This window comes from Ruditapes philippinarum, unplaced genomic scaffold (genome assembly GCF_026571515.1).
Source record: "Ruditapes philippinarum isolate M1 unplaced genomic scaffold, ASM2657151v2 ctg713_1_1_1_1, whole genome shotgun sequence".
Lineage (NCBI taxonomy): Eukaryota > Metazoa > Mollusca > Bivalvia > Venerida > Veneridae > Ruditapes > Ruditapes philippinarum.
Genome location: NW_026864226.1, coordinates 354438 through 498616, shown reverse-complemented (window position 1 = coordinate 498616; position 144179 = coordinate 354438). Strand labels below are relative to the sequence as shown.

General features: G+C 33.5%; 6 protein-coding genes across 15 annotated transcripts; 4 read left to right on the top strand and 2 right to left on the bottom strand.

The window, feature by feature from the left end:
* Window positions 1-7913: 7913 nt before the first annotated feature.
* On the bottom strand, window positions 7914-31547 carry LOC132724884 (uncharacterized). The gene is made up of 18 exons (XM_060709855.1): window positions 31438-31547; window positions 26073-26181; window positions 25178-25246; window positions 24578-24619; window positions 23760-24031; window positions 19561-21177; window positions 19149-19242; window positions 18086-18252; window positions 17116-17530; window positions 16285-16472; window positions 14268-14309; window positions 13534-13610; window positions 12801-12987; window positions 11460-11689; window positions 10870-10986; window positions 9838-9983; window positions 8951-9094; window positions 7914-8293 (listed from the first exon to the last, which is right to left on the bottom strand). Exons 2-18 carry the CDS (start codon window positions 26155-26157, stop codon window positions 7956-7958), a joined length of 4230 nt encoding a protein of 1409 aa, XP_060565838.1. The 5' UTR covers window positions 26158-26181; window positions 31438-31547; the 3' UTR covers window positions 7914-7955.
* On the top strand, window positions 31525-41056 carry LOC132724885 (activating signal cointegrator 1 complex subunit 1-like). Of its 8 annotated transcripts, none has more exons than XM_060709856.1 (9): window positions 31525-31626; window positions 32981-33095; window positions 33625-33840; window positions 34098-34276; window positions 36815-36951; window positions 37898-38011; window positions 38685-38809; window positions 39728-39804; window positions 40878-41056. In XM_060709856.1, the coding sequence occupies exons 2-9, from the start codon at window positions 32990-32992 to the stop codon at window positions 40992-40994; spliced, it is 1071 nt and encodes a 356-aa protein (XP_060565839.1). In that variant the 5' UTR covers window positions 31525-31626; window positions 32981-32989; the 3' UTR covers window positions 40995-41056. The 8 variants fall into 8 exon arrangements, with proteins under 8 accessions (XP_060565839.1, XP_060565840.1, XP_060565843.1 ...); XM_060709857.1 differs by having other exon boundaries at window positions 31542-31616; XM_060709860.1 differs by having other exon boundaries at window positions 31542-31641.
* A 20850-nt stretch (window positions 41057-61906) lies between these two features.
* LOC132724883 (protein IWS1 homolog) lies at window positions 61907-89987 on the top strand. 2 transcript variants are annotated; one of them, XM_060709854.1, is made up of 17 exons: window positions 61907-62025; window positions 71125-71183; window positions 76059-76110; window positions 77361-78294; window positions 78331-78561; window positions 79032-79145; window positions 79541-79594; window positions 81085-81191; window positions 81836-81962; window positions 83018-83165; window positions 83893-83975; window positions 84422-84551; window positions 85707-85824; window positions 86612-86720; window positions 87416-87478; window positions 88152-88281; window positions 89328-89987. In XM_060709854.1, the coding sequence occupies exons 1-17, from the start codon at window positions 62004-62006 to the stop codon at window positions 89451-89453; spliced, it is 2607 nt and encodes an 868-aa protein (XP_060565837.1). In that variant the 5' UTR covers window positions 61907-62003; the 3' UTR covers window positions 89454-89987. The 2 variants fall into 2 exon arrangements, with proteins under 2 accessions (XP_060565837.1, XP_060565836.1); XM_060709853.1 differs by having other exon boundaries at window positions 77361-78561.
* Window positions 89988-93251: 3264 nt separating this feature from the next.
* On the bottom strand, window positions 93252-104225 carry LOC132724897 (uncharacterized protein ZK643.6-like). 2 transcript variants are annotated; one of them, XM_060709880.1, is made up of 11 exons: window positions 104038-104225; window positions 103380-103481; window positions 98266-98379; window positions 97484-97594; window positions 96956-97105; window positions 95807-95920; window positions 95505-95615; window positions 95056-95129; window positions 94995-95016; window positions 94009-94174; window positions 93252-93347 (listed from the first exon to the last, which is right to left on the bottom strand). In XM_060709880.1, exons 1-10 carry the CDS (start codon window positions 104108-104110, stop codon window positions 94017-94019), a joined length of 1029 nt encoding a protein of 342 aa, XP_060565863.1. In that variant the 5' UTR covers window positions 104111-104225; the 3' UTR covers window positions 93252-93347; window positions 94009-94016. The 2 variants fall into 2 exon arrangements, with proteins under 2 accessions (XP_060565863.1, XP_060565862.1); XM_060709879.1 differs by having other exon boundaries at window positions 94995-95129; window positions 104038-104218.
* Window positions 104226-107696: 3471 nt separating this feature from the next.
* Window positions 107697-120269, top strand: LOC132724882 (uncharacterized). Its single transcript, XM_060709851.1, has 8 exons — window positions 107697-107812; window positions 109028-109360; window positions 111014-111188; window positions 111975-112147; window positions 112703-112762; window positions 113633-113788; window positions 115168-115261; window positions 115824-120269. The coding sequence occupies exons 1-8, from the start codon at window positions 107782-107784 to the stop codon at window positions 116533-116535; spliced, it is 1734 nt and encodes a 577-aa protein (XP_060565834.1). The 5' UTR covers window positions 107697-107781; the 3' UTR covers window positions 116536-120269.
* Window positions 120270-125209: 4940 nt separating this feature from the next.
* LOC132724881 (beta carbonic anhydrase 1-like) lies at window positions 125210-130957 on the top strand. Its single transcript, XM_060709850.1, has 4 exons — window positions 125210-125436; window positions 127661-127888; window positions 128834-129067; window positions 129652-130957. The coding sequence occupies exons 1-4, from the start codon at window positions 125257-125259 to the stop codon at window positions 129868-129870; spliced, it is 861 nt and encodes a 286-aa protein (XP_060565833.1). The 5' UTR covers window positions 125210-125256; the 3' UTR covers window positions 129871-130957.
* Window positions 130958-144179: the final 13222 nt, after the last annotated feature.

Genomic DNA, 144179 nt, shown 5'->3' with positions numbered 1-144179 from the left:
TGACCAGGTTGCCATGGAAATAAGAGGAAAATTTGTAATATCTCTTATTGTAAATAAATAAGCACCCAAACACTGAATGATTCCCCCCCCCCCCAAAAAAAAAAAACTAATGAAATTTACTCATATAATCTCTTTAGGTGTTTGTAGAGTAATCTTATAAAATGTTGTAAACCAGTTACTCTTAGTCGTGTTCAAAATAGTTTTGCATACTTAAATGTTTAAGGGCTTAAAAACTAATTTTAAAGAAACCATGAATTTAATAGGGGAAAATGGTAATTTTCATGACTACAAAAGAAAAGCCGACATGGTAGAGCCGTCAACACGTCGGACCAATAATATAAGGAAAGCAGTTGACATGGGTTCAATCCTCTTAGGGTAGAGCTGTTGTTTCCGTGAGCAAGAAACTTGACACTTCTTGCTCAGTACTAGTTGGTTCCACTAAATTCTGTATAAACCAATAAAAAAGCCATTAATATCAAAATGGTCAGTGCTTTTTACTGGGTACTTATTAACTTACTCAGGTTTGTTTTTTGTACAAAGCATTAATACTTTTCCACCATTTGGTTTTCAGACATCGTCGTATGGAAGCTGTGCGTTTACGTAAGGAAAACCAGATTTACAGTGCTGACGAGAAACGAGCGTTGGCGACATTTAATCATGAAGAGCGGGCAAAACGAGAGACAAAAATTCTGTCACAGCTGCGTGAAATGGTCAGGAAAAAAATGGAAGCTCGAAAATAGTACACTGTACATTGTGACGATAAATTGAATAATGTATGCTACGCATTATCAGGGAGAAATTGGCAAATTTATATTCTGTCGGAATACAAACATAGTGTATGGGTTGATTCAAAGAGGAACATGGTCGCGCACATGTGTTTGAATATTATTCTGCAATAATTCATATACGTATGTGATGAAAATAAATTAATTGCATTTCACATGCAGAGGAATGACTGTATGACTGGTTACGAGTAACTGATGGATTATAAATTGTTCACTCAGGTTTTAATACATAGAGGATATTGAATGAGTGTAAGTTCAATACTGAATTTATTGCACGAGTTGAATAAAATTATATTAAGCGAGCCTCTGGCGAGCATAATATTATTTTATTCAACGAGTGCAATAAATTCAGTAATGAACTTACACGAATTTAATATTCTATTTATCACATACCAAAAATAAAGACCGTTTAAAGTGAAATAAGAGTTATTTTCCGTTGAAGCGCCCATAGTAGAACGCTAACATTTAGCGCGGCTTTACACTATGTTTGCATAACGCTAATGACGTCACGTCAAATATATGCACGACCGTGCAATACCATATTTACGGAGTCGCAAAATCGGCACGGGTGTGTGATAAATCAAGATTGTTAATTTCAATGCAGCAACAATCAGGTTATCTTGTTGACTGTCGGAATAAGTTGACATTATTAACACCAGTGTAGTCTTTGCCATATTAATTAATTGACATAATTGTTTATGATAAATTTAAGAGCTTATTTAGGTTCTCCACTATAGATTTTGTTTTGATGACATTGCCTTTTTTCATGTGAATTTCAGGTGTTTCAATCTTTAAAATTGAGAATCCATCTAAAAACTTCATGAATTTTTGGTTGAATTCAGTCAAATTGTAAATGTAAATCCATGTTTTATACTCATAAATTGTATAAAATTTATGACTTAAAATGTAAAATGGGTTATTTAAAATTTTATGTAAAATTTAAATTGGGCCCAATTTTTGGACAGGTTCGGGAAAAAATGTTTGAAAAAAATCAAAATTAAAGGGTCATGTTTTTATTTAAAACTGTTTTTTTAAAATTGTTTCTACTTTCTAATTTCGAAATTTAAAGGGTTCAAAATAATTCTTATTTTTTTATAGTCTGAAATTTTTTACAAAAAATTTAAATTATTTTTTTAAAAAACAAAAGAACAATTTGTAAGAAAAAAAATAACCCAAATGTTTTTGAAAATATGAGCCCGTTTCCCAATGAAAAAAAACAAACTTTAAGGGGTTTGCGCCCACAGGATCCGCGCAGTCTGTTCCGGGAAACCCAAAATGCTTTCGCTACCATTTTTTCTCTACTTGTAAAAAGGGTTTGGGTAAGGGGAAACAGCAGGGAATACTAAATCAAAACTGCACGGATGCACAGGCTGGTCTGGATCCATGCTGGCCGCAAACCCATTATGTTGGTTTTGTCATGAAACGACTGATATATACACTTGCTAAGGAATAGCGTGAAGTCTTGCTTGGTGTAAATGAGAAATGAATCTTGACAATGTTATATCCTGATACAATAAGAGAAACAATGTGTGAAATACATGTATCTCTTGTGTATCCTAATTAAAGCATTTTGTCATCAATTTAACATATTGTACATGATTTTGTTACTGGTAATGTGCACACCCAAATAAACTATTTTTGTTCAAATGAATGCCTTTTTTATCAACACAAGGATGGATATAGTTGCTGTTTTTGTCTGCCCTACTTTTTCTTCTTAGCAACCACTGGCTTGAATCTATCCAAACTCTGTAGGTAACTTATTAGTAAAATGACCCATGCATTTTAAGAACATGTTAGTGAATGATTTTTTCACAAAATATTGTAACAGTAACTGAAATGCCTTTTTCTGCTGTCATTTTTTGTCCTATTTGTCAGCAAGCACTGACTTTAACACTTCTTGAAGGTTTTATAAGCAACATGTTGTTCAACACGTTACAGTTCAGTGGTTTTTCACAAAATTATGCCCCTTTAATGCCTTTCAGCTGTCATTTTTGTCTCGACGAGCTAATTTAGGTAATTAACTTTGTTGTACTTGAAGGGGGGATACAATAATACACTGGTATGGGGAAAATAAATTTCTTCAGGTGGCCCTGAAATAGGACATTTACATAAAACCATAATTATAAGTAGAGATAATTTACATAGAAAAGTCACAGACATAACTTGGGTCTTTGGTATGTCAGTCCAGTATGCCTAACCACTACACCACCATGGCTAGATGAAGATTCATCAAAAAGTTGGGAAGAAAGACAATAACAAATGTTAAAATCAACAATCTTTGTTTTATTCATTTCTCTGTTAATTTTACAGACAATATCACTATAAGATAATACAAAATGTAAATACACAATTAAATTAATAACAAAACCACCTTACTCTGTGCTTTATATCTTTCAAAAAAAAAAAAAAAAAAAGGAAAAAAGATAATTTTTACTTTAGATTACCACATGTATAACAAGTATAATCAATTTATAACAAAATTTCAAAAGATAATTCTTTCTTTAATCTCATACAAAATTGAAAGTACATTGTACACGACTATATTTGTTTTTTGTGTTGTTTTTTAAAAATCTTTATCAATTATGTGCACTTATTATATAAGAGCAATGAAAGATTATTTTAATTTCTCTCACACCTGATTTTGACATAAACTTATTTTACCATTCATAAACCATTCTTCCTCATCTCTACTCATCTCTAAATCATTTTGTTTAAACATAATTTGTCAAGTTTATAGTCACACAAAAATATTGTTAAGGACATAATATTACTGTGACTGATGGATATGAAGACCTCAAGTGAGTTTTCTATGCATTATTTCAGACAGGAGCAGGCCACTGAACCTTCCATAAGCCAGCTGGATTAGCTTCCTCGCATGAAAGAATCCAAAACCCCCCTGGCAGGATTTGAACCTTCAGTGGTAAGAGGCATATGGTTCTAAGTTAGCAACCTTAACAACGCAACCATGGACGTCCCTTTTTTATATCAAGAACACCAACTTTCATTATAATCTGAGGAAAGTATATGAGCTGTGTCATGACAAAACCAACATAATGGGTTTGCCACCAGCATGGATCCAGACCAGTCTGCGCAGTCTGATCAGGATCCATGCTGTTCGCTTACCAACTCTATTACAAGTAGAGAAACTGATAGCGAACAGCATGGATCCTGATCAGACTACGCGGATGCGCAGGTTGGTCTGGATCCATGCTAGTCGCAAACATAAATAAATATATTTCACCTACTACAGCATAAATCTTGTCAACAGATAATTCATCATTCCTGTATGCATTCATATTAACATATTTCAAAGTTTTATATGAGACTATCAACTATTTCAATTCAAATATTGACAATAAAATGACAAAAAAATAAACAAATACCAAAATCTTTCCAAGTGTTATGCGACACTTAGCAATTTCACAATAATAAATATCACAAAACAAAATAAAAATACGAAACTTAGTCAAGTATCACATGACAAACCATAAAGTTTATAATCAATTTTTGACAATTTTAACAGTTCTAAAATATCTTTTGACAATGTGAATTTTACAAGAATCTTTTCTACTATACATTATATTATTTGTTAAAAAGATTTTTGACAGGTTATATGGCCCTATATAAATGGTTGTTTGTAAATATAACCCGAGAAAGCTTCAGATATTGCAAACAATTGTTTATATATGGGCATATAACCTGTAAGGAATATCTATAACAAATTTATAATACTGCAAACTTCTTTTTTTAAAGAAAAAAGTGAGATTTCTTCATGAACTGACAGCAGCCATGTAATATAAAACTACATAAACATTGCGATTATCCAATGAAAAGTGGTGTTAAAAACAGAGAAGTAAGAAGCTATAATTGTAGATCATATCTTTGAAAACTTACTGACTTCAACCAATTACCATTGAAAGACTTGTAGATATTATTCATACATACTCGCCATACCAACTTTAAGCCAACAGAAAAATAATCAACATTTCAGCCGTGTCATGACAAAACCAACAGTGCGTTTGCGACCAGCATGGATCCAGACCAGCCTGCGCATTTGCGCAGTCTGATCAGGATCCATGCTGTTCGCTTACCAACCCTATATCAAGTAGAGAAACTGATAGCGAACAGCATGGATCCTGATCAGACTGCGCAGGCTGGTCTGGATCCATGCTGGTCGCAAACGCACTATGTTTGTTTTGTCATGACGCGGCTTATTTCTTTCCAATCTTCTCAATAATGCAATAATCTTCAATTAAAAAGTAAATAACCTTACCATACTAAATTAAACTACCAAACTATTACACTGATACCTGACAAAAATGTAACATATTATTACATCACAAAAAAACATAACTTTAAAGCAGCAGGACTCCAGATTTCTAAAATATTTTTTTTCAAAAACAAACCAAAAAAAACCCAAACAAACCTTAACTATATTACAAATTAAGAAATTAATAATTAGTTAAAATTTTTGAGGCATTTTGCATGTTTTCAGCAACAGATGGCAGAATTTTTTCACTTTTATCCACATATTTCCACCCTGTTTCTAATGGAGTATTGAAAAAAACTATTCTAATAGATCTTAAATAATTAATATCGATAGGAAGTACCTCATGTAAACTTTGGTTACGATATCTTCCATTGAAATATATGAAAATGTAAACAGCAGAGGTTTTTTTGTTGTTTTTTTTCTGCATAAAAATTCATCATATATCTGGAGACAATGCTGTTTTAAAGGTCAAAGGTCAGCAAATGTTTAACATTACACTCGTATAATATTGCATCCTCAGGATTGCTTTTTTTTTCTACAGATTTTATACAAAAATAAAAGTATTAGGAGAAAAAAACAAACAAAAATAATGAAATTAATGTTAGTAATTGGCAGATACTAATTAAGGAAATGAAAATGATGAGTCAATTAACTTAATTAGCGGTATCAATTAACTCTTAAACAGCTTTACAGCTCGTAAAGTGATGATTGTAAGCCTGTGCCACAAGTAGAATGCCAGAACTGTCAACAAGTCTGTTGGAAATATCTTATTAAACATTAATAATAGTGTTTTTAATGAAGTACATGCTCAATAATATCGATCTTTTCTGGTTGCCAAGGGTAAACAAACCAAACACACACAAAATCTGGTAAGTGTTGCCAGATTATAGGATAGCTGATTTTAGTTTATATTTTGACCACGAGATGGTGGAGAAAGACTTTGGATACCCTTCTGTGCTTTGTTTCAGGCACAAATTGCTTACAGAGTAGAGCCACCAATGATAATTTACTCACCAGAAAGAATCCAAAGTACCTGTTGGGATGACCTGACTTTATACTTGTGGCATTGGTATACAAGACACTGTGTGAACACTGTAAATGCTAAACCCATTAAATAACAATGAAGAAACAATGGATGAAAGGGAAATAAAAAAATTGGTGTTTATGTATCCTGTTTTAATCAAAATTGATTAATTTACAAACAACAATGCCAAAAATAATGTTAACAAAAGTAACAAATTACAAAAAAGTTCTCTCGTTTTCCATGATCCTGACTGAGTCTCCAATATCCAAAATCTTTCAATCATTTTTAAACGTTGTAAAAACATCAAAGAAAACTTTAAAAACTTTTTCGAGTACAAAAAGGTTAAATTTTCTTTCCATACATATATAATAGTGTTATATAATTTGAAATAAAAAATCAAAATCTTATTTAATCATTTAACCTTTGTTTACATATGCTATCATAATATACACAATATCATATTAAGCCTTTTACCCTCCCAGTGTTCGAAATTAGCAGTAGTCCGATAGCCCAGCTGACTACTAAATTTCTTCTCGGGCTACCAACTTTTCACAGCAACAAGCCCTACCAGGCTACTGTATTTTCAGAGGCAAAAGAAACAACTGTTTCGAACAAATAAATCGTGCTAGTGAAATGTCTTTTGGGCTATTGAATATTCCAATCTGGTAGTCTGACCAGCCTAGTCGATTCAAATCCTAATAAATTACACTGCCTTCCTAAAATTGTATAATGGACTAGTTGACATTTAATTTTGGAACTGTCCATTTTAAGTACTAGGGATTTTGACATTAAAATGTTCAATCTAAACATTCAGCAAATATATAAGAATTGTAAGACAGCATGGATGTACGTGGTGGTACATTCCTGTTACTACTGTCACTTAAATTTCAGAGAGTTAAAGGCCCATTGCTGTTTTATTTCATTTCTCAAAAAGTTTTTTTATTTTTGGCTGCCCTATTACAATTTCAAAATGACATCATCGACCATAAAGCTAAACAATATTTTGCTTCTTTTGTTAACTTTTTTTTTTTTTTGGTCAATTTTTACAATTTTAGTGATTCAGAATTTTGTATTAAAGTGAAAATACTTCTTTACTTCTTTGTTTACATTTTCCTACCTTTATGACAAATTATTTCACAGTCAGCACTATTCTCGTGTTCAGGTGATATCTAATATGCTTGAAAATTATAAATAGTTTTTAAAATATTACAAAACACATTCTTGACCTTTCTAAATTAAAAATGGTAATAATTACTGAGACTATCTGTGTCCTTAAATAACATTCAAAATCTCAAAATTATTCTAATATACTATTGGTAAACAACATCAACAAGACAGTCTTAAATTTACAAACACCTATATCATAATGCTTGCCCTGACAGCGGAAATAAATTAAATGAAAAAAGGGAAAAATCAATGTTATAATATTATTCCCTTTTTCAATTTATCAAAACTGTTTGATAAATAATAATGATAACAAAGAGATTAATTAAAAAAATACAAAATCCAACTTCACAACACATATAAAGTTTCAATTTAAACTTATTTTGATCATTAAATATTTTAAATAAAAGTGAGGTACTGATAACATTTTATATGTTGTTCTTTTGTGTGCCAATATTTGAGCCGCGTCACGACAAAACCAACATAGTGGGTTTGCAACCAGCATGGATCCAGACCAGCCTGTGCCTCTGTGCAGTCTGATCAGGATCTATGCTGTTCGCTTACAAACCCTTTAACAAGTAGAGAAACTGATAGCGACAGCATGGATCCTGATCAGACTGCGCAAATACACAGGCTGGTCTGGATCCATGCTGGTCGCAAACCCATTATGTTAGTTTTGTCGTGACGCGGCTCATTTATAATGAAATTCAAATTAGGAATAGAATTCATATGAAGGACCAGTGCTGTCAGCTTCAGCTAGCTCCGCCCTCACACTGCTTGAATCTACTTTGTAAGCATCTGATTGGTCAGCTGAATTAAACAAGTCACAAGCACCTGTCGATGCTGCCACCTGGTGACAGGAAGTAGATGATGCAGTTTCACAGGAAGTAGGTGGAGCTGTGGTTGTTTTGTTATTCAAATTGAGGGTAATGTCCTCCTGTGGAGGTTGGAAAATCACACTTGGAATGCTGCTAGAAGCTTCGGGATCTGTGACGTCTGCTTCAAAGCCAAGGTCAAGATCATCTGGTATCTGTAAAGCCTTATCTGTGCCTAAAATGGATGAAAACTCTATCATAAAGTATGTTTAATGCATAAAGTAGTAATACATGTTCTGTCTGAATACAAAACAAAATTCATTACATAAAAGAATTTCTCACAGGTATTTTGAAAACACATATCATGATATATTTGTCCTTCACAGAAACATATACTGTATTAACATGTAGCTTCAGTGCAATAAATAAATTTTCAAAATTAAGTAACTTGAATAAGAAAATATAACCACATCAGATTCTGAAGAAAACAGAGCTATAAAGGCCACTTTTTCAGATGGCTACCTGGGATCTTTCCAAGCCAGGTATTTTGAATGTTCTACATCATCTTAAAAATATGACTGTGGTGAAATGTAAAAGCAACAGCTGTAATCTTTCAATTTTACACATTAGGAACATATTTGTGAACAGCAGAAAACTTTTAACACAGATGAAATACAAAATTCATGACCAACTCCAACCCCACAGGTACTATCCCAATGACATTACCCCTTACTTCTTTTGGCGCAAAAACTAACCAGTGCATACACAATACAGTGCAAATAGATGATCAGATCTAATTTCTCACACCAAATCTCCTTGACTCTCTGGGGCTGGAATATACTAATGACTTGACATAAACCAACCTCAAATTTTTCACAATATTTTCCCATACCTTTTCTTTGATAAAAGAGGACATAAGTGCTGGTAAATTCATCTTCACCAGGATGAGTCTCTGTCACGGTTTCATCGTTGTAGTAATACCATTGTCCTCCTACAGGATGTTTAGCGTACGCTGTGTAATGACCAGAGTTGGCACCTGTAATGAATGAAAATAACCGTACAGTACGGAAATGAATAAAATTAACCACACTTAACTTTTACCATAATGCCTTTAATGGACACGTCCATTATTCAACCTGGAAGGAAACATTCATCATTTATCAGGGGAAAGTTTAAAAATACATGTAGTTCTATGTACCAACTGACTAGCAAACAGTGCTAGATGGCACAGAATGATGTGACTTGATTTGCAATCATCATACTGGTAGATTCATTATATATGGTATAACAAATCTGAGTGATAGGGCATGAAAATAATTTTTGAACCTCTCTAACCTATGGCAGTCTTTTCTCCTTTTTTTTCATCACGAAAATTTCTGCAGTTCGCAAGCACATTTTAGCCCACAATAAGTAAAGGGTTAGTAATCATAATGACCAAATTTTACCAGCAAGACATTTAGATTATTTAACAATATAGAGGATATTTGTTTAGTTCAGTGTAAGATCGGAATATATTTCACCCACAGAGCACCAAATAGTATATTTAACGAGTGGCACAGCCACAAGTGAAATATGAACTTTTGATGTTCACAAGGTGAAATATATTTCGATCTTACACTAAACTAAACAAATTTTCTTTTTATTAAATGCAAAGAAACATTAAACCTAATACATGTAATACTAAATGAAAAGCTGTTTAAAACAGTGAAATTATCAATTTTATATTTCACTGATATAATTCTATAAACCACCGAAAAGCATGTAATAAAAATTTCTTACCTCCGAAATGACACACAAGGCTGTATAAATTATACATGAGGTTCTTGGTCTTTGGTCCCGAGATAAAACAATTGAGATCAAGGTTATCGATAGGGAAAACAACTTTGTTGTCTACTTTAGTACTGGACAGTTCGTGGAATACAAATCTGTAATAAAACAGTTCATAACAATTTATAACAAAATAATTTAATTCAATTAAACATGTATTTCACTATATCAATATTATATGAATCTTAATTAAAGATATACTATGCTCAAATTTGATATTGGAAAATATTGATAATTACTACAAAGTCTCTTTGTAAACATAAAATAAACGTGTGTTGACTTCACACATAGTAGATATGTTATGTTTAAAATTCTACACACTATGATGGTCACAATATGAATATATAGTGTCATAAAAAAACAGGCAGTTTTTTATAGAAAAGACCAACTTTACTTGGTCTGTAATAGGGAATGCAGCTTCCCATACATAATTTATTCATTCTTTTATTCAAATTAGACACATTCAGTAAGAATTTCATAGATTTCAATAATTTCTGTGATTATAATATTTTACTCAAGGATGAGCATAGTATATCTTGAAAGCAGTATAATTATAAACAATGAAAAAGATCCACATAACAACTTATATTTAGCAGTTTACACATTCCCAAATTTCAAACTTTAATTAAAATGTGACTAACAGTCTTAAAAGTTATATGACTAACTGATAAAGTCATGAGATTTTAAAAGCCTTCATATCGGAAGACACAGAGGTTTCCATTCATTAAGTATTTCACAGAATGACCAGATATCTGGGTAGAAACACAATTTCTTTAGCAAGCTGGATTGCCCTCTATAATAAAATAATACCAGTTCCAAAGACGAATTCCCACAAGCAGAGTTAAGTCCAATCTCACTTAATGTCAGTATCGTTAACCTAAGAGAACTGTAAATTAATTGTAAACTGGTACAGAACCTGTTTTAAGGAACAAGTGATCCAGTGAATGCAATGTTCGTAAAGAAATAATTTCTGTATATACCAACCGTTTAAGATGTATAATAAGTGTATCAGGATACTGCCATACTGTCATGGTTTTCTTGGCTCTCTGATTCTCCTTACAGTGAGGACAGAACCATGGATTCTGTTCATCTAATTCTTCACTGTGTAATAAAAAAACATTCAATAATTATTTATATTTTTTTGGGGTTGGATTTTAAGTCACACTAACAGTATAGGTCATGTGGCCACTTTCCAGTTTTAATTGGTAGAGGAATAATTCCGGTGCCCATACATTATTGCAGGCAAGAACGGGCACTTTAGTAGAACCACCAACATTCTGTAAGCTAACTTCCTCACATGAAAAAATTCAAAGTCCCTGTCAAGATTTGAGCTCACAGCGGTGAGGGGCAAGTTCTTTGAAGTCAATGACAAACACTCAGCCACAGACACCCTGAATCTGAAATTTACCATCTGTTGTGGTTACATAAAACATACAGTTCCACTGTGCATTAATTAAGTCTAATCTGTTTTGTCAAATTGACAATAAATATTCCAGAGATGTACATTTCGGTCAAAGTCTAAGATACAAATGAACTAAAGTTTTAGAAAATTCGGTTGACAAATCAACCAGTACCTTTGTGTGAAAGCACTGAAGCAGTCTAGTAGAGTGACTGGTTCATGAGAACGTTGTTTCTCCATAGATCTATGTTGATTAACGCGTTGATACTCCGTCACCTGATCATCCGTCACTGATTGTACGCTGACAGCCAGATTATCACCAGGACGTAATATAGCTTCACCATCCGCAGGTATTTCACACCCTGTACAGTGTTCCATGTACAGACATCGTGAGCAGTGTAAACCCTGGTAACAGTATCACAAATCAGTTACACATTCAATACAGTTGAACAGCAATAAATATACATAAAAACATCTTCAAGTTTTAGCTAATCTTATTATTTTATTTTTTTGCATCACTGATTTTGCTTTTTTCCTATTGAAAAAATAAAGGTATGATTTTGTGAAACACGTTTGAATTATGCAGAGACATAATTAAATTGATATGTCAAGTTATGAATTTGTTTACACATGTATATCCATTATTCCAATTGATAAAGGCCTAAATACACAATGTTTCTTTGATTTTTATGCAAATTCTAACACATTTTTGGTCATATATTACAGGTTGATACATTTAACAGGTTTTCCTGGATAACTTACCAGCAATTACCAATTTCTATACAAGTGACATGATGTATTTTAAATTCAGCAGTGAGAGACAAAAGATCATTAGACTAAATGTCCCAAGATAAATTGCCAAGGAGAAAATGACTTATTTTTTTTTTCCATCAAAATTTATTTCATAGTGCTGCAACTTCACAAGGGATTGAGATAGAGTCAAAGGCTTTTCAGCGTTGGTTACACTTTACCTTGTGATCGACCTGGGGTCATTTTCAGCCTCTCACAAGTCCAAATTTTTCTAGGCAATGAGGGGAAATCCGCCCCCTTCAAACCCCAATATAGGGACCCAAATAGGACATTTTTTCACTATTTCAGACCTAAAAAGGGGGGGGGGGGGGGTCAAAAGTGCATTGATTAGCGTATATATGAGGTAAAGGGTTAAAACTTTGACCTCTTACATGTTAATAACTACTAATTACTAACAACCACATCTTGTATTCATCAATGATAAAATATTCTAAATATGACGTCTGAACCTATTTTGCCCTACATGTTCACAAATGGGTAACAAAGATTAACTTCATCTTGGTTGAGACTAGTAATCTAAGGATTGCTGACCACCTGGGTTCAAACCCTGTCAGGGGCAAGTTGCTATTTCCTTGAGCAAGAATCTTTACATTCATTGTTTAAAACTAGTTGGTTCCAGGAACTGATTTGAGAGTGTTTCAATAAGCTTATAGCTTCTCACACAATCAAATTAAAATAAATTTGTATAAACTAAACATTCACTTACCGTGCCGTCTGTGAGCAATATTTTAAAGTTGTTCATGTCAGGTCTGATGGTTTGTATACACGTATAGATATGTTGACCAGTCAAGTTACTAGGTAGGTTCAGTAAAGATGGATGTGCAAACAGGTATGGATTATCTGCCCCGGATATGTCTTTCTCACATCGGTATGATATAGGTATAGCAACAATCCTGTAAATAAACAAGAGCTGTCAGTGAAAAGAAAAACAAGAGCCCAAGTTCAGAAAGGGCTACAATTTTGTCAAATTCCATGTTAGAGTTATGGCCCTTGTACAATTTATTTCTATTAACCTGATAAAGCAACAATCCTGTGAATAAACAAGAGCTGTCAGTTGCACACATACTCCACTATTCTCAGTGCTAGAAAGTTAAAATAAAAGCCCGAGTTCAAAAAGGGCTACAATTAAGTCAAAATCCATATTAGAGTTACGGCCCTTGTACAGTGGCCTCCTATTATGTTCTCAAATATGAGTGTGAATTTTCAACCCATTTTCCTTCTGTAGTTTTGGAAATAAAAACTTGCACAAAAAAAACTGAACCAAAGTGTGACTCTAATGCCTGTGTGAGTACAATGCAAACGTCAAAGTCCCCATAGGGCAGGATGGCACTGGTTACAACTACTGGGTGCATAATCATCCTCATTGCAATGTATTCGTACAACAAATATAAAATCATACAGAAGAAATGTAAATGTATGAGATAATATTATAAACTAACCTTGTTTTTGGTTTATGATTGGCAGCATTTGTTAATGGAACAAAATCCTCCGTCATATCAGCTGGTGTTGAACATACCTGTATAAAACAAATATGCTATACAAATTTGTTACATTACTACTTTTTTCTGTTACATCTAAATTTTATTTTTTCCTAGTTATAATTCTATGAGCATACTTGGATTTCTTTGCAAAAAGAAATTGTAGAAATATAACTTAGTTTGTACAAGCAGCTGCTCAAATTGAACATTTTAATATGAACTAGAAAATGTGCCTATTAGTTTTGTTTAAACATATTTATTTAAGCTTGATTGAGAAACAAGTTGTTGCAACTTATATCAATCACTTTCCAGTCCATCCAGAACTGGTGCCATATGAACATGGTCTTGACCCACTGAGGGCTCAAACCAATGATCCATAGGTTGCGGGGAAGACACCTTAACCACTAGGTCACAGAACCCTTCTATTTGAGATGGATTTCCCCTCATTCCAGTATTTTTAAAGTCTATGGAAAAACAGCATGATAGGTAGACAAGCGGAAATCTATATGACCCCTTCAGATGAGGCATGAAAAAAACCAATATTACAAAAATTAACATTCAACAGTATTGACTTCCAAAACTGTTCTGCAATATGATAGTAAGGAAATTTATGAACAATTTTATATCACTTACAAAATGAAGACTTCAGGAAATTTTTTTCATTGTTTAAGTTCCTGACTAAAACACATACTTACAGGACAACAGTATACAGAATCTCTATAATGCTGGGCAGACATCTGAAATTTAAATACTGAAACACTGAAATCATTTGTTTAATTCATCCATTAATTTACTAAACATATCTGTTTCTGTAATTCAATGACTTGGCCTTCTATTTTTCTATTCAAATCTTATATGAAATAAATGGACAATGTTAAATACATTTTTAAATAAATGGCTTATTCAACTTTCGAAATAAATAGTCGAAGTTTATGCACACCTTAAAATAAAAGACTTATGCAAACTTTTGAATAAATAAGGTATGCAAAAATTGGAAATTAATGGACCATGCAAACTTCTAAAACTTAATTTATGCAAATTTTTTAAAATTAATGGCTTATGCAACAAAGATAAGCTTCTTTTTTAGCTTGATTGTGATGAAAACTTATTAAAACAACTCTGACTCGACTTCCTGGAACTAACCAGTACTGGTGTCACATGAGCAAATATTGAAAGAGTGTAAGTTTAATACTGAATTTATTGAACCACTTGAATAAAATTATATTATGCAAGCCTCTAGCAAGCATATTATTATCATATTCAACAATTTGAATTACCAATAAATTTAGTAATGAACTTACACGAATATAATATACTCAAAACAAGAGCACCGCTAGGCGGAGCATTATATGCCCGAAAGTGTTTTTTTTTTTTTATTAAGGATGAAGCATTTGTAAGACATAACATAAATTAAATAAAGTATTACCTCCTTCCAATAGCAGTCCTATAAAGTTTGAATATTGTGGGCCAAATAGAAATTAAGTTATGCTCCGGAAACTGTTTTCAGTTTTAAAGTAATAGTGACCTTGACCTTTGACCTTGTGACCCCAAAATCAATAGGGGTATTCTACCCAATATGGACAATCATCCTATGAAGTTTGAATATTGTGGGCCAAATGGAACTTAAGTTATGCTCCGGAAACTGTTTTCAGTTTTAAGGTAATAGTGACCTTGACCTTGTGACCCCAAAATCAATAGGGGTCTTCTACCCAATATGGACATTCATCCTATGAAGTTTGAACACTGTGGGCCACATGGAACTTAAGTTATGCTCCGGAAACTGTTTTCAGTTTTAAGGTAATAGTGACCTTGACCTTTGACCTTGTGACCCCAAAATCAATAGGGGTCTTCTACCCAATATGGACAATCATCCTATGAAGTTTGAACACTGTGGGCCAAATGGAACTTAAGTTATGCTTCGGAAACTGTTTTCAGTTTTAAGGTGATAGTGACCTTGACCTTTGACCTTGTGACCCCAAAATCAATAGGGGTCTTCTACCCAATATGGACACTCATCCTATGAAGTTTAAACACTGTGGGCAAAATGGAATTTAAGTTATGCTCCGGAAACTGTTTTCAGTATTAAGGTGATAGTGACCTTGAACTTTGACTTTGTGACCCCAAAATCAATAGGGGGTCTTCTACCCAATATGGGCAATCATCCTATGAAGTTTGAATGTTGTGGGCCAAATGGAACTTAAGTTATGCTCCGGAAACCAAATTGCTAACAGACGGACGGACGGACGTTCTAACAGGAGAGTAATAATGTGGCTACTCTATTGTTCTTTCTATTGTTCTTTTTAGCCACACAAAAGAAAATAGCCACATAAAAGCATTACGGAATGAATGACATCAAAGAGAAAGAACAGTTACCTATTGTCCCTCTAGCCACATAATTACTGTCCCGTGAGTGCGGACGGACAGACAGACGGACGCCAGGGGGTATAACATAAAATGCCCGAAATTCTTTGGGGCATATAATAAACACTTTTCAAGTGAAAAAAGTAACATTTTTCATTGACACCCCTTTAGTATAACATTCAGCGTGTCTTAACCCTATGTTTGTATAACACGAATGACGTCATGCAACACCATTTTTACTGAGTCGCATAAGTGGCTTGAGTACATGATAAACATGTTTATGACCAAAATAGAACCCTAACTAGTGACCTCTGAAGCAGATATATTAACACTGTTACTATAAAATATTACCTCTAGACAAGCAGAGCAGAAAGTACCACCACATGTTGTGTGAACCATCAGCTCATTCTCGGGCATTTCTTCGAGACATATAGCACAAGATTTCCAGTCATCTGTAGTGACAGTAGAACTGGTTACTGTGGATTTCTCCACTGCCTCACGACCCTCTGCTCTCGCTATATCTTCACTTATATCAAATCCTGAAATAAAAATCTACTCCTTCACAAATCAATTGACTTAATTTTCATAACTAATTCCAAATGTTCTTCAAATAGTCAAACTAAAATTACTATATTTACAAGCACCAATCAATACTCTCTTCACTTGTTTAAATCTTAATACAATTTACATGTTAATACCCTTTAACAAATTAATTCAATAAATGTTTGTAACAAAATCTGCCCACTCTTCAATTAATCAAGCAAAATCCACCCTGATTTCTCCTAATTAAATAACTGTCTGACTTTGTGTCTTTTCTTAATCCTTTTATAAACGAGGGGAATATTTGGGACTTTGGGGGTATAGTTATTTTTGTAATACAAAACAAATTTGCGTACAAGATACAGCTAAAGATATCTATAGAAGATAAAACCACGAAAGTGTCCATAAGTCACAAAAAAACCTACATTCCACTGTTTTGTAAGTTTACTGACAGATATCATGGCAGCAGGACAATAGGATGGAACAGGGGCAAATTTGTATGCCCTTCTGCAAAGTAGTAGGGGCATTTGAACAATGTGATTAAATGTCAACAAAAAAAAACACGCAATCAACTTTATGTTAGATATCACATAGGAATCCCCTAAATAAGTGTAATAAATCATACAATGAAGCAAGATATACCTGTAGCAGATGTTGTACTATCTACCACTGGATTTTCACCAGTTTCTGTTTCCAGACTCCCTCGTCTTTTGTCCGACCCATTTTGATTCCATTCCCACAATCCTGTTCCTACCATATCATCCAAACTTCCTGAATTCTTAAAATCTGCTGACCCAGATTGACCATAGTAGGGATCTGCTTCAGAGAATGTTTCAGAGCCCAAATTTACGTTACTGTTGACAAAATATGAGTCGACGTTGTTAAAAGAATCGACTTGAGAGGCGAGGTTGTCTTGAGACGTGGCCGGTGTAACATTCATGGCAGAGGAAGTGGGGTTCTCATTACCATGACAACTACCGAATGTAGACTGGTCCATCTCGAAAGCATAAATTGTTCGAGAAGAGTCGTTGATGTATCGCAGCATTGTGTTATCCTCCTGTTAATGTAAAAGGTGAATTTAAATTTTTCATAATTATACATTTTAAATACAAATGTAACTAGAAAATTTCTTTAATTTACTCAAAAGCAGCTTTTAGCTAGAAAAAGATTAGGGTTTTCTTTCTTCATGCATTCTTTATATCTGGTTGTGAAGAAAGCTCATAACTTAAACTTTTAATGAATCACTCTTACTACTTAATTACCCTAATACAGACCGAACACACAATCTCCAAGATGAGAGGCAGAAACCTCACCTTCCAGGTCATGATTTCCGTACATTTTGATAAATCAATATGATATAAGTTGTGCCATGACAAAACCAACATAGTGCGTTTGTGACCAGCATGGATCAAGACCAGCCTGCGCATCTGCGCAGTCTGATCAGGATCCATGCTGTTCGCTATCAGTTTCTCTACTTGTAATAGGGTTGGTAAGGGAACAGCATGGATCCTGATCAGACTGCACGGAAGCGCAGGCTGGTCTGGATCCATGCTGGTCGCAAACGCACTATGTTTGTTTTGTCGTGACGCGGCTCATATAAATCATATCTTACCAGGATTCGAGAGATGTGCCAATTCAGCACCTCAGCTATAATGATGTCAGTGGGATTTCCACCAATCAGATTACACAGCTCCTGTTTGACCTTGAGTATTTTATCTTGTTTGTGCATCTCCAGTAACACATGTGTGGCTTCTCCCATTAATGGTATAATTGTTACACCTGAAATTTATTATTAATGCAATATTACAATAATGTAATGAAATTTAAAGACATGCTTTGTTATATTTTGCTTATAAAAATTCCACAGAGATCTAAAAATCTAAAAACCTGAACACATAAAATTTGAATTTCTTACATAGATCAACTGGGTCACATAAAATAGAAAGATTTTAAAGAAATTTACTCAGGAATAATATGAAAATCATATTTTTGGGCAATTTGCCCAATTTGAGTTAAAAACACTTTTCATTTTTTATAAAGTGATGAGAAAGCTGAAATTTTACACACAATTCATAGTACTTCATATCCTGGTGAACAGTCCACCGTACCAGCTTTCCTAGGTGCCTAACCAGTATTTAAATTGTACCAATTTCTATGCAAGTGACCAACTACTAATCCAACATGATTTCTGAATCATCAACTTCGAGAGACAAATGATCATTAAACTAAATGTTAGAAATCAATGTGTCACCTTAGTGCAATAACGTTTGTTTGTTTGTTTGTTCATTTTATGCCTTTTCCCAACAGTATTTCAGTCATATAGGCGGTAGTTTCCTACCCCATCGTTCCTGGAGAGTTACACCAGTACCAGACTACCTTCCTCCGCGCTAAACTACCAAAGCATCTCCCAGGGATCGCACCCCCGCCAGAGAGGTAACTGAATTAAAAGTCATCGACTCTAACCCCTTGACCACGGAGGCGGTTGTGCAATAACGTAACAAGTCCTTTTAACAAGCTTAATTTGTTAGCAGTTAGTGAAGAATTGTTACGGAGAAACTTTGCCTCACCAGAATATCCTACCTACAGCCTCTGATGCTAACTCTGTAGGCTAAACAGGCATACTTGAATAAAAAATAATTATGACAGGTGAGCTAAAAATAAGTAAAGCAACTTACAGAGTTGTCTTTCCATGGCATGAGGTATAGGTACTGAGAGATACATGAATGGTTCAAATGTTACAGACACCTGGTTACATTGTGCACATACAACCTGAAGTTAATTAAATGATTAAATAATGTCTTAATTAACATAATGGTATAGATTTTTTAAAGACTGAATGAGAAAACCGCTCTTTTTTTCTTCTTTTTTTTTGTACTTTCTTTTTGCCTACCATCATGTCTTTAGGATTAAAAGTTTTCAGTGTATATTTGAAGACTTAAGAATAAACAAATGCTTGACTTTATAGAATTTTGTTCTTCTAAACATTTTAAAACATTCTTTAAGTATAGAAAATACAAATGTATGTGCTTTAATATAAATGAATTAAAATTAAAAAAGAAACTGGAATTACAATTAAATGGTACATACAGTAGATTTAAACTGCCCTTGAAAAGTGTCCACAACTACACTGTCATTCCGCCTTAAATATTTCTGCCAGGCATCTTCGGCTGCTAGAACCTCAGCTGTCGTGTAACATGCTCCTTCAGCCAGGGTCCTTGGCACTCGAGGTACGACCTCTCCGGTGTCGTTATCATCCGACACCTCCATATCATTATCCTCTTCTTGATCCTCAATATCACATTCAACATCGCTATCCACGCTCGGACTAGCTTCTCGCATACACGACACTCTCTCAACTTGTTCAACATTCTTTGGTTTTCGAACATTTAATGCTTCAGAGATGAGCACTTCTTTTTGAATCTTACATATCTCCTGCATCTGCAGGTTTTTCTCTGTACCTTCAAACTTCATTCTCTTCACACCACTCAATGAAAAACAGTCTTCTTTTTCTGAACCCACGCCTGAACTAGAGCCACAAGCTCCTTTTGGTGATTTACTCTTTTTATCTGCTCTAATATTCACATCTTTTACTTTCTTTGGCATTTCAAATTCGTCACTTTTGGTTGTCACTTCCATAACGTTATTTATCAAATCTTCTTCGTCAACGTTTTCAATTCTGTCACTAGTGTTGTCATGTTTGGAGAATTTGTCCGAGTCCGTAGTTACCGACTCTTCCATATATTCTGTTGCTAAGACATTGGTGTTTAGAGTTTTAGTCTCCTTGGCATACAAGTCTTCAAGAGACGGTACACTTGTTGTTGGTATTGCATTGTTCAAAACGATGGATTCAGATTGAGACCCTGATATCTTACCTACACTAGCGCCTTTCTGTTCTATATCACAAATGTCAGATTTCAGACTAGCTGAAATGTCATTCTTCCCACCTATTTGACTAGCTCTACCATCCATTTGTAACCCTGTATCAAATTCATCAGTTTCATCAACATCACCAGATGCTTTACAGACTAGATCAATATCACTAGAAGCTTTTACCAAACCACTCACACATTCGTCACTTTTACTGCGAAAGTCCTGTAAACTGTGAACACGTTTAAACACTTCCGATCCTGAACTCTCACACTCAGCCTTAATCTCATGACTACCAATATTTATGTCATCAGATGACGAAACATCACAGATTTTGTCCCCTAGTTCATTAACAACCCTGGGAGACAGTCCAACATTTGATTGACTCACAGTTGGACTTGAGCGTAACTTTAAGTTTTTCATCACAGAGCATTGTTCAGATTCCGAACTTTGTTCAGATATGGTGGAATGGTTGCTATCTTCCGATATTGGGTTAACGGTAAAACCTACGATATTTGAACCACTTTTTCTCTTCTCGTAATACTCATTTTTCAAGTCCCCACTCACACATTTCTCTGATTTTGATTCTTTCATATTATCAAAGGTCAAGGATGAATGGCTGGTAACAGCGTTTTTTGATTTATCGTTTATCTTGCTCTCTTCTTCAGCTAATGTCAGATTCGATGAGGCTCTGTTATTGATGTTATGCTCAAATGTGATTGGTTGTTTTTCACAACTAGGTCCAGCTTCTGTGTTCTGATTGGTCGACTGACTTTTAAAATTGAGCTGCTCGTGTAAACTGTCAAGTAGAAGAGCTAGGAATTCTTGACAGTCATGCTGAAAGACAAGTTTGTAAGGATTATGGTATTACATTGTATAAATTAAAAGATCTTGAAGACTTTTTAAATCAAATATTTTTACTATGGTATTTCTCCAGCATAAAGCATTTAAGTTATTAAAACTTTACCTGCTAAATTTCTTAAAAGAACCATTATATTTTTGTAACAGTCCATTTTCAATTTTTAGGGATATCAATATCAAAATTTGAAGTTAGTGAATTCAGTATACAGCCTGGCCAAAAAGCTGAATAGGTAGGTTTTTGTTTGGCTGGTTTTACAGAGCTGTCAGCACTAATACAGTATTGGACATATAGTGCCGAAAGAGGAAAGCAACAACAGTGGTCAAACCACCTCTACTGCTGGAGCAAAGAGTTGCATAGACTGCATATTTTTTATGATCACTCGAGGATAAATGGTTAATGCAATTTTTATGCCTCAGCCATTAAAGCCTTTAAAGGCAACCCCTCTGTTACAAGGGGGCATGAATATGCAGGCTTTCCTGGCTCTATACTGGTGACAGAAACTAACTAGAGGATGCTTTTGTAAAAAAGCGCATGTCTCCCCCACTGCACTGTGACCTTGACCTTTGACCTACTGACCCCAAAAACAATAGGGATCATCTGCTCTATAAGCCCAATCATCCTATGAAGTTTGAGGGCTGTAGGTCAAAAGGAACTCTAGTTATCATCCGGAAACTAGAAATTGACCAACGGTCACTGTGACCTTGACCTTTGACCTACTGACCCCAAAAACAATAGGGATCATCTGCTCTATAAGACCAATCATCCTATGAAGTTTGAGGGCTGTAGGTCAAACAGGAACTCTATGTTATCATCCGGAAACGAGAAATTGACCAACGGTCACGTGTGACCTTGACCTTTGAACTACTGACCCAAAAACAATAGGGATCATCTGCTCAATAAGCCCAATCATCCTATGAAGTTTGAGGTCTGTAGGTCTAAAGGAACTCTAGTTATCATCCGGAAACGAGAAAATTGACCAACGGTCAGTGTGACCTTGACCTTTGACCTACTGACCCCAAAAACAATAGGGATCATCAGCTCTATAAGACCAATCATCCTATGAAGTTTGAGGGCTGTAGGTCAAAAGGAACTCTAGTTATCATCCGGAAACGAGAAATTGACCAACGGTCACTGTGCCTTGACCTTTGACCTACTGACCCCAAAAACAATAGGGATCATCTGCTCTATAAGACCAATCATCCTATGAAGTTTGAGGGCTGTAGGTCAAAAGGAACTCTAGTTATCATCCGGAAACGAGAAATTGACCAACGGTCACTGTGACCTTGACCTTTGACCTACTGACCCCAAAAACAATAGGGATCATCAGCTCTATAAGACCAATCATCCTATGAAGTTTGAGGGCTGTAGGTCAAAAGGAACTCTAGTTATCGTCCGGAAACGAAGAATGGACGGACGGACGGACTGACGGACTGACGGACTGACGGACGGACGGACTGACGGACGGACGGACAGGGCAAAAACAATATGTCTCCCCCCGAGGTGGGGGAGACATAATTACTTTCACTTCCAACAGGAAAAGAGTTTAGTATTCACTCAAGCAATCTTGTATTATCTAATTATACACTAAATACAATACCACTTCCTGGTTTCCTAACAAGTGTGTCAAAAATGATAACTTGAAAACTATTACAATTATACAAAAAAAAATTTCCTTGAAAATTCAATAAATTTCCTCAGTAGTTAAGTTTAAACATATTTAATTGCATTAAATACATGTTTACAAACATATCATACAAATAATGAGTATCTATAAAAATGCAAATGGGTTGGGCAACAAGTTCTTACAACACTAGATTAAGCCCTTCCTCAGTAGTTGAAGCTGTACTTATTAGATTATATTAGATGAAAGTTGTTATCTCACTTACTAAATTATAATCATAAAAGCCAAATATGGTATAACAGAAATGACTTGAAGTACATACAAATAACATTGATCAGTCCGACTTTGCAAAATGAGGGGAAGATAAACAATACATATATACTTGAGAGATTTTTTATCTCTCTCATTGAATTAAGTATATATTAACAATGTACTGTTTTTCGTTTCCAAAGCTGGTAACTTACAAATAATGTTATGACACGGTGGGTCAAAGGCCTGTAATGCCTCCGAAATGCTATCAGTTTTGTTCTCAAAAACTTTCTATATTTGATATTGTGTTACAGTTTCCTAAGACATACATACTCATTTGCCACAAAGATGAACTATCTTTTACTTCTTTCGCTCTGTTGGCAATGGGTATTAAATCATAGTGAATGAGTATTTTTCATGAAAGTCTAAATACTACTTTGTTAAAATTTTGCTACCTTTACAACACATTTTACTACACATTCAGCACAATTTTATTCATTTGTTAAACATTTAATATGCCCTAAATCCATTATCAAAACATTATTAAACACATGTTTGACATTTCTAAATTTTTTAAAGAATATGGACTTGTGAGGCAAAATGTCCCTTTAAACTTGACTTGTTAAAGAATTTACTTTAATCTTTTTCATTAACAGTAAATGAACATTTTCAATTACTATTACATACCTGTCTATAATCCTGGAACTGTGTATGGTAGATCCCAAGGGTCTGTTTAAACTCTTTCGGATGAACAATCGAATATTGACCAGACCAGATCTTTGCGAACAACTTTTGAAACTGTCCGAAAAGTGTGTCGTCGAAAGTTTTTCCGCTCTGATAGTAGCCGAGGAGGAATTTGACTAGCGGCATGGTGCTCATCAGACATTGTAGGCCGGAGTTCATGAAACAGGTGTTACCTAGGTTATGAAGACCACATCTACCTCGAATACCTGCTCCATCTGTAATCATAATTATAACATAATAAATGTATCAGGAGTGTCAGTAGTGACAAATAAATACAAATATCAGTTTTTATTTATAATAAATAATAAAGTAAAAATAAACCAAATTCATCTCTCAAAAACTTGGCAATATACAAATAAATATGAAGAATTAAGAAAATTATAAAATAAACTAGATAACCTAACTATTGTATTCTAATGTTGATATCAGATATATCATACATTTTAACTTTTCACATGTCATTAAATATACAATGTATATGCAACCTATGTTAAACCGAGCCTGCAACATTTACAATTTTGCCATGTTGGGCTTACTTAAAGGTTTCTTTTTTTCTCTATTGTATTTTGAAAGTTTTGTTTTTATGTTTAAGCTTAGTTCCAGATGTACAAATGTAAACAACTTATTATAAGGCCTTATCTTTTCAGTTTCTTCTTTCTTAAAATCTCCATATTTTCAGTTATTAAAACTACATAAAACTTTAACCTCATAGAAAAACAAAAACTGGCCGCAAAGAAAACTTTATAAATAGGAAGACATACCTCTAACATCTTTGTTGTATGTGACCAAGCATGTGCTAGGTTCTGTAAAATATAAAACAGTGAACACAATTAACCCTTACAAACTAAATATCTGAAATGGACTTGTCCATCTTTCAATCTGGACAAATTTAGGGGGAAATTTTAAAAGATGTTCGAACAGAATATAGGAAAGTGTAGACAATAAACAGACAACACAAAAGTGCCGGACGATCGTGGTCTGCACTGGTTGCATGAGTAGAGTCAGCAACTACTAGCAGGCTTAAAGTAAATACTGTTAAAAATTTGTCAATGACAAAGGCAGATTACAAAATACAATAATAAGGAAATCTAAATATTGCTGACCGCGTGTGGGTTCAAATCCTTTCTGGGGCAAGCTGTTATTTCCTTGAGCAAGAAACTTACAGTAACATTGATTCATTGCTCAGTAGGGGTTCCAGGAATGGATTCTCGGGTGTTTCATTAAGCTTATAACTTCCAACATAATCCAACTAAAATAAATTTTATGAACTATTAAAAGGCTTCAGTAATTACTTTTTGGTTCCAGCAGGCTACAGGCTAAGGTGTGATAAAAACATGAATTAGTTGTTCAGAAAGTTTTACCTGTTTCTGTAAAATTTGAAGGTCCATATACAACAGAGGGAGATGTACTTGGTGATGTCTCTTCTAGAGCTGAAAAACACAATACACGAGGTCCATGAATACCTTACATACATCACAGACAATATATCTAATTTTTCATTCATTATTCTGTAAATGTCCTCAAAATGAATACACTAGGCAGTCAAAGAAACAAAACTTGGCCCCTTATAAAGAATAAAATGGTGGTTTCCTAACTTGACCCGCATGGGTCAGGTTAGAGCATTAAGATTTCACAATGTCTCACTGAATTCTGCAAACGTTACAGAACATGTCAAATGAATGACTTAGACTTGTTTCAATCATTCAATATCCTCAAAATATTTTATAGTAACTTCAAGGGTTTGTTCAAGTCTTATGACTTGTATTAAAACTACTCGGTGATTCTGTTGGCGTCTAAATTTCGTTCAAAATATATAGATATATTTACGCTTCAAACCCAAAATAACTAGAATTTATACAGAAATTCATGCTGAGACTTTAAAAAAATGTAAATTTAGCGTGATTTGAGTACATAAGATCATTTTAATACTTTTGTCATTAATAAATCCGAGTATCTCTTTAAATACGGCATGTAAAAAGGATTTGCCATAGATCTGTTATTGCAGATGTCATAAACAACTTTATTGTAATTGCAGCATTTATTGATGCTTATTATGTTAAAATTCTATACGGATTTCCCTATAATGGAATTGATGCCTTTGCCCTTCAACTTTTCTGTTATTATAGACTTCATGTAGCGAATGCTTTCAATCTCTCTGATAATTTTGAATTACTAATTTTTATATCTTCCATTCTTTGTATCTTGTTCAGTTTTTCAAAATAGGTTACCATGGTTACAGGGCTCAAAATATCATACCTTCAAATCCTAGGGCTATCGGTGTGGCATACACATCACTAGAGCTTGTGCTCACCTCACTTGTTTTATCATTTTCTGATTCCATAACTTCACCTCAGTTCTTAAGAAGCTGGAAAAAAATAATGTGTAACATTTACAACCAATGAAACTTGCAAAGTTGCTTCCCTTACCACTCCAGTCTAATACACTTAATTTTCACTATATTCTGTTTAATATCATGCATGATTAGTTTGTTTATAAAATTTTCAGAATGTGCAGTGTTTGAAATAAGCTGTAGCCTGATAGCCCATGACTATAGTACTGAATTTCTCCTCGGGGCTACTAATATTTCACATAAACATGCCTATAAAGATAAACCTATGTGTTTTATGGTGCAATTGTGATATATAAAGGATTTTTAAGTTCGAGCTAGTAAAATGACTTGCAGGTTTACAAATATTCCAATATTAAAATCTGAATTTCAAATACTGCCCCTGAATCATAAACAGTTATACACTGTGACACGCTCCCCTGAAATCCTTGAAGTTCTCAGGGTTACAGTCAGCAATGTGAATTAAACTCTGAGCATCATGGAGTTAAATATAGTTGGAGAAGAAACTGTGATCAGGGTTCTCGGGGACGCTTATTTCGGCGTCCCGGTACGCATGTTTATTACAGCTGGACGCAAATATTTCAGAGCAAGGATTCCACGTACGCTTAATTTTGCCTGGGGACGCATAAACCTTACCGATTGTTTACAACCACAAATACACAAATACATCAGCGTATAGGTAGGCGGTCCTATGCACATCGACCCGTGAAGCGATTAGCCAATCAGCGATAACGCTCCCGATCATTATCACGCAATAGTGATTAGACAAATGTATACACACGCTGTACAGTACATGTAATTACCAGATATAACACGAGGTGATAATTTTATGTCTTTGATCAACAGTTGATTGGAAATTAGCAAATTTTACCGACAAAAGGATAAAATTATCGACTATTTACGCCGCAAGTTTAAAGACTGTTTTCTCAAATGACAAATGAGTGTAATTTTGAATGATTGTCGAATATTTTCGGCATTTTCTAGGCACAATTTCGCTTTAGTTTCATTCTTGCAAAAACTTTCTATAAGAGTATTATGAATTTAAGATATTGTGCCGAAATGCCAGGACTACAAACCAAGATACGCTTTTATTCTATCCGAAAATTGATCCCGAACATCGACAATTTCACGTTCGCCAGAAACCCTAAAATTTCGCAAAAATTCTCAGTTTCCAAGCCAAACATGCGAATGAATTGTTCCTTTATTATTTAATCAACATTAAATCTTTAAATATCGATCTTCAATTTGCCCCCTTTTGAAGATATTTGCCAAAATAATTGTCGATCGGATGAATCTCTTACACACTGTGTGAAGCTGTACACGATTTTCCTATTCATTCCGCTAAACGCTGCCTACTGCAGTATATACATTTACGTGTTTTTATTTACAAATATAAACTTTTTGTCTTTAGAGTGGACTTATTTAACCAGAATAAAATTTGATTTGGTATAAAAGTGAAAAAAAAAACGATTTCCATTTGTTGCATTATAATAAAATAATATCATAATAAATATTAACAAAACAATAATTTAAATTATACTATGTAGTTCAGAGTTTCTTTTGAATAACTATAAACATTGGAAGTCTCTTGAAGATTCAAAATATCAGCAATGCTATTGAATGACTAATCTGTAAACATATTAATTGCGACGCGCTTTTGGACTCCAACTTTTTCAGGGTTGGGAGTCCATGGACTCCATGTTTTAAAGTCCTAGTGAGAACCCTGTGTGATGTTACACAAATTCAGTATCGGCGGAAATGTGTTCACACAAGTTATCATGTGTAGCTGGAATTTCCAAGATTTGATGCTTCCCAGGTAAAAGCAGCCAAAATACTGCCATGTTGAATTCCCGGGCCAGGCCTTTCCCCAAGCGCTTTAAGCACCGCGCTCCTGCTGTACCTTAATCTCCAAATAAATCTCACCGCTGTGCCATAAAAGTCACAGCAGCACTTGATTTTTCTGATCCCTGTTTACAATTTCGTATAGCACTTACAGAATCTTGCCAGTGTCTGGCAAAATTCCTAGGGAAAGGCTTGCAGGGGTACATTGACGAAGCATTTTATACTAATTTCAGCGATTTTTTTCTCTGAATTGTGAATGGGTCCGGTACCATAAAAATTGTGAAAAAAAAGAGCATTGTTTCTTAACAAATTGTGAATTTTTTACTTAAGATTGTGAATATCTTTTTAAGCAGTAAGAACATATAATTTTTTAATGTAGTATTTACTGTTACGAGACATTTTAAATGATGTTTACAGAAATTACCAGACGCTTGTTTCGGTATTGATTTGTCCCTAGAAGTTTCGTATTAAAACAGTACAGGGTGATTGCACCGGAAATCATTGTCGACTAAACGCATTTTAAGATAAACAAAGCACAACAGGCAAAATTTTAGCATCATTATGTGAAGGGAGGAAATAATACGTTATTAAAGGCTTAATTAATCGGAATTGTGAAATTTCATCAGAATTGTGAACGGGTCCGTCGGACTCAGTCTGAAAATTGTAAAGGTACGTTTGTGATTGTGAATGGGTCCGTTATTCTGTACCACTTCATAATATAGGGAAAAAAATCGCTGATATTTATCGTACAACATACAATGTGCACACTTTTCCACACAAATATTTCTCTAATGAAAATCTTGCTGGCAATTTAAACAAAAATTCAGATATCGCCAAAGTTTAACATAAACAGGAAAATCAGAGACTAGCTAGAAAATCCAATAATCACCGAAGCCTGCAAAGAATTATGGGTGTGAATCTGACTATTGTCATAATAATTTTCAGAGCTTCCTATCCATTTAGTAAAAAAATATTGACGTGCCAAAGCTTGATTCTGTGATATTTTTGTTCTGGGGCAGAATCTCGCTTTACATATTGCGAGATATTGCCGAGACACGAAAATAGCACAATATCTTGTCGCGCAGTACAATTAGTTGGACTACCTATCCATTGTATGTATATCTGTAGTCACAGTCCCCAAGGGGATCATCAAAAAACACAGGGTCACAGTCCCCAAGGAGATCCTCAAATGTCACAGGTTGAAATAATGAGAGACGCGAACCAGGGACCCTCAGATACCCTTCCACAACTTTACTGAATGAGCTACATGTATCTGACTGCTTTACACTGCACATCTAAAAAGATGATCACTCCTAAAACTAGCCCAACAAATTGTGCGCTTTAGGGCTTTTTTTATATAGACGATGGTCGCTCTTCGCGCACAACCCACTTACGATTCAAAACAATGCGGAAAATTTTCCTCCTTTGTAGAGGTGTCATCGATAAGGATTTTTGTATCGATATATCGGTAATGAATTATCGGCGATACAGCGATATATCGATTGCCAGGCTAAATTTTAGCTTTCAAGTCTTTTTAAATGTTTCCTAAGGACACTGACAAAGCAGTTATATATAGACAAATGCAAAAAAGATAAACTATGAAAACTGAACAATTTGTTTCTTTTTTTATACAGCTAAAAATGAAAACTAATGACTAGTAACTATAAAGTTTAAAGCCTTTTCCATTTTACTTTTGTTGTTGTTGTTGCTATTACGTAGTTACTGATCATGCTAAATCCCGTCCTTGCCGCTCTAATAAAGCCGGGTTTAATTGGCAAATTGTAGTGTTTAGAACCTGAATAATTATTAAAGTTTAACATTTTGTAATCATAATTTTTACAAAGAAACACTGACAATTTTTTCTTGGCATTTTCCCTTTTTAAAATCTGAATTGAGGGGTCTTGACATCCACTTAGCAGACGTGCGAGATTACAACGAAATTAGGCAGCATTCGTTAAAAACACTGGGAGGTAACTTTGGCATTGATTTCCGTTTTCATTTTTAGAAAAAAAATGTTTCTGGCATCCATAACTTTACATGTCGCTTTTATTTTGACGTTTTGCGACAGTAAACAGGTCTGTCAGTTCTATAAAACCTGTTCGCTGAAGTCTCTTTAGCTAAAAATATATGTGCATTCGATATCCGATATTTAAAAAATGGAATCGATATCGAATCGGATAACAAAGATCGTTGATACACCGATATCGATTGAATTGATGACACCCCAACTCCTTTGTGAGCTATCAGACTGCTTTACACTGCACATCTAAAAAGTAGTCCAATATATTAGACGTTACAGGCTTGTTATAGTTTTTGTCGGTCAAGCCTGACGTCTAATAGTTATTGCTCAAAAACGCATAGCATCATAAAAAATTCCAAAAATGTCTATTGTCTTGCCTTTCAAGCTTTATTCAAAAGCTTATCATATTTTCTTTCAATTTCATGCTCAATCATACACAAAAACTTTCAAACAATGTACTTATCAATTTAAAATAAAATATAAACATCAATCTATTTTTGTCTATCAGCCATACTGGTTAAGCAAGGTGCTTTACAGATTGATTCCAAATTTTTGAACGGAAAAATATATTCGAACACACTGACGGTGCATGGGCAATTATTTCGTTAAAAAAATATTCCGTTAGATTGTTCTGACTCAGTTAAACGCTTGCATTTGAATTAGCCAATCAGATTTCGCGCACTTTACGGCCGCCATTTGTTTATCGGCTGTAAAAGGAATTGAAATACATTAGAGGATTTAATCATGATTTTTCGGATGTGACAGGTTAATTATTTTGACAAAAGGTATTCATTTTTTAGTTTTGTTCATAAATAGGTCAAAAATTATGTAAATACACGGCAATCTCCTGGTTTAGACCCCTATGTATTTTTCAGGAGTAAAACATGTATAAAATACACTAGAGAAAACGGAATGAACCTTATATATACTCCTGGTTTAGACCCCGGGGTCTAATCCAGGATATAGCCAAGTACACGTTGTCTTCATTGTTTTTCGTTCCGCCCGATTTTCTGGCGGAACATGCTATGGGTTTTTGAGCAATTTCGATATGACGTTGCTTTGCCCAGAAGCAAAAATATCTCAAAGCGACGTCATATTTATAGGACTAATCTAAAAAGATGATCACTCCTAAAACGTGAACAGTTCTACACCTTGGCAACAACATAATACCCCTTTGCAAGTCAGGATTAAAATGACGAGACAAGCATGTTATAGTATGCCAAAGCAGGTGCGTAGTCAACATCTTTATTTAAAATTGATTGTTGCAATTTTTCACTGGGAAATCAAAACATTGAACTGTTTACTAAAAACCTGCCAATTATTTTCAAAGATTCATGCTCGATTAACATCAATATGTAGGAATCACCAAAGCTCAGATGATAAAACGCATTTCAATAAACAAATATATTTACCGTCAGATTTATTTTTATAATTTCATGGTTATTGGAAAGGAAAATATGCACATTTCATCTTCCTTGTTTCCACGGACATGCGTGCTTGGCTTTTCCGGTAAAAACGGAAATGAAAAGTTTATGTCGTCACCGTTTATAAAATGAAAGTAGAAAATCGCAAGATTTCACAATTTATTTCTGTAACAAACAGTAACTGTTAACATTGTAATTTTGATAAGGTTAATGGAAAATGTATTGCTTTTTATAATCATTATTCATAAAGTTCAGTTTGTTATCACTTTTTTTTAATTTAGATTTAGTAAAAAAAAAAAGGAAAAAAACATCAACAAAATTTTCAATGCAATTCTCATTTTTGTAGAATTTACTGTACAGTACAATTCAGTACAGTAGCCCTGAGAAGGATGACAATTAAAATTACCAAAATCTTTGAGCTTTGGTGTTTCATGTTTATTCTCAACTCTAGCCCTATATTTTTGCTTCTTGAATAAAATCATTTTTCAGAAAAAAAAATTCAGTGACAACCTATTCAATTTTGTTACGTAACAGTAGATCTACCAGTTTTCATTGAGTATCCCACATACTTACGTACCAGTAATATGAAATGAGGCAAAGCCTATGAACAGGGAAGTCTGCTGAAAACATTATTCATTTTTCCATTTTAAAAGTGTCATTCGGAATTTCATGCACTCAGAACACTCTACATTGAATTATTATTAATCCGAAAAGTTGCAATTGTTTTGTATCAGATTCAGAATACCCTGCCTATTATCATTGAATATTTCAGTGCCCAACTAGAAATGACATTGAAAATTACATCGATAGATATAGAATTCTATATATTCTTTAATTGTTTTTTATTTGATTTCCTTTTAAATATATACATGTGTAGTCTTTAGCCCCGCAAGCCAAAGCCTGGGTTCACTCTGCCGTCCTGGCCTTTGACTTCCCTTAGACAATAAGTCCATGTGACAGAATACTCAATCCATGTATAAAAACATTCACATGGGCATGCCTTCCAGTGATGCCTTGGTGACTTAATAAGTTGTGTCAGATGTGACCTTTGAAGGTCTAGAACAATTGAGGTAACCATGTAGATGAGTTACCTCAATAGAGAGATGACTGGTCAAGCAATTACTGACCAGATCATCTTTGTGTCCAGTTGACAGGCGATCAATCAATAAGAGTTATGTAAAAACATGTTAAGACAATTTTAAAACACAAAAGCAGTGTTAACATCATTAGCCAGTTAGTTAATATATTACTTTTATTTACACCATTGACTGCATTCGACTACAGACACAAAAAAATGTTTCACAACATTCAACACAACAAAATTAGCCAAAAGATAATAAGGCGCTAATCTCCAGTTCCTTGTATGGCTTTTTTATGTCCCAGGTATGACAGGTAACGATTAGCAGTCAGGTAACTAAACGCAAAAAGAATTTGTAAAAAATATATGCCAAGAAAAGATTCTTAAAATTAAATTATTTTTATTATTTATGAATGTATTTTTGAAGGTTTCTATTTTTCTGTATAAATTTAGATTTGAGTAATGGAGATTTTACGACCACAGATTGTTCGAATTGGTAACAGGTGTTATAGAAAGAATCCGGTCCTGCAGAGAGAGGGTAACACAGCTGAAGAAGAAGAATTTACAGGTATTAATTTGTTTTATCACATGCTATTGCTTGTTTTCAATGTTATGCATTTACTTGCAACTTCTGGTTTTAGTTTGTTTTGGAATATCACACAAATTAAATGTTACTGTAAAAATGGCCTAATGTTGTCAACTCTATGTAAATTTTACAGGTAACAGAAATTATAGGATGTAATATCAAGATATACTTATGGCCCTATTTATATTGCAAACAACCATTTATATACAGTCATATAACCTGTCAAAAATCTTTATAATGAATTTATAATGCAGCAAAAAATTTCAATAGAGGAAAAAACGAGATTTCTTCATAAATGGACAGCAGCCTTGTATATGAAACTATATAAGCATCACAATTAGCCAAACATGCAGTATTATAAAAGATGCTTATTTGGTGATTTAAAAATGGGAAAGCTTTGTCTAGATGAACATCATTATGCAATGTTTATAATCGCATGAAATGGTGAACAACCATTACTTTTCTATGGAAGTAACTGTCAACTTCTTGTCATTTCATTATTTTACAACAGATTTTATACCAGATTCTTCCGGTTGGAATGATGAAACATGTACGCTAGATACACCGGACATAGAACAAACTTCAGATGGGTTTCAAACAGCAATTCAAGCACCGAACGGACTTCTCAAGTTTGTCATTGGGAAGAAAGGTGAAACTAAGAACAGGTTGGAGGTGGAAACACGCACAAAAATACGAATACCTAAGCAAGGACAGAAAGGAGATATAGGTTTGTTTTGACATGTTACGCCTTCTTTTGTTTAAGTTCTAAAGCAGCACGCCCCCAGCTTTGTGTTGATTTTTATGAAATCTTAAAAATGAGTGTGAAATGTTGTCATGTGTACAAACTAAGTGAATTTTCCCTTTTTGAAGGCGCTGTCAATCTATGGAAATGACCTATAACTATATAAAAAAATCTCTTACTTCATCAGTAGCATTATAGAAATTTGGTGGACCAGTTTAACATAACTATTTCTGTTATAACAGTAATTCAGGGACATGACAGAAATGGAGTGATGTCAGCCAAGACACGTATAGATGTTCTTTTAGACTCAGGAAGACAAAAAACTCCATTCACACATTTCCTGTCTATACCATTCAATGCTAAACACTTCCAAGACAGTCTGACAGATTTCAAGAATGATGTGTTAAGGGAGTGTGATGGGGTAAGTCTTAAGGGTAGACACATAGTAGTAATAATTCAATTCATAAAAGCTGTAAACTTTAAATATGTTAATTTTAGATAAATTGTGTCATATAATTGTCAAATCAAAATAACTAAGGTGGAAAATGAAATTTGCTGCTGATAAAATACAAAAACAATAAGGAAACCCCTCAATACCTCTTATCAAATTGTCTGCTCTCTACACTGACAGACTTTGAAAACACATCAGTTAGGTTTTTCCTTTTTTATAGGGAAGAACATATTCCATTTTTATACCCCCAAAAACGAAGTTTGGGGGGGTATATAGGAGTCACCCGGTGGTCGGTCGGTTGGTCGGTCGGTCCAGCGGTCCGTTGCATTTTCCTTGTCCGGAGCATAACTTGAAGACTAATGGTTGGAATTCAATATAACTTCATACAATGGTCAAGCACATTGAGAGGAAGTGCAGTGCATAAGAACCATAACTCTATCTTGACTAATTACAGAGTTACTGCCCTTTGTTACTTTTCCTTGTCCGGAGCATAACTTTAAAACTACTGGTTGAAACTCGAAACAACTTCATACAATTGTCAAGCACAATAAGGGGAAGTGCAGTGCACAAGAACCATAACTCTATCTAAAGTAATAACAGAGTTATTGCCCTTTGTTATTTTTCCATTGCTTTCTTTTGTCTGGACTCAAACTTGAAGACTAATTGTTGGAATTCAATATAACTTCATACAATGGTCAAGCACATTGAGAGAAAGTGCAGTGCATGAGAACCATAACTCCATTTTGACTAATTACAGAGTTACTGCCCTTTGTTACTTTTCCTTGTCCAGAGCATAACTTGAAAACTACTGGTTGGAATTCAAAACAACTTCATACAATGGCCAAGCACAATAAGGGGAAATGCAGTGCACAAGAACCATAACTCCATTTTGACTTATTACAAAGTTATTGCCCTTTGTTACTTTTCGATTGCTTTTTTTTTGTCCGGAGCATAACTTAAAGACTTCTAGTTTGAATTCAATATAACTTCATACAATGGTCAAGCTCATTGAGAGGAAGTGCAGTGCATGAGAACCATAACTCCATCTTGACTAATGACAGAGTTATTGCCCTTTGTTACTTTTCCTTGTCTGGAGCATAACTTGAAAACTACTGGTTGGAATTCAATACAAATTCATGCAGTTGTCAAGCACATTAAGAGGAAATGCAGTGCACAAGAATTATAACTCCATTTTGACAAATTACAGAGTTATTGCCCTTTGATACTTTTCCTTGTCTTGAGCATAACTTAAAACATACTGGTTGGAATTTAAAACAACGTCATACAATGGTCAAGCACAATAAGAGAAAGTGCAGTGCACAAGAACCATAACTCCATTTTGACTAATTACAGAGTTACTGCCCTTTGTTACTTTTCCTTGTCCAGAGCATAACTTGAAAACTACTAGTTTGAATTCAAAACTATTTCATACTATGGTCAAGTATATTGAGAGGAAGTGCAGTGCACAGAAAGCATAACTCTTTTTTGACTAATTTAAAAGTTTTTGCCCTTTGTTACTTTTTATTGTCCAGTGCATAACTTGAAAATTAATGGTTGGAATTCAATGAAACTTTATACAATGGTCAAGGGCAGTGAGATGAAGTGCAGTGCACAAGAACAATAACTCTATTTGGACTTTTTACAGTTATTGCTTTTGTTACTTTTTTGTCCAGTGCATAACTTGAAAAGTAGTTGTTGGAATTCAATACAACTTCATACAATGGTCAAGCGCAATGAGAGGAAGTGCAGTGTACAATAGCCATAACTCAATCTTCAGTATTTATAGAGTTATTGCCCTTTGTTCCTATTCCTTGTCTTTCTGGACTTCTTACAGAGTAATCCAATAAAACTTCATCAATGGCCAACCACATTGAAAGGAAATGCAACATACAAGAACCATAACTATCTTTAATTGCCCACAACCATAACTCTATATTTCAATTCTTTTACAAGGTATTCTGTTACTAGTAACATCCTCATTTCCGAAGCAGTCTTGCGGGGGGTATTAATCACATTTAGTGATAGTTCTAGTTTTAAATTTTTTGCATACTTAAGGACACATGTTTCTATAATTATCAGTTAAAAAATGGTTTCTGTAACTGCCTCTTTTGTTGAGTTTTAGTCGAAAGAAAATAAAGAAACTCTCATACCAGTTTGGTGATTTATATCCAATATCATTCCATTTATGAAAAATATCCATGAATGATTATATAGGAGACTTTAATTCATTTATACATAATGTAGTAGTACTATAGTTGGTTTAGACACATGGGGAAATTTTTATATTCTTTTTGTACAGCATGTGATGCTTTTGTTGTATTTGATATTGAAACTTATGGACTGTTTCAAATAGGGAGCTGGACAAATCTATTTCACAAATACAGCAGGTTAAAGGCTAATCTAAGGAAATTACATAAAGTATTTAACCTACATATGATAATGGTGAATAAATTCACGTTCCTGTATATGAATTTGTATGATCTTTGTGATTCATGTTTTATATTTCAGGATCGTGGTGTAGATGGTAGTATATTTCAGACACCTTGTAAACTTCACCTAACAATTGGTTGTCTGGTATTACTGGACGAGACAGATATACGTAAAGCTGTTGATACATTACTAGAATGTCGGGAAGATCTTATTGAGTAAATATTTTATATTTTAACTAATGGTATAATTTTTAAACTAGGTATATAATACACATAATGGTATAACTATGACACTGGTAAAAGTTAATACAGGTATACTGGTATAACTGCACATGTATATACAGATAATGACAGAGCTACATATACAAATAATGGTATAATTACATACAATGGTATAACATAACCACATGGTATAACTACATATACAAATATACACAGATAATGGTTTGTCATAACCACATGGTATAACTACGGTATAAATGGTATAATAATAAATTACAAAATAAATAGCAAATAATGGTATAATGTACGCATATAATGGTATAACTTAACCACATGGTATGAATACATATACAAACAATGGTATGATTAAATTACACTGATAATGTTCTATATAGATATATAGGTATCAGTATATAGATCTTGATTTAAGACATGCACAGATAATGGTATGACTATACAGGTACTGATTTAAAATGTATAAATTAAAGCTATGTATCTGTTTCAAAAATTATTGTCTGAATTTTAAAAAAGAATGCTTCTAAAATATTTGTATTAATTAAATATGGCAGTAAATTACATTTAAAGCGAATGGTGCATGCGCATAATCATTGTTAAACAGATATAATCCTACTGAAAATAAAAAATGATTTTTTGTTCCAAAACATTTTATTCTGTTAACGTATAATATCTATGTGTGTTAAATAACAGAGACATTCTATGTTACAATTATTTCGAAGATTGACTGTAAGGTTATGGAACCAAAATAATTTTTCTGTTGATAGATTTTATAAAAATTTGGTATGGCTTTATACCCTTTAAAACTTCTTTATACACTGATAATTGTACATATATAAATACATTTTTGTGTTACTAAATTTTAGCATGTCAGATCTTTTCAAGGAAATTTACATATATGTATATTTATATGACTTTTACACAGACCGATTCTTAGAGGAGAGCCCTTACATGTACAGCTACATGGTCTAGAATATATGAATGACGACCCATCTGAAGTTGATGTCCTCTATGCCAAGGTGAAGGACACATCTGACAGGTTAGTTGATAAAATACAGGTACACAAAACAGTTACTTTTCCCCCACTGTTGTTTGTTTGAATCCCAACTTTGGATTATTTTATATGAAGATGCTACTCAGCTAGATCACTGAAGAGCAGTGGCTCAACTCAGATGACCATCTTGTGTGAAATAATGTTCCCAAGGTCTTGGAATCCACCAATATAGCTGAAAAGTCACCATGTGACCTTTACACTGTGGTGTTACTTAAGTGTTGTGTTACTTAGGAAATAGATATCAATTTTGAGTGCATTGTTGCAGAATAATACATGGTTGAAATTCAAATGTTTAGGAATATAATTAATTACAAAGCGGTTGAATGATAAACCATGCATTATTATACAGAAATGCACGAAAAATTAATATCTATTTCCATTCTAATATGCAAATAAAAATGAGAATTGATAAAAATATGTTGAACTACATTAAGTGTAGAAGTAATTAAGCTGATGTCATCTGGTTTATTTACGTCATATCTGACATCATATGGCATGGTAGCATTCCTTTTTTAATGCTGTGCATAATTATAGGGGGATGGTGTGAAGTGTGTTAGAATCAAGTGTTGTGTTACTGAAGAATAATTCAAAATTAAGAACAATAGATACAAACCGCAATTAAAAACATGAGATACATGTATAACTTATGATTTTGCAGGCTACAGATATTAGCGGACAGATTGGTGGACAAGTTTACAAGTACAGGATTGATGCAGAGGGAGTATGATAAAGTTAAACTACACATCACAGTCATGAATACACTGTTCAGAAAAGATCCTACAGGTATATATAAGTATAATGTTACCTTAGACAGACATTTTTCAACACCTCCAAACCCCCCCCCCCCCCTTTGACTGTCAGAGCTCTAGTTGTAGAAGAAGAAAAGGAAGAAGAATCTTTATTTTGCAAATTAACTCTCAAAAGAGTCATATACATGTACAAGCTTTCATAATTATATATACAATTGCATGTCTGCATAAGTAAATTACTAACATAGGAAGATGACGTGACTGCAAGTATTTCTTTTCTTTCATTATGTATGGTTACCATTGTATAATTACAGAGTATTTGCTGAGATACTTTTAACGATTGAAAGATAGAATATGGATGCTTACTTTATAACTGGATGTATATAGATTATATAGAACTATAAAACCTACACATTTTTGTGCCCACAAAGGGCGGCATATTAAAATTGCACCGTCTGTCCATCTGTCTGTGTGTTCCCACTTCATTTGTGTCCAGATTGTAACTTTGTCATAAATTTAGGGATTTTGAAACAGCTTGGTCAACCACATCAAGACGTGTAGTGTCTAAAAACCATGGCCCTACCTCAAAGGTCAAGGTCACACTACAATTTTGATTTCATTCTCTTTTCTTTTCATAATACCTGCATACTTAAGAAACCTTTTCGGGGACATTTGTCACTTGCGTGACAGCTCTTGTTTCAACCTCAAAACAAAATTATTATGAAAATTCTAAATAACAATGTTGCCTCTGATAATATATAAATTGTAATTAGCTATCATTTTCTATCTGCAGAATCTGGTACATTTCTAGAACACAAAAGTACATGTTATTTTCTATAATACGAAAATATATGTTATTTTCTAGAACACAAGAAATATGTTATTTTCAGGAACACAAAAATATATGATCTAAAATGACATGAAATAAATCATTAGTTATATGTTTATTCAGGAACAGATGAGCCAGTTAGGAAACAAGATCGAGGTCGGAGAGAAAGGGAGTCCTTTAATGCAATCAATTTGTTGAAGGTAAGTTTGAATGATTTGGTTTGGACTTTTCATCTATACTAATGTGTTTTATGTAGTTAGTTTGAATGAAATTTATTTTTGCATTCTAAATAGCTACACTTTGAAAGTTCAACACAACTCTGGTTTAACATTTCATTGCTGTTGTGGATTTTGATTTGCCTTTGCTACCAATATAAAGTCAAACCAGCCGCATAACATAAAGTCCCACAAAACTCTTCTTCTCAATTGTAGCTATTACATAGTGAAACCCCTTGGAATAACTTTGAACTGTTCCAAATTTAAAACAGATTAAGTCCATGATACAAGACGAAGTTTTAGTAAAAAAATTTATACATAAAATATTGTATAAAGAATTTAGGCAGGTCAAATGGCCATTTATAAATGCTTGCTGACTATATAACCCATGCTTGATGACTTGGGTTATATGAGCTATCAAATGCTGAGTCTGGGCCATATAACCTGTAAAAAGAAGAAATTATTTGTTTTAGTTTAAGTTGTTTTGTTCCTTTACACCATCACCAAGCTGAATATGAATTCTTTAGTAATTCTATCTGGACCGAACTGTTCATCATTTTAGGGGAAATTTCATATTATGTTTAGATTAAATACTAAATAGCAAACAGTGGAGGACATGTTTGACTGATCTCATGAGTTGAATCTGTTGCTGCAAGCTGGCTTTTGGTTAAAATGATAAAATTTATCCTAAATTTCATAAAGTTTATGTTATGGTGAAGAGAATAATGTCACAGGGTAAAAAAAAGATGCAGTCTCACAGTCACAGCCCAATGTTTGGCACCAAATGTCAGTGTTTGAGAAAAATTTGTAGCCTGACTGGAATTAGAACCTTTTGACCCTCAGAATAATGTTCCAAGGGTCTACCGACTGAGCTAGCAGCTTGGTGGTGATGTTGGTAGTTTTCACTCCGGAACAGGGCAGTAATTTTGAATTTACCAGAGCACAGTTCAGCCACCACATCCAGCTTCCAGCACATCTTCTCTCCTTATTACAAGTTATAAGTGAACAATTCTGAATAATGACAATGGGATAGCTATCTGTTTTGTTTATTTTTTCAGAAATTTGGAGACTACAGGTTTGGTGAAGACACTGTGAATATTGTTCATTTATCTCAGAGACATAGTTTTGGAAAAGACGGCTACTATACATGTGCTGGAACTTTAAACTTTTCATGATCTGTGATTGAACATTGGTCTTACTTTATTTAACATTAAATTATTGAAATTGTGGAAAATAATTCCTTGTGGTGTAGTGAATGTCCATTTACCCCCATATTCCTACCATACAGATTCAAAAGGAGTAAAAAAAGTTCGCAAGCCAAATACAAAAGTCTTGCACTGCTGAAAATGAATAAATACAAAGCAATCAGGAAAAAATATGAATAATTACTAAAGTATCATGCTGAATATGAATAAATACAAACTACTTATGTACAATACATGCTGAAAATAAATAATTTATGAGAAATGAAACTACATATGAATAAATATGTACAAAAAAAAACTTTAAAAAATAAATAAATATGTACATGATGTAGAAAAAAACTTTCGAAAATGGATAAATACGTACAAAAAAAACTGTCGGGAATGGATAAATACTTACAAAAAACACTTTCAAAAATGAATTAATACGTAATATGTAAATGGATACTTTAAAAAATGAATAAATATGTACAAAAAAAATACTTTTTAAATGAATTAATGAGCTGAAATCCTGCTGAATGTGTATGCGTGTATAAAAAAACATGGTAGAAATTAATAATTAAGTAGAATGGAAAATACAGGACTTGCATAACATAAAGTGTTACTATAACTTAAACACATAACGTTACGTTATTTGATTGTAAAGTAAAGAATATGTAAAAGTATTATGTACTCGTAATTTGAATTTTGAAAGCAAAAGTCCATGTATATAGTTTAAAAAGGCAGAAACTGGCCATATTTAGGATCTATATATATGGACATGTATAAGCGGATGTGAAAATTTGTAAATTAAAACTAATACATGCAGATTAATTCCTATCAATTAATTTTTAAATGAAAGTCTCGTCAATTTTGTTGAACAAAAGAAACATGTGAAATAACATGTAATTAATAAAATAGACACGTGTCATTATGTATTTACAAGTAAGATTTACTAATTGTTTAATTAATGACAATACACGTGGATCGTAATTGATATAAGACTGTCGTCTGCACGGAAACAGTCGCCACGTGGTGTCAATTATATCTGGTCACGTGATCATGTCAATTATAACGGAATGTTTATAAGAAAATTTTAATCTGTTTTGGTACATTCATTTTCTTCTGCTTCTCAAAGATAATACATACAATCAAATCGTACAAATTTTAAATCTGAGCAAATTCTGATCTGAATTTTAAAGGTAAATTGACTTTCAAATTTATTTATTTCTTGAACAGAGCCTCACTTATGTATATCTGTAAAATAATGTATTGGTATTATCATAAGTTCAAAAAAGGAGTTACTTGAATAAATGATTATATATTTTTAAAATGCCTGCCTCGCTTCCACAGAATCACATTCAAAACATAGACACGTGTTATGCGAAATGATATATTTGATTTCAATAAACATTTAAACATCCAACAATTTAACACAAATTCTGATGTTTACACCGTCATAATAAAGATTTTATTTTTTACAACAATTTAATATATTTTTATCACTCTTATTCAGATGAAGTCCAGTCACGTGGAATCAAAGATGGCGTCAATTTCTCGTGCTAAGAAAACAATGAAGCGTCTGAGGGCCCTGATTACAAAACATGAACTGAAAACTGAACAAAAATTGAATATAAATGACTTGGATATATCTACTTCAAATAAACAAATTGAGTATGTGAAGAATATAACTTTAGTTAAACCTTCAAAGCATATGGTGTCTAATCTTTTGTCAAACAGAAGTCTTTCAGTCAGGACGCCGGGTGACGGCATGGAGAACACGTCATACGTCGGACAATTGAGGACACCCGGCGTTGGAGAAGAAACTAACTGCTTGACAACGAAAGAAAGAAGTTCTCTAAATACGGGATTTATTTCAAGCTGTGACGAGAATGAGAAGAGAAATGAAAAAGTTGATATGAACAAATGTGCTATATTTGAAAATGACGAAATATCATTCACTGATGACGTAAACTCTGATGAAGATGATAGTGTTAGTGAATTAGAAATAAATGTTCTAGAAATACATGATGATAAGTCCTTGCTCAACGATTGTGTGATATATGAAGATGACGAAAAACATGTTTTTGAAGATGACACTGATTGTGAGAGTATATGTGAACTTGAAATGAACATTCTAGAAGTTTATGAGAACAACACAAAACTTGAAGCAAGTCAGATAAAGGCAATGTTTACTAAAACAGACCTGAATGCTAGATTAATTAATGAAGATGATTCAATGGAAAGTTTTATGAACACGTTTTATAGAGAATGAGATTTTCGTTTGGTTTAAAGTCTGAAATTAAATTACTATGTCGGACCATGTATAGGGTCCATGATGAAGAGAGTTTTTTATCCAGAGCATTGTTTATTGATTTGTTACAAGTGTGCTATATTGTTATGTTATTTATTCAAATTATGAAATAAATTTATTGAAAAAAAACTTGTATATTGTTCTTTCTTAATCTTGTCCTTAAAGAGGAAAGTTTCAACAACATCGTCGTCAGTGATCTCGTGAATTTTGTCGACGCGTGGGTTCCCATTTTTCCATTAATTTAAGAATAGAGCCAAACAGTTGTATCTGTAATAAACGATATTATTAGTTAAAGCTGCATGCCTCCAGATGAGTCAAAATATATCAGGAAAATCAAAAATTGAGAAAAATGTACTATGATTGTAAAAAAGTAGCATGATTCAAGTAATAGTTCACATGTTATGAGCGATTAAGAACTGACTTTGCAGTATTTATTACCATATTTCTACTGCGGAATTAATACACTAAGGGCTATTTTTGTATATGTTAAGCTCCTTTTGGAAAATTACTTGGATTGTTTGTGCGTTTGCAACGTGTAAATTACTTGCTTTGTAAACCTTCTTAATATTTTACTTTTAAATACAATGTATTTTTTCAAAATTGTCAAGAAAATTTCCATGAATCTGGAGGCATGCCGCTTTAATTACTCTTTGCTATGAAATGTAGCTGCAAGACCTATCTAGGCTATACCAGAACCATGATGAATCATTTAAATTTTAATTGTATGCAGATTAAAGGAGCAATATACTTTCTTTATAAGTAATTCTGGCCAGCTCTGCACTATATCCATTATTACACGATATGTGCAAAGCATAAAAACGAATGATTAGACGTCATATGACGTCAATAAACCAAATGACGTCAAGGAAATTATATCTACGCGCAACGTAGTTCAACGTATTTTTATCAATTGTCTTTTTATTAGCATGCTACAATGGAAACAGATATTAATTTTTAGTGCATTAGAGTAGAATATTACACGGTCTATCGGCCTTCGTGATTATATTTCTACGCATTTGAGCTCGAACCGTGTACTTTTTCTTAACAATGCATTGAAAATTGACAAATATTTCCTAAATATAAACCGATCAGTATTGTTTCTCTACTGTTCGTTTGAATGCCATAATTCCTCGCATTCGAACTGCATACAGTGACTTTATTTAGCGATAAAATCATTGCTGGGGATATATTATTTCTACACAACATTTCAAGAATACATGTAAACTTTGCAAACAAGTACTATATTGAGTTATCTTAAATTTCTATTGGGCAAGAGTAAAGAAGATCTATAGTTATTAATATATTCAGTATTATATAATGCAATAAGCTCTGAACTCAATACACTTAATACTCAATTACACATATGCGGATGTTTCAAAATTGTACCACTTCATGATTGTTGAATTCTGCTTAAGCCGGTGCTAGGGGGCGTGGACGGTAGTTTGCACTTGACAGCACCGTCCATGAACAGGCTCAATCAAAACGAGCCTACAACATTTACAATTTTGCCGTGTTGGGCTTTCTTTAGGGATTCTTATTTTCTCTAGTTTTTTACTCATGTGAATAGAACCAAAATCCCACTACCTGTATAACAATTTGTGCAACCTCTATTATATACCCTGACCTGAAGTAAACGTCTTCTGTGAAAGTCGACGTTGGACTTAAAAAAGAGAAAATAAAACTCCATATAAAACGCCCAATTTACACCAAATTTAGTAATTTGTAAAGCATTTCGGATTTACAAATCGTCAGAAATAATATACAGAGTTGCAAAAGAAAGTTTGCTCTTGGTTCCAGGGAAATTCTGTGTTATTTTAGAAGATACTTAATTGTGTACTTGTTATCAAAATTTGCAAAGTTGTTTTGCCTACTCCATGGTTTTCGTTTCATTTTCTTTTCATTAAATTAAAGTTTGGTTATTATAAGAATTTTGTTTTACAAACAACTTATCACATAACGAGAGATTTACAAATTGATCGTGTATTTCTTATATAATGCATAAGACAACATATATAAGGCAAACCATTAAAACGCTCCTGAAAACGATTGTTCCAACTGCTATTTTCGTAAGATTAACAATAATTTCGCGAATACACCATCCGCTTTATGAAAATTTATTTTCATTATTTGTTTTCAGATTATGGATTATGATTCATGCAGACAAATATACAACAATGACAAAGTGTGCCCAACATACACCGACACTTTTAATGGAACGGTTTTAATGGAACACCTATGCTTGTTTATTAACTCATTCGCAAAAACACATCTACAAACTAATTATGCAGAACACATTTAGAAAATTAATAATTTATGCAAAAATTCTGCTGCAAATGAATAAATACATACAAAAAACGTTCGAAAATGAATAAATAGTACAAAAAAACTTTTCGACAATGAATAAACACAAAAATATTGTTAAAAATGAACAAATATTAACAAAAACCTTTCGAAAATAAATTAATACTATAAACTTTTAAAATTGAATTCATGCGCTGAAATCCTACTGAATGTGAATGTGTGCATAAAAATCATGGCGAAAATTAATAATATAACGTAGATTGGAGGGTGCATGATTTATCTAGCATCAAGTGTTACTATAACTGTAACATAACGTAAGTTACGTTATTTGATTGTAAAACAAAAAATATGTAAGATCATTATATACTCATAATTTGCCAAAAGAAACAAAAGGCCATGTATACAGTTTATAATGGCGGGAATATGAACATTTTTTAAATGGATGTCAAAATTTGTAAATTTAAAAGTAATACGTGAAGATCTATCTATATTAATTAATTTTTTAAACGATATTCTTCTTAATTTTTATTATACTAACAAAAGAAACATGTGAAATAACATGTAATTAATAAAATAGACACGTGTCATTATCTATTTACAAAGGAAGATTTAATAATTGTTTAATTAGGTACATGCTTTTAGGATATGCAATTGTTGACAAAACGCGTGGATTGTAATTGATATAATTTGATAGACGGCGACTGTCGTCCTGCACGGAAACAGTCGCCACGTGGTGTCAATTATACCTGGTCACGTGATCATGTCAATTATAACGAAATGTATATAAGAAAATTTTTAAATCTGTATTGGTACATTTATTTTCCTCTGCTACTCAAAGATAATACAAACATTTAAATCGTACAAGTTTTAAATCTGAGCAAATTCTGATCTGAATTTTATAGGTAAATTGACTTTCAAATTTATTTATTAAACAGAGTCTCGCTTATGTATATTTATACAACTATGAATTAAGTAAAATAATGTATTGGTATTATCATAAAAAGGAGTTCCTGAAATTGATGATTATATATTTTATAAAACATTCTTAAGATATCTGCCTTGGTTTCCACAGAATTACATTAATATTCCGACACGTGTTAACACCGCAATGATATATTTGATTTGAAGAAATATTTAAACTTCAAACTTCTAAAACAAATTCTTATGTTTGCACCGTCATAAATGAGCTTTTATTTTTACAATAATTTAATACGCTTTTTATCACTTTTATTCAGATGAAGACCAGTCACGTGGAATCAAAGATGGCGTCAATATCTCGTGCTAAGAAAACAATGAAGCGTCTGAGGGCCCTGATTACAAAACATGAACTGAAGACTGAACAAAAGTTGAATAGAAATGACTTGAATATATCTACTTCAAATAAACAAATTGAATATGCGAAGAATATAACTTTAGTTAAATCTTCAAAGGACATGGTGTCTAATCTTCCGGTCAGGACACCGGGTGACGGCATGGAGAACACGTCATACGTCGGGCGTTTGAGGACGCCCGGCGTTGGAGAAGAAAATATCTGCTTGACAACGAAAGAAAGAAGTTCTGTAAATACGGGATTTATTTCAAGCTGTGACGAGAATGAAAAGAGAAATGAAAAAGTTGACCTGAACAAATGTGCTGTGTTTGAAAATGACGATATATCATTCACTGATGACGTAAACTCTGACGAAGATGATATTGTTAGTGACTTAGAAATAAATGTTCTAGAAACACATGATGACAAGTCCTTACTAAACGAATGTGTGATATATGAAGATGACGAAGAAAATGTTTTTGAAGATGACACTGATTATGAGAGTATATGTGAACTTGAAATGAACATTCTAGAGGCTTATGAAGACAACACAAAACTTGAAGCAAGTCAGATAAAGGCAATGTTTACTAAAACAGACCTTAATGCTAGATTAATTAATGAAGATGATTCAATGGAAAGTTTTATGAACACGTTTCATAGAGAATGAGGATGTTGGTGAAGGTCAAGGATCTGGTGAAGGTCAAGGTTCATGTTACAGCGACGTCATATAAGTTGAATATAACGCATTGTTTATTGTTTTGATAAAAATGTGCTAATATTGTTAAGTATTACTTTACATTGTGAAATAAAATAATTGAGAAGCAATTGTATCTTAACCTTTCATTCTAAATACGTTTCGAAGAAACCAATCTTAAAAACACATGATCATTGGTTTTCAAACTATGTTAAAAATCATGCGATGCCGAATCTTTTTATCATATCTGTATTCATAGGTTACGATAAGAATGTGGTATAGATAAAATAGAGTGTATCTTTGAAAATACAAATTAATCATGTAAGGTTATTTATATAAATGCAATATATCGGAAAATACAAATAAACCATGTAAGTTTGGTTATATAAATGCAATATCTCGGAAATTAGAAATAAACCATGTGAGGTTGGTTATATCAATGCAATATCTCGGAAAATTCAAGTAAACCATGTAATAAATGCAATATATCGGAAAATACAAATAAACCATGTAAGGTTGGTTATATAAATGCAATATCTCGGAAAATACAAATAAACCATGTAAGGTTGGTTATATAAATGCAATATCTCGGAAATTACAAATAAACCATGTGAGGTTGGTTATATAAATGCAATATCTCGGAAAATTCAAGTAAACCATGTAATAAATGCAATATCTTGGAAATTACAAATAAACCATGTATGGTTTGTTATATAAATGCAATATCTCGGAAAATACAAATAAAGCATGTTAGGTTGGTTATATAAATGTAATATCTCGGAAAATAGAAATAAACCATGTAAAGCTTGTATATAAATGAAATATCTCTGAAAATAGAAATAAAATATGTGAGATTGGTTACATAAATGCAATATCTCGGAAAATACAAATAAAGCATGTTAGGTTGGTTATATAAATATTATATCTCGGAAAATACAAATGAAGCATATATTTAATGAAACAGTGCTAGCCATAACACAAAATGCGAGAATAATAGTTATTTATAAAAAAGGAAGCGTCCATGGTCGAGTGGCGTCAAATCACTTAACCCTTCAAATCCTATTACGTTAGATTATTTCACGTGAGGAATCTGGCAATCTAGCTAACAGAACGACGGTGTCTGACTCAGGTGCCCCTTCGTGCCTTAAATAATGTACACCTGTATATCTTCCTGTACCAGTTGAGCTAAAAAGTCGCTTTGTTTGTGCAGCATAACCCAACAAAACATAATTATTTAAAATGGAATACTAGTAATGCGGGTTTTGAGATTTTTTTGTAATCTTTTTGTTAAATACACATTTGAATATACATTGCATATCACAGTAGAAGTACTCTTATGTTGAAGAATGACATGTCATTAAACAGAAACACTCATTAATACATGTATTACATTTATAAGTTGCAATAAATCACGTGATAGGAGATAAAAACTAACTTGTAAAGTAAAATATGCAAAAGCAAGAATGTTGGTTAAGAACATGTTTGTCATCAAATTCTTATATACCAGTACCTTAACCAGTTCTACGATGCTATATCAGAGTTCAAAGAATTTGAGTAAAGCTCTTACGACAACTTTTTACACCAATTTTTATTTTGTAAAATGAATTGAAAGGTCGTATACTTGATTTTCCTAGATGTGAAGGTTTTAAAGAAGCCATTTAATAACAGCCTGTACTTCTCTTCCATTTAAGTCCCGATTCATTTTCCCTGTATAAAAAGTTTTGCAACATGTCAACAGAAATTTCCGATTAGAATCTCCCTGTCTAGCTATATTTGATACAGATGCTGAAAATAACGTGCTAAAATATGGCTGGTTAAAATTATTCGGTTTCCACACGTTTGAGGGCTTGGGTCCAGTGGGGGAAGGGTCTCAAGGGACCCCCCTGCCCCATCGCCCTGTGAGCCGTCAAAAAACGTTTTATGGGACGTTGTAAACTTTTTATGGAATTTAGCTCTCTTCATAAACAGAATAACCCATCAATTGTTATGCATTCCATTTCTTTAGAAGTGTATAAACTATTATACTATTATTTGAATGCCTTCGTTACAACGTTAATGTTATACCTATATATTGCTTATATACTTTTATCTTATTTTTATCGTCAGAATATAATATACACAATTAATGACCTTTAACTTGAATACATCATTGATGCAAAGGACTTATAACCTCTATATTCTTATAGAACGGGCATTAATTTATAATTATCATGATTAGATTCAAGATTCAAGATTCAAGATTCTTTATTAAGTAACGTAAACAAGTTATGTTTCTTGTTACATGATACAATTAACATATATACATATTACACATGACAAATACAAAAAAGACATGAATGATTAAACTCACTGAAAACAAGTAAGCATAATGAGCATATACAAGAGGATGAACTATGTACAATTACAACAATATGTGAGCGCATGAACATAATTATGATAATTATTTAACACAGACATTTTTACAATACATTTACACCACAGTATCAGATAATTATTGTACAATACCAAATAACGTAGAATTTATTATATTAAATTAATACACATGTAAGTGATTACAGGAAGTAGCCTTAATTACTTCTAAGTATAGTTGTTTACAATGTTTTGTCTTATTATAAATGCTTCTCGTATAAATTTACATAGTTTAATTACTACAGAATAGTTTACAGATTGCATAAGTTCTATAAATTTAACAACACTTGGTCTGTTAAAATAAAATTTGTCAATATAACGTTTTCGAATCTGATTGTATGCTGAACAGATACAAATAAAATGATATTCATCTTCTAGGTCACCACTGTTACAAATCATACAATGTCTTTGGTTACGTTCAGTTCTATTATTACCATAGCGACCTGTTTCGATTCGAAGTTGGTGATTAGATAGTCTTAACTTAGTCAATGGAATACGAAGTTTAAGCGGAATGTTATCTAAATAATATTCAAATTTAAAAGAATTTTTAAATAATTTATAAGTACATAAACTTGAACTAACAGACAATGTGGCAGTCCATGCCTGAACAAATTGGTCCGTTAGTCTTTGTTTGAATAACAAAGGAAACGTTTTCATATTAATAATATCAGGATTGTTCCATACATATAAAAATCCATTATTTTCTAACAAAGATTTAACTTTAGACACCCAATTTACCTTGCCTCTTTGACAATCATTTAACATTATTTCATACATCTTTTTAACTATAATATTTTCACTGTTTACAATTTTTAGCCAGTATTTTACAATCCTGACATATCTGTTAATGAACAGCGGGTATCTGCAGCTCTCCATAAATAGCCATATTGCTAGTACATGTACTTTGTTTAACATAGAGTATTGACTTACATAATTTTAAATGAATTCTCTCAATTTCTTTGCTTTTGCTAAGCATAATTTAACACGGAGCTAACAAATCCATCAAATAATTGAGAAAGGTTGTATGGCTTTAATGATATGCTGTTTATATTAGCAAACACCATATTTAATGCATTTAAGCCTTTACCAGTCAATGTTTCCTGATTTAGGTTAAAGCTTCCGGTATAATTTAAAACTATGCCAAGGTAATTAAAAGTGAGAAACAACTTCTATATGCATATTGTTATAAGTCCATTTTTCATCATGCTTTAAAGGCCCACGTTTTCTAAAAACAACAATTTTACTTTTATCCGGATTAACCTCTAATCCCCAAGTACTGCAATACGTGAATAATAAATCAAGATTCTTTTGTAAGTCAGAAGTATTTTTCCCAAAGATGACCATATCATCTGCAAATAACATAAGTATAAAAGCAACTTCATCAAAACTAATACCAGAGTTTACATCATCTTGGAGAAATAACTCTAAATCTTCTAAAAATAATGAAAAAAGTAGAGGGGACATTACCTCCCCTTGTTTTAATCCTATTGAACATTCGAAATAATCTGAATATGTTTTACAACCTCTGACATGAACTTTAACCTTAGAGTACATACTTCGTAAAATATTTAACGTTTTGCCTCTGAGTCCAACATTATAAAGCTTAAACCACAGACCATTACGATATACACTATCGAATGCTTTTTTAAAATCGATAAAAGCACATGGCAGTCTTTCATTTTCATTTAAAATTTTACTAACAATAGCATTTAATACAAATATTGCATCAATAGTTGAACGATTTTTACGAAAACCGAACTGGGCATCACTAACAACATTATTATTTTCAACCCAATCAGAAATCCTTTTATTTAAAACCCCTGTAAATATCTTTGAAAAACAACTCACTAAAGTAATACCTCTATAATTTTTTACGTCACATGGGTCATTTTTCTTAAATAAAGGAACGATAATACCATTCATCCACTGATCTGGAAATACACCGTTATCCAAAATACCGTTAAAAATTTCTACTAAATGTGACATCAGTATATCTGAAGATTCAATAAAATATTCATTTAAAAGCTGATCACCCGCAAAGGATTTACATTTCTTTAAATGACGTATAACGTATTCAATTTCTACAGCCGTTATTGGAGAATCTAGTTCTTCAAAAATACATTCCTCATTTACAAAATTGTGACTGCTACAGAATTGTTCAACATTATCATTGTAAACATCAGGCAAATCATCACTCAGTTTAGAAAAGTATTCATAAAATTCCTGAGTACTAATTCCGCTATTTTCATGTGAATTCTTTTTCTAAGAAAAAAAATTCCAGAAATCTCCGGGTTTACAATGGCGCAGGCGCTCTATTTCTTTCATTTTACCTATTTTATATCTTCGTTTCTTAACTTTAACAATATTTTTATAAACAGATTTATGACTACACATCAATACTCTATTTTCATCATTTTTACACAAATTGTATACATTTACAGCTTTAACATATTCATTCTTTGCAATAGAGCATTCATTATCGAACCATTTCGCTTTTTTACAACTTGCATTTTTAAAGCGAGGCGTATCATATACAACATAATGTTTGTGAAACAGTGGTTCTGCAACATCATTTATAATATTCGTAAATTGTTCAATACAATTGTTCATTTCTGATTTATTTCTGAAGTCAGTATTATCAGTAATGCTATTCATTTTCGGTAACATAGAAATAAGACTACGCCTAAAATCATCACGGAGGTCACTGTTCCATTTAATACTGATTCGCTCGTATTGACTATCATTTTCATCACAGACAAAATTACATGCTAAATTAAAACTAATTGGAGCGTGATCTGACCACTCGTTAAATTCTTCAATAGAAAAATATTTAATCGTGTTAAAGTTTTGCTCATGTAGCAGTAAATAGTCAATAACGCTCGAACCAGTTGTACAAGCATATGTAAAACAACCCTTATTAAAATCATTACCAAGTCTACCGTTAGCAATTCTTAAAGAGGTAGATTTACACAAATCTAGCAGCTTGATACCAAAGCTATTATGTACATTGTCCATAGAAATACGATCGATCGATTCGTCCGGACAATAATCATCATTATCTATAAAATGTACAGGTCTGTCACAAATTATGTAGTCTTTCCTGTCCCCATTTCCCACCCTAGCATTCCAATCACCTATCAAATATATAATCCCCTCTGTTTCATAACAATAGACGTCATTTTGTATAATATCAAAAAGATCATCATTTATACAGTTATACGCCGGTGATCCATCGACCCAGATATAGACACCTGCAATAAATATATCATCAGATGTATGAAAAAAAGATTTATTTAGCTGTAGCCATATAATTGTGTCGAAATGATTTTTAATTATTTTAATACCCTTACTTATACTGTTTTTAATATATACAACTACGCCTCCACTGCATCGCTTCGCTCGACGATTCTGAAACTTACGATAAAAGTTATAGCATTTATAACCATTAATTTCAAAGTCCGAGTTTTTATTACCCCACGACTCAAACAGGAAAACTATATCATAGTTTGAAAGTTTATTAATAAAATCACTGTCTTCAAGTTTATTTTTATTCAATCCATTAATGTTCCACGATAAAACACGCAGTCCAGCCTCATTGCAATGCTACTTCTTCTCACCACTTGATGCACTTTCTGGAAGCTTACCGTCACGTACCGGCAATCCATCAACGTAAAGCGTATCGTAAGCAATCCAGGACTTCCGGCCCTGCTTCTGAGCAGCTTTGAGTGTTGGGATGAGAGCTTTTCTTCGTGCAGCTATTTCCGGCGGAAATTGCTCATGCATGAAAAAATCAGTTTTGTCTAGATTCACACGTTGGCGCCGTATCATCTCTCTATCTTTAAAGAATGCAAATTTTGCGACTATTCTGCGAGGTGTGGGGTTCAAACTATTTCTGTTGTTATAGCCCATACGATGCGCACGTTCAATTTTCAAATTTGAGACCAACTCATGAGCGATTTGAAGCTTTTCTACAAGAAATGTACGCAACAATGATTCCGTTTGCTCGTGTGTTTCATTCTTAAGCTCTGGGATGTTGCCAAATATCAGGTTATTGCGCATACTTTGAGATTTTACATATAAAAGTTCGTCCTTGGTTTTAGAGTCATCTTTATGCATTTCAGTAATTTCACTTTGTGCTTGGCCAAGGGCAAATTCAAGGTTATCAACACGCTGGTCAATATCCGAAACCTTCTGATCGATGCGTTTGTTTTGATCATGCACAAAAATCCAAAGTTTTTTCAAGTCTAATTCAAAATTACTGACCTTTTTTTCTAGCGTATCTAAAGTATTTAATCTTTGATCTACGTGATTTAATTTGGTTTCTATACGCTTTAGGTAGTCTATTACAGCGTCTGTAGGTGAAGAATCTGTAGAGATAGGAATATTCAAGGTACTAGTAGATTGAGATGTGGAAATAGGAGGCGTTTTTACCTCTTTGGTACATTTCGTAGCCATTTCAGCTTCACACGATTCGAACACAGAATCTTCTAGTAATAACGTATCATTGAAAAGCACAGTGTTAGCTTGGTGTATTAGATCAATAACGTTTGAACTGTTGTCAATGGTTATATCACCCTGCGGCGAGCGGCCATTTCTAGGATTTTTCAATAAACCGCTACATGTATTGTCACTACTACATTTTCGTTTTTTATCACTATCTTCATTTATTTTGGTATCCATGAAACATCACCGAAAAGAACATTTAATCACAAAACTATATTTACAATTTTAAGTACCTTTGTCTCTTATATAGATCCAAAAATTAAGTTTTTCTATCCCACTAAAAAACACGTCAGTTTTCAAATTTGTCACGTGACCTGATTAGAATAACTATTGGAAGGTTTTGTTATCATTTTGAAGTACATTATAAAGTAATATAATGTTTATAAGAAATGCTAAAAATGAATTTTACATTAGAAAATGCCAAGAGTATTGATCAGTGATGTATAAAAAGTCAAAGATTGTGGTTTGAATAAAATACATATGCTTTCATTTTTTTCCTTAGTTTAAAAGGTATTTTACTGATAAATGCAGATCTGTGAGTGATCTATTCCCAACTTTGATGTAATATATTCTTATATACGCTTTTCAGTTTCGATAAAGCGTTTGATATGAAGTGAGTTAAATTTCTTTCTAATTTAAATCAAAGTTCATAGCGTGACTCACGCTTTTGAGCAGTTTAATACGAATAACATTGTTTAAAATATGATACATTTCTCTTACATTCACATAGACTTTGCCGTCTTATTTTGAGAAATCGTAATTGATACATACTGTATAATATAATTATTTATGTTATGGTTTATTTGGAAATTATTGTGATACGTACAGCTCAGTGTTTTCAGAATAACATTAAAGCTGCTTGCCTCCAGATGAGCCAAAATGTTTCAAGAAAAATCAACTGTGAGAAAAATGTATTAAGATTTTAAGGAAAGTGAAATAATTGAAGATTCAAGTAATAATCAACAAGATATGTGCGATTAATGCCTAATTTTACAGTATTTATCAACATTTTTTTTCTGCGTTACTAACGTAGTAAAGGCTATTTAACATATTTTGGCCTCTTCCTGGGAATTTACGTGAATTGTAAGTGCCGTTTGCGATGGGTAAATAACCACCTTTGTTCACTTCAAATATTTTACTTTAAAGAGCATTTTCAAAATTTTCATGAAAAGAAGCATGAATCTGGAAGCATGCTGCTTTAAAAGGAAAATGGTTGAGATTGTAAAACAGCTGGAAAATAAGTCCTATCATACATTAACTGCATGTTCGTAACTTTGATTTTTGCTAGCTTAAGGTCTTCAGCGTACCTGTTTATGACGTGTCGCATCAGATGAAAAACAAACAATTAAAAGCGGGTTATTGAGTTTTGGAAGCCAGAACTACGATTTTGCATGACTTGATTGTAATGTTATATTGTGTCATACGCGTAGGCAGCACATTTTTCACTCGAATTATTTCAATAAAAGGAAATGTTATGTTGTTGTTGTTGTTGATGTTGTTGTTCAATGTTATCAGTTCGTTACCTTAATCACATGTAATTTAACATGTTTCATTTGTTACCATAATAATTTGACAAGACTGCTATCTAAAAATTAATTGGTATAGATCTTAATTATTGCCTTTAAATTTACATTTTCCGGACTTTTTCAATTTTCATATACATGTGCAAGTGTATAGAGCTTAAATTTTACTCATGAATTATGGAACGTTTCTTGCTTTTTTCTGGCTTCTATCTTTATATGGCTTTTAGTAAGACTGCCAATAGTGAGCATTGACAATAGATATTAATACAATGTTTTTAATGGTAAAACCGGAACCCTCAAATTCGTTAAGTGGAACCATACCATTGACGATGCTGTTAAAATTTGCCTTTTTAGGGACAAGATTTAGAAGAAGAAATTCTATTACAGCACTTTTCAAATTATTTTATTTCACAACCTAAATCAATAACAAAAAGAATAACACAACAAAATAGCACATTTGTAACAATACATAATAAAAAATGCTACATATTCAACACTCTTCATCTCGTATCCTATATGGCTCTCATGGTAATTTCAGGATTGTAACAAAACTCTCATTCTCTATAAAACGTATTCATAAAACTTTCCATTGAATCATCTTCATTAATCAATCTAGCATTCAGGTCTGTTTTAGTAAACACTGCCTTTATCTGACTTGCTTCAAGTTTTGTGTTGTGTTCATAAGCTTCTAGAATGTTCATTTCAAGTTCACATATACTCACACAATCACAGTCATCTTCAAAAACACTTTCTTCGTCATCTTCATATATCACACATTCGTTGAGCAAGGACTTATCATAATGTATTTCTAGAACATTTATTTCTAATTCACTAACACTGTCATCCTCGTCAGAGTTTACGTCATCGGTGAATGATATATCGTCATTTTCAAACACAGCACATTTGTTCATATCAACTTTTTCATTTCTCTTCTCATTCTCGACATACTTTGAAATAAATCCCGTATTGAGAGAACTTTTTTCTTTCGTTGTCAAGCAGTTAGTTTCTTCTCCAACACCGGGTGATCTTAATTGTCCGATGTAAGACGTGTCGTCCATGCCGTCACCCGGTGTTCTGACTGAAAGACTTCTGGTTGACAAAATATTAGACACCATATCCTTTGAAGGTTTAACTAAAGTTATATTCTTCATATACTCAAATTGTTTATTTGAAGTAGATATATCCAAGTCATTTCTATTCAACTTTTGTTCAGTCTTCAGTTCATGTTTTGTAATCAGGGCCCTCAGACGCTTCATTGTTTTCTTAGCACGTGATATAGACGCCATCTTTGATTCCACGTGACTGGTCTTCATCTGAATAAAAGTGATAAAGATGTATTAAATTATTATAAAAATAAAATGTCATTTATGAGACTTGGTGTTAAATTGTTGGATCTTAAATGTCTCTTCAAGTAAAATATAGCAATTCGGTTTTAACACGCGTCTAAGTAGTTGTCGCATGTCGGACATTTCAATTTTAATTTATTTTATAGTTTTATAAGATATATGATCAAAAATTTTAGTTACTCCTTTTTTGAACTTATGATAATACCAAATCATATTTTTACTTAATCCATAATGGTATAGAGATCTGGCTCTGTTCAATAAGTAAATGAATTTGAAAGTAATTTACCTTTAAAATTCAGATCAGAATTTGCTCAGATTTAAAACTCGTACGATTTAACTGTAAGTATTATCTTTGAGTAGCAGAGAAATATTAATGTACCAATATAGATTAAATTTTTTCTTATATACATTTCGTTATAATTGACATGATCACGTGACCAGGTATAATTGACACCACGTGGCGACTGTTTCCGTGCAAGACGACAGTCGCCGTCTATCAAATTATAACAATTGCAATCCACGTGTATTGTCAACAATTGCATATCCAAAACACATGTTCCTAATTAAACAATTAGTAAATCTTTTTATGACACGTGTCTGTTTTATTAATTACATGCATTTTCACATGTTTCTTTTGTGAACAATAATAAATATAATTTACTTTATTAATTAATTCTTAAACTAAAAATGTAAACGTATCTTTATGTCCCAGATTAATTCTAATTTAAATATTGCTCTACATAAAATGTTTATTTGTATCTTTATAATAGCAAAATGAAATAAATCATTTAAAAAGATGAAAGTTTAGTAATAAATATATGAACAACGCACGGTGAGATGGAGTACCACGTACGTACCCAAAATTAAATCTTAATGTATGTGGTTGACCGTTCCGTCAATCTACATGGTTTCTCTGTCTTTGACTAACTGTACATGTATGTATCATACTTATTCTTTGTAGATATAATTGTTTATAAATGAGCCGCTTCACGACAAAACCAACATAATGCATTTGCGACCAGCATGGATCCAGACCAGCCTGCGCATCCGCGCAGTCTGATCAGGATCCATGCTGTTCGCTATCAGTTTCTCTACTTGTATTAGAGTTGGTAAGCGAACAGCATCCGCGCAGTCTGATCAGGATCCATGCTGGTTCCAAACGCATTATGTTGGTTTTGTCGTGACGCGGCTCAAATGTCATTAATTGGCGACGCCGGTGAGCGGCGTCGTCTTATATGGAATGCTTTTTATTTTTGCCTATGGAAGGAGCTGTTATTATTAGCAGTTAATTTCATGTTGAGTTAATTATATTTATTTTGATTCGTAAAAATCAAGTAAACAAATATGTTGTTATATTTGTATTTAATAACTTTATATAAAAAGCATGTGCATTGTGATATAATTTTCACGAAATTGCAGGCTCTGATTAACAGCTTGTCCCTTTATTTTATTGACAATACTAAAACCCGGATTTCGAATATCGTTGTGGTCTACATTGATGCTCATTCATTTATATATTTTTAAAACTTTCCTACAAGAAGAAAGTTCACCTGCAAATGAGTATTAGGATAGGTAATGGACTGTTGTAAACGATTATCCTATTGATTTTATCCATATTACGTTTATCTGTTGATCAGAATGGTTGTTTTTTACAAAGTGTACCAGTATCCGGATGTTGACAGCTATCCGATTTTCTGCAATTACTGCTGTCACATGGCCATCTACTTTTTTATGAATTCTTTACCATTAATTTGCATGGCATAATTAAAATGAGCCTGCAACATTTCTTAATTTTGATGTTTGGGTGTTCTTTTGGGTTTCATGTTTTTCTTTATTTCAAGGGGAAGTAACTCATGTTTACTAAATTATTTGTTCTTTTCCGTCTATCTTAGGTATTACTTACAATTTTTGTTTTATAAAATTTACCAGTTGTAAGGTCATCAAAAGCATAGAGGCCCTGATGAGTGAATATTGATATATATATACTTTTACTGGATTTATATACCCAATATATTTCATATTTATTTAATAGAAACTTGGAATTATTAATGTTATGTGCATACATTTATATCTTAGTATATTGGTATGATGAGACTTATAATATTTCTGAATTTAAAGAGTTGCAGTTATGTCATTATAATTAAAGGGATGAGACTTTCATTTAAAGTTATAAATGATAATACATGTATTGATTGAAAATGTCCTGAAACTTGGATCAAGCAATATAATTGATAAAGTCTCAAAAAATTATATTTTGAATGGTTATTCTAATTTTTTTCTAACATGTGCATTGATTGAAAAGGACAGCTTCTGTCTTATCTATTTGTAATGGAGGGACACCGGTCTCAACCTTCAGGTCTCCTGAGTCAACCCGACAACAGACTTTACATTAGATAGTAGATTGTTACTAGTCCTTGAAAAAATTTGTACACTAAATTTTATAGTGGGTGATTTGTGCCACATGAAAACCAACAAAGTACAAAAAGTAACCGGGCGCCAGATGAAAACATGAAAATAAAATCTACCACAAAGTGGTTCGTTTGTTGCATTTTCATGTTTTCGCCCGGTGCCCTTGATGTAAAATACAAATCAGCCTTCATAACATTTCTTATCATAGATATTGTACATGTATAGCACAGTTATATTCACTTTCAAATTGACCTGTTATAAATAATGGCACATTCAATAACTGTCTTAGCCCTTTTTAGTAAAAATAATTATACAATAATAATTATATAAATTGTTATTTTAATTATATAAAGACTATGAGTATGTAAGGTTTTTTTTCTTATTTATTAATTAAGAATTAATTATCTGTTAATTTAAAAATCTATATATCTGTCACGGTTTAGAACTGTTCACTATTTAGGGGAGAAAATGTGTAAGCGGCCAGATAGCTCAATCGCTACAGCCGCGGTACATTATTCTGTGGGTCACAGGTTTGAGTTCTGGTCAAGCTGAAAGTTTTTCTAATCCTGTTACTGCAAATAACCATTAGTTTAATTTACTATGCTCTGTAAAACATCAGAAATTCAAGTACATGAATCAATATAGTGGGGAAAATGGTTTAGGTTTAGAACTGTTTCATTAATAAAGAGAAAATGTTGTAGCGGCCGGATAGCTCAGTTGGTCTTCTGAAGTCATGGGTTCGAGTCATGGTCAGGCAGTTTAAGTCAGGGTTTAGAAGTGGTTTTTCAACTGACACATGTTTGATTCATTTAATAGATTGCATTTAATTTGAAATGGACAAAGGCAGTATTGCGTGATACTTTTAAATCTACAAAAAAGCATTTGGTACAGTTGATCACACTATACTGCACATGAAGAAGTTCTTTTTTCTTCTTCTTCATGGAACTTCAAGCATCTGCCATATGTAATGACATTCTTGCATGGTTCAAGTCTTATCTCTGATAGCAGCTGGTGAATGTGGCTGGTACTCGTTCTCTCTGAATATCTATGGTGTCCCCCTGATGTTCATTTTAGGTCCTCTTTTATGTCTAATATATGTCAATGACATGTCTGCAAACCCTAAGCAATAAGCTTTTATTATATGCATAGGCACAAGTATCAGACCTGGGAAGAAAAAATATTACCAGATTGATAAAAAACCTGTGTTCATCTAAAAGTGTCACAAACCAAAAAAAAAAAATGTAAATGATGACCCCCTTTTAAAAATATATACTTAAAGTTAATAGTATATTTTTAAAGGGGGTCATTATTTACATATTTTTTTTTTGGTTTTTGACACTTTTAAGATGAACACAGATTTTTTATTAATCTGGTCATATTTTTTTTCCCAGGTGTGATACTTGTGCCTGTGATGATGACTCAGGTATCCTTGTATCTGGTAAAGTAAATCTTAAGATTGGTTTATTGACTATAAATTGTCTTTGCATCTTGGCAAGACAGAGTCTATTCTTTTTGGTTTAAGTTTCAACATAAACTGGACCAAGCCTCCAGGTCACATGAAATGGTACTGCTATAAAGTACACATCTTTTGTTAAGTATTTAGGTGCAAACCTGGATCAAATTCTTTTGGCGTCGCCCTTTGATGCTTTGCATCAATGCTTTTCTTGTTGTGTGTTGGAGAGATGTCATGGATCAGTTTGGAGGGTTGCAATTCAATTTTCAAGAAAGTTATTTGAAACCAGGGTGTTTTTTAAAGACCATGTTGAAACCTTTTTTTTTATTTTATTACAAAATATTGCCAATTTAAATAAAGTTATTTGTCATTTTTCATAAATATAGAATATTTAATATCTTATTATATTTATGATATTATAATTATCATCTTTCGTCCGATAAAGTAAGTACATTTGAAGAGAATGAAAATGAAATTCATCACCTTATATGTGATTATTACACACATGATAAGTTCTATGATCTTTTACTATATAATAAAATCTCTTAATTTCTATTTTAGTTGCATGCAGTTAAAGTTTAGCAACTGAACAACAATCGTAAGGAGATGACGAAGATATTGATTGAAATTATTCGTGAATTTATTAGACTAAACGGTTATTCGGAAGTCTTCGGTTATTATCAGGGATATTGTGAAACTTGAACAAAAAAAGTCGAAAATATTGACGTGGGTTTGATTTATAATGGAAACTGAGTTTACAGAAGGTAAGGCTTAGTTAACCTTTCAAAGTTATTTTATCAACATGGTTTTAAATCACAAAAGTAAAAACGTAAAAGAAATTCGTGAAAAATCTAAAGCAAAAACTCGCAAACATGTCAACATGGACAACATGAATAAGAGGATCCAAAATAATTTTCTGGTCTGTTTAGTCAGTTTTAAATCATTATCAGTGACAGTTTTACTTTTTCATTTATACAAATAAGAGTATTGTTGCGGTCGGTAAGCGGATTCTCGGTTAGTTCTGTTCTGTACGGACATAGTTAAGTAACCTGGAACTTTGTTATTGACTTAAAATAATGGAAGTGGGAAACGGACAAAAGCCCTCCCGGACAAAAGCCTTCACATCCAAAAATGACAAGGCGGACAAAAGCCCTCCCGTGAAAATGACAAGGCGGACAAAAGCCCTCCTGTGAAAATGAGAGAGTGGACAAAAGCCCTCCTGTGAAATTAACAAGGCGGACAAAAGCCCTCCCGTAACAAAATATATATGTATGTTACATACCTGTGGGTTTTTTTCAATGCACTCAAGATATTAAATTTGTAACATATATATTTGTTTTCGTTTTCTATTGGTCTAAGTATTTTTTATGAGCTAAAACCACCTTTCATTCAGAACATACCTTTCAGAAATGTTTAATGAGGTAATATTTTCTGAAACAAAGTCACTTTCTAAAGTTATTGACTCATTAAAAGGAACTTGGACTTTTGATTTTAGTTAATTTTAACTTCTTTTCATCATTTATTACACTATTAATCTTAATTTCACATGTAATCTTTCATTTTTACGTGAATAAATTATGCACTTACAACTTTAGTACTTATTATTCAGATGTCAGTCAGGAATGTACTCAAGCTCATACAAACACCCTTATGTCAATGGAAAACAAAATTATTCATGATTACAATTTTAATATGTGGAGTGCATTGAATTGAAAATACAAACTAATGTACAGATATGTATTTGCTGCGGGAGGGCTTTTGTCCGCCCTGTTATTTTCATGGGAGGGCTTTTGTGCGCCCTGCCATTTTCACAGGAGGGCTTTTGTCCGCCTTGTCAATTTCGCGGGAGGGCTTTTGTCCGCCTTGCCATTTTCACGGGAGGGCTTTTGTCCCCCTTGTCAATTTTGGACGAGAGGGCTTTTGTCCAGGAGGGCTTTTGTCCTACACTCAATGGAAGTGGCTAGTCATACAGGCCCGTACGGCTAGCCAAAAGTTCTAGCCGTATGTGAGTCACATATGGCTAGCTGTACGGGCTTGTGTGACTAGCCACTTCCTAAAATAATACCAGGAAGTCAAAGCCTGGGACTGTGAAGCGGGCCCAGGCTTTGAGTTTTGACTTGCCTGGCTATAGACTACATGTGTATATTCAAAATGAAATCAAATAAAAAACAATTTAAGAATATATAGAAATATATACCTATCAATGAAATTTTCAGTGTCAGTTCTAGTCGGGCACAGCCATTTTTAATGTGAGCCAACAGGCTTCGCGAAACTGCTGAAAAATTTGCCTGACATTCGGTCAGACAAACTTTCAATTCTTGTCTGACCGAAAGAACTTTTGTCTGACCGAATTTTTTCCCCCAAATTAAGTATATGGTAATACCTTGGTGTTTTTTTTTAAAGACATAACAACTTTTAAAGATTTGCAACACAATTTTATTCCCTTAAATAAAACATTAGTTTATCCTGATTGATGGACTCACAGGCGCTAGTCACATATATTCAAATATTTTACATAACCAGTCTATATATGTATATAATGATATATAGTATATAGCCCATATAAAACTTAAAAAAATTTGTTTCAAGCACCTGTGGATGGACTCTGTTTGGAAATCAAAACATTCATGATCAAAGCGGCCATTTTTCCATTTACCCACAAATTTTCTCGGCGGGCGCCTGGACTCGTATTCCTTTTGTTTCGCTTTTTTTAACCAGGTTTTCCGAAGGAAAAAACTGGTTATTAGATTGAGGTATGTCGGCGGGCGGGCGGACGGGCGGGCGGGCGGACGGGCGGGCGGGCGGCGGGCGGGCGTAAACAATTTCTTCTGTGCGCAACTCCTCCTACATTTCTCAACGGATTTTGACCAAACTTTCACAGAAGCTTTGTCATCAAGTGCCCTGGCGCATATTGTCGGGGTTTTGCGATTAGATAATATTTGACCTAATTATGGCCCTTTGTTTTTTTTCCTTATATAGAATATATAGTGAACAATTTCTTCTGAGCGCAACTCCTCCTACATTTTACAACGGATTTTGACCAAACTTTCTCAGAAGCTTTGTCATCAAGTGCCCTGACACATATTTGTCAGGGTTTTGCAATTGGTATATATTTGACCTAATTATGGCCCTTTGTTTTTTTTCATTATATAGAATATAAAGTGAACAATTTCTTCTGTGCGCAACTCCTCCTACATTTCTCAACGGATTTTGACCAAACTTTTACAGAAGCTTTGTCATCAAGTGCCCTGGCGCATATTGTCGGGGTTTTGCGATTAGATAATATTTGACCTAATTATGGCCCTTTGTTTTTTTTCCTTATATAGAATATATAGTGACAATTTCTTCTGTGAGCAACTCCTCCTACATTTCTCAACGGATTTTGACCAAACTTTCACAGAAGCTTTGTCATCAAGTGCCCTGGTGCATATTGTCGGGGTTTTGCGATTAGATAATATTTGACCTAATTATGGCCCTTTGTTTTTTTTCCTTATATAAAATATATAGTGAACAATTTCTTCTGTGCGCAACTCCTCCTACATTTCTCAACGGATTTTGACCAAACTTTCTCAGAAGCTTTGTCATCAAGTGCCCTGACACATATTGCCAGGGTTTTGCAATTGGTATATATTTGACCTAATTATGGCCCTTTGTTTTTTTTCCTTATATAGAATATATAGTGAACAATTTCTTCTGTGCGCAACTCCTCCTACATTTCTCAACGGATTTTTGACCAAACTTTCTTAGAAGCTTTGTTATCAAGTGCCTGGCACATATTGTCGGGGTTTTGTGATTGGATAATATTTGACTGAATTATGGCCCTTTGTATATTTTTTCCTTATACAGAATATATAGAGAACAATTTATTCTGTGCTCAACTCCTCCTACATTTCTCAACGGATTTTGACCAAACTTTCTTAGAAGCTTTGTTTTCAAGTGCCTGGCACATATTGTCTGGGTTTTGTGATTGGATAATATTTTACCGAATTATGGCCCTTTGTATATTTTTTCCTTATACAGAATATATAGTGAACAATTTCTACAGTGCGCAACTTCTCAATGGATTTTGACCAAACTTTCACAGAAGCTTTGTCATCAAGTGCCCTGGCGCTCACTAAATTCCCATGTTTCTTCCAAGACATCATTCAAGTATTTTTTTAAAAATGTGAACATACTTTTCTTGATATTGCACAAAACACCACACGCCAATATTGTTGACAAAAGAAAATGACAAGAGACGCAAAAATGCAAAAATTAAGCAAAAATAAAGTACTGTTTACCTTTCTAAAACATTTGGGAAAAAAAGGCGAATAGACAACATAAAATTTCTCAATCATTTTTGTTTGAGGAATATTAAAAAAGCCATAATTCCTCCTAAAAGTTCAATTAAAAACAAATGCCCCTTCATGACAAAGCTTCTGTGAAATATTTTGCTGAAAACCTGGTTGCATCGCATTGCGATGTTCCTTGTCTTCTTCATTGGATAGTTAACGATTTTTGCCGGGCGTAGCGCCAGCGTAATAATGTAGTAACACAGACATTTAAGTTATTGACAGTCGTATGTATCGGACACTTATAACGAAACGGCGAATCAAAACTCGTTTTACATTTTTTTATTCAAGGGAGAAAACTCGGTCTTGATCGGTCTTGGATATATCCCGGTATACGTACCGGACATAAGGTCCGGAACTCCGAAAAAAATATCGGACCGGCCTGATTTTTGCCGGACATGTCCGACGGTCCGGCAACTTTCGCGAAGCCTGGCCAATGGTAATAAGCAGGGTATTCCGATAACGAACAGTAGCAACTTTTCGGATTAATAATAATAGTCAAGTATTCCGAGTGAAAACAGATCCGGAAGCAATACATGAAATACCGAATGACACCTTTAAAACGGAAAAAAATGAACGATTTATTAACCAACTTCCTCCGTTCATAGTCTTTGCCTAATTTTATATTATGAAAAAGGCAGAGACTCAAAGCGCGCTTGATTTACTTACACCATGAAATAGTCTATTATAATTGTTCATTTTTATTCTATATTTTCCGTTTAAAAAGTGCCATTTGGTATTTTATGCACTGCTTCCATTTATTCTGGTTCCCTGCCCTATTATGGACCTTTTTGGTTCTTATAAAAGTGTGCAGGACACCAGTCTACACATCCGTTTTCAGTCAGAATTCCTCGGTTTTATCGTTATCTTGTAATTCAAAAAGTTGCGATGTGTCTGTTCAGTTGATTACAATTATTACAAGGCAGACACTCAACCCAATAAAGAGTTAACCCAACAGCAAGGCTATAACTGTATCATCACTACACTTATCCCCGGCAACTTACAAAGTACAACCATATCTACTGTTCAGCTTCTAATATTATGGGACTTCCTGTCTGTAATTGATTGAAAGTTCTTCACTCACACAAATGACATGCTAGAAGTAATGTCATGTGTTTTTTCAACCTTGTCACCATTATAGTAAATCATTAAAATCTACAGGCACTGTCCATGATCTGAACCCTAGACCTCTCAGTAACAAGGTGGACACTCAACCATGTTTGACACTTTGGGTTAACCAAACAGCAAGACTGTTGAAAATGGCCTGTAACTTGTGTTTTCATTTCAACAAAGTATATAAAATCTAAAATGTAGAACTTTGGTAATTATATATTGAACACAACTTCTTTCTAAACTTATGAAGCTTCTGAGGTGATAATTGTTTTTTTAAAAATAATTTTGCAAAGATGCACATGTCATCTTCATCAGTCATTTAAGTTCAAATATGATAACCAGGGTTCTCACTAGGACTTTAAAACATGGAGTCCATGGACTCCCAATCCTGAAAAAGTTGAGTCCAAAAGCGCGTCGCAATTAATGTTTACAGATTAGTCATTCAATGTTCACAATAGCATTGCAGATATTTTGAATCTTCATGGGACTCCAAAGTTTATAGTTATTCAAAAGAAACTATGAAATACATAGTATAATTATTGTTTTGTTGTTAATATTGAATTAAAATATTGTTGAAATATTAATTATGAAATTATTTCATTATACGAGGGATGATCAAAAATTAACCGGACTTTGTAAATGATTCTTTATCTGTCAAATGAATATACATAAAAATAAACGGAAAATAAATCGGCAGGGTTCTCGGGGACGCTTATTTCGGCGTCCCGGTACGCATGTTTATTACAGCTGGACGCAAATATTTCAGAGCAAGGATTCCACGTACGCTTAATTTTGCCCGGGGACGCATAAACATTACCGATTGTTTACAACCACAAATACACAAGTGCGTCAGCGCGTTTCAGTCTATAGGTAGGCGGTCCTATGCACATCGCCCCGTGAAGCGATTAGCCAATCAGCGATAACGCTAACGATCATTATCACGCAATAGTGCTCAGACTAATGTATACACAAGCTGTACAGTACATGTAATTGCCAGATATAAAACGAGGTGATAATTTTATATCTTTGATCAACAGTTGATTGGAAAATTAGCAAATTTTACCGACAAAAGTATAAAATTATCGACTATTTACGCTTCAAGTTTAAAGACTGTTTTCTCAAATTACAAATGAGTGTAATTTTGAATGATTGTCGAATATTTTCGGCATTTTCTAGGCACAATTTTGTTTTAGTTTCATTCTTGCAAAAAACTTTCGATAAGACTATTAAGAATTTGAGATATTGTGCCGAAATGTCAGGACAACAAACCAAAATACACATACGCTTTTCTTTGATATTTAGATTCTATCCCAAAATTGATCCCGAACATCGGCGATTTCACGTTCGCCAGAAACCCTAAAATTTCGCAAAAATTCTCGGTTTCCAAGCCAAACATGCGAATGAATTGTTCCTTTATTATTTAATCCACATTAAATTTTTTAATATCGATCTTCAATTTGCCCCCTTTTGAAGAAATTTGCTAAAATAATTGTCGATCGAATAAATATCTTACACACTGTTTGAAGCTGTACACGATTTTCCTGTTCATTCCGCTAAACACTGCTGATATACATTTACGTTTTTTTTTTACAAATATAAACTTTTTGTCTTTAGAGTGGACTTATTTAACCTGAATAAAATTTGATTTGGTATAAAAGTGAAAAAAACAAAACGATTTCCATGTGTTGATGCATTATAATGAAATAATTTCATAATAAATATCAACAACAAAACAATAATTATACTATGTAGTTCAGAGTTTCTTTTGAATAACTTTAAACTTTGGAAGTCTCTTGAAGATTCAAAATATCAGCAATGCTATTGTGAGCATTGAATAACTAATCTGTAAACATATTAATTGCGACACGCTTTTGGACTCCAACTTTTTCAGGGTTGGGAGTCCATGGACTCCATGTTTTAAAGTCCTAGTGAGAACCCTGAATCGGAATCTATCCCCTTAATGATACAAAAAAATCAACAAGAAATATTTACAAAGAAAAAAGTTATGCTGTTATTGGCATGTACATGTAAAGCAATGCGGCGCACGGTATTACTTAAAAAAATGACGTTCACAACGTCACAAGCGTAATGTCCTTAACGGTACAGCGGTTTACTCATTCATGAAGTAGCCCAATACGATGTACACATGTTGTTGATGCGGCGAATCCGCTGCATACAAGTCGTTATCATATTGTATTGTAATAGCATGGATGATGATAAAGAGCTCCTGTAATGACGCAAACTTCTATTTTTTCCCTCTGTAACTTGATTGCTGGAAAAATCGCACATGCAATAAACTATATTATGTATTACAAATAATGTAAAATAATGTTGCTGAATAATAATGTATCATATATACGAGAAAATAAAAGAATAATACAAATAAGAACAAAATTTTACTTATTTTTAAAATAAGTAAAACACATAGCCGATTTTGAACCGTGACTGTTAACTTGTTGACACAATTTCTCCATAAGACATGTAAGACTACTACGTAAAATTATAAAATAATTTATACTATTTCAGTCTATTGTAAACCAAGAATACAATATATGTAATAAATGCATTAACAATTATCATTTTAAAATTCTTAGAGTTGACTGCACCGTCTCGTAGCTACAGTCGAACATCATTGACAATGTCCGCAGTCAATCAACTGTCATTTTTCAACGTCTCGGCGATTGACGTCACCGACGTCCTTGAAAATTTCTTCTTTCTGTCTCTCCCTAATTTGTTTTCTATTTCTCTATTACCCTTTCTTAACCCTTTATGCTAATCAAAAACTACGCTGTGTCTTCCTGGAACTTTTCCCTTGATAGCCATAATCTTTTTCTAAGTTTTAAACAATTTCTCTCTTTACTTTTGACAAACCTTTCTTATTGATCGAGTTTCAAGACGTTCCGACGACATAGTTTTAATGCGAGTATTTCTTTAACAAGTGACGTTTGAATTGTGATTGCAAATATAAATATGTCTAAAATGAAGTCATTTTTTCTGACAACGTCAACGATATGGTTCATGACGTTTTGGCGTATTTTGAAATCTAAATGTGCCATATTTTAAAATATACGCAATATAAAGCGCTTGGTGTCAACGCGACTTTACGCATTGCGCCGGGTATGCGTTACCATGGTTTTTGAATTCACTGTGACGGACATGCTATTGGCGTTATCAGATTAGATATAGCACCAGGTTACAGGTATTGTTTTCCGATTAAGTGTGATATATAACAATAAGTGATAGGTTGAAAATTCTTCAATTGACAGTCACAGTCCGGTTTATTTTTGATCATCCCTCGTAATGCATCAACACAGGGAAATCGTTTTTTGTTTTTCACTTTTATACCAAATCAAATTTTATTCTGGTTAAATAAGTCCACTCTAAAGACAAAAAGTTTATATTTGTGAAAAAAAAAACGTAAATGTATATAGGCAGCGTTTAGCGGAATGAATAGGAAAACCGTGTACAGCTTCACACAGTGTGTAAGAGATTCATCCGATCGACAATTATTTTAGCAAATATCACAGGCGCTAGTCACATAATCAAATATTTTACATAATCGGTCTATATATGTATATAAAGATATCTTTATATACATATATAGACCGATTATGTAAAATATTTGATAATGTGACTAGCGCCTGTGGCAAATATCTTCAAAAGGGGGCAAATTGAAGATCGATATTTAAAGATTTAATGTTGATTAAATAATAAAGGAACAATTCATTCGCATGTTTGGCTTGGAAACCGATAATTTTTGCGAAATTTTAGGGTTTCTGGCGAACGTGAAATCGCCGCTGTTCGGTTGAATCTAAATATCAAAGAAAAGCGTATGTGTATTTTGGTTTGTTGTCCTGGTATTTCGGCACAATATATTAAATTCTTAATACTCTTATATAAAGTTTTTGCAAGAATGAAACTAAAGCAAAATTGTGCCTAGAAAATGCCGAAAATATTAAACAATCATTCAAAAATTACACTCATTTGTAATTTGAGAAAACAATAGTCGATAATTTTATCCTTTTGTCGGTAAAATTTGCTAATTTCCAATCAACTGTTGATCAAAGATATAAAATTATCACGCGTGTTATGTCTGGTAATTTCGTGTACTGTACAGCGCGTGTATACATTGGTCTGATCACTATTGCGTGATAATGATCGGAAGCGTTATCGCTGATTGGCTAATGGCTTCACGGGTCAATGTGCATAGGACCGCCTACCGACACGCGCTGACGCATTTTGTGTATTTGTGGTTGTAAACAATCGGTAATGTTTATACATCCCCAGGCAAAATTAAGCGTACCTGGAATCCTTGCTCTGAAATATTTGTGTCCAGCTGTAATTAACATGCGTACCGGGACGCCGAAATAAGCGTCCCCGAGAACCCTGATGATAACTATTGTTGTTTTATGTTTGCAGGTGAAGGTGGTGGCACACCTTTACAAGATGAGCCTGAATATGACTACAGTATTGAAGGGGTAAATAATCTCCTGAGATGTTTAATTGTTATAAATTTGAAATATTATATTACTTTTCATGTTGTCAGTGCTTGGCATTTGTAAGACATTTTGATATCTGCTTATATGTAATATTATAATCTAATATCACAGCATATAAATGTTCACTTGGGGAAAATATGTACATGTAAGCACTGCAGCCTTATAGCTCAGTTGATCCTTCAATAATACAAGAGTTGGGGGATATAGTCCTGATACAGCTTCACATTTTCATTGTTTGACATTTATATTTTACAATTTACAACACACTGGTTGGGGAGATAACTTCGGCTGGTTGATAAACTCTGCTTTTTATAATTTAATCGAGTTATCGGCTTTTTAGCTCACCTGAGCAATGCTCAGGGTGAGCTATTGTGATCGCCCTGTGTCCGTCGTCCGTCGTCGTGCGTCGTCAACTTTTCACATAAACAACATCTCCTCTGAAACCAATGACTGCACATCAACCAAACTTTACAGAAATGATCCTTGGGTGGTCCCCTTTCAAAGTTGTTCAAATGGTTCCGGTCTGTTGCATATGTAGGTCACAGGGCCAGAAAAGGATTTCAAAAAACACAAAATTAAAAAATCTTCTTGTCTGAAAGTACATGGGCCAGAGCTTTGATTTTTGGTATATGGTATCATCTATGGGTCCTCTACCAAAGTTGTTCAAATTTCCATGTGTTGATGCATTATAATGAAATAATTTCATAATAAATATCAACAACAAAACAATAATTATACTATGTAGTTCAGAGTTTCTTTTGAATAACTTTAAACTTTGGAAGTCTCTTGAAGATTCAAAATATCAGCAATGCTATTGTGAGCATTGAATAACTAATCTGTAAACATATTAATTGCGACACGCTTTTGGACTCCAACTTTTTCAGGGTTGGGAGTCCATGGACTCCATGTTTTAAAGTCCTAGTGAGAACCCTGAATCGGAATCTATCCCCTTAATGATACAAAAAAATCAACAAGAAATATTTACAAAGAAAAAAGTTATGCTGTTATTGGCATGTACATGTAAAGCAATGCGGCGCACGGTATTACTTAAAAAAAATGACGTTCACAACGTCACAAGCGTAATGTCCTTAACGGTACAGCGGTTTACTCATTCATGAAGTAGCCCAATACGATGTACACATGTTGTTGATGCGGCGAATCCGCTGCATACAAGTCGTTATCATATTGTATTGTAATAGCATGGATGATGATAAAGAGCTCCTGTAATGACGCAAACTTCTATTTTTTCCCTCTGTAACTTGATTGCTGAAAAAAATCGCACATGCAATAAACTATATTATGTATTACAAATAATGTAAAATAATGTTGCTGAATAATAATGTATCATATATACGAGAAAATAAAAGAATAATACAAATAAGAACAAATTTTACTTATTTTTAAAATAAGTAAAACACATAGCCGATTTTGAACCGTGACTGTTAACTTGTTGACACAATTTCTCCATAAGACATGTAAGACTACTACGTAAAATTATAAAATAATTTATACTATTTCAGTCTATTGTAAACCAAGAATACAATATATGTAATAAATGCATTAACAATTATCATTTTAAAATTCTTAGAGTTGACTGCACCGTCTCGTAGCTACAGTCGAACATCATTGACAATGTCCGCAGTCAATCAACTGTCATTTTTCAACGTCTCGGCGATTGACGTCACCGACGTCCTTGAAAATTTCTTCTTTCTGTCTCTCCCTAATTTGTTTTCTATTTCTCTATTACCCTTTCTTAACCCTTTATGCTAATCAAAAACTACGCTGTGTCTTCCTGGAACTTTTCCAAAAACAGAAATGATCCTTGGGTGGTCCCCTTTCAAAGTTGTTCAAATGGTTCCGGTCTGTTGCATATGTAGGTCACAGGGCCAGAAAAGGATTTCAAAAAACACAAAATTAAAAAATCTTCTTGTCTGAAAGTACATGGGCCAGAGCTTTGATTTTTGGTATATGGTATCATCTATGGGTCCTCTACCAAAGTTGTTCAAATTTTGTCCCTAGTGTCAAAATTGGCCCCGCCCCGGGGGGTCATAGGTTTTTCCTTATATGTCTATAGGTAAATCTAAAAAAATCTTCTTCTCTGATTTGGCAAAGGCTACAGATTAGATATTTGGCATGAAACATTGTGTAGTAGACCTCTATCAAGATTGTTCAAATAATGGCCCTAGGGTCAAAATTGGCCCAGCCCTGGGGGTCATTGATTTTCATTACATACATATAGTGAAAAACTTGAAAAATCTTCTGGTCTGAAAGTAAATGGCCTAGAGCTTTGATTTTGGTATATGGTATCATCTATGGGTCCTCTACCAAAGTTGTTCAAATGTTGTCCCTAGTGGCAAAATTGGCCCTGCCCCGGGGGGGGTCATAGGTTTTTCCTTATATGTATATAGTAAAATCTAAAAAATCTTCTTCTCTGATTTGGCAAAGGCTACAGATTAGATATTTGGCATGAAACATTGTGTAGTAGACCTCTATCAAGATTGTTGAAATAATGGCCCTAGGGTCAAAATTGGCCCCGCCCCGGGGGGGTCATTGATTTTCATTACATACATATAGTGAAAACTTGAAAAAATCTTCTGGTCTGAAAGTAAATGGCCTAGAGCTTTGATATTTGGTCTATGGTATCATCTGAAGGTCCAATACCAAAGTTGTACAAATTTTGTCCCTAGTGTCAAAATTGGCCCCGCCCCGGGGGGTCATAGGTTTTTCTAATATGTATATAGTAAAACATAAAAAAATCTTCTTCTCTGAATTGGCAAAGGCTACAGGTAAGATATTTGGCATGAAACATTGTGTGGTAGACCTCTACCAAGATTGTTCAAATAATGGCCCTCGGGTCAAAATGGCCCCGCCCTCAGGGGTCATTGATTTTCATTATATACATATAGTGAAAACTTGAAAAATCTTCTGGTCTGAAAGTAAATGGCCTAGAGCTTTGATATTTGGTCTATGGTATCATCTATAGGTCCAAAACCAAAGTTGTTCAAATTTTGTTCCTAGAATTAAAATCTGCCCCGCCCTGGGGGTCATTGATTTTCCCTATATGTATATAGTAAAAACTTAAAAAATTTTCTTTTAAAGAACCCAAAGAGCTAGAGCTAAGATATTTAGCATGAAACATCTTCTAATGGGTGTCTATCAAGTTTGTTCAAATAAAAGCCCTGGGGTCAAAATTGGCCCCGCCCCAGGGGGTCATTGATTTTCCCTATATGCATATAGTAAAAACTTAAAAAAATTTCTTTTAAAGAATGCAAAGAGCTAGAGCTAAGATATTTAGCATGAAACATGTTCTAATGGATGTCTACCATGTTCGTTCAAATAAGAGCCCTGGGGTCAAAATTGGCCCCGTCCCGGGGGTCATTCATTAGCTCGACTTTTTTTTTTTTAGATATATACATATTATATATATACATACATATATATATATATACATATATATATATATATGTATATATATATATACATATGTAATTTATATATAGATATATTATATATATACAATATACATACATACATACATACATACATATATATATATATATATTATCTGCACACTTGTATCTTAAGTGATCCCACGCAGGGGAAAGTATAACTGTATTGAATTTAATTATCTCCCTTTATATATATATATACATACATACACACACACACACACACTTATATATATATATATATATATATATATATATATATAAGTGTGTGTGTGTGTAATATATATATACATAAAAAATCTTCTTTTTAAAAAACCCAATAAGCTAGACCTTAGATGTTTAGCATGAAATATCTTCTAATGGGTGTCAACCAAGTTTGTTCAAATAAAAGCCCTTGGGTTTAAACTGGCTCGCTCCGGGGGCCTATATACAGGTGAGCGACTTTGGGCCATCATGGCCCTCTTGTTCAATGTTCTCAAGCTCACCATCTCGTACGAACGCTGGAATTCGACAATATCTGGAAAGTTTGGTAAGATATTTAAAAAATAGCACACACTTTTACCCGTTTGTTTACAAATCATGCCTATAAATAGTACCGGAAATCAGATTGCTGTAAGCATGCACAGTAGATGCTCATTTTGAGGCCCGTACAGGGTTACTTTTTATGAGTCCCGGTCAGGCTGCACATTTTTCTCACCCTATGACATACTTAAAAAAAACAAATAAAAAAAAAAAAACAACAACAACAACAAAAAACATATTTACGTTTAAATGAATTATATGTTACATAGTACGTTGCATATTTAATATCATGTTATCATAGATACATGATTGTATTCATTATACTAACGTAATTCTCAAAAATTCTGATAAAAAATATTTTTTTATTTGGCATATATGACTAGCAAAGGAATAATAAAATGTCTAAACATGTTATTCTACATTTTGATTTACTCATTAAAAATGATTTAAGAAAAAAAACAAACAGCAGGAATTGTCTACTCGCGCGTGTTAAAAATGTCCTTTTACGTACTTCTTCCAGGGCCTCTCAAAATTACCCGTTTTGTTTCTAAATATAACTTTTATGGTGATACAGGAATATCGAAGAGCTGAAGTTTATTATGGTGCAAGATTCATCAGAATACGTAAACAAATAAATGAAATATGCCTCAAAAACCCCGATTTTCGCCGAGTTTATCTCCCAAACCAGTAATGATATGTTGCATTTTGCAATTAGAAAGAAATAACTAATATACTTATATCAGAATACTTATATCAGAGTGAAAAAAATGTGCATATTAATATTATGTATGAAAAAATGTGTATTTAATATTGTACACACTTCAGTTTGAATTTCTCTTTGATACTTAAAAGAAGTAAGGTGAAAAACCATTTTATTTTGTAGGGTGAGCAGAATGCAGAAAGTGATTTCAGGAAAGAGGAAGAGATGGAACAAGGTATAGCAGGAATCCCTAAATATCTTAAATGGACTTGTCCATATTTTAATATGGACTAGGCCATTCATCACTTTTAGGGAAATTTTCAAAATACTTTCATGATTGAATTTTGAACTGTCCATGCTGTTTAAACTTGGTCTGCATGGGTAAAAATGTGTGGTCAGTAGGTTAAAAGGCTGAAAATATCACAAAGATCTTTAAGGTCTCCTCTTCTCTTAACCCATTACTTCATGAGCATTTTGTGAAAAATGGCTGTTTTCATTGAAAAGTCTCCCGTTACAAGTTCAAATTGCTATAATACTATAAAAACTGCTTCAACACTAATCAAACTTGGCACAAATGTTGACTGGACCATTGCACTTGCAACAACATGCTCATGCTTAAATTTTCTGTTACCATGGCAACGAGGGGACATCTCAAAATTGCCAAAAATCACTATTTTGCGTTGATTTTTTCCATCAAAATTGATTTCAAAGTGCTGCACTTTCTCAATGGATTGAGATAGAGTCAAATGCTTTTCACCGTTGGTTACACGTTACCTTATGATCAATCTGGGGTCATTTACAGCCTCTCACAAGCCCAAAATTTTTCTTGGCGATGAGGGGAACTCCGCCCCCCTTCAAACCCCCCAAACAGAAGGGGGCACATCCCCCTTCTGGCAACCCCCTGATGTATCTTTTGGTTGGGGGGCCGCGCCGAAAAAGAGGTCACTTTTTTTAACAACATTTCTCAAACAAAAACAAGTGTTTGGGGCCTAAATAAGGCATTTTTTCATCATTTGAGACAACAAAAAGGGGGGGGGGGTGAAAAAGGCGTTAAAAGGCGTGTATATGAAGTAATGGGTTAAAAGATAGATAGACATATGAACATTCTCAGCAGGGCTTCCATTATATTCCAAAATTTGGAAGTCAGAAAGTGCAAAATGTCTAACATTGGAAATCACACTATTTAGGTTAAGGAGGAAAACCATAATATCTTGGAAGTCATAGCCAATATCAAGGAGTAAATGACTCCCAAACTTCCACTAATGGATGCCCTGATTCTCAGGATCTTTCTGAATTTTAAAATATACATGTACAATGTAGATTTTTTATATATTTAACTATAGCTGTATTCAAAAGAAATGCAAAATCTCTACAAATATCTTAAATTATTTAGGCGAAGAAATAAGCTAGAGCTTTTTTGAAAAAACTTTTTTATGCTTTGAAGCTATACATTTGTAATACAACTAATTTATATTATCTTTTTAGGGGAAACTTCACAGTCAGATGGAGAACAAGAAAACATGTCAGTGAACAGTGGACCACGATCTCCTGACGATGTTTCACAGTCTCCGATTGGTTCACCCTCTTCCCCTAAATCTCCAGGCTATTCTAATGATGAAGATGGTCCTGGTTCACCTGGCTCCCCAACACAACACTCCTTGAATGGTAGCCCTGGCTCTCCACAGTCTCCAGGTGAAGGAAGAAGTCAAGGTTCTACAGACCCAACTTACAGTCAAACAGAATCTCCAAGTGGGCCTGCGTCACCTACAGATGAAACAATGCTACCCGACTCTAATGCTGATAATGTCAGTGCCCCAGATTCCCCAGCTGGTAGTGATGCTGAAATGGAACAGCCTGCTTCACCCATTGGAAGTGCACCTGGGTCACCTTTAGATAGAAGTAGGTCACCATCACCTGCAGGGAGTGCACCTGGGTCACCTGTAGAAAGAAGTAGGTCACCATCACCCACAGGGAGTGCACCTGGGTCACCGGTAGAAAGAAGTAGGTCACCATCACCTGCAGGGAGTGCACCTGGGTCACCTGTAGAAAGAAGTAGGTCACCATCGCCCATAGGGAGTACACCTGGGTCACCTGTAGAAAGAAGTAGGTCACCGTCACCTGCAGGAAGTGCACCTGGGTCACCTGATCAAGATAGAAGTAGATCTCCTTCCCCTGCAGGAAGTGCTAGAAGTAGGTCACCAAGTCCAGCAGGTAGTGCTGGAAGATCAAGGTCAAACTCGCCTGCTGAGGGTCAGAGAAGTAGGTCAGGCTCCCCTGCTGGTTCTCCTGCAGGAAGCCCAACAAGAAGTAGATCAGGAAGTCCAACAAGTCAGAAAAGTAGGTCAAGGTCAGGAAGTCCAGCTAGAAGTCAATCAAGAAGCCCTGTTAGAAGTAGGTCAGGGAGTCCAGCAAGTCAAAGGTCAAGATCTGGAAGTCCAGCAGACAGAAGAAGTAGGTCAAGATCTGGAAGTCCAGCAAGCAGAAGAAGTAGGTCAGGGTCAGGTAGTCCAGCAAGCAGGAGAAGTAGGTCAGGGTCAGGAAGTCCAGCAAGATCAAGGTCAGGTTCTCCAGCAAGAAGTAGGTCAGGTAGTCGTGACAGTCGTAGAAGTAGGTCAAGGTCAAGATCATCTGCAGGAAGTGGTCGCAGTAGAAGTAGATCTGGTTCAAGAGCTAGTGGAGGGAGCAGGTAAAATAGGAAGATTGACCTCATTTTTCTCCCCAGCCATTTAGTTAGTTTATAATATTCTCATGTTCTATTACATGAATGTAATTTTAATAACATTAAAGAAGAACCTGTATGTTATTTGAGGACTAATAACCTCTTGATTTATAGACTTGGAAGAAGTTTCTGTTATAAAAAAACATCAGATAAGAAGTGGGTTATGAATTAAGAATGCAATTATTGCTTTAAGAGATTATTTGATGCACTGCACTAGGTACACATTATCATTATTGTTTTAAAAGTAGAGTACATGTGTGTATACAGTAGGTGGATCATGTAATATGATAGAAAAATATAATGAAACATTTTCCTATTTCTGTACTTGTTAAGCTCCTTAAAAGCTGAAAATGAAGATTTGTATTTTTTAACATCTCTCGTACAACTAAACAATTGCAACAGAATTTTTTTTTATATTGCTGATTCCTTATTATCAGATCCCGCAGTAGAAGTCGTAGTGGGTCAAGGGCTGGAAGTGGGACACCTCCGTATTCTCCACTTGGAAGTAGAGGGAGTGGCAGTCCTCCAGGGTCACCTGCAGGTAGTGACAGGTAAGTTTAACCTGCATTTAATACTGTCTGTAAAACTATATATGTATACTGTATGTCAAAATTTTCTCTTCTACTATTTATAGATTTAAAGAGACTGTCATTATATTCTGTTTCATCAACCAGTTATTATTCTCTACAGCTAAATCTTGAACATGAAAATTTATGATAATCTTGCAACATGAGGGTTAAAGATATTTACAGTCAATTCTTTTTCAACATGCTTTTATGGATAAAGAATTATGTTTTGGCTGAGAGGTGTTATTTTAGATAGGCTAAATTTATGGTATCATACATAGAGGAAATTCATTAATGCTGTTGTTTTAAGGAGAATATTACTTTAAAGGGGTTGCATTGTTGTAATATTCCTGATAATTATAATGATATATATATTTCAGGGGAGGATCTGATGGGGAGAAAGCTAAAGGTAGTGGTGATGAGAGTGATAAAGAGTAAGTAACTTTATTACCCTTACTTTCTGATCAGCTAACATCCATGAAGCCATTAATAGACTGTTTTTATACACCTGAAAAAAATATTGATAATTGAAATAAAACATGTTCTGGACAAGTGTAATGAATTTCTTCTCTTATCCAAAAAATATTTTGATAATTTTAAACAATTTGCATGTGGGCGTATATTGCCCCACCTATGTGGTGGTCTATATTTTAAAGTGGCTCAACTGAGTTTTTTTATGGGGCTGAATTTGTTTTTTTCTGAAATTTTTTTTTACATTTAATGTATGTTTAAACCAATAATATATATGCAACTTTCAGCTCATTCTCTCTGTTATACCGAAATAACAATAATAATGAAGCGCTCTTAGAGTTGGTTTTAACTCAAATCAGGCTAAAAAATCACACAAAATATCAGTTAACCGACATTAACTATATATTACAGTGATCTCGTTGGCGATATTTAAATGACATTTACTATATATTACAGTGATCTGGTTGCCGATATTTTAACGGACATTTACTATATTTTACAGTGATCTGGTGGGCGATATTTTAACCAACATTTACTATATTTTACAGTGATCTGGTGGCTGATATTTTAACCAACATATACTATATTTTACAGTGATCTGGTGGCAGATAATTTAACTGACATTTACTATATTTTACAGTGATCTGGTGGCAGATAATTTAACCGACATTTACTATATTTTACAGTAATCTGGTGGCAGATAATTTAACCGACATTTACTATATTTAACAGTGATCTGGTGGCTGATATTTTAACCAACATATACTATATTTTACAGTGATCTGGTGGCAGATAATTTAACCGACATTTACTATATTTTACAGTGATCTGGTGGCAGATATTTAAATGACATTTACTATATATTACAGTGATCTGGTTGCCGATATTTAAATGACATTTACTATATTTTACAGTGATCTGGTGGCAGATATTTAACCAACATTTACTATATTTTACAGTGATCTGGTTGCCGATATTTAAATGACATTTACTATATTTTACATTGATCTGGTGGCAGATATTTAACCGACATTTACTATATTTTACAGTGATCTGGTGGCAGATATTTTAACCAACATTTACTATATATTACAGTGATCTGGTGGCAGATATTTAACCAACATTTACTATATATTACAGATATGGTGGCAGATATTTAACCAACATTTACTATATTTTACAGTGATCTGGTGGCAGATATTTAACCAACATTTACTATATTTTACAGTGATCTGGTGGCAGATATTTAACCAACATTTACTATATTTTACAGTGATCTGGTGGCAGATATTTAACCAACATTTACTATATTTTACAGTGATCTGGTGGCAGATATTTAACCAACATTTACTATATTTTACAGTGATCTGGTGGCAGATATTTAACCAACATTTACTATATTTTACAGTGATCTGGTGGCAGATATTTAACCAACATTTACTATATTTTACAGTGATCTGGTGGCAGATATTTTTGGTTCGAGTGACGAGGAGGAAGAATTTGAAGGTTTCGGTGAGGCAGATGTAGAGGCAACAGCTAGGAAGAAAAAGGAGAAAACAGGTGTGTACTATTAATTTCTGTTTTGCAGTTAATTTGTACCTTTTTTGTATTAAATGGATATTAAGTATCAATTTTCAACATAATGAACCTGATAGTCACAAGAGAGTTTCTGAAATGCTATGTGTGTATGTTTTAAATTCTAATCTGATCTGCATACAAAATGGCTTTTGAGTTGCTGAATAAAGAACGTCTTAGATACTTAATTTATGTCTAGAGAGAAATTTAGAAGGATGACTAAGAGTATGAAATTATGAAAAGATGTCGAGAAATTGTAAAGTAATAAAACATCTGATAATAATGTAAGACCTTATGTTTCATTATTATGTAAGTGTAGTTATAACAGTAGTTTTAAACATATTTATTTTACCAGGAGTGCGGAACAAGTTCTCGTAACTTATATTAATCACGTCAGAGTCTGCTTTTGGGAACCAGTACTGGTGTCATATTAGGAATCATGGTGGTGACACGAGTAGGGCTTGAACCCATGAACCCTCGGTTGAGAGGCAGACACCTAAACCGCTTGACCTCCACTCCACTTAGTTATTACAGTACTGCATTTAACAATTTAGATAATACCAAATTCTTTAAGTAATGATAACCGTGAGAAAAGTTCCGAAGTTTATTGTGTTTAACTGTTTATACAGCGATATTATCCGATGATGAAGGAGAAGGTATGGCAACAGGGGAGACAAGCGGTACTCCGGCACTACCAGAGTTATCTGATGATGAGAATGATGCAGCTGCTAGGAGAGATGGGGACGGAGAAGGACAGTAAGTTGTTATGTAGTAATAAATGAGCCGCGTCACGACAAAACCAACATAATGGGTATGCGACCAGCATGGATCCAGACCAGCCTGCGCAACCACGCAGTCTGATCAGGATCCATGCTGTTCGCTATCAGTTTCTCTACTTGTAATAGAGTAGGTAAGCGAACAGTATGGATCCTGTTCAGACTGCACAGATGCGCATGCTGCTCTGGATCCATGCTGGTCGCAAATGCACTATGTTGGTTTTGTCATGACGCGGCTTTTGTGTTCCTTGGTGTGAGAATATGCTTTAATTGTTGTCATTCCTATTACCATCGTTGAATTTGAATATAAGCATACAAATTATTTTCCTAAAAGATCTTACGAGACCTGGTGGCACATGATATTTACACATGATATATTTTTAAATGCTGGTTAAGTTTCCGTCCTTTTCATTTTTACACCTTTAGTAACTCACTCGTAAGCATTGATGGCTTGAGAATTGAGAAATTTTCTCATTAAATTGATTCATGAGTCAAAGTCCTGATGTGCGGAAGTTTTTACGCAAGTCCCTCAACTTTGACTTACCAAAGTTCTGCTATATTTGTTAATTTGTTTCTGTCTCTCAGTAAACAAACAAATGAATTATGATTTATTCTAATGCAACCCACATTTGTCCCAATTGAACATAGAAGAACCACAAGTGTGTATTATTATGCAATAAAATCACAGTTTGACTTTCTATATTTATTCTTTTGTGACGTAATCATTATACACATGACGTAACCACTAAAATGTGGTGTGCTGAAAATAAGTACGGAAACAAATCAGGCACAATTGAGGTTAATATCAAGGACGTCAGCATTTATATGTTGTTGTCATGTCAGAATCGAAATAATATATCCAAATCTGTGATTTTATTGCTTGATAAAATCACTGTTTGTTGTTCGGATGCGCATCATTATATCACTCTGGCTACGTCCTGGTGATATAATTCCTTGCATCCGAACTCCGAACAGTATTTTTATTGAGCGATAAAATCACTGGAATATATTATTTCTTCAATATTTTCATTACAGGGATATAGTATCAGACTTTGACCTGATGTTAGCGAAGAAGAAGAATGATATGCAGAATAGACGAAGAAAACGTAAAGATTTTGATCTTATTAATGACAGTGACGACCTTATCGCTGATATGATCAACAAAATGAAGGTCGCAGCAGAGGTATGATGTATAGGATATATATTTTTGATATTGACTAGTGAATATGGTTATTTATTACATAGGGCAATATTGTGTATAGACCTTTTATTACCCCTGTATTACATAATATTACACAATTGGTATTATACACGTTCCTTTGAAAGAGTGATTGGCAAGGTGGTATGTGCCAAACAGATTGACAGCTATTCTAGAATATCATACCACCTGGACGTTTTAGTACCATGACATAGTTAATCACATAAAATTATGAAAATCTTAATTTAGGGAACTTATACCAATCTCATCAACAGATATATTATACAATTTTGTGAAGTGACAAATAGTGTGACATGCATCTACATGTGTAACGAGGAATCGAATCAAATGTGTGTTATTACACTACCCATCTTAACTTCTCAAGATTTTGAACAATTATTTAAATATATAAATGTGGCGTAAAAAAAATTTTTTTTCACAGTCAAATCGGTTGCATAAAATCAGGATAACTGAAAACTTAAACAGTAAAAATACTGTCGTTGAATTTTCCTTTTGTTCTTTAACTCCTTTAAGATGCTTAAAGAAATTCTTAACTATACCTGAGGAAATACTTTTCCATACTGATAATACACATCAGGAATTGATATGTTGTTATGACAGGTATATACTTGAGGTGTATTTTAATTATTGTAATGTTAAAACTAGAAATATAAACTAGAAATATAAACTTCTGCTGTTATTGTTTTTCCAGGAGGATCGAGGATTGAACATGGAAAAAAAACCTGCCATCAGAAAACTAAAATATTTACCTGTAGTTGTCTCTCAATTAAAAAAGTAAGTCTCAGTTTATTGTTATTAAGTTAACACTTAACAGTAACATGCACGCACCAGAAGTGCTAAGCTTTTACCTCAAGCAACGTGCGATGCCAGTCTGGGCATTAGTGGAGTCTGACCAGGTTTTACACTGTATGTATCACATACGTATTTCAATATTAGAATCCCTTAAACTTCAAAATGGACTGTTCTAGATTTAAAGCAGGGAGAATCAATTACTCAAATCCATCACTTAAAAAGTTAGAGTTTTGAATATTGCATGGTTCCTCATTTTTCATATACAGTCTAACTTGCGCATGCAAGGAAAGATGTCATGTATAATTTTTATTTGTTACTAATGCTTTGTCTTAAGAGACCGTTTTTGGTCACTAAAAACATGTTTGACTGTAATAAAATTTTAATATAAAAAACAAATGTAACCAATTTACCTTGTTGTTTATTTACAGGGCTGACCTTCATGGGGCATTTCTGGACTGTGGTATATTAAGTACTATGACAGAGTGGTTAGCTCCCCTTCCTGATAAAAGTTTACCTAATCTACTAATTAGACAAGCTTTCCTTAAAATTCTCGGAGAGGTATGTATGCTAGAAACTATCATATACTGAGAAAAAAAAAAGAAACTTTCTCCAAGTTTGAATGTAGATATGTTTTTACAGTTTTTCAATCCTTTTGAAACTCAATTTTTATGTTGAATAAACATATCAGGCTTTTATACGGGGATTAGCTGACCGATATTTCAAACAAAACGAGTTTTACAAGCTACTACATGTTTATAAGTGTGAACATCTAAGTGGTACCCTTGAACAACTGGCACATACTTTGTGAAAGTTTCTTTTTTGGTTCAGTATGTATAGTGTATAGAGGATATTAATTGAGTGTAAGTTCAATACTGAATTTATTGCACAAGTTGAATAAGATTATATTATGCGAGCCTCTGGCGAGCATAATATTATCTTATTCAACGAGTTTAATAAATTCAGTGTTGAACTTACACAAATTTAATATTCTAGTTATCACATACCCAAAAATAAAGACTGTTTAAAGTGAAAAAAGAGTCATTTTTCACTGACCCGCCTATAGAATATAGCTAACATCAGCACGACATTACACTATGTTTGTATAACGCTAATGACGTCGCGTCAAAATATATGCACGGCCGTGCAATACCATTTTTATGGAGTCGCAAAATCGGCATGGGTGTGTGATAAAGTTTGTTTTCCTTTATTGCTGTGGTTACAAATTTCGTGAGGGATTTCAGGTTTGATTCTACTGAGGTGCCTGATTGTAACTAGAGTAATGTTAGGAGAGGCTTATTTCCTACACAAGTGAAGCTGGTAAATTCACCTTTAGGTTGTGTTAGTATGACTTGGAACCCAATTCTACCAGTCAATCTGTCATGATTAAACCATAAGGATTGAGGACTGTCATATCGCATTATTTTATATGTTACAACATTATGTTATAACAGTTATTCAGTGTTTGTTTAAAGAGTTTCAATAAATATGTAAGATACTTATTAAACATTTTCTATACATGTATTTATCAAAATTTGTTAATTTTAATTTCTTTGCAGTTTGTTTAATGTACAAAGTTTCATTGTAATTAACTCTTTGGCAACATTTCAATACAAACGTAATTTTTCTCTTTTAAACAAAGCATTTGCATTTTAAAATTGAAGAAAATTGTATAATTTTGCCAGGATATTTTCTGATGTTATCTTTACATTTCAGTTTCCAACTCTGAACCCCGGTGCTTTAAAGACTAGCGGTATTGGTAAAGCTGTGATGTATTTATATAAACACCCAAAGGAAATCAAAGAATGCAAAGATATGGCTGGCAAGCTCATAAGTAAGTTTATAAACAACTTTATTTCATTTTGAAGGCACGTACTCCTTGACATATTGATCCTTGGGACGTCCATGGCTGAATGGTTAAGGTTGACTTCAAACCAGTGGTACATCACCACTGTGAGTTCAAATCCCAAATACGAACTTTTGTTTCTTTCATGTCAGGAAGCTATCCAGCTAGCTAATGGAAAGTTTGTAGCTATACTTGAGTGCTCTTTCATGCCTGAAATAATAAATGTAAAGGCACCTGAGGTCTTCCTCCACCATTAAAGCATGAAAGTCGCCATATGACCTATACTGTGTTGGTGGGAAGTAAAACCCAACAAAAAGAAAACATATTGATCCTAACTTTTCTTAATTTGCTTGAATTTTGTGCTCTGCATTTATTCTGGTAATGTATGGTATTAGTTAAAAGGTATTTCAATATCAAAATACTAAAAGAAAGCATCAGTGACAGAAACAATGCTGGTCAGACTTCATGGATTTGCAAGTTGAACCTTCACAGTCTTGTGACCCGTGATTATCTTGTATGATAGACACATATACCATAACTCTGACCTTCCTCTTAACACAGTTATGCCCTTTTTCTTAAAATCAAACACTAAGATTAAGAAAGTGTGCTGTCTTATGAAAAGCTCTTTTTTTCTAGAATTTTTTTTCCACACTTCAAACATGCCTCATGATTTTTATATATATAGGACGCTAACTAATTAATTATCTTAGTTCTTCCGACTTGATCAAAATTGATACTCACACAGTCATGTACATGTATATTATTTTTTTTACAGATGACTGGTCACGACCGTTATTCAATCTCACATCAAACTATAAATCATTATCTAAAGAAGAGAGAGAACAGAGAGATTATGATCAGTTACCTAAACGACGACGAACAAGGTAATGTCTGTCTCTATTGTTTTATTGAACCTGAGTATATTTATAATCAAAATAAGGGGTGTTACGTTTATCCGTTTAAACGGGTACGATCCGTTTTTAGCTAAAGACCAGTTACAAAATTCAATGACTGTTATCCGAGGTTAGTATTTGACAAAGAGGAGAAAAAGTTTTAAATTGATTCTCAACATTACCTAAGTTTTTCTTTTCATAACAAGATATGACAATTTGTTTGTATTGTAGTTGTACTCAGCAATGTATTTTTTTCCGATCTGGCCATCTGGAGATTTCTTATGAATTGTTTAGTTTGCACAGAACATAATGATTGAATTTCAGTGAAAGAAAACTCTATTTTAATACATGTACACTGTTACTGTTAAATATGATTGCATACCAGAAATAGGCTTGCTTTGAATTGTTTAGTTTGTACAGAATTTAAGTATTTAAAAATCTATTTAAATACACATATACAGTTACTAGGTACGAGTGCCTACTTTAGATACAATCTCTATAAACTTCAAAGCTTCATCGGAGTACTTTTTAGCTATGTGGTTTAGAGACTTCTTGTTTATTTGTTGAAAGAAATTGGCCTTTACTTTGAACATTGTCTGAAGGGAATTTTTCAGATGAATTTTGTATATTTATGTTGCAAATTTTGAAAATGTTTAAACCTGTAAGATTTACCTGAATATTTTCAGCATGGAAGAAGGAGGGATGACTCCGAGGAAAGATCTGGACAAATCACTTACAGGGGAACAAAAGTATGTAAACATTTTATACATTCTTCATGTATTGAGTGAAAACTCATTGAAATCTATCGTCTTGCTATTTAATTTTTAGATGTAAGGATTTCATATTGCGAAGTATTTCGTGTTGCTTCAGTTTCGTTAAAAATGCATTTCAATTGCATTGCCAGGTATAAAAGTTTTGAACATGAAATAGTTTCGTATTTTTGTTAAAGTGACATATTTTATAAAGTTTCATATTTAATTGGTCCTACTTTATTTAACTGGTCCTATTTTACCAAAATATTAACTGCATATATGTTTTCAAAATAGGTTTTCAAGTTTTCAAGCTTTACACTGTCTCTGTGCAAAAAATATGGAAAATGTACCCTTTTTTCAAGCACCTTAACAACTGAAATTGGCCATATATAATGGGCGTTATGCCTATGATAAATAAATATGAAAATTTTTATCACTAGCTTTAATTTATGTATAAGGAACTTTCCAATGCTGTCATGTAAATATTGTGCATATCTTAAGAGAAATAAATATATTGTGTGTATGTGGGGAAGGGGGTCCGAATTATGCACCTGAGGTCTTCTTCTACTCTTCTACCTGTAAAGCTGTAAAGTTGCCATATGACCACATGACTTGGAACCTGACCACATTTTATAAAGGTATAATATTGATGATATTTTTACTCTAACAGAGCTTTACGACCTGGTGACCCAGGCTGGATATATAGAGCTAGAGTACCGCTACCATCAAACAAAGATTATGTGATACGACCAAAATGGAAAACTGAGGAGGAAGGCGAAGAGGAGCCTAGTAGAAGAAGGGTAAGAGTTATGTTCTCCTTGATTATAACCATACGAATAACGAATAAATTTTTTCTTCTTAGAAAGTGTGAAAAAATTGAGTTTTATAACATCAGAATGATGGTTTTTGCTGTTACATTTTGTTTATAAATTCAGTTGGTCACTTGCACAGAAATTGGTAATAATTGGTTATCTAGGTTAGCCGGTTTGGTGGATTGACCGCTGACATATAACCAAAATCTTTATTTAAAATTGGCATTAGCACCATAAAAACAAACTTGACAAAAATATGAAAGGTTCACAGGTACAAATAACAAGGGGAGCAATGGCCTAGTCTTAAGGTGTCAGCCTCTCTACCCAGAGTTGCAAGAACTTGTTTCGTAATGGTGCTTAAATAAATATGTTTAAACCAAGAAACATGTGCAGTAATATTGGTGAAATATGCAGGAACAGAAGTTATGTCATTCCCAATTTGTGTATACCGAAAATACTGTTACATACCCATACTGGATGAGTTGGAAGGTCCTTGTAGATAAACATGCTAGTTGTAGTTAGAATACTAGTTTCTGGGTCCAATGTATTGTTATTTTTATGCCACTTTTTAAAGTCCTAACTTTCAAATAAAACCAGTGCAAGGTACCTCCTTGGAAAAGTGATTAAAGTGATTTTAGACCACTTTGTTAACTGTGTGCTGGAGCCCTGACAGGGATTCTGTATTCTTGCATGTTTCTGTTAGTTTTACCCATGCCGGAAATTTCATGTGAATGAAGTTGTAAGAAAATAGATACAGATAAAATGATCAACATTTCCTTGGAAAATTGTTTTATTAAGATAAAGAAATAAGAAAAAATATCTGACATAATTATATGTATAATATTTGTCCCTCTGGAACCCGCCAAAACGGGCGGTAACTCAGCAAGCCTTGTTTGGCGGGTCCCCTCGGACGGATATTCTGATCTGAACTACAGCAAATGACGGACATTATAATTCTTTCATGCAAGTAAGCTGTCCAACATAGCACTATATATACAGTAAGATATATGTATGTTTTATTTTTTGTATTGAAGGGTACCGGAAAGAAAGAGCCTAGCAGATATGAGAAACAAGTTAGAAAATTTGCTGAGAAGAAGAAAAATTCCAAATCAATGCGAGCAGTTACTATTAGTATCGAAGGCAGAAACATGGCGTTATGATTGTCAAGAACACCGCGCTCAAATATTTTAGTGAAATTTTGTCAAAATATCAGAAATTTGGCATGTTTATATATTGATTGTACAGTTGCGCCATCTTGGATTTTCTTAGAAAAAGTTTTCTTAGATCCATAAAGCCAATGATGGTGTCCAATCCCTGATCAGAATCTATAGAAGCTTTATAAAGAAGTATGGTCATGGTTTCTTAGATGCTTGGATATGGAAACAAGATGAGTCAGCATAATGTGGATAATTTGTTAAACTTTAGGAGGAAGAACTTGTGAAGGCAGACTTATCTTTTCCAGTGTTTTAGTTATTGAAAAACAAACAATAACAACAAAGTGAAAATGAAGGATATCTATTTTGTGTTCAGCAAGTGTGACATAACTTGAAAGCAATGTGAGATGGTGATGATGATTAATATGTGTTACATGTTATAATATGTTTAAATGGTTTGTCACACAATGTGTGTATGAATACATTATGTATGTTAGAGAGATTTTACATGTCTCACTACATATAAATAGTGCTTTAGGTTTAACTGTTCAACTGAATGATTTCAATTGTAGTTAAGTTTTACAGTACACTGTATTTGAAAAGGAACCTGTGAAGAGCCTTTAGCATTTATGCCTCGCACAATAAATATTATAGAGATCTCTAATCAAGGGTCATATTGATAAGAAATAGTCCCGAATGTTTTAGTAAAATGAAAGAGAGACTTTAATATCATAAAATTCTACTCAGTTCAGAGTTTATTAGTTTAATAATTTTAAGCTAATCGGAGGCAAATATTTTCTGTTTCCTTCATTCTATTTCAATTTGTATTGACGAGGTGTCTGATAAAGCTGAGGATGATGTCTGATAAAGTTGAGGGTGACTGATAATGCTAGATCGGGCATGCACTTTATCAACAGAAATCAATATAATGATGTTATAAAATGTTTTAATGACTTGTGATCATGTACTGTATGGCATTCTGCATTATCTAAACCCTAAACTTGCTGAAATTATCAAATACATGTAGATTTTGCCCTGCATTAAATTTGGAACCATCAATCCTCAAATATAAAATACAAAACATTAAGCTACTAACAGTATTCTAATAGACCCTGGCCTGAGCTCATCCGTGTAGGCTGGCCTGGGCCTATACTGGTGGCAATGACTTTTATGAGTGAGACTAAAAGAAAGTGTTGGAGCACTTAATTAAATTCCGTATTCTGGTTTATACCGGATAAGGTGCTTCAATGATTAAATGCTAAAATCTAGCCTTTTGACTCGCCCAGATGCACTTTTAAGATATCTAATTCATCTCTTTGCATCAGTTTATATACGTAAATGAATAGAAAAATGTAAGAATATGCAAAAAAGCGATATTTTTCTATTTTGTGAGCATGATTTCTGAAAGTATCTAGAAGGGGTTACTGCTCCAACACTGTAGCGAGTATAAGCACAGATTTATATAATATAATATTCATGGTATAATCCAAGACTAATCACTATCTGTTCCAATGGGTTAATGTTAAAGCACTAAGAATTTGTTCCTTATTATAACTTCTTATTATTATTTAGAATAGATTTGGGGATGGCCTTAATAAATTCTGTGAATTTCACGGTCTGCAAATATCTTTTAGCTTTCAAGTAAATCGGATTATGAAATATAATTGTTCAAATTATTGTTGGGGCACTTTGATTTGATAAGAGAATTGGTTGTCTTTTTCATATGAAAAATTTTATATGTAATATTTGATATATGTATATTTTAAATGCTGGTAAAGTGCAGATGCAGCCAAGAAAAATGATGTCATGGATTTTGAATACATGTTTATGATTTTCTGTGCTTTAATATTTCTTTATATAGAGAATTAATTCAATTATTGTTGTTTTTTTTCATTTTTTTGTTTCATCTTTTTTTCCACTTTTTTGATAATAATTGTGTAATTATTTGAATTGAAAATATTGTTCTGTAAATAAATGATGATGAATACTATAAGAGATTTTGTTTTGTTACAAGAAGATGAAAATGGTCAGTAAGTTGAAATACAAGGCATTTAGCTCATTTTAGTGAAGTATTTTGGTCCCATTTATTCTTAAAAAATCCTTTTTTAATTTGAAAATGGAAGCAACAAAACATTTTAAGTGTCTTAAAGCTATATATCCGCAACCTGTAGTTTTAATTACAAAAAATAATACTTCCAAATTACCTGCATGAAAGAGATATGTTTGTTTATTTTCTTAAGAGTCAGTGGCGCATGCACAGAGTTCCAAACAATTACAATATTCATGTGTTGAATAATAGCAACATTCTATGTTAAAACTCCTTAGGTATCTATGGTGAAATAACAAGCTGCAAACGTGTTGCATATATACAGGATTCCCACCTCACGAAAATCACGTATAATCTTCTTAAGAATACATGTATTACAGATGTAAAATGACATAGATAAATGTAAGTACATGACAGAAGTAATATGACAAAATGACATAAAATATATAATACAGTTGATGTTTACAGAATGCGTGCAATGCGTTAATATTCGAGCGCAAAGAAGTATTGTTAGTGTTACATTCCTAACTTTTTGGAAACTACCATGTTTTTTGAACATTCTCAATTCTACCGGGGATGAACTGTAAGCCGAGGCGGAAACTCCTTTTCTTCGTAGACAGTGTAACCAATTTTCCTATACTATCTAAAGCGTCTCTGAAAATGTCTCTAGCTCTAGATTACGAAAGTGGAGTACTAGAATCTCCTATGACATGCCGAATGGTTTTCTTCAAATATTTAACCTGAGTAAATATAAATATTCTTCGGAATGAATATTGAATCCGGCAGCAGCAATATACTTCAAAAGCCAAGATTCCAGACAGAGCAGTGTACTCGTATGTAATTTTGCGATAATAACTTCAGAGGCCGAAGGTCCATCTAAAATCAGTATGACTTCATACAAGTTTGCTTCTTAGAGAGAAGAACGCAAGGTTTTCAGCTTTGGCTTTAACTTGATACTTCAAGTAGCCCAAGTTCAATCCAATCGATAATGCGTGTTCGGGCACAGGTAGCAAGTCAAACTCCTCACAGCGGTTATGTCACGCTTTGTCACTTTCTGTAGTAACCGCTGCGAGGAGTTTGGTAGCAAGTATAAATATAGGTCCTCGCTTTGCAGCGCCTCCCTCCGAAACAAAAACACAAGGAGCACAATATGATTTTCTGAGTAGACGATCCTAAACGAATTTTATTGACGAACATATGTAGCTGTTTAAGTTTTTACAAAGTATTTATACGCGACAAATGTTACAAATTAACATGATGTCAATCATAAATGAGTCCAATCTTAATTCCTTTTTAATCGTGAAGATGGTTGACAAAACCAACATAATGCGTCTACGAACAGCATGGATCCAGACCAGCCTGCGCATCCGCGCAGCCTGATCAGGATCCATGGTGTTCGCTTACAAATCCTATAACAAGTAGAGAAACTGATAGCGAACAGCATGGATCCTGATCAGACTGCGCGGAGGCGAAGGCTGGTCTGGATCCATGATGGTCGCAAACCCATTACGTTGGTTTTGTCATGGCGCGGCTCAGTTATGCACATAGACGGTTTTTTCCAATTATTCCTGTATATTTTGGGTCAATTAAATGCATGAACACAAGGTCATTAAGCTGAATATCAGCATGTAAGATTTTCCTATTTTCATAAGATATAATATAATTTAGTTCAGAAAAGAACATCTACATGCAAATATATTTCACCATGTATTGCTTTTTAATGCAGAGAATAACTTGAATCTAAAATTAACAAAATGCAAGTTATTAAACATTTGTTTATTCAAAATATTAATGTAGAATTGACAATTTAAAGTTTTAATTTGGCTGACATCACATATATCAAATGATGACCCCTGAAATAAATAAAAATCGTATGTCATATGTGTTGTTAATATGTTTGTAAACTCCTCTTTTATTGGCAACAAAATTTACTTTCGTAATAATTATAAATGTGAATTCATAAGAATAAGAAATTCAACAGTGACAAAATATTTTGCTTCTATATTGAGTGAGCTATATGTCACTGATTACAATTTTTTACACATCAATTAAAGGTAGATGAACATAATCATGTCTTTCAAGAAAACATTAATTACAATCTTTACTCCGGCACTCGTGTCAATTGCTAGGCATTAAACTATATCCTTCAGTTAAACCAGTCTTACTACTATTTAAATCCATTGTAAATAAATGCAAATTTGACATAAGTCTTGGCAAATATATTGCTTGGAGTGGCGGCGTGGCCGAGTGGTTAACGTCGGACTAGTTATCTAAGAATCACTGATCGCGTGAATTCAAACCCTGTCCGTTGTTTCCTCATATTTACATGTATTGTGTATTGAGTGTATAATAAAATCTTGAAATCTTGTTTCCTTGAGCAAGAAACTTTACATTCATTGCTAAGTACTGGTTGGTTCCAGGAACGGATTCGAGAGTGTTTTCATAAGCTAATAGTTTACAACACTATCGATCATAAACTAAATTTATTGTTTCTGAAAAATAAAGACATCTGACCTATTGATTTAACTACAGAATCCGCACGTCTTCTGGCATCTTTCTTTTGCAATTATACTTTCACTTCCGGATGTGCTAGAACAGATCCCGAGTCCCTTCCATTCTGCACAACTAAATCCCGGCACCTCGTTATCCGAACACGGACCGGCTGAGTTTGTGACCATTGCTAGTTATAATGATGGTAAAATTTGTGAACTATTAAAATTAAAAAAGCAAGCTATTATAAAGGTGCCTTCCAAAGATACTTTAATAAACAGTATAGTATAAACTGATGTATTCTAAAACTGCAAAAAGGCTGTACAATATTCATTACCCTTTTACAAGAATCTATGGTGGCTGATTTGGAACGCTAGCGACAAAGCGCCAAACGCCAACGCGCAAAGTGTACCAAATCAGTCTGAGTTGATAAAAGCAATCTTTTTACGTAATTCGAAATAAACATGCGTACTGCATCTACCATCTTTATTGCAAATAGGTTAAGTATGTAAGAAGGTTATTGGATTAGGTAAAACATGATTATGTTTATTTTTTATGATAAGTGAAACGTCAATTTATACAATACTATATGATGAATGTCCTGCTAAATTTGAACCAAAGATCTGATAAAATATATTTTCCTGAGAATTAATAACTTCGAGATCCGTCAGCCAGTGCCAGAAACCGGTAGCTATAGACAGGGCGTATAAATATTTCTTACATACCAGCCTGGCATATCCGTTAGTTTTACACATGCTGAACATTTGGTATGGCATAGGTAGCCAAATGGGTTGCTACTCCATAATGACGTAATTTTGTCACTTAGAATGAAACTGCGTTCTTACGATAACGTTATTTCGCCGTAAAATTTTAATGAAGTTGAAAATTCTTGCGATGTTGCAATAAAATATTAAAGATTGAAATTATTAAGTCTAAAAAAAATTTACTGGTTATTCTCTATGTTACATTTTCGGACCGTTACACTTTGAAGAGAATGATACATGAATTACCTGTGGCCGTTGTGCCTGACGCTGTTGTAAACGCTGTTGATGACGCCGTTGTTGATGCCGCCGTTGTTGATGCAATCGTTGTTTGTATTTGGTTACCTCCAAACTTTTCAATGATTTCTGTCATATTGTATGGTTCTGTGAATATATATATTTAAAAATGTAGGCTCCCTTTTTTATTAATTTATCCATTAAAAGTCAAACCGATAATTATTGAAAATTACCAACATCGGGCCGATATAGAAAAGTACATTAATTTTATGTCGGTTCGATAAAGTACAATGCATGTGCGATTGTTTACTGGTGCGTGCGCGATAGTGCGACGTCTAAAGAATATTGGTGTCATTAAACTTAAGAAAGGTTGATCCCAGCAAACACCCGACGTTGACACAGCGTTGAATCAACGTTGATAATTGGTCGCGACGTCGGCGACCTTCATACAACGTCAAACCTATACCAGTATGTTTTTATTGTGTGTTCCGCGTATCTTTCGTAAGGATTTAAAACGCTTACTACATCTGTTACATGTTTTCCTACATGCGTCCGCAACGGAAGTACGCTCGTTACAATAACTTTTTAGTCCTGCGCAAACGTCCATACCTAGAGTATCGTGGCACGGAGTACCTGAAAGTGTAATTACATAAAATGACAAGCTCGTAAGAATTTTTATTTCAAATCAGGAATTGGCTGAGGGAATTTGCATTGCAAATATCATGACAAAGTTATATCCGCTAATTGGCGAGTATTCGATTTAAATTGAGTGGAATATCTCAAAGTTATTGATATGAATAAAAATGCTTAAAATTGATACTTACAAAAGTTGCAACTTCCGGGACAGCTCTTGGCTGCTATCTGAAGAAATTGGTGGGATGTACATAAATTATTTTCTTTCAAAAACGTGCAGTCTGTCTTAGTATCCTCACAAATACCTTTGCAAAAACAAAGAACATTCATACGCATGTATGTAAACATATAAAAAGCTAATCGATAGTCAAGTCAAGATTTCAGTGTGAAATGACAATGAATACTAGTAAGTAAATCAAGTATATCGTCTACATGAAAGTATAATATTTACATATACAAGGATATTGTCTTCATTATACTGAACAAAAAGAAACTTCCTCTGTATTTAACAATATCGACCGGAGACATTCGAACATTCTAAGACCTTTTGTCGGTAATTGTCGGATTCCGAAGTAAATCATACGGATTTTAAAGTATGGCACAACGGTTTAAATGGTTTATGTATAACTTAAAATTACTGATACAACACTTGCCTAACTTATGGTGGCTGATTTGTGCCATTCGTGTTTTCGCCCCGCGCAAAAGTCGAGAATTAACAACTTAAAATGGCGGGGTTGAAGAAATAAAACGGCGGGGCGCGGAGCGAAAACACGCTAATTTGCGGGGGCGCGGGACGAAGTTTAATAGAATGTTAAGAATTGTGATATCATGTTATAAGTAACTGTACCGCCGGCGATTAAAAAATAACTTGTTACATAGTCTATATTTTAATAGATGTCATCTAATTTATGTTCCGCTGGTGGAACTTTATTATTCATGACTGAAATATTTTGTAAAAAAGCCTTATTGATTAAATCATTTATTTAATTGCCGACAGAACATTTTAATAGTTTTTGTATTCATGCTTCCAGTGTGGTAATAACACAGAAAGAACTGTTAAATGTTCCGCTGGCGGAACAGACCATGATTTACTTATGATAATATTCTGACATTCTATAAAAAAATGAAATATATTTTGTATTAAATATATTTTTATGCATTTTTCCAAAAGATCAACTAATAGATGGTGAAGATAACTTGTTTAATTGGGAATTTGGGGATAATCCTTTTTTAAAAATGGTCAGAGTTTTCAGATAAGACTAAATTTTGTTATTGTTTAAACGTGTTTACTGGTTATGATTTGGACCGTTACACTTTGAAGAGAATTATACATGAATTACCTGTGACCGTTGTGCCTGACGTTGTTGTAAACGTTGTTGATGACGCCGTTGTTGATGCAATCGTTGTTGATGCAATCGTTGTTGATGAAATCGTTGTTTGTATTTGGTAACCTCCAAACTTTTCAATGATTTCTGTCATATTGTATGGTTCTGTGAATATATATATTTAAAAAAGTAGGCTCCCGTTTTTATTAATTTATCCATTAAAAGTCAAACCGATTATTATTGAAAATTACCAACATCGGGCCGATATAGAAAAGTACATTGATTTGATGTCGGTTCGATAAAGTACAATGCATAAGCGATTGTTTACTGGTGCGTGCGCGATAGTGTGACGTCTATATAATATTTGTGTCATACTTAAGAAAGGTTGATCCCAGCAAACACCCGACGTTGACACAGCGTTGAATCAACGTTGATAATTGGTCGCGAAGTCGGCGGCCTTCATACAACGTCAAACCTATATCAGTATGTTATTTATTAACTTTTGTGTTCAGCGTATCTTTCGTAAGGATTTAAAACGCTTACTGCATCTGTTACATGTTTTCTCACATGCGACCGCTACGGTAGTTTGCGAGTTACAATACCTCTTTAGTCCTGCGCAAAATTGCATATGGTGGGTATCGTGGCAAGGAGTACCTGAAAGTGTTATTAAATAAAATACAAGGCTCGTAAAAATCTTTATTTCAAATCGGGAACTGGCTGAGGCATGGGGGGGGGGGAGAAAACAAATATTTGTAAAAGCAATCTTATTTATCAGCAGGACCATGTAGATGCAGGGTTTTAAAGCATAACATTGATTTTACCCAAATATTGGATAATATAGAAATAAAAAACATACTGACCGTCTATTTATATCTCTCCTAGTACTGCTTGCATCGCATTTACTGTTGTTTTATAGTGTTATGAAATAGACTTACTCCGGAATTAAGAATATTTTGGGTTTTTCGGTCAGCTAATCTGTAGGCACAAACAAACTTTTACAGACAGTTACAGCTTCGAAAATAAGCGCATCAGGTTGACTGATCTTATATGACGTGGGGTAGTGCACCGTAAAGCTATAACGGTAACAGTTTGTTTGTACCTATGGATAAGCTGGCAAAACCCAACATTTGCCAAGTCACGGATAACATCGATCGCAATCAATTTCAAATTCATAAATACATTCGTTACCCATTATTTGAAAACAACACTTTAATTCAAATATCATGACAAAGCTATATCCGCTAATTGGCGAGTATTCGATTTAAATTGAGCGGAATATCTCAAAGTTATTGATATGAATAAAAATGCTTAAAATTGATACTTACAAAAGTTGCAGCTTTCTGGGCAGCTCTTGGCTGCTATTTGCAGAAATTGGTGGGATGTACATAAATTATTTTCTTTCAAAAACGTGCAGTCTGTCTTTGTATCCTCACAAATGCCTTTACAAAAACAAAGAACATTCATATAGACCTTTTACAGAATGATTTTACCATAGCAATGTCTGTTGCAATTTGCGCGTGCGCATTCTGCGTAGGGCTAAAGCGCAATAACGATAGCATACATTTAGTGCACTTAAAGTCTTAAAAGGCGTGATTTCAGGTTATGTTACCCAGAAAAGAAATTTTGGGATGAATTAAAGCGGTTAGTACTTAAATGTGAATTGATATCTATAACAGATATACAAAATTAGCGGGACTTATAATTCAACGACCAAAAGTCCTCTGTTCAAGGTATCATTAGGTGACTTTTCCATCAGTAATTTAAATTAAAACAGCTGAGTGTTAAAGATCACATTTAATTACCCATGTATTACATAATATTACACAATTGGTATTCCTTTGAAAGTGGATTGGCAAGGCGGTAAGTGTCAAACATATTGACACTTTGTTATTTGCCAGCTACTTAACGATATCATTCAACAGGGTCGTTTTAGTACCATGACATAGTTAATTACTTAAAATTATGAAAATAATTTATCGTAATTTAATTAATTTTTATTTATACTAATCTCATCAATGTTTATTGATTTTGTGAAGTGACAAATAGTGTACGTGACGTGTATTTCCATGTGTTACAAGGAACCGAACAAAATGTGTGTTATTCCACCATCCAAGAGCTTGAAAAATTATTTAAATATATTATATGAGTTAAAAAAATGTCTGTTTGGCATCTCCGTCAAGTTGGATAATGGATAAAATTAGCTAAACTGAAAACTAAAAATGCATTAAATCACGTGTTCCGACATTTTTTTAGCTCACCAGAGCCGAAGGGTCAGGGTGAGCTATTAGTATCAAAGGGGGATGCTCCGGCGTCCGTCGTCCGTCGTCATGCGTCAACAATCGTCTTCTTCTCTGAATCTACTAGGCAGATTTACTTCAAATTTGGTCTGTAGCATCCTTGTGACAGACACACTTGAATTTGCTCATGTCATTCCAATTGGCCCCTTTTAGGGGTCAGCAGAGCTAAAAATAGAAAAACCTTTCAAAACCTTCTTCTACAGAACTCATTGATGGATGATCACCAAACTTTGTCTGTAGCATTCTTAAGTAGTCTTATATCAAGTTTGCTCATGTTAATATGATTGGCCCCTTTTAGGGGCCGCTAAAGCTAAAAATAGAAAAACCTTTAAACGTCTATTTCTAGAGAACTAATTGATGGATGATCACCAAACTTTGTATGTAGCATTCTCGGGTAGTGTTTTATCAAGTTTGCTCATATTAATTTGATTGGTCCCTTTTAGGGGCCGCAAAAGCTAAAAATAGAAATACCTTTAAATCTCTATTTCTACAGAAGTAATTGATGGAAGATCACCAAACTTTGTCTGTAGCATTCTTGGGTAGTCTTTTATCAAGTTTACTCATATAAATTTGATTGGCCCCTTTTAGGGGCCACTTAATTAAGCTAAAAATAGAAAAACCTTAAAACATCTTCTTCTACAGAACTTATTGATGGATGATCACCAAACTTTGTATGTAGCATTCTTAAGTAGTCTTATATCAAGTTTGCTCATATTAATTTGATTGGCCCCTTTTAGGGGTATCTATAGCTAAAAATAGAAATACCGTTAAATGTCTATTTCTAGAGAACTAATTAATGGATGATCACCAAACTTTGTCTGAAGCACTTTTGTGTACTCTTTTATCAAGTTTGCTTATATTAATTTGATTAGCCCCTTTTTGGGGTCACAAAAGCTAAAAATAGAAAATACATTCGAACATCATTTCCTACTGAAATAATTGATAGATGATCACCAAACTTTGAAGCATTCTTAGCTAGTCTTTTATCAAGTTTGCTCATATTAATTTGATTTTAAATGCCCCAGGTCATGGCATTTCTTCAAATTATTGTTTAAACATATTCTATGTTCAAATTTAATATTAGAATATATTGACATTCCAACACTGAAAAGCAGTTGTTTCTGGTGAGCGACTCAGGGCCATCATGGCCCTCTTGTTTATTGAAATTATATTTAACCTCGATTTAAAATGTTAATAAAATTGATATAAAAATGTTATTTATCATATGTAATAAAAATACTTTTTAATATGGACGTTTTCAAATAAACAATTAAATTGACTTCTTTATTTGCTAATATATATATTTCCACATATTTTTACAACAATAACCTCAATGTCAGGTCAGTGATCGTAAGGGGGAATTCTTAAATAATCGTCTTTTCCATGCCTTTTGGGGCAATTTTGGCCACAAAGCTATGAAGGCATCTATTGTGTTTCTGTTAAAAGCTATTTTATATGATTTTCTAATTTTTACCTTTAACAAACTCGGAATTGTCTATGGATTTCTACTTCAATTCTATGTAGGGCATGGCCTTTTTGCCCTACGCAAATTGCACATGCGCAAAAGAAATACTACTTCCGGTCATTTTTTTCATAGCAACGGACCGCGTCGTTAAAGGTCTATACATTTATGTATACAAATAATAAGCTAATCGATAGTCAAGTCAAGATTTCAGTATGATATTGACTGTCATCATATATTTGTGTTGCATTGAAAAACAAAACCTGTCCGCGGTCCAGTGCTGGATAGTTGAAAAAAAAATAAAAGAGGGGGGGGGGGCAACATTCTTCAACGTGCGTAGAAGAGAAAAAACCCTGCTCTTATAAAGCCACGAAAAGCTAAAACCTTTTAACAGTTTTCGAGAAAAAATGAAAATATTGCAGGTCATAAATATGATAAAGTTACAATTCCTTAAAAGATGCATTCCAATTTAAAAATTCAATACGTTTTTTCAAGTTTAAGTTTATTAACTTTGACATTTTTGTCATTGGGAAATTGACCTTAAAATCTCAGTTGAAAAAGGGGCATAACTTTGCAGTAATTTATTGAGGATTATCTTCCCTTTTAAAATGGCAATGAATACTAGTAAGGAAACCAAGTATATCGTTTACATGAAAGTATAATATTTACATATATAAGGATATTGTCATTGTCTACTTTATACTGAACAAAAAAGAATCTTCCCCTGCATTTAAAGCTATTATTTTACAATATTGACCGGAGACATTTGAATATTCAAAGACCTATTTAGGATTATCTTCCCTTTTAAAATGGCGCCCTTTAATGACACTTCATGAAAGTATAGTATTTACATATAAGGATATTGTCAATACATATACTGAACAAAAAAGAAACCTCCCTGTATTTAGCAGTATATTGACCTGATACATTTGAATATTCAATGACATTTTGTCTCCTAAGTAAATCATACGGATTTTAAAGTATGACATAACGGTATATACATGAATGGATTATGTATAAATTAAGTTACCCACACAACACTTGCCTAACTAGCCTAACGGATTTATACACCGCAATATGCGGTCCTGTTCCCGCGTTCCTATGGTGTCGAAAAGCAGAGTTGAGCATCCAGTATTCATAGCGAGACGGCATTCATCTTCACACCAGCATTAAAGTATGCCAATTGCACGTTCGCGTAAATTTTGCGGAATTCTAGGTTTATCAAAAGAAACTCAACGTCTTTTTCTTATTGACATGAAAGTCTACCTTTTTCAACGTCTTTTTGACATGAAAGTCTATATAATTACACTGAAAGGTTTCATAATAAATACAGGATCTTCTGGTCCATGCATGCACGTGAGCGGGGTTCTCATGCAAAACGAGTTAAAGTCGAGTTAAAGGCACACAATTATTCTCCCGAATGTATGTAGCTTTTTAATAAATAACTTAAAGATCCTGTAATTCATTTTTTAAATATTTTTTATGGTTTTATATCATAAATATAATGCTCAAAAGAAAGATCACATTTGCGGATGTTTCTAAATTCAAAATTTCACCATTTCTGTGTTTAAATGTTAAATTCTGCTTAAGCCGGTGCTAGGGGGCGTGGACGGTATCTTGCACTTTCCAGTACCGTTCATGAACAGGCTCAATCAAACCGAGCCTAGGCACAATGATATACATTTATAAAATTTCACTTAAGTGTGGTTACAACCTTACTTCCGACTTCCCTTTGTGGCGTGCACGTCGCTCGGAAGGCATAGGTCACGCCATATGGGTGAACTAGTTAGGTCACTTAGCTGGTGTGACCTAACCCACGGCGAAGGATGTGGGCCCTACAAAGAGCTGCTGCTCCCGGAAGAACTGGGTCCTAGAGAAGATCTACGACGAACGACGGAATGAGATGACCTCCTTTGCGGGTCTACGATCGGCGACGTTGCAAGCGGACTATGTCCTCCGTTGCAGGCTCTACGACCAGCGACGTAACAGAGGCCGATAGTCTGGGACATATGGCAAAGCCAGTATAAACAAAACTAAACATACACATGGTTACAACCTTAAGTACATGTACAACATACTGGATCTTTAAACACAGGGAAAGTTTCTTTTTTGTTCAGTATGTAGATATATTTTGTTTATGTTAGTTACGTGTGTGCATGAAAATATATTGTTTACATGTATTGTTTACATCACAATAACACATAACGCCCTCTATCAAAATCTTCTGTTGACAGTGCCTCCCCGGGAAGTCAGTGGCAGGCATTCATTTACACAAGTAAGAATTTAAAATGCTAGGAGCTGAACTTGTTGTCAATTAGTTTAATTTTACAAAGTCAGCTTTTTTTATATTTTAAAAGAAAAATTTGGAATTATAAAAGACTGAAATTGTAAAATCAAATTCATTCATAAGACGTACAAACTGGTCTTTAATTTAAAACATCAATTTTAACGAGGCTTTAAGTGGCTTCGCAACATATAACGGCACCACTGTGTACATTTATCTGAGTGCATGTAAGTTTATTGTTTTCATGATAGTATCTTGTGAACATATAAGTATCTTGTGAAATTGTAGATCTTCAAGTATTTTATGGTAATGTGAGTATTTTGTTCGAATACATGTAAGTATCTTTTGTCTATGTAAGTATTTTATATTCTTTGTAATCAACTGAAATACACTTACGACATGCTCCACATTTCTTTGGACAAAATTTCTTCGCCTCTGACCAGCTACAATCGATTTTGGAACAGTCGTCCGCCGAGATATCAGCGCAATATTGTGGTACTATATATGCAACAACCAAAGATTGTATTCATTAATATTTCTCCTTTGTCTAAATTACTTAATTATACGTGTACAAGAAATGCAAGTTATATATTAAGCAATATTTGAAATATAAGTTATATTAGTAACATTTGAGTTAATGTTCAGTAATGATAAAGTGTCGTATTTTCCCCGTTTTTTTTCTTGGCCTACAATTTTGTGAAAGTGCAGTTAATGTCTGAAGAGATAAATGTATATAATGTTCACCATTTAATTGTTTTGGTCATGATTTTGATATTGTATTTCGAATTTTCAATTTGTTTTTTATTCCCGCCTTTACTGTAAGTTTACCATACGGCAACTTCTTTACTTTACGCGTTGAGGAAAACTCTAGATGCTTTTAAGTGGACATTTGAGTAGAACCACCGTTCTTATAGCTTAATAGTCACAAAGCAAGTCCCTGAAAGGTTCGGCAAGGGGAAACTAATTTTAAGTTTGCGACATTAACAACTATGCCAAGGACCAGAAGCCCATCCCGTTAGGTAAAAATCGTTTTTATTTAATAATAAAATAGTACCTGTAGTAATTGAATTTACAAAACACAAAGTTTTTTCGAGTAGAAATATCCATATTATTCCAAAAAGAAGCATTTTTTATGTCAAAACTTAAAATGGAATTTGTATCCCCATACGACATGCAAAGAATGGGTCGATGAAAAAGTATAGCTGTAGGAGGGTTGAATATTCACTGTTGAATCATACATAATATGATTATTATTACAATTGGGAATGTATGTTGAAATAATTTTGTTTCATTATTTTTGCAATTAATAAAAAATGATGTAAAATTTAAAGGTATAGTCTCAGAGGTGTTTCAAACTTATCGCAACAATGCCCGCAACAATGCCCGCATTAATAGCAATTGCTAATTGTTGACCAACCATTTCTTTATAGGAGATACATATTTGTTGTTGTACTGATAATTATGCAAACTGCGATTGATACCGTGAAATATTACAAATGAAAAATAAACCTTAAACCCCTTGTTGAAACAACTAGGTAGTTTGGCACCTTCCGTACCGACAAGTACATTTATTTCCTGTTCTAAATCACATCACAATGTTTAAATCCTTATACAACAAATTTTCATGGCGGTTGATCTAAACGCCGTGTTACAATTTACATATATTTGGTGATGGTTATAACACTTGTCTTATTAATTTTGAAACATCCCACTAAATTACGATTAGACTTCTTATCTGTTTATAACCTACTGACTTAAATTGCACTGACATTAATTTTGTCACAAAGTAGGTCCAAGATATCGGACACTTTTGAAAACCAGTTATTTCAAAATACAACCCTAGGTATTTGTAACCCTTGAACTCCCAATCAATGACGACATATTACAACTTTTTAAAGTCAGTGGTTTCATTTAATATACATTATATGTAAAAGAAACAGTGAATTTGAGAGAAGAAGCCGTACGTTAATTATCACGATTAAACCGGTGGAAAATTCTCTCGCTTCGAATCTGGTGATGCTTATTTCAGATGAAGTACGGGACAAAACATCATGAAATAAAATTCTGTGATGCTCGGAAAATTGTGGAGATGGGTATTTTATGCACCTTTACACTAAAACATTACAAATTTCAGAGATAAAAGGAAAACTTTACTTTTAGGCTGTATCCGCCATCTTGTTTGTTTGCGTGATTCTGATTCTACCCCGTGTATTTTGCTACCATTAAAACTACTAAAGATTTGGTAGAATCAATTAATCCTAAGCATCACAATCAATATAAGATTACCTCAGGTAAACTGAAAATTAAATAAATAAATAAATTAATTGATTAATTAAATAAATATTCATTCACAAGCATTACCACGTGTTCATACATGTACCTGCTTAAAACTATTTTAGAAAGAATGGAAATATTTTACATTTCTGTATTACTACTTGAAATTACTGTCCGAAAAACGCAAATTAGTATTTTGGACAACAATATACAAATGTAATATTAAACTAAAGGCATTTGAGCCGTGTCATGACAAAAAAGATGCTTGTTACCTGAACAAAGTAGCAATAAATATGAAATAATTTGTCATAAAAGTAGCAAATTGTAAACAAATTGTATTTTGACTTAAATACAAAAAAGCTAAACCACTGTAACTAAACTTAAGAAGCCTGTCTGCAATATTTCGTAAACATTTGGGAGTTTTGTTGTAAATCATGATAAGTAGTGTTCATGTGATTATATTCTCAATCGTGGGCTGGTATTTTGGATTTTTTTCCATGGGAATTTTATGACGGTGATTTCCTTTGATTTAAGTTGAAAATAAATTCTGATTAATGATGTTACTTCCTAGTTCTGATCAACCTACAAGTATTTATATAGAAATCATATTTAAAATCACTTCAACTTTGCACTATACTGCTGACGAGATGAGTTTTGAGGAAATAAGTAATTAACGAAGTAATGATGAGATAATTAGATTATAAATATTTCAAGTGCATATGTCCCTTGTTTACAATGCTATATATATTCATATCTATGTATGCCATATTTTGAAAACGCTGACGCAAATCCTTTTTACGTATCTCGAGGACAGAATAATTATGAATCAATTAAAATACATGTACATGTATATTGAAAGATAAACCTATATTGATAACAATAACAACATTTTATTTTGTATAGGAAGGCTACTGGCCTATAATACATTTATAATATCAAAATTGACAATGTTGTAGAATTACTTTAGAAAACTTTTATATAGTGAGAAGCAAGAAACGTTCATTTTACAATTTATGTACAAATCTACATATATTTCACAATTTTTGTTTGTTATTTGTAGACATTTTACCATAAAAAAACATCTAATGTATTATGCAACATATTACCCAGATATAGATCTCTCGCCAGTGAATACTTTTTACACTCACATGAAATTCATCCTCTACTACTGTTATCTGCTGCTCAAGACAATAGGTACATAGTCTTTCATCTCTGGGTATCCCCATATTAATATGTCTACCAAATTTGTTACCCAGTTTATGACTCGAACACCTGAATTTGGCAAAGCTTTCATGTATATAATGTTACCAAGAAAGATATCCTCATTCCCTAGCTGTTACACGTATTACACGTGTTTCTGTTAGATTATATGTGAATAACAGTAAACAATTTGTGTCACTGTAAAATTGTAACGATCAACACAAATGTTCTTCATAAATAGATGTATCTGACACATTATTACGTCCAAGCAAACACATTATTTTGGAATTTTCTAGGTTCATAAAGGAGATATTTTTTACTGTAAAAGTTCATGCTACGTTATTTCTTTTCTTTTTTAAAGTTTTTGTCAGTGATTCGAAATTGTTACACACTTTAAAATAAAGACTTAAAATTACAGCTTTTTTTTCAAGAAAGATCTTACATGTAAAACTTGCACGTAGCACATTGTAAACCTTTCAAGGTCAACGGGATAGTCGATGACTTTTCAACGAACTTATTTGCCTAAATTTCCGTGTGATTAATAAATTCCGAAAAGTTGCCTCTTAATAGTCTGTGTAGCATTAAGTGGTTGCATGACATCCGTTTTGATTTAAAAGTTTCGTAAACATGATTAAGATATTTACAGAATATAATTCATAATTATATCCATATAGTACAAGAAACGAACCTATTTTAATCTATGTTTTGCCAAATTGTTGATAGTTTGAGAACCATGAAACAAAAATAAAAGAGTGAAAATGGCAGGCTTTGCTATTTAGAAAGATATTGCTAGGCGCAACATACATAATTATGATGCTTTATTTCTGCTATTTCGTTATTTGTTTGTTTGTTTGGTTTTAAGGCACACCAATACAGTATAGGTCATATGGCACCGAAACAGGAAAGATGTTTTTGGCTTACCTCAGTTGTTAGAAACATCAACGCAACACCAGGGGTCAAAACCATCCCCACTTTCTGGAGTTCAGAGTTGCATAGTTATACAAACCCATTTAGTCGCCAATTATGATCACGAAGGGATAAAGAGTGGCTGTAATTCTTATGCCTCAACCCTCAGTCACAAGGGGCATCGCGGTGGAAGTGGTTGGTTCAAAAAATATAATAATTCAGATGAAACACACATGTATGTCAGCATGTATTTGTGTAATCACGTTTATTAAGGAGATTCGGATACATTGATAATTACAAATTATTAGCCTTAATTGTCATAAGTTTATTAGAGTTACGAACGTCGTTACAGAGTGAGCGCGCAGTAACATAAATCTTTGTGATTGTGTTTTGATAGTTATTTTTTTACGTTTCCAGGATGACTTACAAAACGAGGGCAACCTTAATATGTATGTATTTTGTAATAACGGCATGGTATTATTTGATATGTGTATACATGTATATGCATTTTTACAAATATAGATATAACATATAGTCAGAATTCCTTAGAGTAGATTTCATAAAGCTGTATTTTTGTATGTGTTCTGCCCGTCATTTTGTAACATGATGTTCTTAAAATTGCAACATGTATATTTCTGTTATTGTTCGGGGCCTTCCTTCCTGGGCTTCTTGCAATTGGTTCTTGTAGCTGGGTCGTGTAGTGGTTGCGTTCATTGAACGCCGCCTTTCTTCGATGATCTTTTTTACCATATTTTAGCAGTAACTGGTTATATTATAGAATAATGTTCCGTTTTAGCTATGTTTGGTTACAAAAAACGTGCGTGAATGTTCCGTTCTAGCTATGTTTGGTTATAAAAGAACGTGCGTGAATGTTCCGTTTTAGCTATGTTTGGTTATAAAAGAACGCGCGTGAATGTTCCGTTTTAGCTATGCTTGGTTATAAAAGAACGCGCGTGAATGTTCCGTTTTAGCTATGTTTGGTTATAAAAGAACGTGCGTGAATGTTCTTTGTTTTAATAAAAGAACGTGTTTGAATGTTTCGTTTTAGCTTTGTTTGGTTATAAAAAAACGTGCGTGAATGTTCCGTTTTAGCTATGTTTGGTTATAAAAGAACGTGCTTGAATGTTCCGTTTTAGCAGTGGTTAATTATACACAATAAGGCTTGTGTAAGTTTCGCTAGTAACATATAAACTTGTACCTACGGTCGTTTTTAACAATATTTTGTTAAGGACAATGTGCGTGTAAGCTCCGTTTTGACAAGAACTGGATATATAAAACGGTGCATGTTGATTCATTTTAGGAAAAATTGGTTATAGAACAAGGCGCGTGTATGTTCCTTTTGGCAGTATTTTGTTAAATAAGGCGCATGGATGTTCCCCGTCCTAACAATAATTAGATTTTATAGATAAAGGCGTGTGGCCTTATATATTGTGCTTTCTAGTCCTTTCCATTTAAGCAAGATTTGGTTACATAATAAGGCGCGTGTAAAATGCGTGTGAGCAATAATTGGTAATGCATGCCTGTTGTAGCAACAAATGGTTATAAAACGAGGCGAACGTATGTGTCTACTTTATTGACTGATTATAAAATTAGAATATTTTTTATATCTTTAAGTATTATTCATTATTTACTCTTGATAATTTGATAAAATATGTTTGCTTCAGGTATTTTGTGCACGTGCCAAAGCATTGTTGGACTCAATCATGTATTCTTGTGTACGTTTAACCAACATCAAATCAACATAGAATTACAGTGCAAGGGTGATTCCAAAATCAATATTGTCTATGGATGGGGTTTTGAATCAGATAAAACATATACATGTGCAAACAACAAATCCGCGACAGTACCAGAGGTACTTCACGCTTTGGGAAAAGCAATGTGGCACAAAATTCTCGCAGGATGTGTGGCTAAAAGTTATTGTAACATTCCACATTTTTCAGAACGTTTTCCAAACGATAAATCCCATGGCATCGCAATTGAATACAACTGTCTTCCAGGTAAATTATACCTATTTCCATGAAAAGAATCTAATACTTGACAGAGAAATAATTGTGGTTGGTGACGCGAGATTGACATGGTTGGTAAAGGTAGAGAGACATGGTTGGTAAAGGTAGAGAGACATGGTTGGTAAAGTTAGAGAGACATGGTTGGTAAAGTTAGAGAGACATGGTTGGTAAAGTGAGAGAGACATGGTTGGTAAAGTTAGAGAGATATGGTTGGTAAAGGTAAAGAAACATGGTTGGTAAAGTGAGAGAGATATGGTTGGTAAAGTTCGAGAGACATGGTTGGTAAAGTTAGAGAAACATGGTTGGTAAAGTGAGAGAGACATGGTTGGTAAAGTTAGAGAGACATGGTTGGTAAAGTTAGAGAGACATGGTTTGTAAAGGTAGAGAGACATGGTTGGTAAAGGTAGGGAGACATGGTTGGTAAAGGTAGAGCGACATGGTTGGTTAAGATACATGGTTGGTAAAGTGAGAGAGACATGGTTGGTAAAGGTAGAGAGACATGGTTGGTAAAGTTCGAGAGACATGGTTGGTAAAGGTAGAGAGACATGGTTGGAAAAGTTCGAGAGACATGGTTGGTAAAGGTAGAAAGACATGGTTGGTAAAGTTAGAGAGACATGGTTGGTAAAGTTAGAGAGACATTGTTGGTAAAGTAATAGAGACATGGTTGGTAAAGTTAGAGATACATGGTTGGTAAAGGAAGAGAGACATTGTTGGTAAAGCCAGAAAGACATGGTTGGTAAAGGTAGAGAGACATGGTTGGTAAAGGTAGAGAGACATGGTTGGTAAAGTTCGAGAGACATGGTTGGTAAAGTTCGAGAGACATGGTTGGTAAAGTTAGAGAGACATGGTTGGTAAAGGTAGAGAGACATGGTTGGTAAAGGTAGAGAGACGTGGTTGGTAAAGTGAGAGAGACATGGTTGGTAAAGGTAGAGATACATGGTTGGTAAAGGTAGAGAGACATGGTTGGTAAAGTTAGCGAGACATGGTTGGTAAAGTGAGAGACATGGTTGGTAAAGTGAGAGAGACATGGTTGGTAAAGGTAGTGAGACATGGTTGGTAAAGGTAGAGAGACATGGTAGGTAAAGGTAGAGAGACATGGTTGGTAAAGTTAGAGATACATGGTTGGAAAAGGTAGAGAGGCATGGTTGGTAAAGTTAGAGAGACATGGTTGGTTATGTTAGGGAGACATGTTGGTGACGTTAGAAACACACTTTTTTTGGTGACGTTAGAAAGACATGGTTGGTAACCTGAGAGAGACAGGGTTGATGAGGTTAGACATGATTAGTGACGTGAGTGAGACACGGTCGGCGACCTTATGTAGACATGGTTGTTGACGTTTGTGAGAAATATTTTGTGACCTTAGAGAGACACGGTGTTAACGTAAGGGAGACACAGCTGTTGACGTTAATTAGGGACATGATTGGTGACCTTAGACAGACAGTGCAGCAACCACAATGCGACAGTCTAATGTACTTATTTACTTATATTTAAAACTGTCAAATATCAGTATTCAACATTTTACAACATTTAATCTTATGTTGATTAATCAAACTCTAAAGTATCAATGAATAATCTTGAAACACAAATCAAAGGTATTCAAATTATTGACAAACTTATCGATGTAATTAACATTTGTACATGTAGATGATTCGTTCCTGCAATTTTGCCATCAAAGTTTTACTCTAAAAACATTTTATGGAAATCCAAATGGTGTTGACCTCATCTTCAAAAGCGACGGAAACACTACAAAGCTGTGTATATGTGATGTTGAAACAAACGGACACATCGAGACAACCCTGACAATATTCCCAACAAAAAGGTACACTTAATAGCTATTAGCTTTATTTAAAGTGCACTAAATAAGCCCTATGACTTGGTAAAATCATTATCACTTTAATAGTTTAAGGAATTGACATAGTTAGCATATGCATGATTGTCTGTCCCTTGTATTAAAGGTCAAATTTAAAGAAAAACCAGAATTTATCGGTTAAACGTTATTTCCACAAGAAATTGGTAATATTATCAGTTAAATATTGTCTGATTTTTATATTGAGCCGGAAAACGGTAGTTTTTATGACTTTTATTCGTCTTTTTATTTTTTTCGCTGCTCGACAACGTTCCCTAGAAGCGTTCCTTGTACACTTTAATAAATTTACGACATATTTGTGTAATCAAGGAACTTCATTGAGGTGAAAAAACCTAAAAATATATACATTTTTGTAATTTTAATTTCTTTCTTAGATCTGCTGCGGTGCTCAAAACAGAAAGATATGCAAAAATAATGATAAATATACTCAAAAATATATTAAAAATCGTATTTTTGTACTTTTCTTAGCCAGATTTGAAGCTCTTTCAATTTTGAGTCATTCTTCACAATTCGAATAATTATTCTTGAAAATGGAATGAGTGAATAATCGAAAATTTTGCACACAAATAATTGGTCTATAACAATATCAAATCGAACATTAATCGCGAAAATAATTTCTACTTCCGTAATGTCAAAGAAAATCTCAATGGAGTCCCCGTTTATGCTTATTGTTAAAAGTTCCAGAATATCAATATGTAAAATGATAAAATTGAGTAGATCTATTCTTTAAATTTCAAGTATGACTCTGAAAGTTAAAAGTGGAGGAAAAGTAACACGTTACAATAACGAAGTGTTAATTCGAAGTGAAATTACAAATGGCAACGATAGAAGCAAACAGACGTTTGTTGTGGATTATGCCACAGAACCTCACAACGGTGTTCCATTTCTTCTTCTTCAATTTTCATTCTCAAGTATGTTTAATTTGTTTTAAGTGTATAAGAACTTTAGCTTATTTTATTTATCCTCTATTGTCAAACTTCTATTTAGGGGCCTTGACTGTCCGCTTTTGAATCACACCGGATGGCTGCTTTCCTGTGTTCAAGACCAGAAATGACACAAGTTTCGCTACAGTAAGCCGAAAGAGAAGCTAACCTCTGGTTGGAGATTCGAACCCACGATCAAAAGATTAGGAGTCCGGTGCTCCACCCCTTCACCCAATCTTTTACGGTTTAAACAAGAATAATACATAGTATATACAGCTTGTCATTTAATTAAAATTCGAGATTTTTTTTGAATTTATCATCAAATAGTATGTATATATTGTTAAATGTTTGATGTCATGGTCATTAGTCCAGTGTTGAAAAGGGTAATCTTTCACTCGCCCCTAATTACATATACCATGAAACTTAAATCTTTTAAGCGAATATGTTTGACGATTCATATAGTTTTGTTTAACTGTGCTCATATACATGTATATTGTACTAATTAGTCACGAGATATTAATTTGAAGTATTTTATTATTTCAGTTCTTGGCGATATGTCCTTAAACTGTAGTGAAAATCAAGCTATCAAGCCACAAGAAAAGAGTAAGTTTAAAGTTATGTATACATTTATTTTATCACCATTGAAACAATGCATCTATTCATAATTTCTTCAGCAAAAATAAACCAACATACATTTCTTGATAAATATAAGACTGAAAATGAAAAAAAAGTAAGAAAACCTTATTTGCTAAATAACTACACAAAACCCTATTATATTCCGTTTACTTTTTGTTAAATCAAAGTTAGCTTTCTTCATTGAAGATATTATATCTTCTGGTTCTTTGACAGCAACGACTCTAATACTTTATTGAATTGAAGGTTGAATACTGCTTAAGCCGGTGCTGAAGGGGTGGGGGGTGGGGCGTTGAAATTTACACTATCACTCATGAATCCAAACCAATCAAACCGAGTCTGTAATTTTCACTTTTAAACTTTTAAGACTGTTTCATGCACTATTTCTACCTATACATCGGCTGTGTTCCAAAACAGATGTCCCAGGGTTAGAATAAAGAGCAGCCCAACCGAGACTCGGACATTTCTAAAGATTAACTTTTTTAGCAAGTGCGACAAGCAACTGCTGCAATCTTGACATTCACATTAGCTCTATTATCACAACATCTGGGTTTTTTTTCATCGGTTTGTTTGAATATTTGAGCCGTGTCACGACAAAACCAACATAATTGGTTTGCGACCAGCATGGATCCAGACCAGCATGCGCAGTCTGATCAGGACCATGTTGTTCGCTTGCAAACCCTATAACAAGTAAAGAAACTTCTAGCGAACATCATTGATCCTGATCAGACTGCGCGGATGCCCAGGCTGGTCTGGATCCATGCTGGTCGTAAACCCACTATGTTGGTTTTGTCGCGATTCGGCTCATTTATTTTTGGACAAAAATGTTATACATTACAGAAAAAGCGTCTCCCTCAAATGTTGATACGTCAACACCAGATAAGCAAACACCAGAAACAACACATTTATCAGGATATGCAATTACAGCAACAGTAACAGCAATGTCCACCATTTTGATTATTGTTATTATTGTTGTCTTTTTGAAGAAAAAACAAGGTAAGAACCATACGATATACGTTTATTGTATCTTTTATCCCGAAATAGAATAGTGAGCTCAGCTTCATCAGCAAGAGCTTCGTATTTCCCCTATAAGGAGATGAAATACATTTTATCTATTCTAGACTGCTCTTTAAATGAACGTTTGCATAATCAGGGACATAAATTGAGGTGACTAAATTAAATACAATACTTGATTTGATTAGACGAGTACACAGCTGTCAAAACCTTTATTGGAAGAGGCGGTAGTCAAGTCCAATTTAGGTTTTGCAGCCTGATACGGATCCAATATAATCAGTCCTGCATTTAACAATTATGTATAATGACTTCTGTACTTCAAATCATCAATTTTTAATATTTTGACAGAACTGTGTTTCTCCGAGTAAAATACAGATTTAATGAATTCTTTGAACTCGGAAAATGAAAACGAGGCTAGACGGAGTACAATATGGAATTTGTATGGATCTTTTTTTTGACTCGGGAAACGAAAACAGGCTAATTTTGAAGATTGTATCCAATATTGATTTCCTTTAATACATCACGTGCTTAGACATCGTCGGATACCCACGGCCGAATCATTAACATTGATTGCATGTTATGTGACATGTTTATCAATCGCGGGTATCCGACGATGGTGCTTAGAACGCTGTCCAGAAGTATATTGATTAAATTTCATAAAGTTGTGAAATGAATAGATATCCTATAATGTTGTTGGCATAATCAAGAGTGTCCAGACCATAATTCATTATTTTCTTATATATTGTTATAGTAGGGTTATATATCTTTGCTTAAAGTAGAAATTAAAACTGCCTTCTTGATAATTAACAACAGACAAGTATATCTAATACACTTTACACAAATACTAGTAGTGTTACTTTAAATTAAAGTAGTCTAAAATTTCCATAAAGTTTTCCATAAGTGTTTAAAATATTGATAAAAAACAATAGAAATGCTTCCTGTGGATGTTCTTGTACAATATCTAATAGAAATATGTTGACAAATGTCTAAAAGATATAGTATGAACAATTGTATGGTGCATAATATTTTGTACATGGACATTTTGTTATCTGCTGTGTATAGATATGTAATATTAGATCATACACCTAACAGTTGTCAACAACAGCCATTGTATTATATTTTTTTCATGGATTTTCATTAATTCTCCTGATTGTAATCATATCTGGCATCATATATGTACTCCTTATACACAGAAACTAGCTAGCATAGGGACTGCAATGGGAATAAGAATTTACCCTTTTTTGTGTTATCCCTGGTGTTGGTGTGCATGCCGTGGTTTTTGTGCTCATGTTATTTGAACGTGTATGTACGTTATGTCAAAACAAATCTTCTCTCAAATGTCTAAATGTATTTTTAAACAGGAACAAAGGCAAACAAGAAAGACATTTTGCCGACTTCTGCCAAAAAATATGCAAGAAATATGCAGGCATCATTCTCGGTGAACTGCACTGATAGGTATTGAACACAACAGATTACAATGTAAATTATCTTAACAATATAACTCCTGTCTTACCTTAATGTCTCAAATTTAATGAACTTGCCTATCTTTTAATTTGGTGTAAACCATTCGTCTTTTTAAGGAAAAAATAAGTTCGTAACGGTATGAACCGACTGAATAGGGAACAACGCAGCCCGCAAACCATGGCCCTGCAGATGGCACATATATGCCGAATTATTTTGGTCTGCGCTTGTCGGTTTACTCATAACAGATGTGTTGACATCGGTTCCATGCATCTATATGTATATTAATATATATTTGTCTTGATAAAAAACAGCGGGTGCAAAGTATGATATCATTTATATCACTCAAAGAAAATGTGCTTGATTTTTATAAATACTAATTAAATGGTTTCCTATCGTTTGCTCTTTATATGAAAATATCACCCAAAAATAATCAAAACAACAAATGTTACATATTTCCAGGGATCTTTATGGATAAATATTATGCCAGTTGTATTTTGCATGCCACAGAAATAAGAACATATTATAAAAGTTTACCAAACATTTTTTTTTACAGTTTAAGTCATTCATATGCAGAAATTGGAAGTATTTCGGATTATCGTCATTACGTGATGCCGGATGAAACATCTCAGCAAAGTTTTAAGATGAAAATATGTCTGGAAAAAGTTTGTGATTCAAATGATAATGATCGACGAAAACCGAATGTAAACGCAATCGACCAAAGGAAACAAAAGTCACTACCAAAAGCGAAAAGTGCGAACAAAGTTGACCCCGTAATCTATAACGCTGTAAAAGATGTAGATATTATAACAAAGGAAAAGATAGCTGAAAACAACACAGAATGTAAACACATTGAGAATAAGGTTGAGCAAGAGCAGCGTTTACCTGAAATACCGAACAAGAGTAAAGCGAACGAAATTACAAGCATTCTGAGAGTGTCAGGAGACAAACACAACCTTGAAAACGACAAAAGAAAAATTTCCATGGAGCATTACGATCCATCTGGATATTTAGATTTAGACATCACCGAGAAGACAAGCCATCAGTATCTACAGAAATGGATGAAAGAATTCTACGCAGTTGAGCAAAAAGCGAAACTAGAAGACAAACAACGGAAGGACGCAGATGCACCACAAGTTGGACAGAGAAAAGTTTTGATTGTTAAAAATGAAAAAGCACCTGAACGACATGGTAATTTTTATTCTTACGCAGACGATCACAGAGTTGCCTTTTCGGACGAGGAGACTTTGTTTAATAACCAAAAATAAACTGTTCAAGCTGTTCATAATAGCCGCAACACTTCAGCATTTTTCCATCATACTTAGGCAAATGAGTACTATTATGGGTAATAGTAGGTATGTTCCGAATAAAATCATATACGATTACAATGGCAAAACTAAAACCTTTTTTTGTGTGAGAAATTAACTGGAATGAGTATATGACTTAATATGACCTATGTATTTTGACTGTCCTGTTATACGTGTATCTATATCAATATAGGCCTCAACAGACGGTAGGATTTTGCAGTACATTGCCAATTAAAACTAAGATGTACAAGCAAATCTTAATATGTGAAGGCTACTATTTCTTGAATTTATACAACTTAATACTAGATTTACAGGATAGGACATGTTCTATATCTCAATACTTGCTGTACAGACCTCCCACGGTGACAGGTGACATATTTCCAAATTAATCCCTAATAATGTGTTTAATGAATGAAATTCAAGAATCATTAGGGCTAAAAGGTGAACATAGTTGTAAGTTGGGGTAAAAATGATGTTGAAAAAACTCTTCAGGAGACCCAAAGTTGTGGTATGTTGGAATCCCAAATTATGCAGAAAATGATTATGTAACGGTATTGAACTGTTCTCTAATCAGGGAAGATAGTTTGTAGTCTCAGTCAGTAGAGCGCAGTACGGTATTCCGAGGGTCCTAGGTTCGAGTCTCGATCGGGCTGCACAATAATCTCGCCCTGTGACAATTATAGACATTTTTTTAACGAAATGGAGGTGTTTCAATCATTACTCATAGAAAAAAAAAATGATATTTTAGATAGTAAAGTATGTAAAGAATCAATTGGGAGTGAACTGTTTTTTAGGGAAACCTAATGATTCATACAATGCAGAATTACGGTCTGAATGCAAGTGTTGTATTGCTTTGAAAATTGTACATCATATCTCTTATTAGTGTTGTACAAATAAATCCTACCGTCTGTTGAGGCCTTATGTGAGTACAAATGTATATGAAATTCACCTGTATGCCTTTTGATTGTTTTACCTAATTTATACGTTTATTTTCTTATTCAGGAACGTCATAGTAAAAAACGTGTGCAGGACGTAAAGCACGTGAATTATGACGTAAAGTACGTAAAGCAGGACGAAAAACACGAAAATCAGGACGTACATTCCTAATATTGAACATGTTTCACGGGAAAAGCTTTTCGTCCTGCTTTGCGTTCTTTAATTACGTCATGACTTATATTACACGTGCTTTACGTCCTGCACACGTTGTAACTATGGCCCTCCTGAATAAGGTAAAAAAACTCCTGATCTGTAAAACTTCGGGGGCGTGCGACGTTATATATGTTATCATTACGAATATTATTTTATTGCTTTGAATTGTTTGGTTTTTGTTTGTTTGTTTGTTTTTTCCTTACTTTACAATCGGGATGCTGGACATTTAGCACGAGACATGTTCAAAATTAGGAACTGCTCTCAGATAGGGAGAAGAACAACAGAGACTCTTAAGTGGTTCCAGTGGTATACAGGTACATACAAGGTACATAATAATTTGCCAGAACTTACCAGTTAGGATGAACCAAGTCTAATGTTGTGCTTTGTATATATTGTATATATTGACCTTTGTGTATGGTTAACTAGTAATGCAAGTTTTGTGAGGAAGTTATTTATGTATTTAGTTTTAGTGGCTACCATGGATTATATCTTACTTAAGGTAGTCTTACTGTAAGGCTTTGCCGCAAAAAAACTTCTAACTTCGGCCAATATCGTAGCAAATCGGTTATTTCCGGAACGTTATTTTTTTCAAAATCTTTGGCATTAGCTAGATAATTTACAATCATTCATCCTTTATCGATATGTAGTAAATTATTCCGGTAATAAAAGGTTAGAAATTATTGAATACTGGAGACTGCGAAAAATAAATTTCCGGAAATGACCCATTTATTACGATATTGGCCGATGTTCGAATTTTTGGCGGGAAAGCATTACAGTAAGACACATAATAAGTGACCCCTCCTTCATCAGTTGCTGGCAAAGCAGTAACATTAAGAAATATAGTGCTTTCTTCATGGACATTCTTTAAATGACATTTATTTTGAAATACTTTATTTATCATTGACATCATTAGACTACATATGACCAACCTGAATTATATCTACGTGTAGAAGATGTCTGTTTATTTTGAATGAAAATGGTATATATTACACTTAAAAGTGAGACAAAAGTAATAGCTAGTATGCAGTGAATGTGTGGATTTTTTTCTCACTTCGATATCGATATCGATGTTTTCAGTATTCAATTTTAGAGAAATTATGCTATTGGAATCGAGAAATATGCCACTTAGAACACAACTCAACATAAACTTCTACTTAATTCACGTAAAAATTACGGCATCGTTCAAATTAAAACGTACGCCAAAAATAGTTCTGCAGAGCTATATCACCATACTATAATTAAGTTATATACTGTAGATGATATGGCTTTTATCAAACGGATAGAACACAATATGTCACTGGCAAATATAAAATAAATTTGTTCTATTTCTTTAATGTTGAAACATGGTTAATATAATGATTGTTATACATGTCTATGACTGATTAATTTGTATGTTTGTATTTTAAAATTGTATTTAATAGCCTGGGATTAAGGCGTTGATATTTTTTGCTTATTCATAAAAACACGATATTTCATACTCTTCTGTTTTTTTTGGATAATATCCGAACAGAAGCACATAAAAATCGACAGACTGGAACTCAGGCTATGTATTTAATATATGCTACATATTTGTTTAATGTCGACGAGAAGCTGTTCAAGTCATATTGTATTATAAAACCTGTTCTGTTTTGTTCTGCTCTGCTCTGTTTTGAACTGTTCTTTTCTGTTCTGTTATTCTGAAATATGTAATTTATATGAAACACTATTTGAGCCGTGTCACATAATGGGTTTGCGACCAGCATGGATCCAGACCAGCCTGCGCATCCGCGCAGTATGATCAGGATCCATGCTGTTCGCTTACCAACTCTATTACAAGTAGAGAAACTGATAGCGAACAGCATGGATCCTGATCAGACTGCGCGGATCCATGCTGGTCGCAAACCCACTATGTTGGTTTTGTCGTCACGCGGCTCATTTGTCAAATATTCAAACCTTTGTTATTTATGATATAGCACGTTTTCAGAGACATAGATAACAGAGATAGGCAACTTCCTAGCCAGTTAAAATATCATGCGTGCCTGCTAAACTTAAAACTTGTAGCAAGTAAAACTTATTAACCAGAAAATCAGTAAAATAATACATTTTCTGAAAGCTTTTGTTTATGGCTGCAGGTAAAAATATTTACAGTTCCCATTAAAATAAATGATACATCAATTTTTAAAGAGAACTACGTAATAATTTTTGTTACAAAACTATTCATAGGACAAAAAAACTGGCTCAGTGGGTATGTTCTGCTATGTTTTTCTGAGTGAAAGGTATGGAAAGTTACCAATATTTTAACATGCAGCAATAGATAAAAGATTTACCTTTCAAATGGTATATAATATTAAAGGATCAAACGTACATCCATTTAGTTTTATTTGCTACAAAATGCCTATTTTTTCACTTTTTGATTGGCATGAGTGATATTTCAATGGAGTATAATATTATAGGAGCTGCTTATCTCTGTTATCTATGTCTCTGGTGTTTTCTGGGAAGAAGTGCGTCTTCCAATTCAGTTGTTATAAATTCTTTATCTAGAAATCTGAATAAATTCAAATAATCTTTTTGAGTGTTCCTTCAACTGAATACCCTACTATATATAAAGAGAAAAGATAGCAAAATAAATATTATAGTCCAGTCTAATTTATTTGCACAACTTAATTGAGTACAGTGGACGATGGAGTTCTTCACAAAACCTTATCAAAAACTACCGTAAGGAACATTAAAGTGATATATTTATACAAATAACTAAGGTTAAGATCATACATTGTATCAAATGCTTGGAACAGAAATAAGTACAACCAGTTAAAACAAGATCGACTCACCTTACATACATTTATATTATCTCAAAGTATTTAACGGGTCCGTATTTAATATAGTTTAATGTGTATTATTTAATCTCAAATAAACAATTAGATTATGTATTTTAATTTCAATCTATTTATATCTTTTATTGTACAGGTAGCGATTGGACCAGAGATTAATAGAATTTAGGGAGAGTTTCCGTGATAAAACAGAGAACAGAAACTTTTCGCTTTTATAATGATCTTTTCGCGCTTAATGAGTTCAAGGTCACTGCAAGCTTTCAGCGACACAGACGAAAAAACATTTTTGACAACAATGAGAGGGTTTTCAAAACTTTTGGAGGGTATTGTCAAATACTCGTTATTTGACAAACAGCATACAATGTTTCAACTGAAAGTTTGCGGAAACAAACCAAATGTACGTATCAAAATATTTGCCCTTGCATGACAGCAGCACTGCACGAAGTTCAAGGCTAAACCATAGGTGACCTGTTTGCAAAATTTAGTCTTTTTGTCCCATGGGAGTCAATTTTTTGTCCGGGTTGGGAGTGGGGACTTTTCATTGAAGAAAGATATAACATTTTAATCAGTCTATTGATGTTGATTTGTTTATAAACCAAAATATAAAAATGTATCTGACTAAACAAGTAGGTGTAACTTGAGAAAGAAAATTTAACTGCCTCATCTGATAATAATCATTGTGATGTTGAAAATAATAATAAAGAATTAGAACTAAAACTTCCTAGCACACAACTCCCATTTCAATTTACCAGATAGACAACAGTTAGCCCGGGTCTCCACGATACCGGTGTATACATATTTTATACAAGGTGTTTTTCATATAAAATTTTACTGACTTGAAAAAAAGAAGGAATAAACAACTTAATTAAGATAAAGATAAGATAAGTTTTATTTCAAGTCGGCAAGTTTTCAACATTACAACATAAGCTCTAGGAGCTTTTATAACCGACTGTAAATAACATAAAGTATAAGATCAACAAAGATAAAACAGCTACAATAAAAAATGATTAGACATGATATATATACATCACATGCATAAAATAGACCTTTTAGGATATATTTATAAAAACGAATCATATGCTAAAAAACTAAAAATGATAGTTTACCCAAATCTACATCACTAGCAAAGTCTAGTATCTAAAAATTTACTTAAAGTTCAATAATATACCGAGTAATCAATTAAAAATTTAATGAATTATTTAAATAAATAAATAAATAAATAAAAATACTAAAAAAAAAACATACATTTTTATATATAAGTTAAATATGAAAGACTATGGATTATCAGACTACACAAAGACAGAAGGTATTAAACATGTAAGTCATTAGTTGAACTCATTTAACAGCTAGCTTGAGTCATGCTGGAAAAGATAAGCAAAAAAAAACAACAAAAAAAAAACAACAAAACAAAAAGCAAAATCAAAACAAAAGATCACAAAATAAAGCAACATCCTATCTAGAAACTAAATGATAATATTAACATAAGCAGGGAAGAAAAGCAAAAACACATTTAAAGCAAGCAAGAAAAAAAACAACTGAAGAAGCTAAATGATAAATGTGACCCAAAAGAAAATGTTCATACCCAGAAAAATAAATAAAAAAGTGGAGTAAATCAAGATATAGAAATTAGCTGCAAGCAATACATTTACACTGTTTACCATTCCAGGATGAAATTAACTTTTTAAACTGAGCAAAATTTGAACATTTTCTAAAATTTTCGGGTAGAGTATTCCATAAAGCAGGTGCAGCATACCTGAAAGATTTTTTACCTGTAGTTGTAGTTCTTACTTGAGGGATCTGCAAAATATTTGAATATTTAAAATTAATACCAGTAGTTTTCTTGACAATAAGGTCAGACAGAACAGCAGGAGACATATCATGAAAAATTTTAAAAGTTTCAATGGCCATAGCCCTCATTCTTCTTATTTTTAGAGTTGGTATATTAACTTTTATTAGCATATCTTCATAACTTGAATTAAAATCATTATATACAAATCTGAGTGCTCTTTCCTGTAGTTTTTCCATCTTGTTTGTATTATTTTCTGAACAGAAATGCCATGCCATAGGACAGAAATTATTAATACAATTTAATAGGAAAAGAATGTTTGTAAAGAACTACTTTACACTTTAATAGGAAGATTTAATAGAAATTCAGCGTTACTTTCTTCAAGAGCTAAACTTCTAATATGCTTTAAATCAATTACTCAAACATTTTTTAACCCATGTTTAACACTTCTTAAGAATTAAATAAAATATGTATTTCTGATGCATACTGTGCCTTTAACGCTACACACAATTAGAACCAGAATAATTAACAAAAAATTGAAATAATTGAGCCCACAAAAGTTACATCAGTTTAGTAAAGTCTTCAGTGGCCATTCATCATTTAACCATTACACCAGTGCACCGGATACTATGTACATTGTAAATATATCCCATTAAAAAAAACATCTTGCTAAATACAAACATATAACCTGATTTAATGTTCATTTATTATTTCACACTGTGAAATAATAACGAAAAACCATCAGCATATTATGATATTATGATTGTTTAAAATGATACGCATGTTTGTCCCAGCACTACCGTCAAACAAAAGCTGTTATCACAAGTGTCCTAATATTACGGGAGTTCTGGAAACCGTAGTTTAGCAAATATTTGTTAGTTCAAAAACATGGTATTTATATCTGTTAATTAATGTTACAATAATATAATATCAGGTACTATTTCTATTACCTCCCTTATCTCACGGGATAAGCTTTTCGTCCTGCTTTACGTTCTTTAATTACGTCATGACTTTCGTACTTTACGTCCTGCACACGTTTTAACTATGGCGTTCCTGAATAAGGTGAAAAACCTGGATCTGTAACACTTCGGGTACGTGCGACGTTATATATGTTATCATTACGAATATTATTTTACTGCTTTGAATTGTTTGGTTTTTGTTTGTTTGTTCGTTTTTCCTTACTTTACAATCGGGATGCTGGACATTTAGCATGAGACATGTTCAATATTAGGAATTGCTCTCAGATAGGGAGAAGGACAACAGAGACTCTTAAGTGGTTCCAGTGGTATACAGGTACATATAAGGTACATACTAATTTACCAGAACTTACCAAGTCTAATGTTGTGCTTTGTATATATTGTATATATTGACCTTTGTTTATGGTTAACTAGTAATGCAAGTTTTGTGAGGAAGTTATTTATGTATTTAGTTTTAGTGGCTACCATGGATTATATCTTACTTAAGGTAGTCTTACTGTAAGGCTTTGCCGCAAAAAAAACTTCTAACTTCGGCCAATATCGTAGCAAATCGGTTATTTCCGGAACGTTATTTTATTCAAAATCTTTGGCATTAGGTTATTTACAATCATTCATCCTTTGTCGATATGTAGTAAATTCCGGTTATTAAAGGTTAGAAATTATTGAATACTGGAGACTGCGAAAAATAAATTTCCGGAAATGACCCATTTATTACGATATTGGCCGATGTTCGAATTTTTGGCGGGAAAGCATTACAGTAAGACACATAATAAGTGACCCCTCCTTCATCAGTTGCTGGCAAAGCAGTAACATTAAGAAATATAATGCTTTCTTCATGGACATTCTTTAAATGACATTTATTTTGAAATACTTTATTTATCATTGACATCATTAGACTATGACCAACCTGAATTATATCTACGTGTAGAAGATGTCTGTTTATTTTGAATGAAAATGGTATATATTACACCTAGAAGTGAGAAAAAAGTAATATTTAGCCGGTATGCAGTGAATATGTGGATTTTTTCCTCACTTCGATATCGATGTTTTCAGTATTCAATTTTAGAGAAATTATGCTATTGGAATCGAGAAATATGCCATTTAGAATACAACGCAACAATAAACTTCTACTTAGTCCCCGTAAAAATTACGGCGTCGTTCAAATTAAAACGTGCGCCAAAATAGTTCTGCAAAGCTAAATATCACCACACTGTAAGTGATATACTGTGGTCACACGGAGTCTGATCAGGATCCATGCTGTTCGCTGACAAACCGTATAACAAGTATAGAAACTGATAGCGAACAGCATGGATTCTGATCAGACTGCGCGGAACCCATTATGTTGGTTTTGTCGTGGAGTATAATATTATAGGAGCTGCTTAATTATCTCTGTTATCTATATGTCTCTGGTGTTTTCTGGGAAGAATTGCGTCTTCCAATTCAGTTGTTATAAATTCTTTATCTAGAAATCTGAATAAATTCAAATAATCTTTTTGAGTGTTCTTTCAACTGAATACCCTACTATAAAGAGAAAGGATAGCAAAATGAATATTATAGTCCAGTCTAATTTATTTGCACAACTTAATTGAGTGCAGTGGACGATGGAGTCCTTCACAGAACCTCATCAAAAATTACCGTAAGGAACATTAAAGTGATATATTTATACAAATAACTAAGGTTAAGATCATACATTGTATCAAATGCTTGGAACAGAAATAAGTACAACCAGTTAAAACAAGACTCACTTTACAAACATTTATATTATCTCAAAGTATTTAACGGGGTCCGTATTTAATATAGTTTAATGTGTATTATCTAATCTCAAATAAACAATTAGATTATGTATTTTAATTTCAATCAATCAATATCTTTAATTGTACCGGTAGCGATTTGACCAGAGATTAATAGAATTTAGGGAGAGTTTCCGTGATAAAACAGAGAACAGAAACTTTTCGCTTTTATAATGATCTTTTCGCGCTTAATGAGTTCAAGGTCACTGCAAGCTTTCAGCGACACAGACGAAAAACATTTTTTGACAACAATGAGAGGGTTTTCAAAACTTTTGGAGGGTATTGTCAAATACTCGTTATTTGACAAACAGCATACAATGTTTCAACTGAAAGTTTGCGGAAACAAACCAAATGTACGTATCAGAATATTTGCCCTTGCATGACAGCAGCACTGCACGAAGTTCAAGGCTAAACCATAGGTGACCTGTTTGCAAAATTTAGTCTTTTTGTCCCATTAGAGACAATTTTTTGTTCGGGTTGGGAGTATAGGGACTTTTCATTGGGGTTGTCTTGAAGAAAGATATAACATTTTAATCAGTCTAGTGATGTTGATTTGTTTATAAATCAAAATAAAAATGTATCTGTCAGACTAAACAAGTAGGTGTAACTTGAAAAAGAAAATTTAGCTATAATCATTGTGATGTTGAAAATAATAATAAAGAATTAGAACTAAAACTACCAGATAGTGGCACAAAGGTGGCATTTGTGTGTTTTTATTTATCTCGTGCACACAAGATACTGCATCAGGGTCACAATAACGCTAAAAGTAAAATCATTGTCCAATCAATAACTTGTACATATGGCACTGTGACAGGCAGGTGAAGTAGGGGCACCATTGTCCTATGGCACATTTACATTTAACTAAGAAAATTCATATATATAGTGTAATCTGATCGGTTTATTATCTTCTGTGGATGAATCATTTGTACCACTTAGTAACTGGTGCCCATAACTTTATTATCTCATGGGCATGACTAAAAAACTCTTGGCCATAACATAGTATCTCGTGCGCACCACTTGATTATCTTGAGTGCACAACTAAGTAACTCGTGGCCACAACATAGTATCTCGTACGCACCACTTAATTATCTTCTCCACACTACTTAGTAACTTGTGGTAACAACTCATTAACTTAAATATCTTGTGTGCACCACTTAATCATCTTTTTCGCACAACTTATGGCCAGGACATAGTATCTCGTGTGCCCCACTTAATTATTTTGTGCGCACAACTTAGTAACTTGTGGCCATGACATAATATCTAGAGCGCACCACTTAATTATCTCCTGTGCACAACTAAGATCTCATGGCCATGACATAGTATCTTGTGCGCACCACTTAATTATTTTGTGCGCACAACTTAGTAACTTGTAGCCACGACATAATATTTAGTGCGCAATACTAAATTATCTAATGCGCACAACTTATCTCATGGCTAGGACATAGTATAATCTCGTGTGCACCACTTAATTATTTTGTGCGCACAACTTAGTAACTTGTGGCCATGACATAATATCTAGTGCGCACCTCTTAATAATTTTGTGCCCACAACTTAGTATCTCGAGGCCATGACATAGTATCTTGTGCGCACCACTTAATTATCTTGAACGCACAACTTGGTATCTCATGGCCATGACATAGTATCTCGTGTGCACATGATAAAGTTAAACGTACAAATGTCATCTCTGTGCGACTGTAGTTATATGATTGGTTGCAACTTTATTTAAATGGGTTATCCCTGCTAATAAGTAATATTTTTTAAATGAAATTTTGGCTATAATTCCAGCAGTGGGTATGAATATAATTTTGTGTGAAAAATCAGGAACTAATCTGTAAACATGCCAACATCAGAGACTTGGAGGATAGGCAATGGTAGACTGTAGTTTATATGTTAGTTAAAATAGATTTAAGATACTATCAAGATTTTTTATTAGTGATTGTATGTGTGTGAAATTGATCATGTTTATGATTATCATGCTGATGACTATTTCATTTCAGGAACCAAATTGTCATTCAAAGTTACAATACCAGGTCAAGTAGTACAGTACAAGTACAAGAATAGTTGTTCAAAATCATTCTTTTGTCATATGGACCAATAGAATTTATTACATGCTTTGAAGTGGAATATGAAATTTTGTTTGATAATTTTCACAATGAATTTATATTTGATAATTTTCACTATTAAACCTGACTATATTTGAATGGGGATGAAAATAATATTTCATAGCTAAATGGAATTATCAACAGGAATAAATTCTGCTGTATGTAAATTTTGCTTCTTTAGGAGAAGCAAGTAAATAACTGCATACATTGTGTTTTGCATGTAAGATTGAAATATATTTCACTCGTGAACACCAGTTGTTATAGATTCACTCATGGCTACGCCACTCATGAAAATATTACATCTGGTGTCCACTCTGTGAAATATATTTCAATCTTGCAAAACAAACAAATATCCTATATTTTAATGCAGATAACTCTGTATGACATTGCATTTATCTATTACAATGTAAGTTACTTCTTTTATGAATCTCTTCTGTTTATAAATTCCTAAGATGAACTTTATTTTAATTTACAGCCTTTATCAATGATTTTTGGATGCATGGACAGCCGTGTCTTCCCGTCAAGGTACACAAATAGTGATCTAGGAGACAATTATATAGTCAGAAATGCTGGTAATTTTGTTCCCTACCCAGATGACCTTAATCAGATAGGAAATATAACCTCTGCTGCGGGGGCGCTAGAATTGACATGTGTACGAAACAATATGAAGCATGTAGTTGTAGCTGGACATTCTGATTGTAAGGTATTAAACAAACTTAACACTACACACAATTTTGAAACTGTCTACAGAACCAGAATAATTAACAAAATATTGAAATAATTGAGCCCACAAAAGTTACATCATTTTAGCAAAGTCTTCAGTGGCCATTCATCATTTTTACCATTACACGGCTGCACCGGATACTATATCCATTGTAAATATATCCCATTAAAAATAACAGCTTGCTAAATACAAACATGTAACATGATTTACTGTTCAGTTATTATTTCACACTGTGAAATAATGACGAAAAACCATCAGCATATTATGATATTATGATTGTTTGAAATGATTCACATGATTTTCCTGCATCACCATCAAACAAAAGCTGTTATCACAAACATGCTAATATTACGGGACTTCTGGAAATCGTACTTTAGCAAATATTTCAACATGCAATAAGACAGTTTTCGCAAATTTTTTTGTGATGTTAAAATATTCACTTATGCAGTTTTTCATGTATGAATTTTTTCAGTATTATCTTTAAGCAGGTAATTTTGTGTAAATGATGTCACAGTGTTGTAAATGAATTAAAAGCTACTTATACAAATGCAGTAAGAACTGTGTCACAATGAAAATGTTGAGTCTGGCTGACATACTGTATATTACAATTTTTACATGTGATTAAACAAATACTGACACTGTATATACATTTTAATGGGAATTGTTGTTCTTGTGAGACATTAATAAATGAAAAGTTCATCTTGTGGGGTTGGTGTTTGTAGTTTTCACTCCGGATCTCTGCACTAATCCACATTGAATTTACCAGAGCATAGTACAGCCACAGTATCGTAAAGTTCAGAAATATTGTATTTATATCTGTTAATTAATTGTGTTACAACAATATAATAATATCAGGTTCTACATCTATTACCTCCCTTGCCATCATCACATTTTCTTGTTTTGTGATTTTTTTTTTGTTTTCAGGCCATGGGTTTGTTGTTTGATCTGAGATCAGAGATAGATGTTCCTACAGGGTCACCTCTTGAACTCTGGATAAAAAAGCACGGGAAAAGAACATTAGAAAAATTCAGTTATTTGACAGAAGCCAATAATTTTACTGGACCAGTTCCATTCACTCAAGAAAGCCTAGAGGATAAAAAGTTTGAAATCAAGATTGATCCGGAGCAAAACTTTTATATTGTGGATAAATTGTCTCAGGTAAGACTTTGGTACTTTGGTAGCATTTGGAAAAAGTAAAAAAGTCGCGCGTAACCCCTGCCTGGCGGTTGCTCTTGTTATGGTTAATTTCAAGATACATGTATGCAGTGTTTATTCTAGGATTCGAAAAAAATAGGGGATATTTTTATCAAAAAATGAAAATTTATTACATTTGCTGATTTTTTTCCTTCTTTCTCTATGTAAAATTTTCCCTCTGCCTCTGAAAAAATAGGGGGAATTCTCAAAAATATGAATAGACACTGATGTATGTAATGACTGAATAGCAAATAATGTAGACCATTATCAGACAGCATGAATGTGTTGGCTGATCTTGATCTGCATTGGTTGCATGCCAGGTAGAATCTGTTGTTCCAGTTTGCTATAAACTGAACCCATTTAATAAGAAAAGATTGTTTCTAATGAACCACTTTACAATTTTCAAATGAACCACTTTACAATTAAATTTGAAAGAACAACTTTACAATTTCAAAGGAAAAGAATGCTTCTACTGAACTCTATAACCAGATGAAATGATGTAACAGTTGAAAAGTATTTGATAATCTACTTTTGTTCATATTTTGCAGGTGAACTGCATTCAACAACTGGAGAATATTTCTGCGTACCCATTTTTGAAAGAGAGACTTAATAAGAACAAACTGTTTCTACATGCACTATGGTATGATGTGAACAGTGGTAATGTGTACATGTTGAGCAAGACACAACAAAAATTTGTAGAAATTAATGAATCAAGTTTCTTTAGCTTGATAGAAGAAGTACAGACAGAGGAGGCTGAAGCCGGCTAACACTGTGATGATTTTTTAAAACCTTTATTTTTCTTCTCGCAACACTGTTTTAAATTTAAACTTTATTAGGGTGTGTGAATACATGTATTTCATTTGATATGCTGGATACCTTGAGTGATTAGGCTTTGTTACCTGTATAGAGTACAGGTAACTCAATTTTAGTCTGTTGTTATTAACGTTATTATCAGGTAGTCTAGTACTGGTGTAACTCTCCAGGAACGATTGTTAGGAAACTACCCACCTATATGACTGAAATACTGTTGGGAAAAGGCTTAAAATGAAACAAACAAACAAACAAATCATATACATGCACATTTTTATGGTAAAAATTTGTCGGAACAATAACCATTTAGATGTTATTGTTTTTGAGGATGTTTGGCTTTTGTAAAAATCAACAACCTTTACAGAGCAACCACCCTTTGGGAGACTAAAGATTTTGGTTGTTGTAGAGAGGTGTTGGCTCTACAGAGGTTTAAATTTATTGTGAAGTGTTTGGAACTCAAAAATATGTTATAATATTCAATCTGATGAGAGCAAACTGGTGGTTTTATTAGTGGATAAATTGAGTGGTCTTAATTCTCATTGACATAAAGAACAGAAAATTCTGTTCTTTTAAAACATGGTCTTAATGGCTTGGTTGTCTAAGGCAGTCTTAATTCTTGGGTGGTCTTAAGTAGAGTTTCTTATGTATTTAATTTATGGTATAAAGTTAGAGTGAAAGAGTATTGTATTTGACTGGTATGGATTGTTTTTTAAGCAAATTAGGGTAAATATTGTTTAAATTTTACTTAGTTAGAAATAGCAGGTCCTTGTATTGTTTTAAATCTGAATTTGTTACTTTTAGACATTGAATAAATTGTACCCCAGTTTTCTTAAGGACTAATTCTGTACTGACCATTTTGTGCCAAAATTTACTTTGTATTAATTTGTTTATAGATAAATTGTGTAAGCCATGGTTCTGTTATTTTATAGAATTGTTATGGTTTCATGTCAAACAAACATTGTTTTTGACATATGAACAGAACTGATTTCTTTAAAAAGAAAATTTTCTCATTGATGTAGAAACTTGCATGAAAAAGTAAATATTTACCATCAATTGTGTTGAAAGCTTATGGAATTAAATAACCTTATTTGAATCATATCTGTGTCAGCTTTCTGGAGCTTACCTAAACTGTTGTTGTATAAGAAAACATGGTCCCCGTGCCCAAAGGTCTAAAACTAAAGTTCCCTTGAATAAGAGACAGGCACCATAACTGCTTGGCGAGCAATACCCATGATTTGATACTTGTATATATATACAATTCTATTTACAGACTTGTTATAACTTACGAAACTAGATGTATGAAAGCTTATTTCAATAAATATACATAAAATGCCTGATAACTACACTGGTTGTTCTGTTGAATAAGTTTATTTATTTTGTATCGTAGAGTTACACAATTTGATGCACTGTATTTGGCTATAGATAGCATTTATAGGGAGCATGAAGCCAGCTGACAAAAGAGTGGTGGTTCTACAAGAGTACATTCTATTACCAGAAATAATGAATGGAATGGTACCTGAGGTCTTCGGGAGAAAGTCTAACCTACTTTATTAGAGATATCAATAAGACTTAGATGATCTGCTGAGTGCTGAATGTAGGACAAAACCACGCACATCAAAACTCCACACCTCAAAATTTTATAGAGTGGACAAAACTCCTCACATTAAAACCCCCACCACAAAATTTTATAGAGTGGACAAAACCTCACACATGAATTTTATAGAGTGGACAAAACCCCACACTTTCTAATTATTTGTTATAAAAATCTGGAAACAAAGTGATCCCTCGGAAGCATAAATATAACAAAATTACAAGAGAATTGCAGACTCGGTTTGATTGAGTCAGTACATGAGGGATAATGAATACGTGCAACATCCTTCACGCCCCCTAGCACCGGCTTGAGCGGTTCTCAATTCTCAACACTTAATAGTGCTGGCATCAATGATCCCGAAGGACCAGAAAAATATAACAACACTGAAGTGAAGTACTGGTCAACTTTTTACAGCTGCCTTACGGCACTTGACACCTGCTGTTGTGAAGTATAAAAATCTGGAAACAAAGTGATCCCTCGGAAGCATTAATCACAACAAAATTACAAGAGAATACAATTCATATGATTTTGATCTTGTTAGAAAAGAACATAACAGGTTATTCACTACAGATTGATATAGTTACTTTATTTTACATAGTTCCTTTGATCATGTTAATTATTGGTACATTATATCATAACTTATATTTTATTTCAATATACAATACAATATGATTGAATTATGATAGTAACTAGACAAATATCATTAATTATCAAAAGTGTCACTTATTTTAATGTCAATCAATGGTCTACACAGATTAGTAATACAAAGTGTTGGGTTTTGTCCGTCTTTGCTGATCGCATGTGACTCCTTCAAAATCCTTATGTAAGTTTATATATACAAAGGGAGAATACTGTGTAGTTGTTAATTTTCTATGTTGCCTGTACATGTATTAGATGATGAAACTTGAAATATGTAAATTCACTATATTAATACTGGTTGTAAATGATTAATATAAACTTATAAGAGATTGAATTTTAAAGTTAGGTTAGCTCAATAGGTATAGCTTTGGACTGGCTGAGAATTCACTTCTGTTGTGATTGACCAGGAACGATGCAGTGGCTGAACTGTGCCCAGATGGTAAATTTAATGTGGCTTACTGCCGTGCTCTTGAGTGGACACACTGCCAACACCACTACCATTTTCAACATTTTCAAGACATGAACGTGATACCTGTAGTTATAACCGCCTCCGTGGTCAAGGGGTTAGAATTGATGACTTCTAAACCAGTTACCTCTCTGGCGTGACTTTGATCCCCGGATGATGCTTTGGTAGTTTAGCGCGGAGGAAGGTAGTCTAGTACTAGTGTAACTCTCCAGGAACGATGGTTAGGAAACTACCCGCCTATATGACTGAAATACTGTTGGGGAAAGGCGTAAAATGAAACAAACAAACAAACAAAAGTTGTGACAATATCTTTTCTGTTGTGTCTTATAGTGTGGATAGTGTTTCTCTTATACAAATCTAATTCATCATGGTTGACTGGCTGATAAAAAAGAAAAATTATAATAAGTTGCAAAAGTATCTTTTCTGTTGACTCATTTTTCAAAGCCTCTAAATAAAGGGAGATGATAATAACACATTGTTTTATGCCAAAAGTTTAATGATAAAGCTTAAAAATTAGGAATGAAACTTTGCCTTGTGGACTGCTTCAAAAGTGAAGTAAATCATACTCATTGGGTCAATACGGGCTTTTCCGCAGTGGTCACTTAAATAGGAAAACGTATTTACATGTATGTCTTCTTGTCTTAAACTACAACGCCCATATCTTAGTTGTTTTGCACTTATCATTGCTAAGGAGAACCCTACAATGGTTACAAAAATTCACCGAAGATATGTTATTATTTAAAAGTTGGAGGTCGTTTTTAGCTTGACTGTTTGAAAGAGTCATGGTATCGTTGACATTGCCGTTGCTGTTGATATTGCCGTTTAAAAACTTTAACACAGGACATATTTTTGGACAAGAACTTTAAGTTGAACTAACGGAACCTGCCCTACAGTCTTAAATGTTTGACTTTTTATGCCCCAGGGGGGGCGGCATATAGTAATCATACTGTCCGTCCGTCCAGTATCTTGTCCACACTTTATCTCCAAAACTGCTGGGGGAAATTCAGCAAAACTTCACAAGAGTCATCAGTATCATTCCTTGTTTTGCATGTCGCCGGCAACTTCCACTCCGCTGCACAAAATGGCCGCCAGAACTATAAAAAATATTTTAAAATATACTATGTACTTGTCAAAAATATAATTACGTTCTGTTCTATATATGAATGAATTGCCTTTTTGCTTGAGCACAACTATCTGAAGTAAAATATTTAAAAAAAGACCAAACTCAATTTGACCTTGAAGGTCAAATTATTGTAATTTCACAGTTATTTGCTATAACTTTGTAAGTAATAAGTGCGACTGGACATTAAAGAAAATTGAATTGAATTTAACTTGATCTTAATTTTACCTTGAAACAATTTCTCAACATTTGACCGTATCTTTGTTATTTATTTTATGGATTTGATTTATACTTGGACAAAAGAGCACTTATGAGGAAACTGACATGGTTTATTTAAACATATGACCTTTGAATGTCCTTGCCTGTAAAAATCAAATATGAAATTAAAATTTTATTCTTTACGCATAAAATGTATTTTCTAGGAGTAGTCTTTATAATATTCTTCATCTGATGATATTTTGTTTATGTCGAAATTCTTTTATTTTTTTATAATCGTCATTGCCTTTTTTGCACACAATAATGGTTAGACATTTATTTTGAATTAAGATTTTGCAAGTTCTTTGAGTTTGTTGCAAAAGAACGCATCTGTCTTTACTACAACAGACGACTTTAAAATGGATTTTGCCATTCATAAATTGTTCCTTTAGCCCAACATTTTTTTTAAGAAAAACAATAGAGGTATTGTTAGAGTCTTGTTGGCGTTGCCGTTGCCATCCCAAAACTGTAATGTTGAGCATTTTCGTCATACTCGGCCACAACAACCTTGGGGCAAGACCTTAAAATTGGCAAGACCTTTATTCATAAATGACCTTGAACTTCAAGGTCAAATGTCTAATTTTTGCTTGATTTATGCTGATTTTTGCTATAAGTGGCTATAACCTTGTTTTTTTTAAATAGATTGTCTTCAAACTTGAACACAACAATCTTTTAGGAAAGTCATTCAAGATAACCTGACAGACCGACCGTGACGTTCACGTGTACATATTATTGGCCTTGAAGGTCTAATTATTGAATTTTTATGCTGTAAATTCCAATAACTTTGTTATCAATGAATGGTTTAACTTCATACTAAGTTATTACTTAATGAATTGTTTGAATTCATACTAAGTTATCACTTAATGAATGGTTTAACTTCATACTAAGTTATTACTTTATGAATGGTTTAACTTCATACTAAGTTATTACTTAATTAATGGTTTAACTTCATACTAAGTTATTACTTAATTAATGGTTTAACTTCATACTAAGTTATTACTTAATTAATGGTTTGAATTCATACTAAGACATGAAATGTTTATGGATAAAACCTTCGCGTGAATTAAACTGAAATTGACATTGGCTCATTTATGACCGTGATCCTGACCTATTGAATTTTCAATGATTTTTGCTACAATATTGAGTTTAACTTGGTAATTAATAAACGGATTACGTTCATACTTAGACAAAACAACTTTTTGGACGAGACATTATAATTGGTTGAAATAATATTGACCTTGGGATTCAAATGACCTTCACTGTCAAGGTCAGATTATTGAATTTTGGTTAAATTATCATAATTATTTATTCATTTACAAATTCAGTTTAAACTTTGACAAAACAAAATTTGCCATTAAACATAGATTTAGTTATTTAGATGTTACCATGACCGTCAAGGACAAATTAATGAAATTCTCTTGTTTTTCTGTAACTGGCTATAACTTTGTTAGTTAAGAATGGATTAACTTAATATTTAAAGACAACACGTTGAATGATTTAGATATTACCTTGATCTATAAGTGACCTTGACCTCAAATGATTAAATTGTGCTTGTATTTTCTAAACTTTGTCATTTATTTATGGAAATGATTCATACTTGGACAATACAAGTGTGTCTAGACAGACGTAGTAAAATTTTAGAAATGTAATAACTTATTGTTTTTACTTTAATTTTCTTTTAAATGATTTGTTAGCGGTTTATTTGTTTGTTCGACCGTTGACCCCGCTCGGCGATGGCATTTGTGGTTCTTGTTATTCTTTTGTTTTGTATCTTTAAATATTGGTCATTAAAATAATCCTTTATAATGTTCTTTGCATGAAATCATTTTTTTTACCAAAACGACCTTAACTTGTCATTGGAAGGTTATTGCCAATTATAGTGACTTGTTATCAAATTATAATCTCAAACGACCTTATTATGATACATTATTTTTATTTTATACCAATACATCTATAAAGACCATAAGAGACAATGGTAAATTTGGATAATTTATATATGGCGTGACTGAGCGGGTTAGCAATTGTATAGTTAGTAGATCAAATATCAGATATACGTTTAATAAAGCTTAGACTTTGTCTGTCAGCACTTATTGTAATTTAAATGTTCATCGTGGTGGCCATAATATTATAATATATTCAAATTATACACAATACCAGTATGATACGCTGATTTAACGTTGATCAATTCTGATTACAAAACAATACTTGGTACCGTAATATCGTTCGTTTATTGTTATCAAACAGAAAAAAAATAATCATCTGGAAAAATCTGAAATGTTTCAAAATCACATAAAAATGCAATATATGTGTTCCAAAACTGGTTATCCAAACAATATGTTTACGTACACTTAAAGTGAGACTTAAGAATAGTTTTTATGAGACAGTTCATAAAGCAAAGATTGAAATAATCCCATTTTGTTATAATTACACATGAAAAAACAACTAGCATTTTGATTGGTTTAACTCCTGTTTCAATTAGAAAAAAATAGTATTAGTCTAACTGACGCCCAATATTGGGTTAAAATTAAAACAAAAACTATGGACAGCAAGCAAGTTATGTGCGTAAACGATAACATCATTGCAGAACATTACATCATTGAACAAAATACTTAAAAAGTAATTGAAAGGGTATTTATCTTTTTCACCGAAGACATTATAATATGATTATATGAATAAGGAAATGAAAGTACTAAGTCATACAAGTTTTACATAAAGTTTACCTGTTGACGATATTTCGGATTTGGTTATAATTGTAGGTCAATGGGTATTTTCAAATTGATTCTGATAGCCAGACATATTTTTCAATCTTAGTTTTACCGAAATATACTTCGGTTTCCTTTGTATGTCAAATAAATACATTCGTTATTCATTATACATGCACATCCTCTGTTTCTGTTAGCATTTTAAGTCACACATGAAGTAGATCTATTTTAAATTCGTATCAAATCCGAGATTATTATGAATTACAGTTGATGTGATCCGATTGAAACTGCATATTAGCGCATACTCAAAATAAGCTCATGTACGAGGTATGATCAAAATGTTCTTGGCCCGATATACTTCTAGCCAGTTGAGGGTGTGTCATTAAGACCAAATGGAGAAAGTTGAAATCAGAGCCGCCATTAAGTACCTTTGTAAGAAAGGGATGTCCCCAAAGAAATCCATGAAAACTTCATGGATACACTTGAGAAGGAGTCCCCTTCCTGTAGCACTGTGAAAAAATGGGCTGCTGAATTTAAGAGGGGCAGAGAGAGCATTACAGATGATGAGCGGCCAAAAGAGGCCAAAAGGGGCCTCCAACGATGAAACTGCCGAACCTGTGCACGATCTGGTCATGTGCGACAGAAGGCGAGACCTGCTAAGCATTGTTAGGGGAATGGGTATAAGCTTTGGTCCAGTTCAGGCAATTCTGACTGATGTCTATGGCATGTCAAAGGTGACCGCTAGATTGGTCCCCAAACAGTTGACTGACGACCAGAAACGGACCAAGCTTGACATTTCAAGATATCTTTTGTCTCGCTATCGTAAATCAGGATGAAACATGGGTCCATCACCTCGATCCAGAATCCAAAAAAAACAGAGCATGCAGTGGAAGCACCCTGGCTTGCCCCCTCCGAAGAAATTCAAAACGGTGCCATCAGCAGGGAAGATTGTTTGGGATAGTTTGGGGATAACCATTGACTATATATGGTATGGTATGGCAAGCTCGTACCATAAACGGTAATACTATGCAGACAAATTGAGACGTCTGCGTCAGAAAATCGTGCGTTAAAGGAGGGACAAACTGACTCAAGGCGTTCTGCTCCTGCACGACAATGCGCACATCCCAAGTTGCGATGGCCGCTGCAACTGACTGCGGCTTCCCCATCCCCAATATTTTCCGGACTTGGCCCCTCTGACTTCAACCTGTTTCCAAAACTAGAACCCAAACTTCGTGATAGACGTTTTGGAAGCAATGGTGTCATGGTGGCGGTCAATGAGTTCTTTGAGGACCAAAATAGAGAGTTCCAATTTGAATGGTTAAACAAGTTTGAGCACAGGTGGGCAAAGTGCATTGATGTAGAGGGCGATTATATTAAAAAGTAAGAACATTAGTTGGGTTCTCCGACTAACAGAAGTACATCGGGCCGAGAACTTTTTGATCAATCCTCGTATGCCCATAGGTAATGAGGATTGTATGTGCATTAGAATCTGCAGAAGCTCGAAGACGGGATCGAACTTACATGCACTGCCGTGCGTCACAGAATATCGCATGGTGATGCGATTTGCCTTTGATGTTCCTCAGCTTTTAAATGCGTCTGTCTTACGGTCTCGATCATTTTCTGTAGGGAAAGACCCTCAATGCCGTCCCAGGCCATGATATTTCCGCATAACGCTCTCGTCGCTATGCTAGAACTATAACTAAAACTGTGCAAGTTTGGCTAATAACGCTATGTATTAACTTGCCATTTTCTATAACTTGACTTTACTGTGAACTTTTAACTTTGATATTTTAATGATTTCATTTGTCTTTAATTATTTCTATACTGTATACATGTACAACGATCGGTGTTTTCCCGATCACGCGACATATCTGCGCTACAGAAATATAGGCGAAGCTCAAAATAGATATTGATTGAACTGGGCAAGTTGGCTTATCGCGTAATAAGTTTTATACCCAACAGTACGGATATAAACTGACATAACTTCTGTCTTCTACATTATTGTAATTTAAACTGTGATATTAAAATATTTTATGAAGCTGTATAAAAAAACCCTAAAAAGCACGTAATGTATTTTATACCCGTGTACTCGTTTCCTAGACTCAATGTCAGCAGGGGGATATAAACTAATACAGCTTCTGTTTTCTACATAATTCAAATTTAAAAATCTATATATATCACATTTATTATGGAATAACCAACGCAAGAAGTGATGTTTTGGAATAGACAGGAAGGAAGAAGAAGGAATAATAGGCGTGTGTTTCAGTTGCTATTTTTGATTTGTTATTAACAGCTCTTTATTTCAAATGTTAATCTATATAGATATTGGAACTGTATGTGCTGTTTTCCCATACGTATATAAATGGCGACATCAGGAATGTTTTCATTGCCATCAATCAGTGGTTCAGATGAGGTTCATGAGCGTGTTTGTTCACTCTGTTCTGAGGAAGATAAGGACGTGGTAGCTGTTGAACTTTGTTTGGACTGTGAACAGTTGTTGTGTCGTTCTTGTTCCGTGCAACATGGAAGATTTAAATCCCTTAAGAAACATAAAGTTGTGCAAAAAGACCAAGTCCCCAACTTGTCTTTATCAATTCTTATAGGATCTGAAGAAGCAGGTTTTGAATGCACTGTGTGTACAATTTATGGTCGGTATACAGCCGCAAGAGTATACTGTATGCATTGTTGTAAATTTTTGTGTTCTGTGTGCGAAAATAATCACAATCTATTCGGGCTACTACATGATCATAAACTTAAAGCAGCCGACCAAATAAGAAAGGAGGTCAACAAAAGCCAATCTGAAGATATCCAGTATGCGGTCACTGTAGAAAAACCTATTCACAAAGCAAAATTGTCATGCGCTTCCTGTAAAGGTGAAATAGAAGACACCCAACAACTGTGGAAATGTATTCACTGCGGTTTCAGGAACATATGTCAGAAGTGCTGTGAACGACATCAAAATTTAAGTGAGGGTCACCGGCTAATTCCTTTCAAGGAATTTAAAGTCATTTATCAGCAATATGGTAAATACGTTATATCGGGATCAGAAGAATTTATGGGACCAGTCTGTTCGAAATGCTGCGAGAAAGGTTTGGCAAAATACCCGCATATGCTTTGTACAGAATGTAACATATTTGTTTGTATATCTTGTAAAGAAGATCATGCTTCTCACAGAACTGAGTCGAACGATGCATTAGGAAAAGCAAAATCTGATGAAGTAGTACAAATGAAAAACATTGATCACGACTGTAGTATTTGCTTAGATATGAATATGAGATCGTCAGCAGCTGGGTATTGTTTGAAATGTGATATTTTTATCTGCGTTGGTTGTACCACAATGCATACTATCTATTTCGGGCAAGAATCCCATCATATCCGAGGATTGCAAGAGATCAATTTGCAGAAAGAGGTATTCTTTAAGAAAATGTACAGTACAAACGAGGTCATTATAGACCGATGCGATTGCTGCAGCAAGAAAGAGAAAACTATAGCAGCTGCTTGGAAATGTCTAGACTGTCGGAAAAGTCTTTGCAATCCATGTTCAGATTATCACGAAATACGTGGGCACAACTTGAGGATTGTAAGGACAGAAGAAGAAAATAAGGGAACAGGTGATAGCGAAGAAACTCAAAAGTATGTTTTTCACAAATTATTTTATTTTTTTTATTGCTAATCAAATATTTCTAAAAACGACCAATGACTCGAAAGGAAGATACCTTTTAAGTATGGCATCGTTAATTTTGATTGTAAATAATTTGGCCTTGAAATTATCAAAATTTTCAAATCTAAGTACAGACAACATGAGAATGTGGGTGGTTTTTATATGGGTTTTTTTCATGCTTGAAGATCATGCAAACTTTTAATGATTAATATTATACAGTCTGCATTCTGCCAATAGTAGGTAGGTAGGTAGTATAGTGGCATCTGTTATTTGTATATCTAACAAAAATGGACTTTTATGAAGCACATCATTATGATCAATAAATGACATCTAAAACCGGAATCTTCTGAACACCAGACAATTAATGCATACAAGTTAGGAAAAATCCTTCTTTCAGTTACGTTCATATACATTTTTCCACATAGCATAAACAGTGTATTATGTTACACTTATTCATTATTCCTCATGTACAGACTCAATCAAACCGACTCTGCAATTTTCATGTAATTTTGTTGTGATAAATACTTTCGAGGGATAACTTTGTTTCAAGATTCTTAAAAAGCTACAACAAAAAAATAATAGTTGATTACGTTCATAAATTAATGCAAATGATATTTATTTTTACATGAAAGGATACAAATAACACATTCGTAGAATTTAACTACATGTATACAATACGCCGTTAAGATTATTTTTTACAGAGAAGGTTTCGATTTGTGTCACTATAAGACGAGACAAACATATCTAATTGATACATGTACATTCCTTCTAATATTCCCAATTATTTACTGTTTATCGTATGAATGTTTTATTTCTCTTTCAGAGATCTACAGTCTCCAATAAGAAAGGTAAATTAATTGCGTACATTGAGTTATATTGGAGTAACCGGTATATCTGTTTTATTTTAAAGTATGTTGAAACATACTTAGTATGTGCAACTTATTTTTCCTTTTGTTCCTTATTTCTTATTTATCTTTTTGTTTAGATATGCAGTCGGGTATGACAATTACCGTGAGCAATTAAGAAATTGCTCGTCTGTATTTCGATTAAACAAGGTTGTAATTGAAATAGGTTTGCGTTTTTTATGTAGAATTTAGCTTTTTATGTAAGACCATAGTATGCTTTTTACTTTAAAGTGAATATTGAGCATGAAATCATCATAAATGGGGTGGGGGAGGGTTAATGCAATTGACTAAGTAAATGTGATCGGCGAATTATGTGACCATGATGTTCTATCAAAGTTTATCTAAATAGTACTCATTTAGACTGATCTTGATTTTGGCCATTAGTAAAATTATAGTGATTTATACTTTGTTAACATTTTGCTACATTTATGCCAAATCATTTGACATGCGAGTTCAAAGCTGCTTTCAGTACATGGTAACCTACCATGCTCTGAATCCATTATCACAACGTTAACAACGTATTTTCCTTGTATTTTAGAAGAAACAAATCTTACTCATATGAATAATGCTAAATGTACCTTTAGACATTTAAAGTTACACAACAATTATTATACACAGAAAGAAGATAGTTATCTAGAAAATTTGCCTGGTAAATTGACAAAAGTATTTCGGATGACGATCGATTTGGGATCATCGAGGAGCGGTTACACAAGCATTGCGTTTTGTGTCTTTGATGAATTGCAAAGTGGAAAAATAAGTGTCTGTCTGCTCGGGCGCTCTGCAAGTTTATCAAAATCAGGTTTATCCAAATCATGTCTTCTTTTTGATGCGGCTGAAGAGTTTCATTGTTTTGGCGAAGAAGCTATAATCAAGTACACGGAGTTCCAAAGTAATGGGGAAGCGGATAATTGGTATTTCTTCGATCAGTATGACCAATGTTTACGAGATGAAACAGTAAGTAGATTCTTTTTCATCTAACCTGGGTATAAAGTGCTTAAGGTTAGCTGTTATGATTACTGCAATCCGCTCGTTTGACTGCTTAACCCATTTTATCAGGTCATGGTCCTTCATCGTTTAGCAAACTGTTTTTAAACTACTAAGGGAATGTCATCAAATCTTCACAAGAACATTCCTTGATTGAACCTTAAAATATTACGTGTCATTGAGAACGCGGGTCTATTACCAACATTAAATTGGTAACGGTTGCACACATCCAATGCAAATTTGACATATAGATATATCAAAGGAAAATGCAGGTCAACTTCGAATTTAATCATAGTCCAATGATTGTTGATAGAGTTATGTCCCTTGTTTTTTAGTTTCCGCTCATTAGTTTCTCAAGGGTAGTACATTCGGCTGAAATTCGACATATTGATTCGTAAAAGAAACGCGCAGGTCAAGATCCAATTTGGTCATGGTTCGTTGATTGCTGGTCAAGTTTGAATGTAGTCATGGTTTGAAGATTTCTGACAAAGTAATGCCCTTAAACTTTGAAAAAATAAAAACATTTTCAGTTTCCGTTAAATATGCTCCACATCAGTTTAACACATTTAACTCAAATTTAATATATATGGTTATGTCGTGGAAATGTGTTGTCGAGTTCAATTTGGTCATGGTACAATGAATTTTGGACAGACTTATCTCTCTTGAACTTTGGAAATTTCCAGCTGTACACATTCAACAAAAATTTGTCGTATCCGTCTTGAACGTTTAAAAAAAAAGAAATTCATTTTTAGTTTCGTTCATTAACTCCAAAACAGTTGAACACTATCAACTAAATTTGACATATAGATACATCTTAGGAATAAGCAGGTCATATTTGAATTTGGTCATGGTTGGATGATTTTGGACAAAATTATCTCAATTGAACTTTTGAAAAATTGAAATCTTCAGTTTCCACAGCTTATTTTGTGGAAATATATGTAGTCATTATCTTGGCTTCAAATATGCAATATGCAATTTACAAAAGTTGCACACTGAATAGTTTCATGGCCTTAAATTTTGTATAAAAATGGTTTGTGTTAACATTGAATAGGCCCATTATGCCTCAGATATGCTAGTATTTTTATTTCTCAAAAACTTTTTATTTTTGGTATGTTTTTACATTTTTCAAAACATTATTTATTTGTCATATGGATGAACTATCATGTGCTAATGTTGGTATATTAGCAATTGGTATAATTATAGTGAATAAGTATTTTGTATGGAAGTCAAAATACTACTTTCTTTACATTTTGCTACCTTTATGACACATTACTACATATTCAGTGCTATTTCTCCAGTTGTTAATCATTTAGACATGCTATAAATCTATTTTTAAAAGATTTTAAACATTGGTTTGACATTTTGAAAGAATCCAAAAATATGGATTTTGAGGTATAATGTGTTTTTGAACTTAGAATAAAAAAAGTGTGTGAAAACAAATTTGGAATTCAATATGATAACACATTTAAAGTTTTGGCTGCATGCATGGGGCATCCGTTGCGTGACGACATATTTCTAATTTCATATCCTTATTTTTTGCAATGATAAAAAGAAGTTTTTGCGGCTAGTTAGTATTTGAATTCTATCAAAACTTTTTAAACATTTCCATTAATTGCAATTTTCATTTGATTTTGTTGTGATTACATAAAGATCTTATTTCTGCAAATTAAATACCCGTTATAGTTTTTAGTGTGTTTAGTTACAAAATCACAAGTGATGTTAGAATTTTCTATAATAGAATTTTCTCTTCCGGATTATTGTTTAAATGAAAGACATAAAAAACTTAGTCTTAAAAATAACATGATTGATATTTAATACTCTGTTCCACAGATGTTTTCAATTAACCACCAAATGTATTTCATAATATTTTCTTGCTTACATATATTATATATACATGTCTTTAGACTACTGTTGTTGGAAAGATATTTTCAATTATTCACAAC

Bases quoted from the DNA above. Each gene is read 5' to 3' on its own strand.
- LOC132724884 (XM_060709855.1), bottom strand. From the start codon at position 26,157: ATGGAATCAGAAAATGATAAAACAAGTGAGGTGAGCACAAGCTCTAGT. The intron at 21,178-23,759 runs GTATGTAATAGT...CTTGTCTTTCAG, and splicing joins AGTTCCAGGATTATAGACAG to CATGACTGTCAAGAATTCCT. The intron at 19,243-19,560 runs GTATGTACCATT...AATTAACTTCAG, and splicing joins AAGGGCAGTTTAAATCTACT to GTTGTATGTGCACAATGTAA.
- LOC132724885 (XM_060709856.1), top strand. From the start codon at position 32,990: ATGGAGATTTTACGACCACAGATTGTTCGAATTGGTAACAGGTGTTAT. The intron at 34,277-36,814 runs GTAAGTCTTAAG...TTTATATTTCAG, and splicing joins TGTTAAGGGAGTGTGATGGG to GATCGTGGTGTAGATGGTAG. The intron at 36,952-37,897 runs GTAAATATTTTA...ACTTTTACACAG, and splicing joins TGTCGGGAAGATCTTATTGA to ACCGATTCTTAGAGGAGAGC.
- LOC132724883 (XM_060709853.1), top strand. From the start codon at position 62,004: ATGGAAACTGAGTTTACAGAAG. The intron at 76,111-77,360 runs GTATAGCAGGAA...TTATCTTTTTAG, and splicing joins AGAGGAAGAGATGGAACAAG to GGGAAACTTCACAGTCAGAT. The intron at 79,146-79,540 runs GTAAGTTTAACC...TATATATTTCAG, and splicing joins TCACCTGCAGGTAGTGACAG to GGGAGGATCTGATGGGGAGA.
- LOC132724897 (XM_060709879.1), bottom strand. From the start codon at position 104,110: ATGCTTCTTTTTGGAATAATATGGATATTTCTACTCGAAAAAACTTTG. The intron at 97,595-98,265 runs GTAAGTATCAAT...TAACACTTTCAG, and splicing joins CCCAGAAAGCTGCAACTTTT to GTACTCCTTGCCACGATACC. The intron at 95,921-96,955 runs GTAATTCATGTA...GTTTTTGCAAAG, and splicing joins GTCAGGCACAACGGTCACAG to GTATTTGTGAGGATACTAAG.
- LOC132724882 (XM_060709851.1), top strand. From the start codon at position 107,782: ATGACTTACAAAACGAGGGCAACCTTAATAT. The intron at 113,789-115,167 runs GTAAGAACCATA...ATTTTTAAACAG, and splicing joins CTTTTTGAAGAAAAAACAAG to GAACAAAGGCAAACAAGAAA. The intron at 115,262-115,823 runs GTATTGAACACA...TTTTTTTTACAG, and splicing joins TCGGTGAACTGCACTGATAG to TTTAAGTCATTCATATGCAG.
- LOC132724881 (XM_060709850.1), top strand. From the start codon at position 125,257: ATGATCTTTTCGCGCTTAATGAGTTCAAGGTCACTGCAAGCTTTCAGC. The intron at 125,437-127,660 runs GTACGTATCAGA...TTTAATTTACAG, and splicing joins TTTGCGGAAACAAACCAAAT to CCTTTATCAATGATTTTTGG. The intron at 127,889-128,833 runs GTATTAAACAAA...TTTTGTTTTCAG, and splicing joins CTGGACATTCTGATTGTAAG to GCCATGGGTTTGTTGTTTGA.